General features: G+C 40.7%; 4 protein-coding genes across 4 annotated transcripts; 1 reads left to right on the forward strand and 3 right to left on the reverse strand.

The window, feature by feature from the left end:
* Nucleotides 1-25,518: 25,518 nt before the first annotated feature.
* LOC133530763 (acyl-CoA Delta(11) desaturase-like) lies at nt 25,519-30,715 on the forward strand. Its single transcript, XM_061868825.1, has 4 exons — nt 25,519-26,181; nt 27,846-28,008; nt 28,390-28,563; nt 28,920-30,715. The coding sequence occupies exons 1-4, from the start codon at nt 25,995-25,997 to the stop codon at nt 29,386-29,388; spliced, it is 993 nt and encodes a 330-aa protein (XP_061724809.1). The 5' UTR covers nt 25,519-25,994; the 3' UTR covers nt 29,389-30,715.
* Nucleotides 30,716-40,315: 9,600 nt separating this feature from the next.
* LOC133530774 (uncharacterized) lies at nt 40,316-67,873 on the reverse strand. Its single transcript, XM_061868844.1, has 4 exons — nt 67,816-67,873; nt 57,245-57,351; nt 46,486-47,349; nt 40,316-41,755 (listed from the first exon to the last, which is right to left on the reverse strand). Exons 1-3 carry the CDS (start codon nt 67,864-67,866, stop codon nt 47,094-47,096), a joined length of 414 nt encoding a protein of 137 aa, XP_061724828.1. The 5' UTR covers nt 67,867-67,873; the 3' UTR covers nt 40,316-41,755; nt 46,486-47,093.
* Nucleotides 43,869-46,775, reverse strand: LOC133530781 (collagen alpha-1(I) chain-like). Its single transcript, XM_061868849.1, has 3 exons — nt 46,770-46,775; nt 46,486-46,719; nt 43,869-45,674 (listed from the first exon to the last, which is right to left on the reverse strand). The coding sequence occupies exons 1-3, from the start codon at nt 46,773-46,775 to the stop codon at nt 43,869-43,871; spliced, it is 2,046 nt and encodes a 681-aa protein (XP_061724833.1).
* Nucleotides 67,874-75,749: 7,876 nt separating the features above from the next.
* LOC133530565 (uncharacterized protein K02A2.6-like) lies at nt 75,750-79,600 on the reverse strand. Its single transcript, XM_061868518.1, has 2 exons — nt 79,048-79,600; nt 75,750-76,677 (listed from the first exon to the last, which is right to left on the reverse strand). Exons 1-2 carry the CDS (start codon nt 79,594-79,596, stop codon nt 76,417-76,419), a joined length of 810 nt encoding a protein of 269 aa, XP_061724502.1. The 5' UTR covers nt 79,597-79,600; the 3' UTR covers nt 75,750-76,416.
* Nucleotides 79,601-141,023: the final 61,423 nt, after the last annotated feature.

The following is a 141,023-nucleotide window of genomic DNA, read 5'->3' on the forward strand; positions in this document are numbered from 1 at the left end:
TAGAGCAAAATGGACTTCAGATTCGGGCAGTCAGATATTACGTTAGTAATATCGAAATTTAAGCAAATGTATAGATAGAATTTTTTTCAGAATTTTTGGACAACTTTTTTTTTTCAAAAAAATTTGCGAAAATAATCTAACCCGGGTCTAAAATCTTTATTTATTAACCGATTTTCTTGAAAAAAGTGTCATTCGATGCAGAATTAGAGAAATTTTGGGGTAGCTAGGAAACCAAGTGCCTAAATATAATACATTTTTCGCAAAAAACGAAAAACTGAAAAAAAAAAAAAAAAATGTATGGGAGGTCCCAGACCCAGGGTGATTCTGAGCAAGCGCGAAATACTATAGAAAGATAAGGTCAAAAAAAGCCCCTATACCAAATTTGAACAAAATCTACCGAGAATTAACCCTATAACGGTAACGCGGGAGCACCGCGATCGACGTAATCGACGTAATTATCATTGCAAAATTGAAATTTTTCCTAGCCAACTTTTCCATAGTTTTTTGTTTGTATAGTACTTATAGTCCCTAAAAAATAGTATTAAAGTTATTTCTGTAAACGTGTGATGCTTACTTTTTGTGTAAAATAGTTTTGAAATTTTCACCATAACCGAGTTTACTGTGAAACTGTCAGTATGTCAGAATGGCAGATTGTCAGCATGTCAAAGTGTCATTGTCAGTCAATATCTGTCAAAATGTCATTTTGTGTCAAAAACTGTCAAAATGACATTTTTTGTCAAAAACTGTCAAAATGACAGTTTTGGTCAAAAACTGTCAAAATGTCATTTTGTGTCAAAAACTGTCAAAATGTCATTTAGTGTCAAAAACTGTCAAAATGTCATTCTGAATCAAAAACTGTCAAAATGTCATTTTGTGTCAAAAACTGTCAAAATGTCATTTTGTGTCAAAAACTGTCAAAATGTCATTTTGTGTCAAAAACTGTCAAAATGTCATTTTGTGTCAAAAACTGTCAAAATGTCATTTTGTGTCAAAAACTGTCAAAATGTCATTTTGGGTCAAAAACTGTCAAAATGTCATTTTGTGTCAAAAACTGTCAAAATGTCATTTTGGGTCAAAAACTGTCAAGATGACATTTTGGGTTAAAAACTGTCAAAATATCATTTTGTGTCAAAAACTGTCAAAATGTCATTTTGTGTCAAAAACTGGCAAAATGTCTTTTTGGGTCAAAAACTGTCAAAATGTCATTTTGGGTTAAAAACTGTCAAAATGTCATTTTGTGTCAAACTGTCAAAATGACATTTTGGGTCCAAAACTGTCAAAATGTCATTTTAGAACAAAATCTGTCAAAATGACAATTTTGTCTAAATCTGTCAATTTGCACTTGGCCATGTCATCTCATACAATAATATGACTATTTTTCTAAGCACGAACCAAATCTGGCAAAAAACTGTCAATATTTTCAATCTTGCCCCAATCACTTTAATTGCACTTGATCATATCATCTTATACTCAAAAATAACTTTATTTCAATATAAATCTCAAAAACTGTAAAAATGATAGTTTTGATAAAATTTGTCAATTTGCACTTGGTCATGTCATCTTATACAGCTGTGTAGCTATTCCAAGTAAACATTTTTGTTAAAACTGTCAAATTTCGAGATTTTTACATATACTGTCAAAATACATCAACTATGACACTTTTGGTCAAAAATACTTAACAATGACAATTTCTATTTAACTATGACAAAATGTGAAACTTTTTCTCAAAAACTGTCAAATTTGACAGTTTGACAGATCATGTCAATATAGACTATGCCATGTCACTATGTACCAAATATGAACATACAAACTCTAAAAACTCACCCATAATTACATAAAATCCAATTTCTATGAAAAAAGGGTCAAGTGTGAGTCGGATTTCACTATTTCCATACAAATAATTCAACGACGCCGCATAAACAGGAATAGCAATGTTTTAAGAAATTTCGCAACTTTAGGACGCTATATCTCGGAAACGGTAAGAGATAGAGCAAAATGGACTTCAGATTCGAGCAGTCAGATATTACGTTAGTAATATCAGAATTTAAGCAAATGTATAAATAGAATTTTTTTCAGAATTTTTGGACAACTTTTTTTTTCAAAAAAATGTGCGAAAATAATCTAACCCGGGTCTAAAATCTTTATTTATTAACCGATTTTCTTGAAAAAAGTGTCATTCGATGCAGAATTAGAGAAATTTTGGGGTAGCTAGGAAACCAAGTGCCTAAATATAATACATTTTTCGCAAAAAACAAAAAACTGAAAATTTTCAAAAAAAATGTATGGGAGGTCCCAGACCCAGGACGATTCTGAGCAAGCGCGAAATACCATAGAAAGATAAGGTCAAAATAAGCCCCTGTACCAAATTTGAACAAAATCTACCGAGAATCAACCCTATAACCTAACCTAACCTAACCTAACCTAACCTAACCTAACCTAACCTAACCTAACCTAACCTAACCTAACCTAACCTAACCTAACCTAACCTAACCTAACCTAACCTAACCTAACCTAACCTAACCTAACCTAACCTAACCTAACCTAACCTAACCTAACCTAACCTAACCTAACCTAACCTAACCTAACCTAACCTAACCTAACCTAACCTAACCTAACCTAACCTAACCTAACCTAACCTAACCTAACCTAACCTAACCTAACCTAACCTAACCTAACCTAACCTAACCTAACCTTTTTTTTTTTTTTTTTTTTTTTTTTTTTTTTTTTTTTTTTTTTAAGAGGGGAAATGCTTTACGCATACCACCCGGCGCAGGGACGGGCCGGGATGGTTATGTGGGACTCCCTGTTGTGGGCTAATGGGACCCCAGGTTTACCCACTAAAACCCCTCTGTTTGCCGCCTCAAGGCTATAAGGCAGGGCACGGGGATCGGCCAAGACCATACTTCCGTAACCCCACCAGCGGTTGTCCGAGCTCCAGACTCGACTTCGGAGGAAACTATTCCTCTACCTCGCTAAGAGTACGCCGATTCGGTGTACTCGCCATCCCAGGGACCCTCGTGTAGGCGACAGACGTCCCCGAGCCTGCCGCCCACGGGAACCCTTAAGGGGGAAGTCGACGGTCGCCCGCCAAACGCCTCCGTCCTACGCGCTTGCGGCGCATCGGTTGTGAGGCAGGATCTTCTTCCCTTTCTCTTTCCGCGGTCTCTTTTTCTTGCCATTACGTCTTCGCAAAATGAGACCACCGCTTTCCAAGATCTGTCGCTGTCTGCCATGGTTTTCATCACGGCAGGCAGGGAGAGATCGCGCCCCACTACAGCCACGAGTGTGGCCCGCTGTTCTGTCCAAGCTGGGCACACAGCTAGCGTATGTTGTGCCGTGTCTTCGGCAGCACCGCACTCGTGGCACACTGGTGTTGGTTCTCGGCCCTGCCTGCACAGATAACGGCCAAAACACCCGTGTCCTGATAGAACCTGCGTCACTCGGAATGTTATAGGGCCGTGGTCCCGGTCAACCCATTGTTTTAGGACCGGACGTATAGCCTCTATAGTCTGGTGGCCAGCAATTGGATACGCCAATCTCTCCTCCCAACATGCCACCATTTCCTGCCGAAATTCTTCGCGCCGTCCCTCTATTTCCCTTGGTGCTGGTGACTCATCCCTCTCATGCATCTCCTCGCGCCAGCGGTAAACAGCTGCGAGGGCTCTTGCATCAAGGTCCCAGGGCAAGGAACCCGCTAGAGCACATGCAGCATCCGTAGATATGGTACGGTATCCCCGGATTAGCCGCAGCGCCATTGCTCTTTGCGCTCTTCTCAGTTGAGCAGTGTTTTCCCTTCCAAGGGCGCCAGCCCAGACGGGTGCGCCATATAGAGCCATGGAGCGCACGACTCCCATGTACAAACGGCGGCATGAGGCCTTGGGCCCTCCCAAATTTGGGAGTATACGCCCTAGGGCCGCCGCTGCACTGAGCAGTTTTGGAGCCAAGCCTTTGAAATGGGCCTGAAAGTTCCATTTGCTGTCGAGTATAACGCCCAGGTATCGCAGTTTCGTCCCGACAGCAATCGGGACCCCGCCTACTATGATTTGGGCTCCTACCGGAGGACCTCTGCGGTGACCGTAAAAACAGATGGCTTCGGATTTGTGTAGGGCGACTTCCAGGCCCAACCGCCTAATTCGGCTGACAACGTGGGCGACACCTGCAGTTGCCAGAATGGCGGCGTCGCGAAAACTGGGTCCGCGGGCCGTCACCAACGTATCATCGGCATAGCAGAGCACGCCGACTCTAGGAAGGTTTGCCCCCCGCAGGACCCAGTCGTAGCCGACATTCCAAAGTAGCGGGCCCAAAACCGATCCTTGAGGGACACCGCACTCCATCCTTTCCTGTCCCCAATTTTGCTGCCCAGGCCAGGTGACAAATCGCTCATTTAGATAGGCCCTGATGATATGGGCCAGATGAGGAGGAACCCTGTGGTAGCGCAAAGCCTCATTTATGGTTTCCCAGGGCATGGTGTTGAAGGCGTTGGCTATGTCTAACGACACAGCCAAGACGACCTCGCCCCGAGAAACAGACTCCTGTGCTAGCCTTTTCACTTGCAGGATCGCGTCCACTGTAGAGCGGCCGCTTCTGAAGCCGTATTGATTTTCGGCCAGGTTTGGACCAACCCTATGTAAGTGCTTGATGAGGCGGGACGCTATGATGCGCTCGAATAGCTTCCCCACCTCATCAAGCAGCACAATTGGCCGGTACGCCGAAGGCGAATCATCCGGACGACCCTCTTTCTTTAGCAGGACCAGTTTTCCTGATTTCCACGCTACTGGAAAGCAGCCCTGCTCCAAGCATGCCGTGAAGAGCCGGATGAGTCGTGGCTCCAGCTCTTTCAATGCAAGGGCCCAAGCGCGGCCAGGGACTCCATCTGGACCGGGGGCAGTGTTCTTCGCTCGCATCTTAATCACTGCTACGCCGAGTTCGTCTGTTGTTACAGGTGGTACTTCAGCTTCCTCAACTTCGTCTGCTCGTGGTGGTGCCATTGCTGGCGGCCTGTTATTTCTTCCCCTAGGGAACAATGCCGAGACCACGTTGCTGACAAACTCGGGTTCCAACGTTTGGGTAAGCGGGGGGCCCCGGGAGCGCAATTTGTTTCTGACGAGCTTGTAGGGCCGGCCCCAAGGGTCAGCATTCAAAGTGTCGAGGAATGCTTCTCTCGCAGCGTCCATGGCGTTTCCTATGGCGGCCTTTAAGGACTTCTTTGCCTCCTTATACAAGGCATAGAGGTTCCTTTCTGCGTCTTCGTCTGTTCGTCGGCGCCTCTGCCTTGTGTACCGACGCCGCGCAGCTACACAGTCCTTGCGCATTTGTGCAAGCTCAGCAGTCCACCAGTACACCTTCCTTTTTTGTGGTGGAGGCTTGGCCCGGGGCATCGCCGTATCGCATATTAGTGTCATGGCATCCCGGAACCAGGATGCTTCCGTCTCCACCACTACTTCACCTTCTGGCGAAGGGAGCCAAGCCTGCACAATAGCCGCCTCTAAAAGAAGGTCTCGGTCCATTTTACTAAGAGCCCATCTTGGACCCCCGCCGCCAATCGGTAGCCTGTAGTTTTGACCGACTTGGGCTAATGGCGATGTGGAGACGTTGTAACGGATGTACAGGTGATCGGACAACGTCTCCACGTCTTCCAGAACCCTCCAATCAAGGACACAGCGTGCCAGGGCAGCATTTGTGAAAGTCAGATCCACTATTGATCCGCCTTGTTGCCGCACGCACGTGTTAGCGACTCCCTGGTTGGCTAGAGTCAGTCCTGACGCAAGTGCCCACTCTTCGAGGACCTCGCCGAACACGTCCGTCGCCGGGGAACCCCACGCATTGGACTTTGCGTTAAAATCTCCGGCGACGACCACTGACCCCCGGTCATAAAGCTGGCTGACTCGGGCGCCTACCTCCGCCAGGAACCGTTCGAATTCGGCCAAACAACTATTTGGAGAGAAATAGATGCCGACGAAAGTGACATGTTCGTACTTTGCCGACACATAACCTTTCCCCCGTACGACGCTTTTGAATGTGCCTGGACCTCCACTTGCAACCAAGGCGACAACTCCGTCTATGTCAGACACCCAATCGCTTCGCGGTGGGATACGGCTACGGGGATACGGCTCAGCCACAACTGCCACATTGATACTCCACTGAGCCAGGGACTGGAAGAGCAGATCTTGAGCTCTGGCGCACTGATTGAGGTTAGTTTGCAACACCTTTATTGTCATTAATTGTCGGTGGTTGCGGTGTCCATCTCAGATACTTCCACCGCGCCGGTGGAGGGGATAACAGCCTGGGAGGGGGCCCGGGGGCCATCGCCAGTGCGTTTTGTCGTCTTTGGGCTGGGGTTGGGGCACGCTTTGGACCCGATTTTATGGTCCGCAGGTTTTCCCGCAGCATGACACAGGATACATTGAGGTGATCCAGAGCAGGCTGACCTCTTATGTCCCAATTGACCGCAGTTGTGGCAGCGGTTACTGTAGTCTTCAGATGCTGTGCATTGGGCCCCAGGGTGTCCCATCTGCAGGCAGCGGAAGCACCTCATGGGTCTTTCTTCGAGAAGGCTAACTTTAGCCGAGAGGCCCCAACCAAGTTCAAGGCGACCAGCCTGAGTGATCTTCTTGGCTGCCGTAACTGGGCAGCGCACCCACATTGTGCCGAGTCTTCTCAAGCCTCGACGAACCTCACCGGTCTTTACCAGTTCTGCCGCGCACTCGCCGACACTGGCGATTGCAGCTACTACCACCTCGGGCGATATTGAGTCGTCCAACTCTGTCAGCCGGAGCTCTGCGCATTTGACAGGTCTTGATACCCGAACAGCTTCTGGACCCAGCTTTTCCGCCAGCGCTCTGGCCAATTGGTCGGCCTTGTCACCACTGGTAGCTCCCGGGACCTCTAGAACTGTGCCCCCAGTGATTGCGCGCTTGATCCGCAGTGCTGTGATGCCGAGTTCAGCCAAATCGACCCTCTTCTTGGCCTCCGAAAGGACATTCGCATACGTCATCCCCTTGTCTACTGCCTCTGGGAGCAGTGTCAGAACCACCGCTGAAGAACGCGGGGGTATCAGTTTGCGTGCCTTCTTTGGTTGCTGTTTCCGTTTGGGTTGTGTTTTGGAAACAGCATTGGCCGCCTTCTTTTTCTTTTTGCCCTTGGGGCCCACCTTTTGCCATCCTTCCTCTGTTGAGGGGCCTGGAGACGCTGGCTGGGGCCGAAGGGTCGCTGTGCTCTGGCTGACATTGGGCTGTGGGGCAGCGCTTTTCTTACCCTTGCCCTTGCCCTTGCCGCTGATCTTTTGCGGCTCTTCTGTATAGTTTGGTGGCCCCTTCTTGCCGGTGACAGGGGCCACAGACGTCGTGGGCTTCTGGACGGCATTAGAAGCCGAGTCTTTCCTCTTGTCGCTTGCTAGTGGTGGACGGAGATTTTGGGCTGGCAATAGTCTGCCTTCCTTCTCCAAACCTTCAAATCGAGCATTAATCATGCTACCTACTTGTGTTGTAACAGCCCGGACAATGCTCTCTATGTCTAGGGCCGTAGGTTCGTTAGGCTTAGCCTTCTTTTTGGGTGGCGCCGATGGATGAGGTCCCGACGGCGCAGATTGAACCACATCCATTTCCTCTGTGGGAAGCGAGCTCCGATGCAACATTTCAAAGCGTTGCATGTCCTCGCGAATTTTCCGGAGCTCGGAGCGGACATCTACCAGTTCCGCTTTGAGGCGCTTGTTCTCTGCCTCTAACTGCCGGGTTTCGTCGGATACCGAGTGTGTCCTCAGTATCTCAAAGACCTCCTTCATGACCTTAGCCGAGTCTTTCAGGGTTTTTTGAAAGGTACCCTTGAGATGACTGGACTTTTTGGCCACCATCTCGATGGCGTCCAGGCTGGTACGGACGCGATCGTTGAGGTTCACATCCTCGTCGGTGGACGTTTCCGACAGTCTCACTTGGCGGGTTCTAAAAGACCGACAGAAGTCCTCCGCCTCTTCTTCGTCGCGAAGCCGCAGCTGTTCACGTTTCGCCTTATTGACCTCTTCGATAGCCTTTGCATAGCCGACATATTCTCCCGTGGTAGGGCGCCGGCCTCTTCCTCTGCGTGTAGGTGCCACAATTGCCGAGGTACTTTGACCATCGTCAACATTCGGCGACCTAGATCGTGACCTTTCATTCGAAAGGCGCCGTCTCTTGCTTCCAGGGCTCCAGAAGCGGCTCTCACTCATTGGGGAGTGTGAGCGTGATCGAGACCGGGTCGAGCGCATTGACCGGGTCGAGCGCATGGAACGGGCAGAAATGAGACTCCCGTCCGAGTCTGTTGCGGAGACCTTTTCCGCGTCTAGACGTTCCACCGTCACTTTTGCGACTTTCGTCGCCATACTCATCATCGATTCCAAGTCAGAAGCGACATTCTTTGTCCGTTTTTCGTTAGCAAGGGTCAAGTTTGGTTTGGGTTTTTCTTGAGTTTGTTTTTTTAAATTGTTCTGTGCCATAATAAGTCCCACGAGTTGAGGAGAAATAAATTTCCACGGAAGGCAGAGATCCTCGATGCCTAGGTGGCCCTTTTAACCCTGTGAGGTCGGGCGGTATCACAGGTTTGGATTCTCATGACTGATACTCACTCCAGCCGCTCCGAAGAGCATCATGACGCGGAATTCCAACGCGCCAAGAGTTATGGATTTTTTATTGGGGTTTACTCCCCTTGACCCAGCCGATTAAGGCAAGGTCTCCGGTCCCAAGGGCAGGCCTAAAACATGACCAGCACCCACCCCGGGATAACGGCTCGGCCGACGGTGACCGTAGTCTGCACCACTAACTTCTCCCCCGAAGCTAGCAGCACCCGCCGCCCTAGGTGGTTTTTATAGAGGTTTTCCATCCTCGCGGTCCCTGTCTAACGCCAGCGACCCTCGTGCCGGCCCCGCGGGCCAGGTTACGAGTTGGCCAACAGCTGACCCAAGTCAACCGTTGCCCTCGCCATGGGTAATTTTTATAGAGGTTTTCTTCCTCGCAGCCCCCTCCCCCAAGGAAGACGGCCCCCGCTCCTGGCACCAACGGACCAAGTTTGCGGTATTAACGATGTTCGCACGACATCGCATGACCACCACAGCCCAATGGTATTGACCACTGGACGACGACTGCGTCCGCTGCCACCTCAGGTGAAACTGAGGCATGGTCGGAGCAGCTAACCACGAAACACGGCACTGAAGCCAACGCAGGAGCAAGCTCAACTGCGACCACGACTGCGACTGGTAGTTAGCAGAGGAAGGACAGAAAGCGCGCAACTGAGCGTCTATCCTCCCCCTCCCAGGGTGCACCACGAGGAGGTCTACCAGCCCTTGCACCCCAACCTAACCTAACCTAACCTAACCTAACCTAACCTAACCTAACCTAACCTAACCTAACCTAACCTAACCAAGCTTTCGCAAACTACCTTAACATAACCGCATCTCACTCGTTTTTGGAATATATGATCCCCTAATTTTTCCCTATCTTTCAAGACTATCCCGACCTCCGGGACCCTTCTGGTTCCGGAGATAATCCCATTTTCCCCTTTTTTGGTCAAACTTCAAAAATCTTCAAACTTCAAAAATTCGTATCTTCAAATCTATCACTCCGATTTTCCTCATTTTTGTGTCTATCGTTTCCTAAAATTTATCTCCTTCATAATCTTGTCAACTTTTGAAATAATAATCACCTTTTTCTAACAAAATTTCAAAACTTACTTTTTTGTCACAAAATTTTTTGCCTTTATAAATTCATAGTCTCGTTTTGGTTTAATGTAAATTAATTCTGTTTGCTGTCTTAAATAGAACCCAATTAGCGTCATCTTTTCCGTCTTTCCGATTGTTTCTGCGACTCATTATTATAAAGATATCTTGATTTTCTTTAAAAAAATTTTGTAATTGCATTAATTTAAATTCATTAATCCCTCAAAATGAGCTCATTGAGCTTAGATAACCTCGATCTTTCAGATAATTTCGACAACCTTTTCACCATACCGCCGGGCACCCCTGCCCAGCCTGTACGTTCGCCGTCGCCTGCACGTGACAACATCCACCCGGTGTTAGGGTTGATCGACGAATTGGCCGGAGATCTAGAATTTGAATGTAAGCAGATTCTGGAAAATTTAGAAACCACAAAGACTCACCGCAGTATAACTGTCGAAAACAAACGGCAGATAAAGATCTCGGCACAAAATGTCCCAGCTATATTCGAAAGCTACGCCAACCAGATGCGTGCGCAGATCCGGGGCATCTTATTACAAACTCCTACTCCCACAGATCGGTCATCAAAAGGGATACAAACAGATCCCGATGACAGACTGCAGGAGAAAGCGGTGGAAGTCGTAGAGACGGTCCAAGCGCAACTGGACCAGATTCGCGAGGAACAGAAGGCCCTCAGCGAACTGGTAAAAGGCGCCATCGGTGGGGCAAAACCCGACACCCCTACCGATCAAGGACGCCCAACATATAGCGCTGTAGCTAAATCTGCAGCTAAAACTAAGAAGAACAATCCTGCACTTGTTGCGACTGTAGTAACCGCCCAAAACAGTACTGAGGCAATGGGCACGATCAGAAGCAAAATATCATTTAAAACAAAAACCTATGCTCCAACTAAAATCAAACCTCTCGCCAATTCCAAATTAAGATTTGAATTTGAAACCGAAGCTCAACGCGACGAAACACTGAGCAGGCTTAACAACACAAACAACGTCAAAGCCGAGCCTGCCAGGACTCTCTCGCCAATGGTTATACTGAAGGGGATATACAAGGACACCCACAAGGAAGAACTTGTTGAAATCATATCCTCTCAGAACCCATCGGTGGGAGAAACCCTGAGTGACGACAATCGGCTCGAGCTGTGTTTCGTCGCGAATAACCGCAACAACAACCTATACAATGCGGTTATGAAGTGCTCGCCTGCTGTATGGAGAGCCATAATGGTACTGGGTCGGCTCAACGTTGAGCACCAACGTGTTCACGTCTCGGAGCACTCTCCGTTTAAGCAGTGCCTCAACTGCCTGCAGTTCGGACACACACGTGTCCACTGCAAATCCACAATTAAACCATGTTCCCACTGCGCAGAATCCACACATACTTATAAAGCCTGTCCCAACCGCAACACCATACCTAAGTGCTATAACTGCAATAGTCATAACTCAAAACACAATTCACAGATCGCCACAAATCATACCGCCGTAAATCACATTTGTCCCCGTCTTGCTGCAGCTAAAGCTAATATAGAGAATAGAATCAACTACGATTAAATTAAAATACCCTGCAATATTACAAAAGATAAACAATACCCGCAAAAATAAATAAAACACCAGGATATATGGCTGCCCGTATCCCTGCGGGAACCATATATCACACAGCATCACAATGACTAAAAAGTCTGGTTTTTAACCCGAGCATTGCAATCTCCCCGATTGTAATGCCAAACCCGACATTAAAAACCCATACAAACCATCTCTCAAGTCATCGCGGTCACAGGGTCGCCCGTATCTCTAGCGAGGGCCCTGTGGCTTTAATTGACAGTATTAACTCTTTAAAAAAAAAAAAAAAAAAAACCTAACCTAACCTAACCTAACCTAACCTAACCTAACCTAACCTAACCTAACCTAACCTAACCTAACCTAACCTAACCTAACCTAACCTAACCTAACCTAACCTAACCTAACCTAACCTAACCTAACCTAACCTAACCTAACCTAACCTAACCTAACCTAACCTAACCTAACCTAACCTAACCTAACCTAACCTAACCTAACCTAACCTAACCTAACCTAACCTAACCTAACCTAACCTAACCTAACCTAACCTAACCTAACCTAACCTAACCTAACCTAACCTAACCTAACCTAACCTAACCTAACCTAACCCCGCCGTGTGGTGCCGGCGTTTAGAATAGCACCACCCCATCTCGTCCCGTGGGTGTCGTAAAAGGCGACTAAGGGATAACCGACGGACGGGCAGCAGCGTCCGTTGAGTATTGTAATAACACCCACTGCGGTCCCAACTCGTATACTCAACCAAACTTCTCATATAAAACCTCCATCGCAAAAATCAAACCCCTAAATTAAATACAATCACACAAAAACCTCAACTAAAATTTCAAACAACTTATTTCTTAAAACTCATATCCCTATCATAAAAACAAAATCAACATCACAAAACTCAACCTGGGCCCATGGCCGCCCGTAATCTATGCGGGGACCATGGGTCCATAAATAGCTAAACCACAAAAACAACGCCGGGCCTCTAAACCGAGCATCACCATTGCTTTCCGTCTGATGGTGATGCCGGGCCCGGCATCGCATAACTCACTAAAGCCATTCGCATATGTCACCTCGGGCACAGGGTCGCCCGTATCCCTAGCGAGGGCCCTGTGTCTTCAAATGACGCAACAAACCTTTCAAAAAAAAAAAAAAAAAAAAAAACCTAACCTAACCTAACCTAACCTAACCTAACCTAACCTAACCTAACCTAACCTAACCTAACCTAACCTAACCTAACCTAACCTAACCTAACCTAACCTAACCTAACCTAACCTAACCTAACCTAACCTAACCTAACCTAACCTAACCTAACCTAACCTAACCTAACCTAACCTAACCTAACCTAACCTAACCTAACCTAACCTAACCTAACCTAACCTAACCTAACCTAACCTAACCTAACCTAACCTAACCTAACCTAACCTAACCTAACCTAACCTAACCTAACCTAACCTAACCTAACCTAACCTAACCTAACCTAACCTAACCTAACCTAACCTAACCTAACCTAACCTAACCTAACCTAACCTAACCTAACCTAACCCGCCGTGTGGTGCCGGCGTTAGAATAGCACCACCCCATCTCGTCCCGTGGGTGTCGTAGAAGGCGACTAAGGGAGAACCGACGTATGGGCAGCAGCGTCCGTCGTGTATTGTACCAAAACCTACTGCGGTCCCATTTCGCATTCTCAACTTAAACTACCAAACAAACCCCCATCGTAATGATCAAACCCCCATCATCTCAAACTCGCCGTATGGTGCCGGCGTTAGAATAGCACCACCCCATCTCGTCCCGTGGGTGTCGTAAAAGGCGACTAAGGGAAGACCGGCGGACGGGCAGCAGCGTCCGCTGAGTGCCTTTATTCATCTATCTTTACTGCGGTCCCTCCAACCACAACCAATTAACAATCTAAAAAATCTCAACTATCTCTCTATTCAACGTCCAAACCAAACCAATAATTCAAAACCAAAAATCAAACCAAATCTCACACTATTACACAAACTAAAAATCTAACAAAATAACTTTCACCGCATCAACAAGTAACTTAACAAAACGTATATACCAACCTGGAACCATGGCCGCCCGTAATCAATGCGGGGACCATGGGTCCATCTAAGCCCAAACAGAAAAACAACGCCGGGTCTTTAAAATCGAGCATCACCATTGTTTCGACTGATGGTGATGCCGGACCCGGCATCGCATAAAACATAAAAACCCCATCGCAAATGTCACCTCGGGCACAGGGTCGCCCGTATCCCTAGCGAGGGCCCTGTGTCTACAACTGACACTTAAAACCTTTTAAAAAAAAAAAAAAAAACCTAACCTAACCTAACCTAACCTAACCTAACCTAACCTAACCTAACCTAACCTAACCTAACCTAACCTAACCTAACCTAACCTAACCTAACCTAACCTAACCTAACCTAACCTAACCTAACCTAACCTAACCTAACCTAACCTAACCTAACCTAACCTAACCTAACCTAACCTAACCTAACCTAACCTAACCTAACCTAACCTAACCTAACCTAACCCGCCGTGTGGTGCCGGCGTTAGAATAGCACCACCCCATCTCGTCCCGTGGGTGTCGTAAAAGGCGACTAAGGGAATTACCGACGGACGGGCAGCAGCGTCCGTTGCGTGCATTTATTAATCTCTACTGCGGTCCCTCCAACCAAACCAATTATAACCTAAAAATCAAAACTACTAACTAAATCCAAAACCACTAACTAAAACAAAAACTACCAACTAAATCAATAATAAAATAACAACAACTAATCTCAACCTTACCATCATAAAACCACAACTAAAACTTACAAATTTCAACCTGGGCCCATGGTCGCCCGTACTCAATGCGAGGACCATGGGTCCAAAAACAAAGCTCAATCATAAAAATAAAGCCGGGTCTCTAAACTGAGCATCACCATTGTTTTTAACTGATGGTGATGCCGGACCCGGCATCGCATAAAACATAGAAACATTTTCGTGTATGTCACCGCGGGCACAGGGTCGCCCGTATCCCTAGCGAGGGCCCTGTGTCTTCACTCGACGATTGCAAACCATATAAAAAAAAAAAAAAAAAACCTAACCTAACCTAACCTAACCTAACCTAACCTAACCTAACCTAACCTAACCTAACCTAACCTAACCTAACCTAACCTAACCTAACCTAACCTAACCTAACCTAACCTAACCTAACCTAACCTAACTCAAAACCTAACCTAACTCAAAACCTAACCTAACTCAAAACCTAACCTAACTCAAAACCTAACCTAACTCAAAACCTAACCTAACTCAAAACCTAACCTAACTCAAAACCTAACCTAACTCAAAACCTAACCTAACTCAAAACCTAACCTAACTCAAAACCTAACCTAACTCAAAACCTAACCTAACTCAAAACCTAACCTAACTCAAAACCTAACCTAACTCAAAACCTAACCTAACTCAAAACCTAACCTAACTCAAAACCTAACCTAACTCAAAACCTAACCTAACTCAAAACCTAACCTAACTCAAAACCTAACCTAACTCAAAACCTAACCTAACTCAAAACCTAACCTAACTCAAAACCTAACCTAACTCAAAACCTAACCTAACTCAAAACCTAACCTAACTCAAAACCTAACCTAACTCAAAACCTAACCTAACTCAAAACCTAACCTAACTCAAAACCTAACCTAACTCAAAACCTAACCTAACTCAAAACCTAACCTAACTCAAAACCTAACCTAACTCAAAACCTAACCTAACTCAAAACCTAACCTAACTCAAAACCTAACCTAACTCAAAACCTAACCTAACTCAAAACCTAACCTAACTCAAAACCTAACCTAACTCAAAACCTAACCTAACTCAAAACCTAACCTAACTCAAAACCTAACCTAACTCAAAACCTAACCTAACTCAAAACCTAACCTAACTCAAAACCTAACCTAACTCAAAACCTAACCTAACTCAAAACCTAACCTAACTCAAAACCTAACCTAACTCCGAACCTTACCTAACCTATGCATCGGTAAAATGGTGTCGTGATTCGTAAGAAAATCTTAACAGCGCCTTCTATCTTAAACGCACTCGTGATACAGTGCCACCTATCGGCCATGTTACTTTACGTAACTATAGCTTTTTATATTATACTTTCTGTTTGTTTGTTATCTTTTGCTTTTTTTTTTTTTTTTTGAAGTTTGCCGCAAAAAATATAATAAAGTGTTTTCGGGACGCATGCCTTTGATCTTAATGCGTCTATCGCTGCGATTTCCGCGCAAAACAATTGTGCGCCATTGTCTATTTGCCCAGAATATGATTACTTAGAACAACTAGATGGCGCTAGCAGTCCTCGATATCAATGTAAACAATAACCAAATATTTAACTTTCCCGTAGCTTAACAATAACTTCACGTGTTTCTAATTCTATTTAATCTGATAATAGCTTTATGCATACCAACTTTCGTTCTTTCTGCCAGATTAGTTCTTACCTTCGTACTAAATCGACCAAGGAGCTGCACTGTTCTACAACATTGACGATCCCCGTGGCATTGCATGGGCTTTGCAGTCATCTTTATTTACTAGACCGTGATTGAAATTAATAAAAACGGTTAAAAAAAAAAAAGTGAAACGTGCCATGTAGAACAAAAACTACTAACGCCATGCAGCGGTAAGTAGCGGAAACTTTTAGAATGCAAATTTGCTACTTTAGTGAGCAAGTGACGATGAGGACCCGACAATATTAATCAAACTCGTTAAGGTTAGGAATGCGGATGCAGAGGTCCCCCGCATACTTTGAGGATGGAAACGATAAAAAGCGGCCAAGTGCGAGTCGGACTCGCCCATGAAGGTTTCCGTACCATTTATGACGTATTAAAAAAAAACTACTTACTAGATCTCGTTCAAACCAATTTTTGGTGGAAGTTTGCATGGTAGTGTATTATATATTTTTTTTAGATATTTCATTCTGTTATTTTAGAAGTTACGGGACACACACACACACACACACACACACACACACACATTTTTTCATTTTTTTTTTATTTTTATTTTTTTATTTTTTTAAGAAACAAACAGTCTTTTATAGTTATTTTATTTATTTATTTTTTCAAATATTTACACGGCATTACAGCATATGCCAATACACCGAATAATTAGACTATACAAATACAAAACATATATAAAATAATAAACAGATATTCATTAATAATCACATGCAAGTGCTGGAAAGCCTATCATCCATCATCTCACAGAACCTCAGACACGCCTGGCACACATTCGCCCATCTCCCCGCAAACAAGTCACACTCTGGTGCTGATGTCAAGAGTGCATTGAGCAGCGATAACGCGCGGAGGAGTGGCGAGTTCCTGCGCGATACTGTGCGCGCCGCCGGTACGGCCAACAGTGGACGCGTTCGCGGCCTCAAGAAGACTCGAGGAATATCCGGGACGTACAACCTCAAGACTCGATCTACCAGTTCCGAGCAGTCCGAGTCACCGCGCAATATGCGACAAGCTGTAGTCAGCAAGATGTTGTTGCGCCTCACCTCTAGAGAATTATATCCAAGGCAGCCTAATAAGAATTTTGTTGGGTACAAGAATGGGAAGTACCCATACCTTTTTTTGTACAGAAATCTCAAAAAGGCCTTTTGGATTCTCTCCAGAAGTAAGGCGTATGAAGACTCGTACGGATTCCATATAATAGATGAGGCCTCAAGCTTGCTCCTCACTAAGGCGTTGAAAACCATCGCAATAGCCCCAGTGTCACGAAAATCCTTGACATTGCGGATCACGAACCCTAGTTTTCGAAAACAATCTTTGGCGAGTGTCTGCATATGCTCATGAAAAGTGAGGCGCTCATCAAAAACCACTCCAAGATCTTTGACAGAGAAAACTCTATCAATAGTTTCGGTTCCCAGTGTGTACTGAGCAAGAAGAGGGGTAGAGGAACGACTATATGTACATACACAACACTTCGCTGTGTTAAAAAGAAGCTTGTTTGCAATACTCCAGTTGACCACCGAAGCAATATCGTCTTGTAAGGAGGCACAGTCTACGCTACTCTTAACATCATAAATAAGTTTCAGGTCGTCGGCATATAGTAAACATTTTGCATACTTGACGACCGATTCCAAGTCGTTAATCATTATCCCAAATAAGAAGGGACCCAGTATCGAGCCCTGACTTACGCCGGATCTGGTATGGTACGGAGCTGAAATAAAACACCCATGTTGAACGTACTGCTGTCGATCGCGTAGATAACTGGCGAAAAAAACCAATAACTTTGGCGAGAAGCCCAAAGCATTCAGCTTGCTCATCAACACGTCATTGTCTACGCGATCGAAAGCCTTCTTAAAATCGAAATACACGACATCCACCTGATTACCCCTGTCGAGATACTCAGAGATAGTTTCTGTCAATATTAAGAGGTTGGTGTTAACAGAGCGATTTGCTCTGAAACCGTGCTGGGAGTTGGACAAAAAGGGTTTTAACTGAACTGCTAATATTTTATGGACGATAGACTCAAACAACTTCGCCAATGTTGACAGTACAGCTATAGGTCTATAATTGTCAACACTGGCAATGTCACTAGTCTTCGGGATAGGCGTAACCCTTGTTGTCTTCCACAGCTTCGGATATGTTCCAGTCGAGAGTGCTAAATTATACATAAAATGGATAGGAACTTTTAGCTGGTCTAAGCATCCTTTGACTATATACGCTGGAATATTGTCAGGTCCAATTGAACTACTAGCTTTCAGCCTCTTTATACCAGCAATCACCTCCTGAATAGATATGTTTCTAATATTAATACATTGTGCTGAGCCGGTCTGGCTACAGTTTTGAGGCGAGTTTACATCAAGTCGAGGGTAATCAGACAAAAATACGCTAGAAAAAAACTTAGAGAAAGCTTCAGCTGCTTCGACACCAGTAAATCGTTGCCCTTCGAACATGACTTCATTAGCAAATCCACCCCTGGACTTAAGAGTATTAACATGCCGCCAGAACGAGCGAGGGTCACTTTTCACCTTACTCTGAACTTGGTCCACGTAGCTATCATACGCCGAGGCAATTCTATGTTTAATATCTTTCCTAAGCTGGGCAAACTCGTTATATGTATCTAAATTATTGGTAGCCTTCCAGGACCGGTGTACACTGGCTTTCCGCGCTATGTCAGCAATCAGGTCAGCTGTGTACCATACTGGGTAGCGTCTACCAGTCTTGTTTGCGCGAACCTTTCTAGGTATACATATGTCAAAAAAACTATAAATTATCCCATAAAAGACCTCTACTGCAGTATCAACATCTTTAGCCTGAAGAACTTCTTGCCAACTTTCTGCAGACACTAATTCATACAACGATTCATAGTTTCCTTTTTTAAAATCCCAGTCTTGCCGGGAGTCCAAATTACTAGCATTAATACGCTCCAAAGTCGGTCGCAGCGTAACTACACTTAAAGGGACTAATATCTCCAATGGCGGGTGATATGCATCCCGATTAGGTACCAATCCACCGCCCGCAATTTCAGAGACACTAACATTACGGATACGCTCTGACACCAGCACAGCGTCTAATTTTCCGCCATACGCATTCATCACTTCATTCATCTCATACAAACCACACGTTGCTAAAAAATACGAGTAATAACATTGAATACTTTGCGACGTATAAAGTGGATTTAAGTTTAGGTCTCCGAATATGATCACCACACCATTTAGCTTGTCAAACATTTGTTCTACAGTTTGGAACCAGCACATGTACTTATCGTCTGTAGCACCAGGAGGAATGTAAACCACACACAGGTAACAAACGACACCAGCAAAAGTCAAAGAAATCCAGAGGTCCTCCCCAGTGGGGGTCTCGAGGTCTCGACGCCTCTTCATAATGAGTCCAGGGCGTGCGGCAAACATCACGCCACCTCCACGCGAACCAGTGGCACGGTCACGACGCATTACGCTCCACCCACCGCAGGAAAGTTCGGCATCATCAACCGAATCGGTTAGAAAGGATTCAGTCACAGCGACGACGTCACAATCTAACGAAAGCAAGTTTAATCTAAAATGCTTAAGCTTCGTCTTTAGGCCCCTGACATTCTGGTAAGTGACATTTAGCATTGATTTAAAAATTGCCCTGGGTTTGGTATTAGGAGCGAGAAGGGTGGTTTGGTCTCCGAAATAACCACATCTTAACTCTAGCATTATCAGGCCAGACCTCGGCAGAAAGACACTTATCATAAATAGCAGGCGGGACCCCAATTTTAAAGGATTTATACTCTCCCTTTGGTTTAAGTTCTTCTACCGTGCAAGTGCTGTCTTGAGCTAAAGTTTGCAAATAGGCTTGAACTTCATCTGCACCCGAAATCATATTCCAAAGGTGAATATATTTTCGATATTCAACAGCCTTGAGTGATGTTACATCTGGACCGGCAGTACCACGAAGAGAAGTGTAACGCCTTTTTCCGTATCGGACTTCCCTGTATACTCCACCGGCATGTTCATCCTCGCCCTCAGTATGGTCGGTATCATTTCGTGCCACGCTGCGGTTACTGGACGGTGTAGCAGGCGACGCTAGAGGCTCAGGGTCCATCCGCACCACCTCAACATGTGCACTTCCACTTACTTCGGACTCTGTTGTAGTGCCCGACGTCTGTTCCTTGGGGCTAGCCCTGCGCTTCCGCTTTGGCTTTACCTTTGTCACGGCGCTATTAGGATCTGATGATGGCGGCCCAACTTCGCAAAACTTGCAGGGCTGTGTTGATGCTGCTTCCAAACGCATTAGCCGATCTTTAACAGCTTCAAACTTCTCGTTACTGATTGCAAGCGCGGCTTGGTATTTTGTGATAACACAGACAGCGTCCGTCAGGTGTTTAGACAGCATGTTCATTTGGTCCCGAACTTGCTGCAATTCCAGGGCCAGTGATATCGGACCGGTGGCCGCAGGTGGTGGTGTAGAGTAAGGCATTTCACTCTTATTCCTGCATGCAATATTTTTAACTGTAAGCGGCGTCCCAACCGGGGTTTCACAGTTACGCCCGCCTTTTTTAAGAGTAATACCGCATTCAGGGCATACCCACGTATCCTTCTCTTCCGCAGTAAGTGTTCTGTTGTTGCACTTGTGATGATATAACTTACTGCACGTAGTCACCATGCATTGCAGGTATTCCTCGCCTACCTCAAGCTCATCGTGACACGCACTGCAAATCATCTCAGCACTATCGGCTCTATTTGTTTCCATATTATTGAGCTCGCAGAACCACTTATAAAAGAAAAGTCACTAGCTCGTAGTACTCACGTACGGCGTCACGGCTTGATCGTAGGAGAGATGTACCAGGGCCACAGAGGATTGCAGCAACTCTGCGCAGAAATCAAGCGTAGCACATGCCGCGTCAAAGATGACGTAAGTCGTAGCAGCGCGTAGCAAACGCGGAGGTTGAGATAGCGAGTCGCCGCCGCTTACTCGCGGCTCGCATGTACCAGGGTAGCAGCAGCTTAGGTGAATTAAGCGAAGTTGCAACGGCTACTCACTTCGCTGTCAATTTATGCGATCCTATTATTTAGCACGAATAAATTGTAATTTTAAAATTATATTTTGGAAAATAAACACTTAGCGAGGATATGTAAGCACGTCTACCCCTTGCGGGGGTCCGAGGGAAGAGGTGTTATATATAGCACAGGAACTTTCCTTAAAACTAGACTTACAGTTTCCTTAATGAAAATATTTTAACATCATGCTTATTAAATTAAGTAGTTTCTACATAGTAAAACAGAGCTATTTGTGCGCGCAAAAACAAAAAACAAACAAAAGAAAAGAAAAATTATGAGAATAAAAACATAAGAGCATTATAACAACCTTATGGTATTGTTTACAACCTGAACTCTCAAGAATTTATTATCTATTAATAAAGAAATTATAAAAAGCAGTAACATCTAATACTGAGATTATTTCTTTAAAGCGCCAATCTAAACATTTGGGTTATTAATTATTACACTGCATAGATAGTGTTTTAAATCTATTAAGTTTCTCACAGAAAATATCAAGGCTTAGAAATTTTTCGTTGTACAACCTGCACGCCCTTCTAACAAAACTATTTCTTGCGTAAGCAGTCCGACTACGGGGGATGTAAAAGAGGGGTTTTTTCCTGCAAGCACGTTCACAACGTCGAGGGACTCTGAAGGAAAGTGAATGTAGTAAAAATTTTGGAAGTGTCTCTCGCGCAAACTATTCAGTTTAGAAAAAAATGATATTAGAAACCTAAATATCATTTTTGAACACCTATCCATATATACCCCACACGTATCGGTTTGATAAAAAAAGATTTTTTGAGTTTCAGTTTTAAGTATGGAGTACCCCCAAAATTTATTGTTTTTTTTTTGTGTAAAAATCTTAATGCGGTTCATAGAATACATCTACTTACCAAGTTTGAACAGTATAGCTCTTATAGTTTCGGAAAAAAGTGGCTGTGACATAATCGGACAGACAGACGGACATGACGAATCTATAAGGGTTCCGTTTTTTGCCATTTGGCTACGAAACCCTAAAAATGAGAGAAAATTACAAAATTCAAGGAGTTAGAACTTTTAAATAAATTAGAAAGTTATTAATGTAACTTTTTACGGCTCATCTTCGTAACCGATCTAAGGAACACGTGGTTGAAGACATCGAAAATCATATGAAACGTGCCTTGTAGAACAGTAACTACTAACGCCATCCAGCGGCAAGTAGTGCTACCTTTTAAAGGGCAAGTTACTTTATAATTATAGTTACCAGGTGGCCAATGCAAAGTAACATTTGTCATCAAAATAATATCTAAATTATGTCATTTTGTGTTCCCATTTGCCCGTGCCACTCGCTCGCGCTAATACAAGTCCGTACAAGTACAAACGAAATGAACGTGCGAATGACAACTAAATGACGTCATTTAGATATCGGTTTAATTTCAAGAGTGATGTCAGTGTTAGCAAGTCAAGTGACTGTTATATTTTCATGGCGAATCTACGGAACCTTATGACCTAATTCGAGTTCTGAACATGAGTTCGGCCACAAAGGTTTTGACTAAAAAATATAAGTAATACAAAGCTTTTAATATATATGTTACTGTAAAAGCCCGAAGTACGGTAAAACCTAGGATATACCGGTAAGACCTAGGTTTTACCGATGCCGATCATACGTACAGTTACAACTACATTTTATTAAACAATTTTTATAAACAGATTCATCATTCTTTTATATGGTCTGCCATAAGGAGCGCTTTCTACTAAACTTTGAAGCCAATTTTAATATAGAAATACTCAATGTACACTAGTGAAACCGAGCAACAAATACACGTCTATATATTTTACTATTTTGCATACAACAAAAAAACGATAATTTTGAAGCATTTTACAAAAACGTCAATATCTTCGTAACTATATAGAAACTGCCATAAGGACCCTTTTCTTATGGACGGTCACATATGGTTGATGTTGAGCCCTTGATTTACAATTGACAGTTTAGTTGGTCAGTTCACCTGGCCATCCAGCTTTTGTTTGGTACTTTGCAAATTCCGACTAACAGCGAGTAAGGGATAGTAAATATCAAGGGTCTGCCTGAAAGCCAGCGTTGTAGTAAATAGTTAAATACACTGCAACATTATGCTGAGGCAAGCTCCTATTTAACACTCATGAATATTTCTCCTTTAGATGTGCAACTGTTATTACACAGTCTGCTATTTCAAGTTCATGTGATCAGCTGACGTCTTTCCACCATGATACAACCGGCTGACGTTTTTTTATTCACAATAGCATCTAAACTATCATCTAGCAAAGTATCAAACAGGAGGCGATGACTAAATCTTTTTTTTACTTGTTTTGGTGGCTGCCATTCCTCAACCCACCAATGGAGCGGCAACTGACGTCCACGGGATTTCATCATATATAGCCGTTCATCACTATACAAGTTATCCCCCGGGAGGCGATTGGTCATGGAAATCTGTTCGTGGTTCGCGGTCTATTATAAAAGCGTGTAATTTAAGTTGAACCATGTAGTGAAGTGTTTATCAAAGTCACCCCAGGCATTAAAGTAACCCCATTTCACGGCCCAGGAAACAAATAGGATAATATAATACTAAGACTAAAAATATAATATCGTACTTTTTTTAGGAAGTGACAATGTGGGACCTTGAGCACTAAACTTTGAGATCCTTAAAAGGTGCTTAAAATGTGACATTATCTATGAAAAGGGACCTTTTTTGTCAGTGGCGCTTGCGCCATTATCAAGGATATGCAACGAAACGCTGCCATATTATAAACAACGCCCCGCCACGCAGTGCGGCGTAAGCGTCATCGACAATAAGGTCCCTTTTAATAGATAACAATAGAAAAGATAGGTGTAGATTTGTGACAACAAATAGCCACTTAAGCGTTGAGATCATAGTCATGTTCTTTAGACTATGTTGTATCAGTTTTTGTAAAAAAAACGATTTTCGATCAATTTTGCGACTTTCCACTAAACTGCCCGTAACTGGGCAACTAGAAGTTACCAAGTGGGACCTTATTTTTTTAAAAGCGTTTGGCTTATTTTTTATGAAAATCTAGATATTTAACTTTTACTCGTAAAAATTACAGATTGCATTGGGCAAGAAAAAATCTGTAAAAGTCTAAGGGTTCTCACAAATGATTCAACAAATTTTCAACTTGCCTCAAGACCTACTTTTTTTTAATACTACGTCGGTGACAAACAAGCATACGTCCCACCTGATGGTAAGCAGTCTCCATAGCCTATGTACGCCTATAACTCCAGAGGAGTTACATGCGCGTTGCCGAACCTAACACTGTGCACCCTCTTTGAGCTCAGGCAACCTTACTCACCGGCAGGAACACAACACTATGAGTGTTATTTGGCTGCGGTTTTCTGTAAGGTGGAGGTACTTCCCCAGTTGGGCTCTGCTCTAGATCTGGAATGACATCCGCTGTGCTGTGCCCTACCACACAAAGCGAGATGACATTCACAATGCCCATACCTCTCTTTTGAACATAGTTTAAGGACGTACCAATAACCTACTCCAAAATGTCTACCGGCTCTCCGTGTATGAGCCATGTTGGCAGCCTTGGTGCACTTGGACTTGGCTATTTGCGGCGGCGCTGGCGCGTGGCGACCGGCACGCCTTGCACAAGAACAAAAGGCTCGTGCACTTGAATAGCAAACAGTTTAAGCGATTAGCTATTTTATTACTCCATTACCTATATAATGGGACTCACTGCATTACAGTCGTGGTGGCAAACAAGCAGATGAGCCTCTGCGGGCACCCTAATCTTTTGGAAACATTGTGGCTTCAAGGGTATTTTGAGCTTAACACTGAGAAAAGTGGAGGCCCCGCGCGAAATCCCCTTATCATACAAACGTAGTCCATTTCCTCCGGATTATTTACATTATTGAAAATATTTTGACACAGTTTGTTGTATATCAACCACATCTATGCCTCTACGTTCATTTTTTTCGATTTTTCAATTATTATAAGAGTTAAGAGCATTTAAAAAATACTGTATGAAATCTGTTTTTCGCTCCTAATTCTTACAATATCAAAAAAACGAAAAAAGTCAATTGTAGCAACTTAACTATGATTAATATACATCACATTATACAAAAATATTTTCCATTATGTCAATATCCGGAGAGGAAAATGGGGACTACGTTTGTATGGAAACACGGCCGTGCCTTTCCTCTTAAATGAAGATTACTTTTGACACCTTTTAAAAATAATAGTTATTTGTTTTACAAGGGGGCAAAGTTGTTTTTTAACCGCTCGTGCTAATATTGATACCCGAGCAAGCGAAAGATTCCGAAATTGAACCAAGAGCGTCGCTCTCGCTAGTGATTTGAAAAGTGGAATCTTGAGCGTAGAGAGAGTTTCAAGCCACGATGGTTAAACAATTTTTTCCACCGAGTGAAAAACACCATTTTTCACCACACCAACGCGAGGAAAATACTTAGTGTAATAGTATATTGTAAACCAATGGATGTAATGAACGTAATAGTCAGAGCACCAATAGTCCGAGGCTGAAATGATGCCTATCACCCGAGTTAAACACTCTACTTTTCATTTCGAATACGAGGAATGTAAAACGCATGTGTTAAAAATACATGACGAAGTAAGATAAGATAAAATAAGATAGTTTATTATTCAAGTAGGCATATTACAATACAATTCGTTCATGAACGTCAAATAAAGCTCAGTAAAAGTATCGATATTCATGGAATGGGGAGTTAAATATCAGAGTGGAAATAGTATAACGAATCCATTTTTCGAGCAAGTGTCATATTTGTGTTTTAACTTTCCATAGCGAAAACATAAAAAAACATTACCTCATACTCATAGTGTATGAGTATGTGAACAACATAATATCGCTTCTCTTTGTTTATTATAGGTAAGTAGTAACTGTACACGGTAAATGCTTTAATAACGGTGTAAGTTTTAATTGTGCGTTATCACCCAACATCAACAATAGCACTTCTTCCGTGAGCGAACAAACACAATACTCACTTTTCATAGTTGTACAGAGCTGTGGGCAGTTGCCTGACATTATTCCTTTTGGTTCAGCTACAGTTAGATCAAGTGTTGCTCCCAACAAGAAGACCCAAGTTCAATTAGACTATCCCCAAATTTTAGATGCCTTAAATTAGCAACAATTAGTTGACATATAAAAATAGTGCAACCTCAAAAGTATTCAGTATTCTAAAAATATGCAAAGAAAGTGTACACGTTGCTGACGAGCATGCCAAATGGCTACTTACGAGAAAGAAATGGATGCCTCCCTAGCAGACGCCTCGGTTCTGGCGCCGCAGGCCGCCTCTCGACGGCACTCTCTGGTGTATCCCGCTGTAGCCACAATGCTGTTCTGGCATTTAAGCGGAATCTACGGACTCTATCTGTGTGTCTTTTATGCTAAATGGGCTACGATTTTCTTTAGTAAGTATTAGCTTAGCCCGAATGCCGTGAATACGAGAGTACAGTAAATGTATTTGGTAGAGCTAGTTCGATGTTCTATTAGAAGTGACTCGTACATACCTAACGAAAGTGATTTAGCACCGTATACATCTTTCAAGCACATACTGTGAACGTTCGCTGGGAGTGCTTATACAAAATAAAAACCGGCCAAGTGCGAGTTCGTTTTACTCGCGCACCGAGGGTTTCGTACAAACTTTGAATTATCTCGTATAAAGGCGAAAGAATTTTGATCAGAAGTACTTATACTAAGCATAATTGTGTACACAGCGCCTATCTATCGGCAAATTGTCTAACTAATTTGCGTGATGTAATGCACATATGTTGGTTTTTCGAGGATAGTTCTCTATCATGTGAACCGATTTTAAAAATTGTTGTTTTATTTGAAAAAAGGTGTATTTAATGTAATCTCATAGAAATATCAAGTGTAATAAACACACGTAAAGTTGGTTAAATTGTAAACTGAATTTAAACAAAATTTACCAAGATAGAGGTCAGATAATATTTTTCCTGTAAAATTTATAGCAATTGTAAATATTATGTAAAAATTTCGTAATTGTTAAATTAAATTTCGTAATTCGGGGGGGAAGAGGGGGTTTGGTATTTTTTTTACATTTTCTTCCATAAATCAATCTTTGTTCACTACGCAAAATAAAGAAAATAATGTTTTGGAATGTACCATTGGAGCTCTTTTAAATGATACCACTCTTGACCTAGTCACTAGAATTCTAAAATTTGTCCCCTCTTCACACATTGGGCATTTTCCATAGTTACCCAAAAAGGAAATAAAATAATAATACTTTCAATACCCGTACCCGTATCTGGGCCAATTAGTCTCCTTCAGCCATAGACAGGACAAAGAAGTCGAAAGACGGATCCAAAAAGCGTGGAGAAGCTATTGGTCTATGAAGGAGCTGATGAAGGGCCACCTTCCTCTGACCTTAAAACGGAAACTCGTCGACATGTGCATTCTGCCTGTCCTAACCTACGGTGCTCAGACGTGGTCACTCACCGAGGCGTAAAAGACTAAATTGAAGGTTTGCCAAAGAGCTATGGAGCGCAGCATACTAGGAGTAAAACTGATTGACCGAATCCGTAACTCTACGCTGCGCTCGAAAACACACATTACTGATGTTGGAGCTAAGACCGCCAAGCTGAAATGGGACTGGGCCGGCCATGTCTGCCGCATGCACCCACAGAGGGGGGCCAAAATAACCACGGTATGGGTGCCGCAAGACGGGCGAGGATCTCGGGTAGGCCCAGACGGAGATGGCGGGACGACCTGGGCGCATATCTCAACGGCTGGCCGGAGATTGCTCAAAACCGAGACGAGTGGAAATCGAGGGGGAGGCCTTTGCCCAGTGGGACACCGTATAGGCTTATAATGAATAATAATATGCATAAATACTTTCAATGTGTCTGGGTTAGCGTTGTTCACAACTATTCCAAATTTCAATTCGATAGGTAGCTTAAGTGGTTCTTGACATATTTGGCGATGTGATAGACGGACGGACGAACGGACGGAGTCGCACCATAAGGGTACCTTTTTGGTACTGAACCCTAAAAAGGTTTAAGATATGACCAGTTGGCGCAATTAGTATACATGTACAATTTTACGACATTTCCAGATGTCATACTCTATATGTGCGCGATGCTGGGCATCACGGCGGGCGCGCACCGGCTGTGGGCGCATCGTTCGTACAAGGCGACTCTGCCGTTGCAAGTGTTGCTCATGCTCTTCCAGAGCCTCGCCTACCAGCACTCGGCACTTCGCTTCGCTCGGGACCACAGGTACACCCTCCTACGAGGCGACCCTGCCGCTGCAGGTCTACTGATTATGTCCTAGAGTCTCGCCTACCAGCACTCGGCACTCCGCTTAGCTCGGGACCACACGTAAAGTCGAGTTCACAAACATGTTTAAGTAAATGAGAAATATTAACCAATTGCAGTAAGCCCTTCAGTACTGATGAGTCACTTTTTTTTAGTACGAAAGAAAAAGTGCTCGAGACCTCCAGTGGCTAACAGATCTGGGACGTTGAACGCAGCGTCGTCAGTTGCCTAGTAGTTGCGGGGTGTGCCGCGAACGCAGAAGACTCTGTTTCGATCCCAACCAGGCACTCACTTTTTCTTTCGTATATGGCGTCTATTTTAGTTTACATTGTATTTTCCTAGGGCCCACCATAAGTTCAGCGACACGGATGCGGACCCGTACAACCCGGCGCGCGGGTTCTTCTTCGCGCACATCGGCTGGCTACTGGTGCGCAAACACCCGCAAGCCATTACCAAAGGGAAGGGGATAGATGTGGACGATCTGTACCAGAACCCCGTGCTGCTCTACCAGAACAAGTAAGTCGGCGAGGAAGCTGCAAGCTATCTACAAGGGAAGAGGGTTAACGGAGGGGTGCATGGAAGAACTCCGTGTTGCACGTTCAAAAAGAATAAGTATGGGGATCACCATGATATCTTGCCATCTTCATCCGATATCAGAGCACCGCACCATCCAATAAGCAGTGTTAGCTATTTCAGACGTTTTTGGCTCTATGCTTCATAAATTCACAGTAACTACTCGTAAAGGGTAGGTAACCATTGTATTTGATGACCTCACTTCTGCCAGAAACTAAACTTATTGGCCTTTAGAATCGATAAGCAGAAATGTTTCGGCTTGCCTGAAGGTTACATTGAGACGAATCTTCTTGTTCCAGGTACAGCTTCTACCTCACCACCTCACTCGCATTCGTGTTACCTGCGCTCATACCAACTTACTTCTGGCAGGAGACTCTGAACACGGCGCATCACGTGTCTGTGCTCCGCGTACTCGCCGTCTGGCACGCCTTCTTCACCACCAACAGCGCCGCCCACGAGCATGGCTACAGGCCTTATGATAAGCGCATCATGCCTACACAAAACCTACCTGTAAGCTTCATCACACTTGGCGAGGGATTCCATAACTTCCACCATGTGTTCCCCTTCGATTACCGAGCGGCCGAACTTGAGAATAATTGTTTAAATCTTACAACGAGATTTATCGATATGTTCGCGTGGATTGGATGGGCATATGACTTGAAGCATGCGTCTCCTGATATCATATCGAAGAGAGCCAACAGGACTGGAGATGGGACGGACCTGTGGGGGCGAGTCAGGGAGGGTTTTGTTGGTGACTCTTCTAACTAATTTCGAAGATAGAGGATTAGAAGATGTGAGCATGATACTCAAAGAGTCAAGAGGACTATACTGTGCTTTATTGCGTTGAGGAATCATAATACATTCGCGAACGGAAAAGCCGAGGAAACAAGGAGCTTGACTCAAGCACGATTGTATTCACTTCATTATGTATGTAAATTATAGCACATTGTGTATTGATGCGCAGTGTAGGGTTCCGTAGTTACCATTTTGTCAAAATAGGCTAAACGGGGGCCATTAGTAAGTATTATGTACATTGCAAGCGAGCAGAGAGTATACCTTCGCTGCGCTTTGTACGTCTTTTTGTTAAGAAGAGGAAACTGTTTGCACTAACTCAAAAGGGGCTGCACCGATCATATTCGCTATAGTTTTCATTGAAAGAATTTATAAAGTTTTTGTTACTTATTCTGTGATCTTACTCAATCAATATATCTGTGATTTTAGTATGGTTTATGGTTGCCAACAAATAACCCGACCAAATTACGTAGGTTGTTTTTGGTATCTTGTCAGGGATGTGTCAAACGTGTTTTTAATTTTGTCACATTGCGTATGTTCTGTCCCTCACGCACATCTATAGGATATAGCACATCTACCATCTATGTATGTATAGCAATGTACGTTGTATTAAAGAGATGGCGCTACCAACAAAATTGCATTATCTTTGGTAGAGTCAGACCAAGCTAAGATAGCAGCTAGCCCAGCCCAAAGAGCATATAATCACTATGGCCCAGCCTGTGCAAGTGTCAAGTAAACGTCATAATTTCATAGAAATTTGACGTTTAAAATAACACTTGCACCGTCTGGGCTATCAAAATCGCTGCCAACTTATCTTCGTCCGACTCTAGGTAATATTTAAAGTTTCAAAGAGCTAATGATCTTAGAAGATATGTAAAAGTATGGTAAGCACATATCATGTGGTAATGAAGTGAAAAATTGGAGTATTATTTATTTTTCATCAGTTTCATCACACTTACTCGAAAAAGATCGAGATTTCACTTCAAAAATCAAATCATAGACAGCGCACTTCACTCCGTCAATAACGCCTAGGTTCTCAGCTACTCTGGAGAGGTATGGAAGTATTATTTATAGCTGACAGCTGGACACTTTAGCAACAGTTCTGCCTATGGAGATTGTATTCCTTACCCTCCACCTTCCATAGTTTGAAATGTTACCGAATTTATGATTTTTTTCTTCGTCTTTTCATTCTTGTTTTTGTCCCCAAAAATGTGACGGAGTGTAGCTTTTTGTATGAAATAATAATAATAAATTCTTTATTTTTGTAACGTACACGGTAAATATAAGCTAAGGGATTTTTTTATTTTATTTTATTTTATTTATTCATTTTAATTAACACAGTATAACAGTTAAAACTAAAGCACTGTGAAATTACATATTGAACCTAGACAATCTAGACATGTATAATTGGAAAGAGTTGACATGAAACATCAAAATACTAATTAGAATACAGGTGACACTTATAACACAGAGGAGGGACGAATATCCATCATCTCGCTGAACCTCAGACATTCATCACGCACTGACATCCATCTACTTGCAAACACATCACATTCAGGCGCTGATGCGAGGAGTGAATTCAAGCTGCGTAAAGCTCGAACAAAAGGAGCGTTCCTGCGCGACACAGTTCGGGAACCCGGCACAGATAAAAGACAGCGATTACGAGGCCGAAACTCAAATCTAGAAGGTGTTGGGACAAACAGACGCACTACTTGTGTTGTTAACTCGACACAGTCAGAGTCACCGCGTAAGATATTACAGATTGTAGTGAGAAGTGCTGAGCTGCGTCTTACCTCTAGGGAGTTAAATCCCATCATTCCCAACAAAAACTTGGTAGGATAAAGGAATGGGTAATACCCGTACATTTTTTTGTATAGGAAGCGCAAGAACACTTTCTGTACTTTTTCCAGTTGTAAGACATATGTTGTCTCGTAGGGACACCAAACGACAGAGGCCGTCTCATTGAGGATGCCTTCCTGTAAGCAAAACCAGCTTGTGTTGGGAGCCTGCTCTTCTCTCTCTTATAAAGCTATATAATTCTAGTTATAATAATGCTATTAACATAATATAAAATGAAATTTATTTTTGATTTTTTCTGAAAGACATGCAATAGCACTCGATTTTTATTTGTCATGTGAAACAATTTCAAAAATTTTACTTTTATTTGAAAAAAAAAAAAACCGGTCAAGTGCGAGTTTGTTTATCTCGCGCACCGAGGGTTCCGTACAAACATTCAATTTTCTCATGTAACTATAATCACGAAAGACTTGATCAGAAGTATACTAACAATATTTGTGTACAGCGCCATCTATGGGTAAATTGGCTAAATAATTTGCGCAACCTGTATGTATGTTGGTTTTTCAGGGATAATTCTTCATGTATACCGATTTCAACAATTATTGTTTTATTTGAAAGAAGGAGTCTTTAGTGTAATCTCATAGACATTTCAAGTATACGAGTATATAAACACCTGCAAACGGGATTAAAATGCAAATAAAATTATAAAATGATTTTGAAAAATGAAAATGATTTATTTCATAAATGTTGGGTACACATATGACAAACAAGGTTGGGTCTTCCTAGTAGGTAAGAAATACCTGTGTCAGGAACTTAAAAACTAGAAGTACTTATTACTCATTACGACGACAGAGCAGTTGTAGTAATAATAGCTTTTTTGCTGATAAAAAAACAGTTATCGAGATAGGGACCGTGCGCGTTGGAGGGTCTGCCATCTTGTGGCCTGAATAGGAACCATAAACATGCACATGTACACGTCACGTGTTTTCTTGTGCATAGTAGGTTCTGCCATCTTGTGGGTTACATCGGAACAATAAACATCACATTTACGCCTCGCGCCAAAAATCTGACGGCTCCTGTGCTGCCTCCTGTAGTTCATGCACACTCCCTATAGAGGTCTGCTTTTATTTTCCTTGTAATATTTATGATAATATTATTATTATCTCAAAATTTCATTATGGTAAACTTCGGAGATAAGGGGGGGGGGGGGGGGGTATTTTTTTCACATTTTCCTTCATAAGCAATTTTTTTTGTTCTCTATATGAACAATTTTTTTTTTTGTAATGTTCAATTTTTCAAATGATACCCCACTTGACCTAGTAACTAGACTGAAATTTAGTCCCCTCTTTATATTGGGCATTTTTCATAATTAAAAAAAAATAAAGTAAATGAATTACAGTTCCAATGTGTCTGGGTCAGCGTTGCCCACGTCGCGCGCCGCTGCTGCAGCCGCCTGCGTGCTCATAACACTAATGTACTACATTATAAAATAGTTATGAACATGAATAAACTAAAATAGCCTTTATTTGCGACCCCTTCTTTCTGTGTTGCATGCTAAACATTCCCAAGGTATAACATATAAACTGTATTCAAATATAAAAAAGCGGCCAAGTGCGAGTCGGACTCGCGCATGAAGGGTTCCGTACCATTTGAGACGTATTAAAAAAAATGTACTTGCTAGATCTTGTTCAACATTTTACCACTTTGGACACACATTTTACCACTTTGGAAGTGTCTCTCGCGCAAACTATTTAGTTTGGAAAAAAATGATATTAGGAACCTAAATATCATTTTTGAAGACCTATCCATAGATACCCCACACGTATGGGTTTGATGAAAAAAAATTTTATTTTATTTTATGACGTATTAAAAAAAAAACTACTCAATTCAATTCAATTCAATTCAAATATACTTTATTCATGTAGGCCTAGCAACAAGCACTTATGAATAGTAAGACAGTATTACATATAATTATCTTAATCTAATTATCAGAGCAATTTATTGATGTTGTAAATATTATTCCATATATAATACTAATGAATATAATTCATAGATCAAATTTAATACTAAAACTTTCACAAAATACAGTCATACAAAAAAAATGTATAAAAAATACTAGTCTAGATTGTTTCTAGAATAAATTCTAAATGTCAAACAAATATAATAAAAACAACAAAGGAAATACATGCATTGGAATATCCATTTCATCATCATTATTCAAATATAATAAATAATTAATCATTTCGAATCACAATTAATCCCACGTTGTTTTATCATTCATGTAGTCTTGTGTGGTATAATAAGCTTTAGAAATAAGTTTACGCTTTACATGATTCTTAAATTTATTAATTTATTAATTTCTGTAACTCAGTAATATGGTTTGGAAGTTTATTATAAAATCTCACACAATTACCCATGAATGATTTTTTAATTTTATGGAGCCGAGTGAAGGGCACGGCGAGCTTATGTTTATTTCTAGTATTAATATTATGAATGTCACAATTTTTCTTAAAATCGGCAATATTTTTATGCACATACAGAATATTCTCATAAATGTATTGACAGTGCACTGTCATGATGTCAATTTCCTTAAATTTATCTCTCAGTGAGTCTCTATGGTTCATTTTATATATTGCTCGAATAGCCCTCTTCTGCAGAACAAAAATGGTATTTATCTCTGAAGCACCACCCCACAGTAAAATACCATATGACATAATGCTATGGAAGTAACTAAAATATACTAATCGAGCTGTTTTGACATCAGTTAACTGACGGATTTTGCTTACTGCAAAAGCTGCAGAACTCAGTCTATTCGAAAGAGTAGCAATATGGGGACCCCACTGGAGTTTAGAATCTAAAGTTATACCAAGAAAAACTGTACTATCAACTAATACCAATTCCTCATCCTTCACAATGACACTTGTTTGTACATGCCTTACATTACTAGTGACAAACTTAATACATTTAGTCTTATTCTCATTTAACAATAAATTATTAACATTGAACCAATTTACTACTTTAGAAATAGCATCGTTTACATCATTGTAAGCTTGTTGCTGTCGTTTGACTTTGAAAATAAGTGAAGTGTCGTCTGCAAACAATACTATATCATGGTGGGTCTTTACAAGGAATGGCAAGTCATTTATGTAGATAAGGAACAGGAAAGGTCCCAATATTGACCCCTGTGGTACACCCATAGAGACCAATGACCCCGGTGATCGCTGTCCATTCACATCGACCCTTTGTATTCTACCATTTAAGTAGGACTTAAGTAAATCCAGTGCCGCTCCTCTAACTCCATAATAGTGTAGTTTCCTGATTAATGTTTCATGACAAACGCAGTCGAAGGCCTTAGACAAATCACAGAAGATACCTATAGCATCTCGTGACTCCTCCCAGGCATCGAAGATATGCTTAATTAGCTCAACACCAGCATCGGTTGTCGAGCGACCCCGAGTAAAACCAAACTGCTTATTATGCATTAAATTATTGACGTTAAAATGTCGTACTAATTGAGAAAGAATTAATTTTTCAAAAATCTTACTGAACGTTGGTAGCACAGATATCGGTCTAAAGTTAGTGGGGTCAGAGTTGCTACCCGATTTAAATAAAGGAGTTATTTTACTATGTTTCATTAAATCAGGAAACTCGCCGCAATCAACACTGTTGTTAAATATAATTACTAAGTCAGGCGCTATAATTTCTACTAAGGATTTGACAGCATGGACAGAGACTCCCCAGAGGTCATTCGTTTTTTTGACATTAACCGAATTAAACGCCTTTACTACATCGGAGGTACAAACACGTTCAAAATGAAAATCTCCACAACACTCTGGAGCGTTATCTTTTAATAGAGTAACAGCAGATGAGGGTGATGAATTTAAATCCTTAGTTGTGAAAACTGGTACGTCAGTGAAAAAATTTTCAAATTCTGTAGCTACTTCTAAATTGGAATCTATAATTTTGTTATCAATATTTAGTTTAAAATCATTCACTCTGTGTTTCGAGCGACCAGTCTCCACATTGATTACTTTCCAGGTTGCTTTAATAATGTTGGTACTATTTTTTATTCTTTGACTTAGATAATTTCGCTTAGCTATATGACAATCTATTTTAAACTTTTTCGAATATTGCTTGACATGTTCTTTAAATTCATCACTCGTGTTAAACCGCCGTTCCTCATACAAGGCATACAGTGCACGTCTTCGTTGATGTAAGTCCGCAGTAGCCCACTCACTAAAAACTGATGCACCACTAACTACGACCGATTTTGAAGTAAATATCGCATTATAATGATCCATAAAAGTGTGAAAGAATGAATTATACATACTATTTGGACCCATATCGGAAGACAAAAAGGGTAGCGCCTGAACTAGACTTTGCTTCATTCTTTCTACGCGGTCCGAGGTTACTGGTACAAAAGTTATTTGTTTTCTCAAAGTATTTTTCCTTAATGTCTCAAATACCATTAATTGACCTAAGTGGTCTGATTCTAAATTACTGATAACTTTTTTAGTAATAGGAACAATATCAGTGAAAATATTATCTATACAGGTTGCACTAGTAGCAGTCACTCTAGTAGGCTCCATAAACATGTGGTTGAGATTACCAGATTTGAATAGATTCAACAATCTACAAGACATTGTTGAATTTTCCAAAATATTTACATTAAAGTCGCCGCATATAAATAATTTCTTACTAGAAGATGATATTTTAAGTAGCACAGAATCCATTACACTTTCAAATATTTCAAAATTACTTAATGGCGGCCTATACACACAGACAACAATAAATTGCTCCAATTCTACTGCACTTAGTTCTATAGTCCGTTCAACAGACATGGATACAATATCCTTACGTTCCTTAAATTTTAACTGACTATTTAATATAATTAACGACCCACCATGTATGGAACTAATTCTGGTGAACGAACTTCCCACCTGATGATTATTAAATTGAGGCATTAATTCATTATTTGTTAACCAATGTTCAGTAATACATAAAATATCAACATAAAAATCGTTCATAAAAAGTTCAATCTGTAAATCTTTTCCTCTAATACATTGAATGTTTTGATGCACCAGGTGGATATACTTTCCATGTTTACAGTATTTTTCATTATATTTATTTAAAACTAAATTGCCAGAGACAGAATCTTTTGTCTTAACAGCTAGTTTAAATCATTGGTTATGACTGGAACCAATTCCAAGCTCACATTGGGCTGCTCAATAGGAGCAGAGTTGTCTGCCAAATTCTTGGCAGAAATGTCAAGTAAATAGGATAGCGATAAAGCTATTTGTCTCTTGTAATAATTTGAAAGGTAACACTTACCTTTAGTCAAAAACACCATAGGCATATGGTATTTACTAACAAATTTGTTAGTGTCAATTATGATAAACTTACTACTATATGTACAAAGATTATATAGAGATATATTCAACTTATGTCTAATGTTATTTTCTGCCTCTGACATTTGCTCACAATAGGGGAATGTGAAAATAATAATTTCATGCACTGCAAGTGAATTTAACTGTTCAAAGTATTTAAGTAAATTATTTTTGTTCACATTTCCCCTATTACCCATAAGAATTAGCAGTGTTGTCTTAGAATTAATATTACTGTCATTTAAAATTTGTTTTAAGATATTTTCAAAGCTACTGTGAGGCAGACAATTGCTGATTGTACTAAGTCCCTTTAGGTGATAGTTTAAAAATGAGCTCATATTGCTCCCAATTTCATCACAATACATAATAATATTAGGTTTAGGTGTGCTTTGTTGTGGAGTGTGGAAGGAGCTATTATCATTTATTTGCTGTTCTGGTAAACTGTCACACAGGCTTGGATCGAGTACACTGGTCAACAAATGTCCAGTCGCTTGCTTACATGCACATGACTGGGCATTGGTCAGCGACTCAAACCGCTCTGAATTGTGCTTAATCTGGGATATTAAATCATCCATGGCTAAAGAATATTCATTAATCACCTTTTTCGAACTCTCATTTATTGTTTCTAGGGATTGTATAGAATCCTCCAAACTCTGAACTTTTGATTTTAAAATCTGTGTGTCAGTTTCATACTGTAGTTTACTATGTTCTAATTGAACAGAATACAAGTCTAACTTATCCACTAAATTAACATTAATTTTACAAAATCTCAATTTCTTAAAAAACAATTTATTCATTTTTGATAATCTCTGGTTTTTTTTAATCATTCTATTTAATTTAATATATTTTTTGAGTTTGTTTCCGCTGCAATTTACTAGTCTTGGTGTGGTGGATTCATTGATTAAATCTATACTAACAACAGGGTTTTCAATTGGAGCGGCAACCAACTGTGAGTCGGGCCGGACCAGTTCCTCAAATAAGTTTTGAGTGTGTGCCGCTGCAGCAATATTTTGGGCCTCCTGTAGCTCGTAGATTTGCTCGTGGGCGTCGTGCAGTGCTCTCTCTAATGAGTTGATGTCTGTCAAGGCCTGTTCATATGCTGCACTACACTCAGTAAACTTGTCAACCGTCTCCTGGAGCCGGGCCCGCTCTGAATTTACATCATTGTAAACATTTTCTAAAGAACATAGTTCCTTCTTTAACTTCTCTATACTATTAAGTGATAATAATAGTTCCTTTTCACTATCCTCTCTTTCACTAAGCAATTGAGCACACAATTCCTTGGATTTTTTTAATTCCAGCAAGGTAATTTGGAGTTTGTCAGCCTCCTGCTGGCGAACCGCTGCAGCTGCTCTGCGAGTTAGCATTATAAATGTATTTTATAGTAGGATAGACCCAAAACAAACCAGGGAATTGCTTACTCAAGCTAAGCGATATTACGAGCGTACTTACATGAAATAGTGACGTTTCACTATGCCTACACTGTGTTCTGACTCTGTACAATGATTTACTACGCTGTAATACAAACAAAATTGGTAATAAATAGCGATAAAAACATAGAAAATATACCGAGACGAACACAAATTTAAATTTATAACCTACAACGGCTACAAATTTAAGATATTACAAGACACTTGTAAACGTCACTAAAGCACTTCACTTATTATGTATACATTAAAATTAACACTAAAACTATTTAATTCACACCAAAATGGCTTAATATTACATGAAATATAATTAAATATAGAATAATTAAAAGGGACCTAGCAAAATCAGCTGCTGATTCTTTGACAGCCAGGGTTGCCATCAACTCACTAGATCTCGTTCAAACCAATTTTCGGTGGAAGTTTGCATAGTAATGTATATCATATATTTTTTTTAGATTTTTCATTCTGTTTTTATAGAAGTTACAGGGGGGGGGGGGGGGGGGGGGGGGGGGGGGACACACATTTTTTCACTTTAGAAGTGTCTCTCGCGCAAACTATTCAGTTTAGAAAAAAATGATATTAGAAACCTAAAAAACTACTTACTAGATCTCGTTCAAACCAATTTTCGGTGGAAGTTTGCATGACAATGTATATCATATATTTTTTTTAGTTTTTTCATTCTGTTATTTTAGAAGTTACGGGGGGGGGGGGGACACACATTTTACCACTTTGGAAGTGTCTCTCGCGCAAACTATTCATTTTAGAAAAAAATGATATTAGAAACCTCAATATCATTTTTGAAGACCTATCCATAGATACCCCACATGTATGGGTTTGATGAAAAAAGATTTTTTGAGTTTTAGTTCTAAGTATGGGGAACCCCCAAAATTTATTGTTTTTTTTTTCTATTTTTGTGTGAACATCTTAATGCGGTTCATAGAATACATCCACTTACTAAGTTTGAACAGTATAGCTCTTATAGTTTCGGAAAAAAGTGGCTGTGACAGAATCGGACAGACAGACTGACATGACATGATAAATAATAATAATAATAAATAAATGACGAATCTATAAGGGTTCCGTTTTTTGCCATTTGGCTACGGAACCCTAAAAACATAGTTAATAAAATATTATTGTACGTGAGAATTCTTATTTTTCATTTTTTGTTTATTTTGGGATCCCCTTATGGGTATAGGGTATAGGCCTCCTCCAGTTTTTGCCATGCATCTCGATCTTGGGCTAGATAATGCCACCCCATGCCGGCAGTTTTCTCTATGTCATCAACTCGAGCGCTCGAGCGGGCGCCCCGAGTGTCCGTCACCATTCCGTGACTCTTCGCCCATCTTGAGCTATCGTAACGTGCAATGTGTCCCGCTTGAGTTATGAACATAGGTTTAGTATATTAACCATCGATAGCTTAAGTAGCTCTCGAGATATTTAGCAATGTGACAGACGGACGGACGGACAGAGTCGCACCATAACGATTCATTTTGTACCTTTTTGAACCCTAAAAATCGTGCGTCCGTGTCAGCTGAATTTGATGGCGCTCTACGGCGTCATAATTGTTTTATGGTATCTGAAACCTTAGCTGAAGACCGTGATGGATGGATCGAGCGTGTTGTGGAGGCGAGAAGGCAATGCGACCAAGCCTGGTTTATTAAGTTAGATAGCAGAAGGTGTCGCAAAAAGCAAACGGGACTGGAACCTCAGGTGGCATGAGATTTCTGCCAAAAATGTGGGAGGTCGAGCCGCTCACGCCTCGGCCTCCACAGTCCCCAAACCCGTTGTCTAAACAGCAATGCTTAAATCGTCTGCAATAGACGCAAAGGCCTGTTATGAATACTTTGTTAAGAGTGCGAAACAAACCCTTAGTACTTTATCTACCAGTTAAGCTTAAATACATAGAATACATGCATGACTCGAGAACAAATATACACTGATTAAGATGCGTAAAATCTAAGACAATTTCGTGCTACGATTTTGACAGGTAAACGAGATGGCGCTGTACAGCTCCATACATCTTGCGGTCACTCTGTGAAAAGTTGACGTTTGACAATTCATTGACCACAAAACATATAGCGCAGTACAGCGCCATCTGTTTGGATGTCAAAATAAGGAGCACGGATTTTTCTTAGACTTTACCTCTCTATTACAATAAATTCTCTTTGGTATAGGTCCACATTTGCAACTGAAAATAAGCACATATTGAATTTATAGAAATATAAATATTTCTTGACAAAAACACTACGAATATAATAGGATTAGGAATTACGAATGCGAAAAGAGAAAAACAGATGATACAATATTATGTTTAATACAACATAGATATCGATTTCTTAAAAATAAATCTTATACCAAAGTATTATTTCTTTTCCGCTTGAGAGGCTGGATGTATTTGTATAATATAAGTTGTCACAAAACGTACAGTCGGCATCAAAAGTAGCGGATCAAATAACGTTACATAAGCATCTACCATTCTGTAACAGCTTAACAAAAACTGATGTCTTTAATATAGAACGACTGAGACTGTAAAAGACATACTTTGGAACGCGAATTTTAGAAATGTATCTATATTTGGAAAAGTTATCTGAGATGTCAGATACTTTTGGCGCGTTGTTTCATCCGCTGCTATTGATGCTGACTGTACGACTTTTTAAATGTATACGTCGTATACTCTAGAATTGATTCGGCGGCACTATTATCATCCATTACCTTTAACACGCCTATATCTCGTAACACTAAACTTTTCGCTCTTAGAGTATACAATAGTATTTTATGCAACAGTTGTATAAGAAGGGTCAAAAAAGGCGAGTGGCGTGAGTTACAATGTGAGTTGATATTTTTGACCCCCACATTGCTAGGCTTAAGAAATGCTTGGCCGATATCCTTGTCTCATAGTTGAATTTGACCCACTTCCCGGTTTCCAATGAAGTTGAAAATTTGCATACATATGTAAGTCGAGTGGTAATGCAATATTATGGTACTATCGAGCTGCTCTGATGATGGAGACAGGAGGTGGCCATAGGAACTCTGTGATATAACAACGTGACCTAATTATGTTTGGTGTTTTTAAAATTGCCTCGATGAGTATTAATTGTATAATACACTTGCTACTAAATGTAAGTACTATCTCGGACGATCGATGTTCAAAATGACATTGATATGAGAGTTTTTAATTGTTTGGTTGAGTTAAATGTAATGCCCGTGTTACAATTGTTATTATTATTATTTATTGATATTATTGACTATGCCATTGAGTTTCCTTAAACGAACTTGCTCATACCCCGGAGTTAACGGAATGCAATAGAAACACCACCATGACCTTGATGCATCAACGCGGTGTTTAGAGAGTCCACCGCGAAATTTCGTGTTTCGGGGTAGGCCCTCAGTTTGTGCTAGTAGCGCCCTCTACGCAAAAAAAACATAATACTACCTATTGCTGTCTTCTCTGTTTGTCGCGAGGTGCTCGGTTTTCGGGTTATCATTTTCCTCTACGAGTTTTGGTCTTACGTAAAGCTTTATATTCTTTTTTTCTAAGAGTTTTCTGCTGATTACTTTAATTTTGTTCAGCTGTGCCGGGAACTCGGTGTTGGGTTGGATTAGTTGTTTCGCATCGGCCGTAGATTTTAGTATTTCGGTTGTATGTCGTGTATATGTGGAAGCGCCGGCACCGGGGCGAGTCCGAACACGGCTCCGCTTGACGACTCGTGGGGCGGGGCCTCGATCGTCGCTCGACTGGAAATTAGAAAAAAAAAAAGATGTTAAACAGAGACGGTGCAAAGACATTGCCTAATTTTGGGTTCGAATTCTTTGTTCACAGAGGTTAAAATAATGTAATGCTTGAACGAAAACGACACCATGTTTTCATAAACAACATAATTAATAAATAATAATAATAAATATTATAGGGACATTGTTACACAAATTGACTAAGTCCTACGGTAAGCCAAGAAGGCTTGTGTTGTGGGTACTCAGACAACGATATATATAATATACAAATACTTAAATACATAGAAAACATCCATGACTCAGGAACAAATATCTGTGCTCATCACACAAATGCATGCTCTTAGTGGGATTCGAACCCGGGACCATCGGCTTCATAGGCAGGGTCACTACCCACTAGGCCAGACCGGTCGTCAAAAATCGAATTGACCGAAGCGTAAGCGAAGGTCTCCGTTTTGACTCAGGCATTTTACTTTCGTATGTCCGGATGTTTTCCTCTACAGGTCGCAATTTCCAACTGTTACTCATGAAATTTCTCAAAGCAGGTTCAGTAGCTACATATAATTTTACTGTCGTTTCGTTTTTTGGAAAATGTTCAAAATGGTGGAAATTGGCATAAAGGATTTAAGTGCCATGGCACTTAAGACCATTGTGAGTAGTAAGATTTTTACAAGCTTTTATTTAACTTGCCCTGTTAGTATGTATGGGACAAATCTTGCAAGTTAAATTTGACCCACTTCCCGGTTTCCGATGAAGCTGAAAATTTGTATACATGTGTACCTAAGTCGGGTGACAATGTAATATTATGGTACCATCGAGATGATCTGATGATGGAGACAGGAGATAGCCATAGGAACTCCGTGATAAAACAACGCAACCTAATTGTGTTTGGGGTTTTTAGAATTGTCTCGATGAGTATTAGTTGCCTGTGTGAAAAAAAGTACAGTCAGCGATAAAAGCTTGTACCAAAAATGAAATTTTTGCCAAAAACATTTCTTTTTACATATTGGAAGCTTATCGATCTTCTGGCGAGGTGTACAGCTACAGCTCATAGAGCCACATATTGGCGTGGATCATCATGCTCGCGTTGTTATTGTGTCTCTACCTGTTACACTAACATTCTTACGTCTTATTTATCAAACATCAGATAAAAAAACACTCTTTTTCTTCCTGCTTGTGAAAGAAAGGGAGAGTGTTATTTTTATTGGACAGATATTTTTATCTAATGTTTGAAAACAGAGCTTAGTAGATGAGATGGTCCATTATGGAAATGGCTCATGAATAAGGCTCGGAGAAACGACCGTCATTTTGAAAATATAACCCTGTTTCGTCCAGAGACTTTTTTATACCGATGTCAACGATGAAATATACCCCCACGACGACAATACACTGTGACTGTGAACTAATATTTTCGACTCATAAATGGGTCCTAAATTATGGTTATGTTTTCAAAATGACGGGCGTTTTTCGAGCCTTGCTTATGAATATGAATTCCTATCGTCAACCGGGGTGAATAGGAACGGCCGGGTTGAATACGAGACAAAACTTAAAATGTAATTTACCTGATAATTTGTTAAAAAATACCAACATAAATCGTATCATTCGATTGAAAATAATAGTAGATTTCGTATGATACAGTTTGTGTAAGTATTTATTGATATATTGTCAGGTAAATCACATTTTAAGTTTTATCCCTATTCACTCCAGCCTAAAAAAGCATGTCCGTTAAATATAATTTTCTCCAATATAAAATAAAAATAAATAAAATAAAATTTGTTTATTTCAGACAGAGTCCATAGAGTATTAATAATAATTACATAACACTTAAGCTACGAGTATGTTAGTATCGTATAGGCCAAAAAAAGTAATAAATAACAATAATAATAATTTAGTTTACAGTACATATGGGGCTACTTTATAGCACTAGTGCGAGAAGTAGCATATTACGTTACTGTGTCGAACATTTAAAGGGCCATATGTACTGTAAAACGTTGTACGATACATGTGCGAATAGGTAATTCGCAACTCGTGTCGATTTAAAAGCACTCCCTTCGGTCGTGTTTTAATTTATCGCCACTCGTTTCGAATTTCCTATTTTTCGCACTTGTATCGTAATGTACTATTAAGTATCTGCCCTGCGGCGCGCGAGGACGCGGCGGCGCCGGGGCCCGCGCCCCCGTGCGCGCCGCGCGGGCCCCGGCGACGTCCCTCGGGACGGTGTCGGGTCGCCGCGGCGCCGGGCCCTCCGCGCGCCGCGCGGGCCCCGGCGACACCCCTCGGGACGGTGTCGGGTCGCCGCGGCGCCGGGCCCTCCGCGCGCCGCGCGGGCCCCGGCGACACCCCTCGGGACGGTGTCGGGTCGCCGCGGCGCCGGGCCCTCCGCGCGCCGCGCGGGCCCCGGCGACACCCCTCGGGACGGTGTCGGGTCGCCGCGGCGCCGGGCCCTCCGCGCGCCGCGCGGGCCCCGGCGACACCCCGCGGGACGGTGTCGGGTCGCCGCGGCGCCGGGCCCGCCGCGCGCCGCGCGGGCCCCGGCGACACCCCTCGGGACGGGGTCGGGGCGCCGCGGCGCCGGGCCCTCCGCGCGCCGCGCGGGCCCCGGCGACACCCCTCGGGACGGTGTCGGGTCGCCGCGGCGCCGGGCCCTCCGCGCGCCGCGCGGGCCCCGGCGACACCCCTCGGGACGGTGTCGGGTCGCCGCGGCGCCGGGCCCGCCGCGCGCCGCGCGGGCCCCGGCGCCACCCCTCGGGACGGTGTCGGGTCGCCGCGGCGCCGGGCCCTCCGCGCGCCGCGCGGGCCCCGGCGACACCCCTCGGGACGGTGTCGGGGTCGCCGCGGCGCCGGGCCCCTCCGCGCGCCGCGCGGGCCCCGGCGACACCCCTCGGGACGGTGTCGGGTCGCCGCGGCGCCGGGCCCACCGCGCGCCGCGCGGGCCCCGGCGACACCCCTCGGGACGGTGTCGGGTCGCCGCGGCGCCGGGCCCTCCGCGCGCCGCGCGGGCCCCGGCGACACCCCTCGGGACGGTGTCGGGTCGCCGCGGCGCCGGGCCCTCCGCGCGCCGCGCGGGCCCCGGCGACACCCCTCGGGACGGTGTCGGGTCGCCGCGGCGCCGGGCCCTCCGCGCGCCGCGCGGGCCCCGGCGACACCCCTCGGGACGGGGTCGGGTCGCCGCGGCGCCGGGCCCTCCGCGCGCCGCGCGGGCCCCGGCGACACCCCTCGGGACGGTGTCGGGTCGCCGCGGCGCCGGGCCCTCCGCGCGCCGCGCGGGCCCCGGCGACACCCCTCGGGACGGTGTCGGGTCGCCGCGGCGCCGGGCCCTCCGCGCGCCGCGCGGGCCCCGGCGACACCCCTCGGGACGGTGTCGGGGCGCCGCGGCGCCGGGCCCTCCGCGCGCCGCGCGGGCCCCGGCGACACCCCTCGGGACGGGGGCGGGTCGCCGCGGCGCCGGGCCCTCCGCGCGCCGCGCGGGCCCCGGCGACACCCCTCGGGACGGTGTCGGGTCGCCGCGGCGCCGGGCCCTCCGCGCGCCGCGCGGGCCCCGGCGACACCCCGCGGGACGGTGTCGGGTCGCCGCGGCGCCGGGCCCTCCGCGCGCCGCGCGGGCCCCGGCGACACCCCTCGGGACGGTGTCGGGTCGCCGCGGCGCCGGGCCCGCCGCGCGCCGCGCGGGCCCCGGCGACACCCCTCGGGACGGTGTCGGGTCGCCGCGGCGCCGGGCCCTCCGCGCGCCGCGCGGGCCCCGGCGACACCCCTCGGGACGGTGTCGGGTCGCCGCGGCGCCGGGCCCTCCGCGCGCCGCGCGGGCCCCGGCGACACCCCTCGGGACGGTGTCGGGTCGCCGCGGCGCCGGGCCCTCCGCGCGCCGCGCGGGCCCCGGCGCCGCCGCGAGCGCATTGCTACATTGTACACGGAGGGCGTTGAAGGCTCGCTGCGTGTAATTGACCCGCAGGTTGCACGTGTATAAAGTTTGGCAGAAGGCTTTAAACAGAGTAATCTTTACTTCGATGCTAGATGTTTTTTAAAAACATGTATCCACTAAGAAAAACGCATACAGCCAATTAATATACTTAATGATTCACACTTGGTATAATTATGTATATACATATGTTTATTTGTATTAAGTATATATGTAAGTTTATCAATATATAGTTTATATTCATGTATAGTCTCGGTCACAAATTCATTTACTTTAAACTGCACCTACTTAATCTTTCTGGTTTAACCCATTGGTTGACTAGTAGAGAATGCCTTAAGGCATTAAGTCCGCCATTTGTACCTTCATGTATTGTGCAATAAAGATCAAATAAATAAATACAGTCGCGGGCCGCGTCTACACGACGCGGTCAACATCAGCTATACAAAAGATCTAAAATATAAATTTAAGTAGTCTTTGATTTTATTAAGCAATATTCGCACGATCATACACGACGGTCTTGTAAGAACGAGACATGTATGGTCGTATATCTTACTATCTCACTCTATCCTACAGCTTACAATGATGCCGACCGGGTCGTGTAGACGTGGCGCGCGGCCATATTAATTGGCTGCTTGCGTTTCCTATTGGATATATGTTTTAAAAAGTAAAAAACAATACAGTAATAACTTCCCGTCCGCTAAAATACGACAATAACGGTTTTAGTTTTTTTTATTTGAATTTGACCATAATGAAGAACATCCTGTACTATTTTTGCTACAATAAAGTAAATATTTCCAAGCACGTTGGAAAAAAAGAAGCTCACCTTATCGGGTACTCGAGCCGGGCCCTCGGCGAGCGCGGGCAGGTACAGACCGTGCGACTGCGACAGCGAGAACCACTCCGCGAGCTGCTCGCGCTCGCGCTCCGCCGCGCGCCGCGCGCTCGCGCGCATGCTCGCCGAGCGCCGCACGTCCACACCGCCCGCCGGGGGGCCGTCCACATCCTCGACGCTCAAACATTTCTCACCGTTGCCGAACGGTAGGTCGATCGACGTGCACTCGTTCGAAGGTCGGTAATCGATTGATTCGTCGGGCGGACTCGACTGACCGACATCGGGTCGATGGTCCGTCGAGATTTGACTGCGGGGCGTGAATTTACGTTTACGTCTATACTGTCTACGTCTGTCGGTACTATCTTGATTTGCTGAATGTTCTGGGTTTATATGTGTCGGCGCGGAGTCGATCGGCGGCGTCAGTCTCAACGGGTCTAATTCGGGCGAGTTCCTCGGGTCCACATCGGGCGAGCGTCGGTCAGATAAATTGAGGTTTTCGTGGTCGGAGAAGCATCGGTCGAGGTTTTCTCGGTCGGACAGGTGTCGGTCGAGATCTTCTTCGGATAAGCGCTGGTGTCTGTCGTCCAGGTCAGGCTGGGTCAGTAGTCCTGACCGTCGCGGTGTGAAGGCAGGTTGGGCAGGGTCTCGGTGCGCAGCGCGTCCAGACAAGCCCGGTAGTCGGGGTCCTCGCGGTCGGAGTCGTGCTCGTCGGCCCCGCGCAGCGGGTCGGCGTCGTGCTCGTCGGCCCCGCGCAGCGGGTAGGCGTCGTGCTCGTCGGCCCCGCGCAGCGGGTCGGCGGCGGCGGCGGGCGGCTCGGCCTTCACGAGCGGCTCCGCGCCGTGCCACAGCTCCACCCTGGACCGTGATCATATTTACGATAAACACCTCAAAGTACTAAATATTCGTTTGTAATCGATCGAGTGCAGTGAAGTCTTAGCGTGCCTTTCGACCGGACATGTGCTGTGCTCGCTATGCTATGTTTTCATACATTTAAAACGCAGCTGCACATCTCCGGTCGAAAGGCACCCTTACGCATTGCTTAAGACGAAAATGAACGATATTTCATACAAACGTAGTCCCCGTTTGCCTCTCCGGATAAGGAGGTAAGTGAGCGAGGGAATACCATTTTCCCCGATATGCTTGGAAATACTTAGAACGAATTAAATTATATTCGGTAAATATTTTAATTTGTTTTTTAACACTATTTTATTAGGTCGATCTGTATGTAACTAACTATGTAATGGAATCTAAGGTAACTAATTTGTAATAGGCAGAGCGCCGGGGTGGAGGGGTTGAATCACTTAACACAGTATACAGGTTAACAGATGTATTGTCTCTCAGCTTGTCCACTCGAATCCCCTAATACTTACAATTCTATCATTATATATAATTATACTACGTGACAGAAGAGGAAATCCCTTATCGAGTGGAGGCGCAAGATCTATATTAAATGTGCTGATCACTCAATATGCACTGACGTGCCGATATGAGTGTCTGCCTATCGCACCTCCCCTGAAAAGGTAGGGGTTCCCTCCCCTGAAAAGAACACTATTGGTAATACAACTTTACTCTATTCTTATGTACTAAATAATCTGTATTATTTTTAATTACCTTTAAATTGGAACCTATTATGTCTTTTATTTTATAGGGTCCTAAATATAGGTCATTTAATTTATTGTAACATTCATTCTTAATTAATACTAAATCACCTTTCTTAAAATTAACAACGTTAGCCTTACAATCGTATTTAGATTTTCTTTGAATTTTACTTAGAATTAGATTGTTCCTAGCATCAGCATGTGCTTTTTGTAACCTAAATTTTAATTCTAATGGATAGTGATCGTAGACATATAGTGGTTCTACTCTATTTACAAGATTACATGGTACATTACAAGATTTCCCAAACACTAACTCGTAAGGCGAATATTTCGTACTTGTATTTACTGAGGTGTTGTACGCAAAACACCAGTACTGAACCCATGAACTCCAGTTTGTGGTGAAATTCCTAGTTTGTATTCTTAGGTAACTGCCAAGATGTTTATGCCAATTCTCTAATGAACCTATACTTTCATGGTGGTATGGTGTCGAGTTAATTTTCTCAACTTTCAATAATTTACAAACCTCCCTTAATGTGGAATTAATGAATTCAGTACCACAATCTGTTGCTAGAGTTTTGGGAATTCCATATCTTAAAACAAAATTTTCAACAAATGCCCTTGCTACTGTCTGAGCATCCTTACTTTCCAATGGATATGCCTCTACATATTTGGTCAATTCACATTGTAAAGTTAGGATATACTTATATCCTTCATTATCTACATCCAATGGCCCTACAATATCTAAATATACTTTTTCAAAAGATGTTGTAGCTGTGGTGGTTATAACCATATTATCTCGCGTGTTCCTGGTGCAAAATTTTTGCTTTTGACAATCCTTGCATCGTTTAACATAGTCATCTATATCCTTACGCATGTTTTGCCAATAGTACTTTTTCTGAATACTGTTTATCATTCTTGTACTACCAGCGTGTCCACTAGTGGGTAATAAATGATAGTCATTAAGTATAACCCGAATCATTTCCCTATCGGTAACTCTTGTTTTCCCTTGTATTACACATAACCTTGGTAATTCGTCTTGTCCCGCGCGAAAGACTTTTGTTAATAACATCATATATTTTTTATTTTGCTCACTTTTAACTATTATTAACTCTGCTATATTTAAACTTTTGCACAGTATAACCAAGTCTCGTAACGATACGTCTAAGCGTGCCTTCGTTAATAGAGAATCTTGGTTTATGCAAATTGCAGAGTTCACATAAACAACATTGTCAGACCCGGTCTGATTTAATTCCTTAGCGCATCCCGACATTTTCTCAAATTCTTTATATGAGCAAATTTTCAATTCTGTATCTCCCTTCGACCCTTTTATGATATCTACCACCCTCGGTTGACCAGGCTCTAAAGACGTAGTACCTGAGTCCTGTATCGCTTGTGAAACGTTCGATGAGTGAGTCATTGAACGAGTAACTACTCCAACGAATGCTGAGTTCAAAGATTTCAACTCGTCCGATGTAATGACGATTCTCGACAAGGCATCTGCCGTAACATTTTCTGAACCCTTAATATATTCAACCTCGAAATCATACTCCTCTAAAGCCAACCTAAACTTCGTCAAGCGACTACTAGGATCCGTCATACTAAATAGATGTACTAGAGGTTTATGGTCCGTTAAAATTTTAAATTTCCTGCCATACAAATAAGGCCGAAAATGCTTAATTGACCATACAATACTTAACAGTTCTTTATGGATCGTAGGATAGTTAAGTTCCGCCTTATTCAACTGCCTACTCGCGAAAGCTACTGGTTTATTATTCCCATTCGACAATACTGCCCCTATAGCTACACCTGACGCATCCGTTTGAAGACGAAAAACATTATCGCTTGACAAATCTGGATAGTCTAAAACTGGGGGAGAAGACAGCAAAACCTTTAGCCTCTGAAACGCCGTCTCACATTCTACTGACCAATCAAATTCAACGCCCTTTTTAACCAATCGATTTAAGGGATATACTACTTCTCCGAAATTCTTTATGAATCTTCTATAAAAATTAGCAAAAGCTACGAACCGCCGAACCTCGTCCGCATTTTTAGGCACTGGAAACTTCTTCAACACTTCTATCTTACTAGTATCGGGCAAGACCCCGCTAGGTGTTATTACATGCCCTAAGTAATTTAATTCCGTTTTTAGAAAAACACACTTACACGGGTTAAGCTTCAAATTGACTTCCCTAAACCTCTCAAAAACTTTTATTAAGTTAGCGTTATGCTCATGAAAATTCTTCCCGAACACAATTACGTCATCCAAATACAAAAAACAAGCGTCCTGAGTTAACCCTGATAACGCTACAGCCATAAGCCTGGAAAATGCGCTAGGGCTACTTCGCAACCCCATTGGGAGCCTTTTAAGCAAATACTGTTTATCTGCAGTAAAAGCCGTAAACTTCCTACAACCTGGTGACAGCCTCATTTGATAATACCCAGAGCTTAAATCCAAATGTGAAAAATATACACAACCCGACAATGAGTCCAATATCTCTTGCATATTTGGCAAAGGAAATTTCTCATCGACTAATTTCTTATTCAACAGTCTATAATCAATGACAATACGCCATTTTTTCTCACCACTGCTATCTAACTTCTTTGGCAAAAGCAATAGAGGGGAAGACCATTCACTTACACCCTCTTCGATTATATCCTCATCCAACAATTTCTTAATTTGTTTCTCTACTTCCTTTTTCTGTGCAAATGGAATCCTGTACGGTTTAACATACACAGGACAAGCATCATTCTGTAATTTAATCTCATAATCGAATAAATTAGAAACTGTCAACTTATCACCCGGCATATGAAAAATATCTGCATACTTCGCACAAACTCTTTCGAGCGTACGACTACTTCCGTCATCGAGGTAAGACCTAAGTTTCAATAACCCAAAGAGTTCCTTGACCCTGTCTACTGTCTTTGATGGTTGAGAGTCAAAAGAACAAACAAAATAATCCTCCAACCTACCAAGCCTTGGACAGTAATTACCCAACTCTACTCCACTCTCTCGTGTGTTCAAAAACCGGACTGGAATTCTCCCATCCTCCGAAAACACCACTGCGCCCGCTACGAAAACCCCTGGGGTAACTTCTTGCGGAACAACAACATATTCCCCTTGTACATCCGTCGAAATCCATTTAACCATCTCACACCTGCTAGGAATAACTATCGAACTCGCCGCTCCTAAGCCCAATTTACACGACAATCTATTCCCCAACACATGTTGCAACCTCAAAACTCGCTCCCCGTAGTCTATACTACACTTATACTTAATCAAAAAATCCTCTCCTAAAATACCATTGCCCTTACATCTAAGACCTACAAATACATGAAACCTATGACAAAATTTATAACCTTCCACCAATAGTTCCAACTCTACATACCCTACCGAAACCAAATTCCCACATACTCCTCTTATCCTTATCCTATCCGGAACTATCTGAACCCCAAAACTTTCAATGCAACTATATTTTATTATTGACACATTAGCCCCTGTATCTACTAATAAAGATAATTTCGTATCTAAACAATTTACAACTACGTGATTATTACCCCCATACGATAATATTTCTACACATTCGTCGTTAGTCACGAAAAAACTCCGACTCGCTACTTTGCTCAGCTGAGTCACGTACTAACTCGTCTACATGTGATGACTCTATGACATTGACATTGCGTACTTCTGACTTAGCAAAATTGCCCGATCCACGCTTACTCGGGAAATTTATCCGTCCTCGACCTTGCTGAGTCGCATTGCGATTATAACTGAGGTGCGCAGAACTAAACGGTCGTTGACTGTAACGCTGTCTGTTATTATTACCAAAACCATTTCTATTTTGATTGTAAGGCCGCCTTGAGAAATGAAAACAATTTGTTGCCGGTCTTTGAACTACTTCCGATTCATCTACCGCAATAGTTATTGCTTCCCTAATCGACTCAACAGCCCGCGCTGCTAAAATAGTACCTATCCTGTCACTATTTAATCCTTCCGCAAAACGCCTAATAGCAGTTTTCTCATTTATCGGCCGAAGGATATCGTGCGCTGCCGAATTTCCATCGGCTTGAGTCAAAGTCAGGTTAGCAAACAGCTGTTCTATCTCATTTCCAAAATCCTCTATACTCCTATTTCCTTGCCTACACCTCTGCAACTGCGAAAGGATAGCTGTATACGACTTTTTAGGCAACAAATACTTTCTAATATCGCCAATCAAATCCGAAACGGTCGCGTAGTCACTTTTAATTTTTAACTTAGCTTTAGTCGACAACCGCGTCTTAACAACGAAATTTATCAGAACGCCCTGATCTTTCTCCTTTAACGTACCGCTATAAAATTGTAACCCATCAATCAATTGGTTTATTTGATTTTCATCCACGTCCACCACAGGCAAAAGCGAAAGAGCCGTCTTTAAATCAAAATCGGCCATCTCGGATTCCGTGTCCGACTTAACTAGCCTTTGAATTTCCAAAAATAAACATTCGAAGTCGTCTGCTGTTTTTAAAGCCACATCGAGATCCCCAGCTGCAACTTCTTTTTTACCTATATCCTCAACTAACAAATCAAATTTACATTTAACATCTTTTGCTAACAATAACTTATTCCTACCTTGCACAGTCTGCCGTTTGTCCTTACCTAACTTAACTATACTATCCCTAATAACACGTAATTCTTCTAACAAACTGACAAGGTTAGCCATAAAACACAAATAAAATAAACCAAATAAGTATATCAAATTACACTACACAAAAAAAAACCTTTAACACACCTATCTAAACATTTTCGCCCCGAATAGCCCGCCGCGCCGCTCGTCGCTCCCAGCCGCTGTACAGCTGTCCCTTTACTCGTTCGTAGACCCGGGACAAAGCGTAGCGTAAGCGTCCTGTCACGGTCGCCATGTAATAGGCAGAGCGCCGGGGTGGAGGGGTTGAATCACTTAACACAGTATACAGGTTAACAGATGTATTGTCTCTCAGCTTGTCCACTCGAATCCCCTAATACTTACAATTCTATCATTATATATAATTATACTACGTGACAGAAGAGGAAATCCCTTATCGAGTGGAGGCGCAAGATCTATATTAAATGTGCTGATCTATATTAACCACCTTCCAAGGATCGTAGCGTCATGGAAATTGACAGCTGTTTGTAGTTCTGATGACAATACAACAATATGGTACTGTCGAACTGTTCTGATGATGGAGCCGGAGGATATGAACTGGAACTTCATAATGGAACATCATATCATAGCTGTGTTTGGATTTGTTAGAAAAGTCTTGTAACAAACTTTGACAACGATTAGGTTTCAAGGTTTGATGATGAAGCCGGAAGATAGGCACTGGCATTCCATGATGGAATATCGTATCATGAGCGTGTTTTCTAGTGTTTTTTAAACTATAAATTTATTATATCAAGTAGAAACACTACCATATAAATTAAATAAATGTCATATACTAAGAAAAAGTGACAAAGACCTCCAGTGCCCCGGGCTGGAATCGAACCGGCGTCCTCCTGCTATCGCGGCAGGTGCACTCGGCCCCCGGGGTCGCAGCGGCAGAGGTCGAACCCAAGCAGCCAATTATTACAGCCGCGCGCCGCGTCTACACGACCCGGTCGGCATCATTTCAAGCTGTGACGTGTCTCGTTTTTACAAGACCGTCGTGTATGATCGTGCGAATACTGCTTAATAAAATCAAAGACTACGTAACTTTTATATTTTTTAAGAATCTCGTGCGTGCACAGCACAGCTACAGCTTATATTGTACAATTATTGAATGAGCGAATATTGAATGGTATTGAATGGCAGAAAGTTGTGCATTTAACTTTTTTTAAATAATTAATGAGGGAAATTGTTTTTGATGTGAAGGTTCAATTTTTGAGTGCTGGTTGATGATTATTTTAGCTTATTTTTTCCCATGTTTGGAGATAAGCACTATATATGCCTCGACAGGAACAGCAATTTGTAGATTCGTCTTCTTTGTCGGAATCGAAATCGAAACTCATCCGCGAATTGCCTTTCCCGGCCTCTGCAATAATGTACTAGTTCACCACACCAACTGGTATAGGCCCTCTTGATTGTTCAAAAACTAATGAGAAAGGTGCATTTTATCCACATGTGGGGCAAAGTAATCATTGTAATCAAATGCAAATTTTGAGTCGTTTCCTTATGTTAGCTGGTAGAATTGACTTTTAAATGATGCTTTAGAATTATATATTTTTTTATTGCGTTCATTTGGATTTGATTTTGTTTGATTTTTCTGGTATTTCGTAGTTAGTATTTTCTTCGCATTGATGTGGTGAAAAAATTTGTTTCACTCGGAGGCAAAGTTTGGCTGACCCTCGTGCCTTGAAACCCTCACAATGCTCAAGATTACACTTCTCGAACCACTCACTACCCTCGTGATACAATTTTGGAATCTTTCGCTTGTTCGGGTATCAATATTAGCACGAGCGGTTAAACAACAACTTTGCCCCCTTGTAAAACAAATAACTATTATTGCACCAAAAATAATACATTTTACATGTAAAACTACAAAAAATACCGGTCTAGTGCAAGTTCGTTTACCTCACGCACCGAGGGTTCTGAACAAACTTTCATTTTTCTCATATAACTATAATTACGAAAGACTTTTGACAAAAAGTATACTATTAGAATAGTTGTGTACAGCGCCATCTATGGGCAAATTGGCTAACTAATTTGTGCGAACTGTATGTATGTTGTTTATGTTCAGTTGAAGCTCTTTCAAATGATACCCCACTTGATCTAGTCACTAGACTCTTTATATTGGGCATTTTCCATAATTAACATAAATAAAATAAAATACCTACACTTCAAATATGTCTGGGTTAGCGTTGTTCATTACTATTCCAAATTTCAAATCGATAGCTTAAGTACTTCTCGAGATATTTAGCGATGTGGCAGACGGACGGACGGACAGAGTCGCACCATAAGGGTTCCTTTTGTAGCTTTTTGGCACGGAACCCTAAAGAAGAAAATAGGACTAGATGACGACAGGCAGTCTTATTGCGAAGTCTAAAAAGCGATCTCTTCCAGACAATTTTATCATCATAATTGAAAACATTTTGCCATAATTTGATGTATAAAATACCACAGCTATGCCCCTTCATTTTTATTCCAATGTTTAATTGTTATGAGCTTATAAGAATTAGGAGCATTTAAAAATATGTATGGTGTTAGCGACGTGCTCAAAATGGGTTTTTTCTCTTTATTTTAATTTTGTTTAATATGGTGGTACTCTCATAATTTGTACAATGTTAGTTTTAAGCTGAAATTTGAAGGTAGGAAGGATATATATACGTGTAACGCAGCGACAAGGTTCCAATGGTTTTGTTTTTTGACCACGCGTCAGTCGGCTTGTCTATCCGCGCGCGACACACGTTCATATCGCTCTCATATAAAATTCACGTGGTGTCTGTAACTTTGTGAAATTAAACTGTTTTTCGTAACCCGTATTTCGAGCTTTTATTGTGGAACACCTACAGCGTCAACATATGGAATGGAATTTGTTTCTCGCTCCTAATTCTTAAAATACCGGGGTGAATAGGGATGGCTGGGGTGAATAGTGACATAACTGAAATAGGCATCCCTATTCACCTCGGTAGACGGTAATAAAAAAAACCGGTCAATTGCGAGTTTGTTTTACTCGCCCACCGAGGGTTCCGTACTAACTTTGAATTATCTTTTTTAACTATAAAGGTGAAAACTTTTAATCAGATGTATCTATACTAAGCATAATTGTGTACAGCGCCATCTATCGGCAAATTCTATGACTAATTGCACTATGTAATGCACGTATGTTGGTTTTTCGTGGATAATTCTCTGTCATGTGAACCGATTTCAAAAATTGTTCTTTTATTAAAGGTGTCTTTAATATAATCTCATAGCAATTTCCAGTGTAATAAACACACTTATAGTTGGTTAAATTGCAAACTGATTTCGGAAATGATTTTAGTATCCTATGTCCACCTCTCGTCTCCATCATCAGATCAGCTCGATGGTACCATAATATTGCATTGTCACCCGACTTACATAATTATGTATGCAAATTTTCAGCTCAATCGGAAACCGGGAAGTGGATCAAATTTAACTTGCAAGATTTGATTACAAACAGACAACGGTCAGGTGAAAGTAAATAAAAGCTTGTAATAAAAGTTTTCTTCCTGTGAAATAACCATACTAGCGTCCAGTAGAACTGACACAAGAGAACATCATGTTCTCGTTTGATTGTATTATTTTAGTTTTGGACACTTAGAGACCTTATACAGCTCTAAGATTTTATTTTATTTTAAATTTTATTTTATTTTAAATTTCATTTTATTTTAATACCTATTTTAATGATTTGGACACTTAGAGACCTGTACATCTCTAAGTCAATTTAAATTTATAATTTAGTTTTATAGGTAGGCACTCCTTATGAATAATATGTAGTCGCGTTTATGTGGCGCTATGCCGTCTTTAATGTAACTTACAAGCACAAATGTTGTATCTCACAATTTTTTTTATTATATTTATATTAATACAACCCGGCAGCTTGAACATGTCATGCTCGCTTAAAAGTCTTTACTTACGGTGGCGTCGTTGATCGGGTCGCCACTTTCCCGAATGAAGGTTGAGGGAGGCGATGGCTGAGATACACGTCATACTCGTGAACGGGTGCTGTTTGTGGAGACCGGTCTGTTTAAGCTTACGCGGGGTACAGGTTATGTTAAAGTATGTAACTTTACTTTTGAGTGACATTAACGTGAGACACTTCATTCGGTTCTTGTCTGTTTTAATTTTTTTGTCTTTTAATTATTTATATAAGAATTCAAGCCTTGGCGACCCTCTACATCTCTAAGGATAATTTAATATATATTTTTATATTTTATCTCTGACACTTAGAGACTTATACATCTCTAAAGAATTTTAGTATTTTATGGTTTTATTTTTTTATCATAGTTTTTTTTGTGTAATTTGACATTTAGAGACAGTATACATCTCTAATAAAGTATTTATTATTTCATAGATTCGATATTTGTAATTGTTTTTTTTTTTTAATTTATTGTTTGTAAAAATGGACATGTAAAAGTGCCCCTGTGGCCTATTTGCTGAATAAATGTTTGATATTTGATATTTGACTTGTAAAATACTGACCCGTTGTGGTCGACGTGCCGGACGACGTCCTGCGCCGCGAGCAGCTCCTCGGCGCGCAGCCCCCCCAGCCCCCGCAGCACGCCCGCCAGCACCGCGCGCGTCTGCTCCTGCCGCCACACACCGCTACATTCATTATTTATAACAACAAGTGCGAGTCGGACTCGCGCACGAAGGGTTCCGTGCCATTATCTATAAAAACGGCAAAAAAAAAACATGCATGGGAGCCCCCTAAACATTTATTGTATTTTGTTTTTAAATATTTGTTGTTAAGGGCCTACTAAAGCCGTGAATACCGGTTCGTAAGCCACGCCCGATAGCTTCCTCACTCCCCGCTAGCACGCACACATGGAAGCGCTCCGCGGAGTCCGCGGCGCACGTGAAGGTGAAAGCTCCATCTAGCGTTACAAAAGTTAACTACGATTATACGCGGTCGGCCAGAAACTGAATTCTTAGAAAATAAAAAAGATGGCGTTATTACTTGCTACTAAAAAATAAAAAATTATATTGTTGTAAATTGTAATAAATCTGAGACTACAATATAGCCAATTTTTATTGTTGATTTTTGGAAGATGTCAATAGTATAGATAATTGTAGGTATAACACTACCTATCTTTTTAAATTCGGTATCTTACATTGTTAGTTATCATATTTTATTTAGTAATATATTGTTGAGGCAGGAAATACAGGGTGCCGTTTTCCGACGACCAATTTTTCGGATGATAGTGAATCACAGTTGTCACCTACATATAAAAAAGAAAAAAGTAAGTATATGGTAACAACGAAAACTACAAAAAAGTGAAACTTTTAAACAATTACTCAAACAATCAGGGTAATTCTTAAATTGTGTCCAGAAAAATATTTTTCACATATTGTTACGTATAAAAAGCATTTTTTGATGCATATGGTCAAGCTTAATACCCTCAGGAAAGGTAAATAAAATGAGTACATAATCACGGTTGTCACAAAGTGTCCCTCAGCCGTGACGTTTCGGCATTTTGGCGGCCAACTCCACTATTTTGAATTATACAATATTTTAAATATAGCCTAGTTACTCCCATGACTACGACACATCGAATGACAGCTCATACGTTGAAATTCGTCAAACTAACGCTGTAGAGCGTGACAAAGAATCGGATACACATCATACATCCACATACACGCGGAAACCATTTTTCTGCTTCGGCAGTTGGGCAATAATAACAAATGAACGTAGCTAATACAATCCATTTCTAAAGAGTGAATATGCCTTTAAATTTAATCAAACGAATTGAGAATGTCACGACCACGTATCTATATGACACGAACGTGGATTCAATAGTCCGTGGCGGGGAGAGAATTTTGAGGCCACTGTCGTGACAATTTGAAACATGTTCGGTATTACCTAAAAATTACCTTTTTGCAAATATTAAATAATTAGCTCAATCTCGAATGTATTAGGTATATCTTATGTTACAAACAATAACGTGAAATGAGCACTGACTTTTAAAAACTCAAACATGGCGGTGACGCGTTAAGGTTGACCTTTTTTTTTAAATTAACACAAAAAAATAATTTTCGACAACATTTCTCCCTTCAGCCATTTGCAAATCTGACACCAACACAGTATTGCTGTTCTAAAAAAAAAAGCGTTAAAAAGGCTGCCAGACGTAAAGGTAACTTTCTACCGAGTACTGCATGTTTATGTTATCACGCGCGGCGGTGACACGAAAACTGATCACAAGATGTATGTTATTAAAATTGTTATAAAGTCGTTATATATCCATACAATTTTTAAACCGTATTGTGGAATAGGTGTAAGTGTTAACATTTGATATAAAATTCTTAAAAAACACTTTCAAAGAAAAATAAAATATCATAAAATCCGAGGAAGTCACACTACACGTTCCGTGACATTTAGAACTTCTTAATATGTTTCTAATAAATGCTCTTAGGATATTAGGTTGACATAAAACTAGAGGTAAATTACTAAGGATATTGATATTTAGTTTACTTATTTTCTTAAAAATATATGCTATTCTTACAGGTAACACAAAATTGACGTATGTATTTATGATTGTTATTTTGACTGTTTTTAATTTAAGTTAATTTGTATTGTATTTTCGTTTGTTTGTGATGTAATTATGGGTCTTTCACCTGAAATAAACGATTTCATAATATCGTTCCCGTGGCTTTGGTTCACTGTGATTTTCATTCCCGTGTGTTTTGATATAAAATGTATTCTTCATGGGCATGTACAATGTAAAATCATATGTCAAGTAAATGATTATTTACTTTCATGGATTAAGTAAAAATTATCGTAATCATAACAGTCGATCAAAGACATACTTATTTCTTTTCCCCTGGTTCTCATTCAATGCCTTTGGACTGGGGTTTCAACTAAAATCAACGTTTGGTACTTCGTTCTATAGATCTTAAAAATAACATTAAGTTGCTAAGAGCGTTCTATGATTCAGTGTATTATTTTGGAAGTAATTGTTCCGAAATTCATTGTCATTATGTCATTCCTTGTCATTCCCTTATCGGTTTTTTTCATTCCCTCGTCGCTTTTACATTCTTTTTATCGATTTTATTATTCCCCTGATAGGTAAGAAATTGACCAAAATGTATGCCTATTCGATTGATGGGCTTATATTGAAATTATATTTAATAATCTGATTTCAAAGAACGACCCTTCAATGCCCGCCATAAGCTAATTGGTTGGCTAATGGTTTCAAGAGCATGGACAAATAAAGTATTGACTAACATTATCAACACAGAATCGCGTTCCTCTGAAATGAAAAGTTTGATCGGGATATCCAAAATTGCACAACGCCGTCTATTAGGAACTACTTTAATTATCAGACAGTTAGACAAGAGGTTGAAGCACCGAACCAAGTGTAATGAACTGATACTGCTGTTAAATGGTGGTATCTGCTATAGCAGTTGCCTAAACTTACAGGAAAGACATTGTTAGTAAGCGATTTTGCTAAGTATAAAACTTTAATCGTCTTTGTCAAGACTAAGATATATTATTAAGGTAAAAAAGTATAATTTTAAAATCTGAAAAAAAAAAATTAAAAACAGTGTAAGTTCTAAGATATACATTATCAAAAACCATCCTGTATATGTTAACATTTATAGTATTTTTCAAACTTGATGGGTAGGGTGACAGGTGTTATCTCTATATAATTATTAACCTAAAAACGCCAAATCTCGCAAAATCGTATTGAAACGACAGCTGTCAGCGTACCCATATAAAAAAACTATAGATAGCACCACACACGAGCTGAATTTTCTTTTTTTTTTAATACTACGTCGGTGGCAAACAAGCATACGGCCCGCCTGATGGTAAGCAGTCTCCGAAGCCTATGTACGCCTAGAGGAGTTACATGCGCGTTGCCGACCCTAAACTCGCCCCCCCCCCCCCCCCCCCCCCTCGTTGAGCTCTGGCAACCTTACTCACCGGCAGGAACACAACACTATGAGTAGGGTCTAGTGTTATTTGGCTGCGGTTTTCTGTACTGGCTGTGCCCTACCACACAAAGCGTGATGAAATTCACAATGCCCATACCTCTCTTATCACAATGCCCATCTCTCTCTTTGAATGGCAATTTTAAGAAAGGGACGATTCGGTACGTTTTTCTTATTGCTCCTTGTCAAGTAAAATCAAACTGAAAAGCATAGTTACTTTACTCTTTGCTGAAAAGTCATATTAGTCATTGACGTTTTGACAGTATCCTGTTAAATAAATTATGTGAATTGTTCTTAAGGCATGCGGATTACAAATCAGAGGTCGCTGGTTCAAACCCCGGCCCGTGCAAACGAGTTTTTTTTTTTCTAATAAACATGTTGATTTTTTCGTTTTTTTTTTATATAATAAGTATATTTGTTTTACATAAAGATTACCTAGGCTATAGAAAAATTGGTATGAATAAAATAAAATAATTCGTGTCATTAAAATATGTTTTTAATACACATATTTAAAAGAATAACTTTATTTCTGTATAAGACAGACAAGATTTACTTTTACAATAAAATAGAAAATAAGCAATAAAGATATTATATAGTAACAAAAAAAGAAAACAAAAAGTTACGATTAGATTCGATGGGTCTATAGATGTCTCGCATTTTTTCTTTGGTGTCTACACGACCACACAGCTACCGATACATTACAGATGCTGTCGAAACTTCCTTACCCGTTGTAATTGTTCAAAGAGTATTTGACTTTGACGTAGCTAAGCAAACACGCACACATGCGTAACGTATAGGCCTGTAAAGATAGCTCCATTCGTAGTAGACCTCGGATTCCGTTACTAGTTAATAGAGCTACGACTCAACGTTTATTGGATATGTCGATTTTACGTAATTTGAAGCGCTGCGCGATTTGACATAGGTCTTACCTCTTTGAGGCACCACGGCCATCTAACATTACTGGCATAAAGGACGCATATATGACTTTGACGCATGACAAAAAGAGAAGTCGAACTGCGTAAAATGGGCGTTTTCTGTTGAATTCATAAAATCAAAAACGAGAATAAATCCGTTTGTATAAGATAATAAGTTAATATTTAGTTGAATGATGTTTAAGACGAGATGAAAACCTTTACTTTAAAGTGGATTATGCTGGATGAAGATGTGTTTTCTAGTTGCACTGAGGTAAACACTAAAAATGTAGATGTAACTTTGGATTTATATTCTATCGAGAAAATTTTAAGCCTTTTTGTTTCGACTAGTATCATACCTCTTATCATATAGTCAAGATACATATATCCGAAAATCACGTCTGTTTGTTTCCGGGGCTAGCCCCTGCCACGCTTCAAAGATCCCGTTATTTTTCGATGCAGGGCCTTAAAGCGGCAACAGAAATACATCATCTGTGAAAATTTCAACTGTTTTACTCTCACGGTTCACGAGATACAGCCTGGTGACAGACGGACAGACGGACGGAAGCACGGACAGTGGAGTCTCAGGAATAGGGTCCCATTTTACCCTTCGCGTACGGAACCCTAAAAATCATAAATCGGGCCGATACACCTAGAGTCAAAGATAATTGAGTGTAATAGAGATGTAGTCTAAGAAAAGCTGGCGGCGCTGTACCGCGCCACATGTTTTGCGGTCAGTGAATTGTCAAACGTCAACTTTTGACAATCAGAGTGACCGCAAAATGTATGGAGCTGTACAGCGCCATCTCGTTTATCTGTTAAATTCGAAGCATTAAATTGTCTTAGATTTTACGCATCTCACTCAATCCATATATCTTTGCTAGAGTCTAGAACATATATTATAATTTAACACGTTCATGGTGCCCATACAAAATGATATGACAAAAACACAAGTCCAACTGTGCTTATTCCACTTTGAAGTTGTGAACCCGTAGTGGAAACATGGACTCCTGAAAATAAAAACCGGCCAAGTGCGAGTCGGACTCGCGCACCGAAGGTTCCGTACATACCTGTAGGTATATAAGTAAAAGAATCACGACAATCAAGTCATATCAATTATTAAAAATATTTTTATTATATGATGTAACTAAAAATTTACGGTTTTCGCAATTTTTCCTTTATCTGTGCCATAAGACGTTGCTTCGCACCAAATTTCAAGATTCTGAGTTCACGAGAAGTACCCTGTAGGTTTTGATTCCCTTGCGGGTGTCGAAAATTTGCGGTAATTTGCGGCATAAACGGCTGTATCTTTTGATTGCGTTGGCTTAGAAGTTTGTTTTTTCATAGCTCCAAGGGACAGTAGACCTGAGTATTTGATATAAATTCCAGCTTGATACCTTCACGCGTTCCTGAGAAAAAGGGTCTTGACCAGGGCCCGGACAACCCTTTCCGCGATAAAAGCCTTTCAATGGGCGTCCCATAAACATGGCTAACACATTGAAAGACTGTCCAGTTTGAACTGCAAGCCCATTTATTTGACTAGCCCTTACCGAAAAACTTAGCAAAAAATAAAGCTAGCCCTTTGCAATTGCTTACTGCTATCCTATATGCCTTGCAATCCCTTAATAAGGGTTACCCTTATAATTAAGCGCTTTTTATAAAGCTTTCCCTTTAGTAATGTCGTAGTTGAGCGTTGCGTGAAAGAGGCAGAATTAGTATATATCTACGCTAGTGTATGAAAAGGAAAGAAAATACGTTCCTAGGGAAGGGTTTTTTAAATAATTTTGTTCGCTTACCATCTACTATATACTAGTACGACTACAATTACTAGTATAGTAGCCGTTGCCGTGCATCGTATTAGCTGAGTGATGAGTCCGATTGCACTTACGAAACTAGGCGACTTTTTAAACTTAATTGTACCTACTGGCTGACAAGTGTGAACTGATTAAAATAAAATAAGGTCTACAAGTCATATATATTTAATTAAATATGACTTTTCTCTAAAGTTTAACAGAATAGTACACAAGTAAGTCCGACTCACGCTTGACTGCATATTTCTAATAGGTAGTAGCAACGGCGTAAACAACAATAATAACAATTAGGGTCACTTCTGTTCGAGTAAGAAAACTCGGAAACTGTTTAAAAGATACCGGTTAAAACCGGTTTATTTCGGTTTTACTCCGAAATTTCAGAAGAACGCGAACATTTTAAGAACTTTATTGTAACCTTAATAAACCGTTTAATTGGGGGAGCGATGAGACGGCCGTGTGCCGCATAGGGCATAGCATTCTCTCGTTTCGTGCCGATTTGGTGTCCGAGCTCGAATCAAGTTAATAACATTACTATTTTATACAAGTGGTTATTTTTTTAAAGTATGTTTACGTAAAAATTAAAATTTGATAAACTAAACCATATAACTTAAATAAAAAAACAAGTAAAAACTCATTTCCCTCCTACCTAAAATAGCTTGGCATTGAGTAGGTTATTAAAAAAACTACTATTTGTGAATAAGTGCATTTTAATAAAGAAGTGCATAATTTATATTATATTAGCACACAGCAAGCTCAGTTACAGTAAAATTATCCTAGAGAGAACGCAGATTTTAATTTTATCACATGAACAACTTCATTTTCCGTCTGAAAAATTGTGACTTATACCAAGTCTAAACGCAAAATTGTTTAAGAATAGGTATTTTCTTTTTCACCGCCTTAGATCCTCAGCACACGGAGCGTAAGCGTCGCGTAAACGTATCGTAAAAACGTTACGAGTACGAGACGCGTAAGCGTAATCGTTTAATAAGTGGAATCAGCGTCAGATGTCTTCGGCGGATGTATTAACGATCTTACTTTCTCGTCAGATGAAGAAGATTTTTTATTGTTTGATAAGGCTGAAGTTTTGTTTTTTGCGCCCATATTACGCTACGTCTGTCGTAATGACGACAGAAAAGACTTGTTTGAAGTTGTTCGCGCTCGCAGCGCTCTCGTTCTACGCGCGTATTACGATACGCTTACGCGTTTCTTACGCTTACGCTCCGTATGCTGAGAGCCTAAGTATCTGTAAAACGTCAATGAAGAATGTTTCGCGCTCATGGTTTAAGTACGGCAAAATAAATTTTTCTTCATCGGAAATCCACTTTGTCACGGTTAAGTACTCATAGGTATATGGTCATAAGAGGGCCATTGCCAGGGCTAAATACGATTTCGTCGACAGAATTGGTGAGAAACTAGCGAGCTACCCCACTGGGAGTCGCGCGTTCTGGTCGCTTGCCAAAGCTGCCGAGGGAAATTTTTGTCAGTCGTCCTTACCACCACTGCGAAAAGCTGATGGTCATCTGGCCCACAGTGCAAAGGAGAAAGCCAATCTTCTTGGTTTGCTACTATTTTTGCCTCAAACTCGACCCTAACCGACGACGGTTGCGCCGTCCCGCCCACCATCCCACGGTGCGTATATTCCATGCCAGAGATCTCATTCACGCAGAGGGATATTCGGCGGGAGTTGCTATCGCTGACGCTCATAAGTCGAGCGGGCCAGACGGCATACCAGCGATTGTGCTTAAGCAATGTGCTCCTGAGTTGTGTCCCGTGATGGCGCGCCTTTTCACACTCTCTAGCAAGAAACGGCATGTTCCATCTTCGTGGAAGACGGCCCTTGTGCACCCTGTGCTTAAAAAGGGCGACAGATCGGACCCATCGAGTTACAGGCCTATCGCTCTTACCTTTCTTCTCTCAAAGGTCATGGTGCGTATAATTAACGCAAAGCTACTGAGATACCTAGAAAAACACGACCTGATCAGCGACCGCCAGTATGGTTTCCGTCACGGTCGCTCGACTGGTGATCTTCTATTGTATCTCACACACCGCTGGGCTTCGGCCATTGAGAGTCAAGGTGAGGCATTGGCAGTTAGCCTAGATATAGCGAAGGCATTCGATAGGGTCTGGCGTAGGGGTCTCCTATCGAAGTTACCATCTTATGGACTGCTGCAGGGACTATGCAAATGGATCGCTAGCTTTTTTTTCCAGCAGACGCATACGAGCCGTAGTAGACGGAAGCTACTCCGATAGCATGGACATTAACGCTGGCGTTCCGCAAGGTTCTGTGCTATCCCCAACGCTGTTTTTGCTGCACATCAATGACATATGTTGTCTAACGACGACATTCATTGCTATGCACTGCAGACGACAGTACTGGGGATGCCTATTACACAGGCCTTGCCAACATCCCTCGTTCTGTGGTGCTGGAGAGTCGTGAAAAGCTTGTGTCGGACATTGAAAGCACTCTATCCAGTTTCGGTGTGGGGTTGGGACAATCTAGTCCGATTTAACAACGATTTGGTGGGTACCAAGACACAAGTTTGCGCGTTTACCGCTAAGAAAACCCCGTTTACTGTGGTCCCACAGTTCCAAGGCTCAGTCCTTACCATGTCAGGGAGTATTGGGATCCTCGGTGTCGACATTTGATGTCCAATTCCGTAGCCACCTGGAAGGAAAGGCTGCGCTGGCATCCAAAAAACTCGGTGTGCTCAATAAAGCGAGACGATACTTTACAACTGCTGCTATATAAATTGCAGTCCCCATATGGAGTATTGCTGTCACCTTTGGGCAGGAGTACCTGCATGTTAGCTTGGACCATTCGACTCAGTCCAAAGGCGCGCTGTACGTACGAATCGTCGACGATCCCAAACTCAGAGGCGGTACTGAACCTTTAAGTCTAAGGAGAGACTTTGCCTCCTTGTGTGTGTTCTACCAATGGCCGCTTTCTATCACCGCACCGCTCGCTCGCAAGGAGTTCATCCTCACACCCTAGAACCTAATTGGTCGCGTACTGTGCGGTTTAAGAAGAATTTCCTGCCGCGAACGCTTCGGCTGTGAAATGAGCTTCCTGCTGAGGTTTTCCCGAGGGGCTACAGTATGGGGTTCTTCAAAAAGGAGTGTACAGGTTTTTAAAGGGCCGGCAACGCGCATCTAATACCGCTGGAGTTGCAGGCGTCCATAGGCTACGTGGCTGCTTAACATTAGGCGGACCGTTTGTGTGTTTGTCGCTGCCATAGTATTAAAAAAACAATACATATATAATGAATAAGCACATATTTATAAGCACATAATGAATAAATACATAAATATCAAAATAAACACAAATAACTTTAGAGGACAAAAAACGTTCTACGAAAAAAACAATAAATCGGTACGAAACTAGAGATCGGCCCGTAAATAAAGACACCGCGCATGGAATAAACTGGATTTTATTGTTCTTAACCGGTTAATCTGACAATAACTTTATGAAAATGTTCTCTAAATAACCGGTTTAAAAATAACGGTTTTTCGAACCAAACTGAAATTTTAAGGTTTCGCGCCAAGTACATGATAATGGTTTGTAAATTTAACCGGTTTCGGAGCCTTGCGAGTAAGTATATTATTTGCAACGGGAGCTAATGATAACATTGGCACGTGTCTAAGACTGAAGAAAATAGCGCCGTGACGATGCGCTCGATCCGCGCAAAGCAACATACAATCACAACTCTTTGCCATTGAAAATTGAACCGTATTTAATCTACAGCGGCTTCGATCATTCGGAAGCGCGCGAACATCAAAGAACACCGCCGCCAACAACGATCGCTTACTATTGGATTTACAGTAATGTGTGCATTATGAACAAGGTATATGATTTAAATTAGCACGCTTATATGCTGAAAGGGAAGCCCTTTATAAGGCTAACCCTTATAAGCGATATGCAAGGTATTGGTGAGCGGATGATAAGGGTTTTGTAAGGGTATTAGGATACCGATACCTCAAAAGGGTTAGCTTTAATATAAGGGCTTTAAAAGCAAAATGAAAGGGTTTCGCCGGGCAAAGGGTATGGTGAGTTAAGCCTTATACAAAACCCTTACAAAACCCCTTATAAGGGATAGCGGGCCGGTCCCTGGTCTTGACAGACAGACAGACGGACGGACGGACAACAAAGTGATCCTATAAGCGTTCCGTTTTTTCCTTTCGAGGTACGGAACCCTAAAAAGCGTAATGACCCCACATTGGGGACACCCGGACAGGGTATGTTTTATCGCGTAAAATAAGAGTAAAACTTTAAAAAATCTAAGACGCGTCCAGGTCTGACAAAGCACCGTTCACATGCCATTTGCAGGTATAGCTAAAATCTTTGATGCGTATTCAAAAGGCAACCATTTTGTGACCACGAGCGGTCAACATGTGTACTCACATAGGTGGCGTGGAGCGGCGCCCGCAGCAGGAAGTGCGGCCGGTGCGCCATCCGCACCGCACACCAGGCACCACCACTGCAACCTGACCACGAGCGGTCAACATGTGTACTCACATAGGTGGCGTGGAGCGGCGCCCGCAGCAGGAAGTGTGGCCGGTGCGCCATCCGCACCGCACACCAGGCACCACTACTGCAACCAGACCACGAGCGGTCAACATGTGTACTCACATAGGTGGCGTGGAGCGGCGCCCGCAGCAGGAAGTGCGGCCGGTGCGCCATCCGCACCGCACACCAGGCACCACCACTGCAACCTGACCACGAACGGTCAACATGTGTACTCACATAGGTGGCGTGGAGCGGCGCCCGCAGCAGGAAGTGCGGCCCGGTGCGCCATCCGCACCGCACACCAGGCACCACCACTGCAACCTGACCACGAGCGGTCAACATGTGTACTCACATAGGTGGCGTGGAGCGGCGCCCGCAGCAGGAAGTGTGGCCGGTGCGCCATCCGCACCGCACACCAGGCACCACTACTGCAAACCAGACCACGAGCGGTCAACATGTGTACTCACATAGGTGGCGTGGAGCGGCGCCCGCAGCAGGAAGTGCGGCCGGTGCGCCATCCGCACCGCACACCAGGCACCACCACTGCAACCTGACCACGAGCGGTCAACATGTGTACTCACATAGGTGGCGTGGAGCGGCGCCCGCAGCAGGAAGTGCGGCCGGTGCGCCATCCGCACCGCACACCAGGCACCACCACTGCAACCTGACCACGAGCGGTCAACATGTGTACTCACATAGGTGGCGTGGAGCGGCGCCCGCAGCAGGAAGTGCGGCCGGTGCGCCATCCGCACCGCACACCAGGCACCACCACTGCAACCTGACCACGAGCGGTCAACATGTGTACTCACATAGGTGGCGTGGAGCGGCGCCCGCAGCAGGAAGTGTGGCCGGTGCGCCATCCGCACCGCACACCAGGCACCACTACTGCAACCAGACCACGAGCGGTCAACATGTGTACTCACATAGGTGGCGTGGAGCGGCGCCCGCAGCAGGAAGTGCGGCCGGTGCGCCATCCGCACCGCACACCAGGCACCACCACTGCAACCTGACCACGAACGGTCAACATGTGTACTCACATAGGTGGCGTGGAGCGGCGCCCGCAGCAGGAAGTGCGGCCGGTGCGCCATCCGCACCGCACACCAGGCACCACCACTGCAACCTGACCACGAACGGTCAACATGTGTACTCACATAGATGGCGTGGAGCGGCGCCCGCAGCAGGAAGTGCGGCCGGTGCGCCATCCGCACCGCACACCAGGCACCACCACTGCAACCTGACCACGAGCGGTCAACATGTGTACTCACATAGGTGGCGTGGAGCGGCGCCCGCAGCAGGAAGTGTGGCCGGTGCGCCATCCGCACCGCACACCAGGCACCACCACTGCAACCTGACCACGAGCGGTCAACATGTGTACTCACATAGGTGGCGTGGAGCGGCGCGCGCAGCAGGAAGTGCGGCCGGTGCGCCATCCGCACCGCACACCAGGCACCACCACTGCAACCTGACCACGAGCGGTCAACATGTGTACTCACATAGGTGGCGTGGAGCGGCGCCCGCAGCAGGAAGTGTGGCCGGTGCGCCATCCGCACCGCACACCAGGCACCACCACTGCAACCTGACCACGAGCGGTCAACATGTGTACTCACATAGGTGGCGTGGAGCGGCGCCCGCAGCAGGAAGTGCGGCCGGTGCGCCATCCGCACCGCACACCAGGCACCACCACTGCAACCTGACCACGAGCGGTCAACATGTGTACTCACATAGGTGGCGTGGAGCGGCGCCCGCAGCAGGAAGTGCGGCCGGTGCGCCATCCGCACCGCACACCAGGCACCACCACTGCAACCTGACCACGAGCGGTCAACATGTGTACTCACATAGGTGGCGTGGAGCGGCGCCCGCAGCAGGAAGTGCGGCCGGTGCGCCATCCGCACCGCACACCAGGCACCACCACTGCAACCTGACCACGAACGGTCAACATGTGTACTCACATAGATGGCGTGGAGCGGCGCCCGCAGCAGGAAGTGCGGCCGGTGCGCCATCCGCACCGCACACCAGGCACCACCACTGCAACCTGACCACGAGCGGTCAACATGTGTACTCACATAGGTGGCGTGGAGCGGCGCCCGCAGCAGGAAGTGTGGCCGGTGCGCCATCCGCACCGCACACCAGGCACCACTACTGCAACCAGACCACGAGCGGTCAACATGTGTACTCACATAGGTGGCGTGGAGCGGCGCCCGCAGCAGGAAGTGCGGCCGGTGCGCCATCCGCACCGCACACCAGGCACCACCACTGCAACCTGACCACGAACGGTCAACATGTGTACTCACATAGGTGGCGTGGAGCGGCGCCCGCAGCAGGAAGTGCGGCCGGTGCGCCATCCGCACCGCACACCAGGCACCACCACTGCAACCTGACCACGAACGGTCAACATGTGTACTCACATAGATGGCGTGGAGCGGCGCCCGCAGCAGGAAGTGCGGCCGGTGCGCCATCCGCACCGCACACCAGGCACCACCACTGCAACCTGACCACGAGCGGTCAACATGTGTACTCACATAGGTGGCGTGGAGCGGCGCCCGCAGCAGGAAGTGTGGCCGGTGCGCCATCCGCACCGTACACCAGGCACCACCACTGCAACCAGACCACGAGCGGTCAACATGTGTACTCACATAGGTGGCGTGGAGCGGCGCCCGCAGCAGGAAGTGCGGCCGGTGCGCCATCCGCACCGCACACCAGGCACCACCACTGCAACCTGACCACGAGCGGTCAACATGTGTATTCACATAGGTGGCGTGGAGCGGCGCCCGCAGCAGGAAGTGCGGCCGGTGCGCCATCCGCACCGCACACCAGGCACCACCACTGCAACCTGACCACGAGCGGTCAACATGTGTACTCACATAGGTGGCGTGGAGCGGCGCCCGCAGCAGGAAGTGCGGCCGGTGCGCCATCCGCACCGCACACCAGGCACCACCACTGCAACCTGACCACGAGCGGTCAACATGTGTACTCACATAGGTGGCGTGGAGCGGCGCCCGCAGCAGGAAGTGCGGCCGGTGCGCCATCCGCACCGCACACCAGGCACCACCACTGCAACCTGACCACGAGCGGTCAACATGTGTACTCACATAGGTGGCGTGGAGCGGCGCCCGCAGCAGGAAGTGCGGCCGGTGCGCCATCCGCACCGCACACCAGGCACCACCACTGCAACCTGACCACGAGCGGTCAACATGTGTACTCACATAGGTGGCGTGGAGCGGCGCCCGCAGCAGGAAGTGCGGCCGGTGCGCCATCCGCACCGCACACCAGGCACCACCACTGCAACCTGACCACGAGCGGTCAACATGTGTACTCACATAGGTGGCGTGGAGCGGCGCCCGCAGCAGGAAGTGCGGCCGGTGCGCCATCCGCACCGCACACCAGGCACCACCACTGCAACCTGACCACGAGCGGTCAACATGTGTACTCACATAGGTGGCGTGGAGCGGCGCCCGCAGCAGGAAGTGCGGCCGGTGCGCCATCCGCACCGCACACCAGGCACCACCACTGCAACCTGACCACGAGCGGTCAACATGTGTACTCACATAGGTGGCGTGGAGCGGCGCCCGCAGCAGGAAGTGCGGCCGGTGCGCCATCCGCACCGCACACCAGGCACCACCACTGCAACCTGACCACGAGCGGTCAACATGTGTACTCACATAGGTGGCGTGGAGCGGCGCCCGCAGCAGGAAGTGCGGCCGGTGCGCCATCCGCACCGCACACCAGGCACCACCACTGCGACCTGACCACGAGCGGTCAACATGTGTACTCACATAGGTGGCGTGGAGCGGCGCCCGCAGCAGGAAGTGCGGCCGGTGCGCCATCCGCACCGCACACCAGGCACCACCACTGCAACCTGACCACGAGCGGTCAACATGTGTACTCACATAGGTGGCGTGGAGCGGCGCCCGCAGCAGGAAGTGCGGCCGGTGCGCCATCCGCACCGCACACCAGGCACCACCACTGCAACCTGACCACGAGCGGTCAACATGTGTACTCACATAGGTGGCGTGGAGCGGCGCCCGCAGCAGGAAGTGCGGCCGGTGCGCCATCCGCACCGCACACCAGGCACCACCACTGCAACCTGACCACGAGCGGTCAACATGTGTACTCACATAGGTGGCGTGGAGCGGCGCCCGCAGCAGGAAGTGCGGCCGGTGCGCCATCCGCACCGCACACCAGGCACCACCACTGCAACCTGACCACGAGCGGTCAACATGTGTACTCACATAGGTGGCGTGGAGCGGCGCCCGCAGCAGGAAGTGCGGCCGGTGCGCCATCCGCACCGCACACCAGGCACCACCACTGCAACCTGACCACGAGCGGTCAACATGTGTACTCACATAGGTGGCGTGGAGCGGCGCCCGCAGCAGGAAGTGCGGCCGGTGCGCCATCCGCACCGCACACCAGGCACCACCACTGCAACCTGACCACGAGCGGTCAACATGTGTACTCACATAGGTGGCGTGGAGCGGCGCCCGCAGCAGGAAGTGCGGCCGGTGCGCCATCCGCACCGCACACCAGGCACCACCACTGCAACCTGACCACGAGCGGTCAACATGTGTACTCACATAGGTGGCGTGGAGCGGCGCCCGCAGCAGGAAGTGCGGCCGGTGCGCCATCCGCACCGCACACCAGGCACCACCACTGCAACCTGACCACGAGCGGTCAACATGTGTACTCACATAGGTGGCGTGGAGCGGCGCCCGCAGCAGGAAGTGCGGCCGGTGCGCCATCCGCACCGCACACGTCCCGCACCGCGCGCCGCACATCAGGCACCACCACTGGAACCTGACCACGGTGGTCAATATTAATATCGCACATCCAAGATTTCATTCCAATTTTTAAACGCATTATGCTCCATTTACACGCTTGCCGAGACGTGGCAAACGTCTACAAGCTTCAAGCCTGTACAAATACAAACGCTAGAATGCCATGTACACGGTTGCGAGTGCGTTATTCCGGACAGGTTGTATTGTATTTCTTTCGACTGTGTTCAAAAACCGGCAACGGCCCGGATCGGCGACAAGCTTTTGCACGCACGTCAAGCCAACCCCCCGATTACACTTTGATGAAACTTGTCAAGGGTTTACTAATGTTTCGGCGAAAATTATTGAATAAACTTTCAGCTCCCAAACTATTTATTCCATATTTTTATTTGGGCGAAAAGATTTTTCCCAACTCAAAGATTCGCATTGTTATAATTTGGCGACTAAAGATGTGACAATTTTTCTGTATGCAACTTATTACTTGGGAATTGTATTAAAACGTCAAAGATGTTTTCGTCAAATGCATTAATTGGCATACTTTTACTTAGCAAACTATCAGCTCTCAAACTATCCCATATTTTTATATGGGCGAAATGTAATGTTCTAGGGGGTCGCAATTCTAACCTAACCTACTGTTCTGCCAGCCGTTTATCTTCTAGGAGGTCGCAGTTCTAACCTAACCTAACCTACTGTTCTACCAGCTGTTTATCTTCTATGGGGTTGCAGTTCTAACCAAACCTACTGTTCTGCCAGCCATTTATCTTCTAGGGGGTCGCAGTTCTAACCTAACCTAATGCTCTGCCAGCCGTTTACCTTTTAGGGAGTCGCAGTTCTAACCTAACCTACTGTCCTGCCAGCCGTTTATCTTCTAGGGGGTCACATGCATTATAAAAAGATTAGTGTTAAATAAACGATATTTGTTTCCGTATTTTTTTTTGTCATGTTACATATATACTGTAATGGTGAATTTATCCAAATGATATTTGACGTTTTGTTATTTAAATGAACAAATCACTTGCTTCATAATGATTTGCAACATAAAAGTTTGTTGAAGTAAAGCTTTGCAATGTAAAAATTTGCCAAATGATATTTGACAATGTCTTGAACGCCTAAGAAAATAATTTGCTACATATTATTATTATATATATTTTTTATATTCATCTAATTTCGCAATATATTATATATTAACATATTGCGAAATAAGAAAAATGCGAAGTAAGGTTATGTCAACGATTGGTTTGTCGAAACTTTGGCGAAAACTTGGTTGCGAAGTGAAATTCGGAGAAATATATTTCGCCACAAAGGCAGTACACCCTTGTCAAGCGTGTAAATAAATATACACACTGGATGCGATTCGCAAGCCAATGTGCGAGCGGGATGTCGCTATAATACGCGCATAGCGTTGTCTCGCTCAAACTTCCGAGCATAGATATAAGAATTAAGGAGATTTATAACGAAGCATAATTTCAATGAGTTTCGCTGTCTCCAACTGTCCCCCACCACATCATCGAGGGCGTGGCCAGACAACCAACTCACGTTTTCTCCGGTAAACGACGAAGATAAAGGGGGGGGGGGGGGATGGTTTTTCTTTGCCACGTTATCTTAATATATCAATTTTTTTCCACGACTTGTAATTTTGCCCCCTCTTTATATTGGGCATTTTCCATAGTTAATAAAAATAAAATATAAAAATAATACTTTCAATGTGTCCGGGTTAGCGTTGTTCGTAACTATTCCAAATTTCAAATCGATAGATTAAGTAGTTTTATGAGATATTTAGCGATGTGACAGACAGACAGACGGACGGACGGACAGAGTCGCACCATAAGGGTTCCTTTTGTACCATTTTGGTACGGAACCCTACAATGTACCCACATGTGGTATGTAACCCCACGATCCTTGTGGTTTTTGTATGCACTCCTATTTCGACACGAAACAACGGCATATTAAGAAAATTGTCGCGCACCTTTTCAATGACAGCTAAATTGCGACTGTCGACGGCGGACACGGTATGGCCACGATCTGGCCATGTCGCGGCGACACGCGCCACGCCTCCGTCAGATATCTAGTGCCTTCTATGCTCTGAGCCTCCGAGCGACGTGCGGATCGGGGCCAATGTGATAACCGCCTTGATGCCCCGTTCACATCTATTCCATTCCACGGAAAAAGAGACCTGAGCCCTCCTACGTGTACACGTTCAACGCAGCTGGCCAACTTTATTGTCACGCGTGCAATAGAGTATTTAAGAGCAAGTTCGGCCTGGCCAGCCACATTAGGGCTCATGCTAGACAACGTCCATAATGTGTTTATTTGGGGTCGCCGTCATTGAAAACGATGAGGAGGACTATATATATATATTCCACAGACCACTGGACTGGAATTCTACTGGAATAAATGTGAACGGGGAATATGCGTCGCCAAAAAAGCCGCTCTCATATAATCAAAATTACGATCTCATTCAAAGTTTTACGTAGCGGGACCGTTTCGTGGTAAACTATATACTTTATGTTTTAATAATTGTTTTACAAGGGGGCAAAGTTGTTGTTTAACCGCTCGTGCTAATATTGATACCCGAGCAAGCGAAAAATACCAAAACGAAACCACGAGCGTAGCAAGTGGTTCGAGAAGTGGAATCTTGAGCGTTGCGAGGGTTTCAAGGCGCGAAGGTTAAACAAACTTTGCCTCCGAGTGAAACAAGGATATTTGTTTGCCATGGATACATGCAATAAGTCTTAGTTTCTAAGTTATCTTACCCTTTCATTGGTTTCTGGCACTCCGCACACTGGTGATTCTGCACGACCTCCACATCATCAGCACCTGGAAACGATAAGTTATTTGTCAAAATATTCATTTTTGGTACAAGCTTTTACCGCTAACTCTACTTATCTTTCTGTAATATATGTGCAGGGTGCATAAGATAAAGACACACGTCTGTTCACTAGGCTATTTATTATGAGACTGGCAGGTAGGTCCACAACTCATTACCTATATACATATCACTACTCTCTTCTTAAAAACTAAACGTGGATAGTCTTAAAAAAATGGAAAAAACAGTTTAAATCTCAGTCGGCAAACAATTATCATTAAAGAAATTAATTTAATATTTCCTACTCTCTTCTTAATACTAAGTACATAAAAAAAAATGTACCTATACCTACACATCAACAACAGTATTGCAACATAATATGTAGTTATCTTACTTTATGTCGGTTACTCAACAAAGTCATCGTAAATCGGAACGCAGATCAGCTGATGAGCCGTAGGTATAGGAACGTACATGGGTAAGTATAACATTTAATTTAAAGTGGTTTACCCGCGAAGGAGAGTTAACATTCCTATAGATGAAAAAATTGATTCATGTACTCACATTAGGCATGTTTCTTATTATTTAAGTAACTTTTAATTAATTTTGGTATTGACTCTAAACAGTAGTATAACTTAAACAAATGAAATCTAGGTCAATATTCATCCAATCACATATAACAAACAAAAAAGTTTTAATAAAGAAACAAAACATTTATTTTATGCTACTTAGTTAACAACGTACCCGCAGGCTAAGTTATAACTATTTACTACTATTTATACAGGTATATTATTATCAACACAACCAGCTAAACCTTTGTAAACCTTATTGCAACGAGGTAAGGTATGCGAATGGTGAGTTAACTATCTTGCATGTAAAAGGTTCCTACAGAGGTAACGTTAAAATAAAACTAAAATTACCTAACTAAAATTTGTACCTCGGTGGATTTAAAATCCGGCACTCTCTAACATGGCGGGGTTGAGGCGGTTCCGGTGGCGGCAAGGGTGACGTTTGGGGATCGTTACTGGGGCCAGCGGTAGGTGTTGGCGGTGTACTGTGGCGCGCGCCTCCATTGACGTTGTGCGCCGGGGTGTCTGGTGGTGTCGCCGATGACCTCGCTTGCCTTGGCGTACATGGAGTGGGTGCCGCCTCTCTAGCCGTGGTCCCCTGGTCCTCTGGCCTGCCCTGCGGTAAGAGTAAAGCTGATGGATCTGGTGGACATACTAAAACACCTGAACGCCGCTTTAGCTGATCGACGTGCCTATGGGACCCCCTGCCTAAGCTATCTAACACTGTATAGTCGGTTGTTCCCTCTCTCCGTAATATCTGCCCGGGTGTCCATTTCGTGTCGCCCTGGTATTGCCGTGCCCAAACGAGTTCACCTGGCTGAAATACACGTTTTACACCTGCAGTACTAGACATTTGCTTCTTTTGGGACTCGCGCGCCTTTTTTTCACAATCCGGTCTAATAGCATCTAATTTGGTACGTATTTGCCTACCTAACATTAATGCCGCTGGACTTTCACCCGTTGTGCAGTGTTCGGTGTTACGATAATGTAATAAAAATGTATTGATTGCAATATTTATATTTTGCTTTTGCCTAACAGCTTTTTTAATAACCTTTTTGATAATGCGCACAGCATTCTCGGCTGCTCCGTTCGATGCCGGATGATATGGCGCTGAAAACAAATGTTCTATACCATTAGTTGTCAAATATGCCGCAACCTCCCTACTAGTAAACGGCGGTCCGTTATCGGATACTAATTGCCTTGGCAGACCCCAGCGAGCGAAAGCCTCACTCAGTTTCTCAATTGTATTAGCGGCGGAGGTGCTACATCGTGGGAAGACCTCTAACCATTTTGATCGTGCATCCACCAAAATGAGATAAGTTACCCCACCTATAGGGCCTAAAAAATCTGCGTGGACCCTGGACCACGCTCTTGCCGGGAATGGCCACGCCGCGGGCCCGTGCCGGGGCGGCGCGTCGGCCTCGGCCGCGCACACCGTGCACGCGCGACACATAGCTTCCACGGCCTCATCGACGCCGGGCCACCATACGTAACTCCTTGTAAAAGCTTTAGTTTTCACTATCCCCATATGACTTTCATGTAATAAAGCCAATACTTTTTTCCTACAGCTCTGTGGTATCACAACGCGATGGCCCCACATAACACATCCTAATTCCTCATAAAGTTCGCCTTTCCTGTTATGATAAGGGCGTAAGTTATCTATTTCTATTTGAGATGGCCAACTCGATCGTAAATAAGTTAGAATCCGACCTAAAATTGGATCTCGTTGAGTTTGTGTTTTGATTTCATGATAGTCTAACAACATTTCATTCTGCACAAAATGTAAATAAGTTTGCTCTGGAGGTGAGCCATCAAGCGACGTCGCATTTTTGACTGGCACCGGCAAGCGCGATAACCCGTCGGCGCCGTTCGCGTCGGTCCGCACGTATTCTATGTCGTAGGTATATGCCGACAGCTTAATCGCCCACCGCTGCAATCTACTCGCTACCATCGCAGGGATACCCTGTTTCGGACCAAATATACTAACAAGGGGTTTATGATCAGTCCTTAACACGAAACGCCTACCATATAGAAATTGATGCAATTTTTCAAAACTAAACACAATCGCTAACGCTTCTCTATCAATTTGCGAATAATTACGCTCCGCGTCGTTAAGCGAGCGCGAGACATAGGCGACCGGCCGCTCCGCCGCCGCGCCCGGCCCCGCGCCGACGCAGGGTTGGGTCAACACGCCGGAAATCCCGCGCGAACTAGCATCTGTCGTAAGAATCAGGGGTTTGTTTTGATCGTAATGTAACAATACTTCGGCGCTGACTAATACCTGCTTAATTGTTTTAAATGCCTTTTCACATTGTTTACCCCATTTCCACACTACGCCCTTCCGAAGCAAGTCATATAAAGGCGACAATATGGTGCTCAACCTTGCCACAAACCTGGCATAAAAGTTAACGATGCCTAAAAATGATTTTAACTCTGTTACGTTTTGTGGTCGTGGAATTTTAACAATTGCTTCAATCTTGGCCGGGTCGGCTTTAATGCCGTCTTTAGAAATAATAAAACCTAAGTACTGAACTTCTTCAGTAAAAAAGAAACATTTACTTTTTTTCAGTTTCATGCCATGACTATGCAATTTTCGTAAAACTTTGTCTAATGTCACTAAATGCGATGCCACGTCTGGTGTGCCTATTAAAATGTCGTCTAAAAATACTTCTACCTGTGGAATATCCTTTAGTAAATTAGACATAATTCTCTGAAAAATACCAGGACTAGAAGATAGACCGTAGACCAACCTATTGTACTTAAACAATCCCCTATGTGTGTTAATAACCGTATATTCCTTCGAATCATCTAATTCTACCTGATTATACGCTTGGGTTAAATCAATTTTCGAGAAAACGCGAGCCCCGTTCAGCCTTACTAATAAATCATCAATTTTTGGCAGCGGGTACCTATCGATCAGCAAATTCGGATTCAGGGTTATTTTGTAATCGGCACAAATCCTTAATCCACCATCAGCTTTACGTACCGGCACAAGGGGCGTGGCCCACTCCGATGTGTCGACGGGCTCGATGACTCCGCTGCGCAGCATCTCGTCCAGCTCGTGGTCTACCCGATCGCGCAGCGCATACGGCAGAGGGCGCGCGCGACAGTACACCGGTGCCGCGCCTTCCTTTACGCGAAGAGTCGCCTTGCCGCCCGTAAACCGCCCCAGCCCGCCGCTGAATAGCTCCTTATACCTGTCGAGTAATTTACACAGTTCATCATTACTCACAGTCTGACAGTTAAATACAGGGATCTTAATCCCTAGCTCCCTTAGCCATTGCCGGCCTAACAAAGTTGCTGTACCCCCTTCTACAACAAAAAGTTCTAAAGTTTTTAATTTCCCGTCGTAAACAACATCTGGCCTTATAACCCCTAACGGTTTAAATTTACTCCCATCAATAAATGTAAATGACAAATTGAATGGCCTAATCGGCCTATGTCTAAAATATTTATAATAATTTTCCTTACTAATGCAGGATATTGGGGAGCCCGTGTCTATTTCCATGTCTAACATTATGTTGTCTACGTGCATAGACATGCTTACCGCACTGTAGTCGTTCAAGCAGAGATGATGCAAACTCTCTTCAAATTCGGTTTCCGACGAATTGCCCTCGTCGGCCCCTGGAGTCTCATATTGTGCCGCCTGGACGTGGTGAAAAGCGCGCCGCGAGCCGCGACCGCCAGCGCCCGCGCCGCGTGTGCCGGCGCCCGAGCTGCGCCCCCCGGCCGCCCCCTGACCGCTGGCTGCTTCCCAAGGGCACACCCGCCTAAGATGCCCCCTGCACCCACACTTGCTGCATGTGGCATTTCTATAACGGCAACCCGCTTCACGGTGGCCTTCCCGTCCACACACTGCACATTTGGAGCCATTATTCGGCATATTGCTGGTACTGGCACTTTTATTCTGTCGGTTATTCGGATTGTTGCCTCTATTTCCGCCACGTGGTCCCGGTGTGATCGAATTTACGGACGCCATGTCCGATCTGGCAACGTTACTCTCGCTCGCACAGTCGCTGCGTCCCTCTCCGCCGCTTCCAACGAGAACGCAAGGCTTACCGCTTTTGAATAGGTTAAATTTTTCTCGGCAAAGAGACGTTGTTTGATAGTATCATTTTTTAATCCACACGTTAACTGGTCACGGAGATTGTCCTCTAATGACGACTCGAACTCACAATGTTTCGACAATCTCTTGAGTTCCGTGAGGTATTGTGCCACGGTTTCGTCCTCGCCCTGACGCCGCAGCCGGAAACGATACCTCTCGGCCATAAACGAAGGCTTGGGTTCCACATGCTCTTGCATAATCTTAATGACCTCCGAGTATTCCAAGTCCCCGGGCTTCTTAGGGCTAGTCAAATTTCTCAACAGCTCGTACGCCTCCGCGCCCATGACCGCTATCAACGTTGGTAAATGCACATCCGCTTTAATGTCGTTTGCTTGAAAATACATCTCCAAACGCTCGATGTACATAGTCCAATTGCCAGAAGCTACTTCGAAAGCCTTGATCTTTCCAACCGACATTTTTTGTACCACTAATAATGCACCACAACAAAATAACCGCTCTCAAGTCAATTTAATATTTTAACACCACTAACACAGTAAAAAAAAACAATATTTTTATTTTGCACGCATCAATAGTCCATAATTTAATCGTCGATCGCCAATGTAATATATGTGCAGGGTGCATAAGATAAAGACACACGTCTGTTCACTAGGCTATTTATTATGAGACTGGCAGGTAGGTCCACAACTCATTACCTATATACATATCACTTTCAATAGGCAACTAATACTCAACGAGACAATTCTATGGAACCCAAACACAATAAGGTTGCGTTGTTTTATCATTATCACAGAGTTTCCTATAGCCACCGCCCGTCTTCATCGTCAGATCAGCTCAATGGTACCTTAATAATGCATCGTCGCCCTAATGACATATTTTTTAATTTACTTTTTTTTTTCATCACTTTCATCAGAAACTTAGAAGTGGGAAGGTTTGAAACTTTTTACAACTATTCTTTACTTCATTTCGTGATACTTAGTTACATATTTAGTACTTATTGGTAGTTACCTGTGTTCCTGGCGGTTCTCACTCGCTTGGCGTAGAACCTCGACGGCGCCTGCACCTGCAGCTGCTGATGGCCCGACTCCGGGTCTGCTGACAAATCACACAATGCCAGGTATTAGACTAATATTATTAGTCCTCGAACTGTCAAATCGTACGGGTTACATGGCAACAGAAATGGGCCTCTGAGCTCCACAAAACTGGTACCCCTTTTCACTCGAACCACAGGTTCTCTAATATTTCTTATTAACGACAAAATATCATCTAAAAATAAAAGTAAAGTCTCTATCTTCTGAATAAAGCCTATTTGCATGGCATGCCGACTCTGCATGGCATTTGTAATGACAAAGTGGGGTTATGTCATCACGAATGTCAAATTTATATGATGATAAAAATTAATCTTCTAAAAAAAGTCGACCGGTCTGGCCTAGTGGGTAGTGACCCTGCCTATGAAGCTGATGGTCCTGGGCTTGAATTCCGGCAAGGGCATTTATCTGTGTGATGAGCATGATAGATAGATGTTTATTCCTGAGTCATGGTTGTTTTCTATGTATTTAAGTATTTGTATATTATATATATATCGTCTTAGTACCCACAACACAAGCGTTCTTGGCTTACCGTGGGACTTTAGCAATTTGTGTAAGAATGTCCCTATAATATTTAACATCTGGAAACCGAGCTTTGCTCGGAAAACATATAAAAACTAAAAAATGCGCGTTTGCCCAGAGATAAGACCTAGCTAGATCGATTTTTGCCCTCGAAAATCCCCATTTAATAAATATAAAGATAGTTTATTATTCAAGTAGGCATATTACAATGCGCTTATGAACGTCAAATAAAGCTACACCGGCTCTAACCCTACACCTCGAACCCGAGAAGATTTAAATACCCCCACAATTGGAGGAGGGTATCCCAATATGAACCGGCAAGAAACTCGGCGGGAAATTTCATCGAAATCGTTAGAGTCGTTTCCGAGATCCCCGAAATATATAAATATATGTATATACAAGAATTGATCGTTTAAAGGTATAAGATTTATTAAAAAAAAAAGTAAAACCGAAAGGATAACATAAAATATAAATGGTGTTTTGTATGCGGTAGCAACTGATACGTTTGAAGTCGGTGCCAAGCCAAATCTTAAAAGCGTCATCACGCCGTCAACCAGAATGCCAACCCTGGTATAGTTTGATGAGAAAGAGAGAACCAATATTGTAACTATCTGGCTTGGCACCAACTACAAACGTAGTTTAAACTTCATTCTTAGTTTTTCTTACGAGTGATACATATATCGTTCTGCAAGACTCGTTCCGGTCGATCGCCACTATTTTTGTTACACTTATACCTCGCATGTCTGCCTATAAGATTTGAGGAGATCCCTGGAATCCTCATGGATCCCATCATCAGAACTGGGTTTTGGCGAAAACGGGGCCAACTACAGAGACTATATATATGTAAATTCAAATAAAAAATAATTTTTCAAATTGGATCAGAAATAATTGATAGTCTTCCTTTTTTTGAAGTCGGTTAAAAATAACTGGACTTTCTTCCCCGCTAGGAGGGATCAAATCAAAGTGGCATTTTTTTTACTAGGCCACGATTTTTTATTTTTACCTACTATTTTTTTGGTTAAATAATATTTGGGAAAGACAATTTCCTTATGGGTGATGTGAAAAGTAGTATGTGTCACATACTTTCACAATGAAGGCCGCAAAAATATCTGACATTATCTTATTTGTAGAGCCATAGAGTTCACATATTTTTGCAATCTTCGAAGAGTAACATATTATTGCAGGTTCCCTACTGCCTTTGTACATAAAACACTGTACCGGGTTCAGAGGCTTCTTCAGCCGACCTGTAGTCCTCAAACAAGCACAGGTCTTCAGTGTTGACCGGCACTTTTCTGTAGCGACCTCCGCTGCTGCTGGTCTGATATTCTGCAGAACAGAAGTATTACAGTCAGTTGCTTGAAATTTGACACATTTACAGGTACAAAACAGTTAAAAAACCTTTGTACTTTTCTCCTTGCACCAGTTTTACAAGCTTTTATTTAGTTTCACCTGTCCCGTTGACTGACGGTCTGTAATCAAAGCTTGCAAGTTAAATTTGATCCACTTCCTGGTTTCCGATTGAGCTGAAATTTTTCATGCATATGTAAGTTGGGTGACAATACAATATTATAGTACGGTCACGTCTGAAAATATCGATATGAAAAAAAAGCAAAAAATATGTATACACAACTTTATTGCCCATATATTAAGGTAGTGTATACATATTTTTGGCACATTTTTCGTACTATCGAGCTGATCTGATGATGGAGACAGGAGGTGGCCATAGGAACTGTGTGATATATAATTGTGTTCAGGGTTTGTAGAATCGTGTTGATGAGTATTAGTTGCCTGTGGGGAGAATAATACAATCAGTGTCAAAGTTTGTAGCCCGACATTTTTGCCAAGAACTTTTACATGACTCTGTTTGGCTCTATTCGGACCGATAATTGACTGGTAGAGAATGCCATTAGGCATTAAGTCCGCCACTTCTTCAAAAAAGGAGTGTACCGGTTTTTAAAGGGTCGGCAACGCGCATGTACCACATCTGAGTTGCAGGCGTTCATACGCTGCGGTGACTGCTGACCGTATGCTTGTTTGCCACCAACATGGTATTAAAAAAAAACTTGTGCATTTTTTTGTGCTTTAGTGATAAAGCTTAAATAAATAAATAAATGAAAGATCAACATTTACCTTCTGTCGTAGATTCGGCAGGTAGATCAGCAAAGAGCTTGGACGCATCCCATTCATAAGGTGTAGGCACAGCATCTTTTGTCAACCTCTTACGTTGCCCTCCTTCATTTTTAATGAACTTCTTTTCAAAATGATCAATGCAAACATATTGGCAATTTAGGGCTTCTTTTGAATAATTTTTTACGCGGGGATTACCTAAAAAAGGTTAGTAGGTAAATATTTAGAATTATGTTATACCTGTAAAAAAGCAATTCTTGTATATATTTATAAATATACAAGGTGGCCAAAAAATATGTGCATTCCCGTTGCCAGGGAGGTTTTGGGCTTATACTGAGCAACTTTTGCTATGGGACCAACCCCGAAATCGCGAAAAAAAATTCTAGCTGTTTCATACATTTTAGCTGGTCTATTTTCTATGGGAGGGTAAAAAAAATTTTCGCGATTTCTGGGTTGGTCCCATAGTAAAAGTTGCTTAGTATTATCCCAAAACCTCCCTGGCAACGGGAATGCACATATTTTTTGGCCACCTTGTATATTTATACAAAACTCAACCACAACTCTTTTCATACATTTTGTATAGATTGCGGCAATTAGACTGCAGGCATATACATATTTTGAGAATGATCAATTTCTAAACTCTCTACACATCTTGTGGCATAAAAAAACTAACTGTTCAAAAATATGTTATATGAACATTAACTATGTGTCTCTACCTGGACATAGATAAATAGGATGTGTCCATTAGGGTATTTCTAACCTAAAAAAAACAAACAACAATTTCTAACCTATATACAAAGTCTCATTCCAAACGCCACAGTATTAACGGAGAAATTAATGATTTAAGATTGAATACTTCGGAACAGCCTGTATGCAGATACACGGTAATTAAAGAGTGTGTCATGTCACTAGTGGCACTTTGATTTTATCATCATCGTGAGCGACTAATACAGTATGCTCCTATTTATTGATGATTTATTTGAATTAATTAATTTCAAATTAATCAAAAAATTTACCTTATTAGAACATTCCTGAGAAGGAACTCTAATTGGGGATCTCGTTCATTAAGGAAAAAGAGGTTGCAATGTGCGTAGGGCTGCCATCCGTCCGGGTTTTCCCGGATTTGTCCTAGTTTGGAAGCCGTCTGACATGGGATAGTTCTTATCAATCATCATCATTATCATATGGCGACTGATTGTGATGGCCGGTCTGGCCTAATGGTAGTGACCCTGCCTATGAAGCTGATGGTCCTGGGTTTGAATCCTGGTAAGGGCATTTGTTTGTGTAATAAGCACAGGTATTTGTTCCTGAGTCTTGGGTGTTTTCTATGTATTTATGTATTTGTATATTATACACCATGTTTTTATTGAATTCTATAGTTTAAGTTTGTTTAAGGAAACTAAATGGCATAGTTGCCATTGGCTTAGTTTAAAAAAAAAAACAATTTTTTTTATTTTTATAAAAAGTAATTAAATGTTGCATATAGCGTTGTTGTAACAGGCATTTAATGAAACCTAACAATTGAGAACTGTGACTTATCAATGTCATTTCGATTCAATGTCAATATCAATGTCATTTTATAAAAATAAAAATTGTAATCGCCTGCTTTAAATGCCGAAAAAGAAGTCGCAACACAGGAAATAAAATGCATCCGTACAGGACAGCCCGTGGAATGCTCCAAAAGCCTTCTTGAGCTTACTGTTGGACTTAGTCAAGCTGTGTAAGAATGTCCTCTAATATTTATTTACTTACTTATTGAAGTGAAAACTTCTTTAGGAGCGCTGTGCACTTTTTGTGATGGGGAAAAAAAATGTTAAACTCGCGTCAGGTGTCACGTGACCGTCAGATTGAAAATTCGGAAGACGGAAAATGAATGTCATCAAAGCCTGGTTACTTTTGAAAAATCGTATCTCATTCAAGTGTGACATTTTATTTTCTTCATAATCAAAGTGCTGTCATAACGGTTAAAGAGGTTTAATCTTCTGGACACCCAACTACACAAAGATACAATACAACACAATTAGTATTGGATTTTTGTGTAGTTGGGTGTCCATGATTGTAGATACTCAAATTTTTCCTTACCAAAATTAAATAACAGAAAAAAAGCGTAATTGTTTTATTTAATATGATGGTGAACGAATCAATAACATTTACTGATTGTGTTGGCTGTAGTCCTGCTCAGGTCTCATGAATTACTCTTTATATGTTGTATAATAGAGAATTATTTATTTTTATAAAACTGCTACTCAATTTCTCCAAAATATCAAAAATGCACAACGTTAATTCAAGTTTTCACTTCTGCCCGCACTCCCGGAGTGCGACCCATTGTTTTTATTTATTATCTTCATCACACGATGACCAGATGAAATCGCAGGCAGTAAGCATAGATTATTTCACACCATGCATGAAATAAAGCACCATAACATGAATTGAGAAATGTAGACTGAAGTTGTTTCTAGACACAATTTCCATTTCCTCTGGAGTTGCAGGCGTACATAGGCTACGGAGACTGCTTACCATCAGGCGGGCCGTATGCTTGTTTGCCACCGACGTAGTATAATAAAATAAAATAAAAAAAATTTAATCATATAGAACTATAAAGAGTAGATAACTTGACCGTGGTGTCATTGTGTAATGTTTCATATAAATTGTCACAAATTGGTTTCGAGAGTTTTAAAAAAGATAATGATAACTAGTGGTTATAAGTTAACAGGCTCTATAGGGCTATAATGTAAATAATAAATTACAAAGTTTACGTTGTAGATAGGTTAGTTATCTGGTAAACATAAAGAAACCCATAGACTTACCACAATTTTGAATCCATTGTTCTAAACGCTTTGGATGTTTGACCGGGAACCGAAACAGTGATTTGTTAGATTTATACACCTCAGTTTTGCACTCCAAATACATGCATCTTATCGGCATTTTGCAGGAAGCTTTTCGGCAGATCACTTCATGAAGTTCAAATTCAAGACAGTGTGTTGAATGTGTTACAAAATTCTAAGTCGCTGCTACACTCCACAATAAGTTAGTGTTTAATCATTTTAAGATCAATTTTGATGTTACAGTTGCGGTGTTGCTTAATATTTTAAAATAAAACGATATTATTTTGTCACTACCAAACCGACAGCAAGTTTTGTAGTAAGTTCATAACTTTCATAAGTTGACGTTTGTCATTGTCTCGACGTGACATTCTCGATGGCTTTTTTTTTTTTTACATTTATGGCCTGGATGCGATTCTCGATGGCGGTTCGGTTGCTGTCATAGATATAATAGTTTATACTATACGTTCCTTTACAGGCATAAGATATAATATTTTAGTATATTCATCCACGTTTACCTAGTTTTTTTAAATAATTTATGTCTGAGAATTTAAATTATACACACAATAATATTCCATTCCTTAAACACCATCTAGTGATAAAATAATAAAAACAAGTGCTCCTTTCGAAAGTGTGTTTCCACTAACGTGCCCCATACGTTCCCTCTACTATACATTTTAAAAGTAATGTACGTTCGATTGAAGAGATGGCGCTGTCATAAAAATTGCATAATAAAGTTTCAATTAAAGCACAGAAAGTCAGAACAAAATAACTCTGCAGCGATTTTTATAGCACAGTCGTACAAGTGTTATTTTATATGAAAATTCTATGAAATTATGACGTTTAAATATAACACTGGCACTTCTTTGCTATAAAAATCGCTGCAGAGTCATCTTGGTCTGATTCTAATGATTGTAGAAGTGCTGTACTTACCTAAGCGCCACTTGCACCATTTCACTAACCCGGGGTTAACTGGTTAAACCTGAAGTTACCATGGTTACCAGTACAATTTGATACTGGGTTAATGGTTTAAATGGTTTACCCAGGGTTAGTGGGATGATGTAAGTGGAGCTAAGTATGGTAAATGGCGCAAATCATATGACATTTGAATATTGTTATAGATTTCCCTGTTACCTTTAAAAATTTGAAATGTAAACAATACTTTGTCTCTAATTGCAAAAAGTGTTGAATGTTTGATATTTTTGCATATGAACCATTTTTTTACATTGCAATAAACGATGTGCTGATAGTTAGTGAAACAATAAAATACTCTTGCTAGGGCCCGACGTCGGGCCTGATAATGTGTGGATGTAATTGGCACTATAGTTTTCAATGTAACTAAAATCGTATACAAGTTCGCGCGCCGTCTAAATCAGCCGATAGTTGTGAACTAGTGACAAAATAATTGTAATTTTATTATAATAAACAGTTCAATTTTTTTTATACGCCTATAGTTGCAACCGCTGGGGCCCTGTGACCTGTCGTCGTGCACGGTCTTACTACCTACACCGAAAAATCGTGCCTCCTAGTTAGACTCTTACCCCCTTATTCATAAACGTGTATTAAAGTTACGATGCCGCTAATCATCGTTTGTCCCTTTCCGACGTATTGGTATGATGGAAAGGGAGAAACGATGATTAGCGGCATCGTAACTTTATTACACGTTTATGAATAAGGGGGATAGATTATAGATGGCGCTGTACGGGGCCTGAGGCGCCATTATTATGTTTTGTGGTAACTGAAATGTAAAATGTCAACTTTTAATAACCAAAAGGCCTACCGACGACAAACTTCGAAAAATCGAAAATCGATATGGACAAAGTGCCAAAAATATTATTATTATTTTATGTATACACTACCTTAATATGTATATGGGCAATTAGGTCGTGTATACATATTTTTTGCACTTTGTCCGTATTGATATTTACAGACCTGACCGTACTACAAGCGATAGCGTTTTGACGACCGGTCTGGCCTAGTGGGTAGTGACCCTGCCTTCGAAGCCGATGGTCCTGGGTTCGAATCCAGCATTTATTTGTGTGATGAGCACAGATAATTGTTTCTGAGTCTTGGATGTTTTATAGGTATATTTATTTAAGTATTTGTATATTATATATATCGTTATCTGAGTACCCACAACACAAGCCTTCTACAGCTTACTGTGGGGCTTAGTCAATTTGTGTAAGAATGTCCTATAATATTTATTTATTTATAGAGATGTATCGAATAATGATTTTTCGAGGTGGCGGTGAGCCCTAACAGTTACCGCATAATGTCGGAGACGTAGTCGGCGCATGTTTTTTTAAGTACGACGTCGGTGGCAAACAAGCAGCCACCGTAGCCTATGGACGCTTGTAACTCCAGGAGGAGTTACATGTGCGTTGCCGACCCTAAAACAGCCCTAAAATTAGTGATAAAATAATCACCAGTAGGTATAAACAATCGTTATTTATTCTATAAGAGGGCAAAGTTGTTTTACCGCTTGTGCTAGCGAAATATTCCAAAATCGAACCACGAGCGAATGGTTCGAGAAGTGGAATCTTGAGCGTTGCGTGAGTTTTGCGTGAGGCACGAGGGTCAAACAAACTTTGTCTCCGAGTAAAAACACAAAAATTTTCAGCACACCAACGCGAGGTAAATAGTAACTATGAAATACCAATAAAATCAACCCAAATCAAATCCAAATGCATGTAATAAAAAAAATATCATTCAAAATCATCATTTAAAAGTCAATTTTACCAGCTAACCTAAGGAAAGAAGGAAAGAACTCAAATTTGATTACATGTGGATAAAATGCAACTTTCTCATTCGTTTTTGAACAATCAAGTAAAGAGGGCCTTTACCAGTTGGCGTGGTGAAAAGATACTTACCTAGACAATAAATTACAAAGGCAACCCCAAAAACAAAAATAAGCATCCATAATTAAAACAAAAACCCGTACAGACTGGGCGATTAAAAACAAAAGAGAAACACTTTTATAGCAATTCATTTTGAATGCTGAATTTAATAAATGCTTGAGTGGAGCACTGTTTCCTTTGAGACGGCCAAAGAGAATGCTGAAGAAAAATGAGGCCCCCCGGGTGGCCACCCCGAGGAGGTTTGAATAAAGAAAAGTTAAAATTTTCTTAAAACCCCTCTCGGGCGGGGTGGCTCTATCTATCTTCGTTTAAGTATTGGCAAAAATGCCCCCCTCGCCTCTCGCTCGCACCCGCCGATGTCATTGGTCCGTTTTTAAAAGATCCAAATTTAAAGTGACGCGGCTTTTGCTGTATCGAGGGTTTTTGATGAGACTTCCTTTTGTATATTTTATGGAATATTATTCGCCTTCTTAGACATACTTAAGGCACTCTTATATCATACCTTAAAATAAAGAAAATAGGTAATTGTAAAAAAAAAAAACGTGCCGCAAAGACCAACCTACCTACGGTCAAACGTTTTTTGTGTTTGTTCCATTTTCTTTCTTTAATTATTTACGTACCTACGTGAAGTACCTTCGTATACAGTTGCCATCAGATATGTTGCAGCGGCCGAGGTGCTCAAAAATATCTGAACGCGCACTGAAAATATAGGAGCAGATATCCGTGAGTACCTTTGGCCGCTCCGATATATCTGATGGCGACTGCACCTAATGCTGGAAATCTGGGAGTGATGGTAAGGATGTGAATTCCAAACAGGAAACCAGCTCAGGTTCAATCCCCGTCTCGTACCATATGCAAAATGTATCATTTGATATTTAACAGTATAGGTAAATTTCCGATGAAGGAAAGCATCGTTAGAAAACCTGCATTCATCCGCGGAGAAATTCAAAGCTAGAATTGTATTAAATTACTAATTCGCATTAAGCTACAGCATTATTTCTCTATGGCTACAGTGGAGACTATAGTCTATTGCCCAAACTTTCCTGTGAGAGGTGGAGCCCAGCAGTGGGCCGTACAGCGGCCTGCAAAATTACATGGACACTATAGGAATGATTCATTCATAAAATGGTCATCATGTATACCTATGGTAAAATATTGTGATAACTTCCGAGTCATAGGTGTCCGCACCTAGTTACATTAAAATGCATTAAAAATCAGTTGATACTTACGATGACACTCAGGAACACGGGTGTGCCTGAACTATTTAGAAGCCTACCTGTATCATACTTTACATCACGGAGCCAAATTATACATATTAAAATCCAAAAACCATATTTTTAAACTAATACCACGCCAACGACCACTAAAGAGGTCATGGCAGACGCTGTCAAAGCAATTTTACTGTTGACAGATAAAGTTTAAATTCGTTTCTCAATAGTTGACATATTAGCGTGTATGCCACATTTTGATGCGAGGGAGAAAGCGTTGAAAAGGTTAAAGATCTTTCCAAGATCTTAAACGTGTCGTAATCATTCTTCGAATCGGGCCGTGTGTAACCTATGCAATTATGCATACAGTCAGTATGCGAGGAAGACAGCGGCACGATATGGTGCCAACAGATGATCTGTCTTATGCACAGACAGAATAAAGGGCTTAGCCAAGATCACAATCGTTTGTCGACAAACGTCAACGAAAAGTAAACATGTATCTGTATCTTTAAAAGTCTCGTGACTATTTCCATATTTAAGTATCGATTGGGATTTTATATCAACGATTGTCATGTTGGCTAGGCCCCCCCGGACCTACATCTTACAATCCGGAGGTCGCGGGTTCAAACCCCGGCTCGTACCAATGGGTTTTTCGGAACTTATGTACGGAATATCATTTGATATTTACCAGTCGCTTTTCGGTGAAGGAAAACATATTGAGGAAACCGGACTAATCCCAATACGGCCCAGTTTACCCTCCGGGTTGGAAGGTCCGATGGCAGTCGCTTTCGTAAAAACTAGTGCCTACGCCAATTCTCGGGATTAGTTGCCAAGCGGACCCCAGGCTCCCATCGGCCGTGGCAAAATGCCGGGACAACGCGAGGAAGAAGTCATAGTATAGTGTATGAGAGAAGATACCTACTCCGGAATATCATGGTCGGCAGCACCACGTTCGGCAACAGGTGGTCCTTATGTAGGTAAGGAGCGACAGCAGAATACACAATTCGTTCGTGAGTATTCGAGATTTCGGAAATATAAGTATCTAATTTTAACACCACGTCGGTGACAAACAAGCATACAGCCTATCTGATGGTAAGCGGTCACCGTAGCCTACAGTGGTGTTAGATGTGCCGCCGTTTTAGGAGCATATGCTCTTCTCCAAAATCAATATTAGTTTCGGTATTCCTTACCTTAAACATCGACAATGCCCAACAGATTTTGTGATATCGAGATCTCATCCCCTTAAACTGCATACAGTGAAACAGTGTAATGTCGAGGTGATTTTGCGAACGCTCCGCTGGAGCGAAAGTTGTGCCCAAGTTGCTGGAACTTCGCACATTTTCACTCACGGAATATTCACTTTCTCCGCTTAACTTTTTAAGTAAAGATATCGGCTCTGTGGCAGTCGATAAAGTAACTCTCAACTCAATCAAAACTAGGTTTTGACCGATATTTTGTATATTGATAATGTATCGAATGCACCATGTGTATACAGGATGGATTTTTAAATGGGTTTGCAATAACTGGTTATTTTCAATATTACCATATTGGGTCTGCGTCGTACTAACGTTATTGTTAAGTTTTTCAAATATAAATAATTAGTAGTTCGCTCCGAACTGAAAACTCGCGGTTCGCCAAAAAGATAGATCCATTGAATGCACCTACTTGGTCGGCACAGGATCAAAACCGCGTGCAATTTATTGCAAGGTCTGTGGAGACCTTAACTGACAGATTTCAGTTACTATAGAGATTAAAATAAACCGTGTCTATGTTAAGCCATAATCTTTCATGTCAAATACCTATACTTATTGTGTTTATTTTGGGTCTCTATTGTTTCCCATAAAGTTTTAAATCATAATGTATTGTTTGTCCGCATTTTCGTTAGCCATAATTTGGTTTTCCTCAGAAATTCGTAACTTTTCAGGATTGCCAAAAGACAAATCTAACCTAACCTAACCTATCTATAGAATAACCTAAGGAAATTCCTGAAAAGTTAACGGTTTCAGCGTTATGACTAATGATAATATGACTGTCATTACATTATGACTTTCAATAATTATGCCAAACAAAGGGATCCGTATTTTTTAATTTCGTTTTTATCTTGATAATTATTTTAAAATCGTAAATTACAAACAATATTCGCCTATTGTACAACAGTGTGTTTTCTTATGTGCAATAAAGTATAATAAATAAATATTATTAATGTGCCAAACCCTATAATGGAATGCAATGTGTAATTGCCATTTAAATACATACATTCCTAAAATAAGTAAACTGAATTTAATGGCATTTATTAAACTATAATTTTCCAAATTAATACAAAAATATTACTTTGCTAATTCGCGAATAAATAACATGCTTGTCAATCAGTGCTATTATTTACTTGGGTATGTTTTACATGCAGTTAATAAATGAATTAGCGATATAATTTTCTTGCTATCTATTGTTTTTTTTTGTATATGTTTATTATAAATTCTTATAAATTTCAAACTCATCACCCATTTAAAATCTACCCTGTATAAAGACAGGCCTCAAGAAAAACTCAATTTCGTGCATGAGGTAGCAATTATACATACCTATAATTTACGGTTAAAGTATAATTTAGATAACTTCTTGTACTGGAATATACGCAAACATAAAATACATTAGCGGGTTAATGAGACAAAATAGATCAAGGCCTACCCTTCCCACAAAATTCACAAATATGTTAGTTTTTCAGCCTCCAAGTGCTTTACCTCCAGGTCTTTTTGTTGTATTTTTACAAGCTTTTATTTAACTTACCCTGTTAGTATGTATGGGACAGATCTTGCAAGTTGAATTTGACCCACTTCCCGGTTTCCGATGAAGCTGAAAATATGCATACATATGTAAGTCGGGTGACAATGCAATATTATGGTACCATCAAGCTGATCTGATGATGGAGACAGGAGGTAGCCATAGGAACTCTGTGATAAAACAACGCAACCTAATGGTTTTTAGAACTGTCTCGATGAGTATTAGTTGCCTGTGGAAAAAAGTAGTCAGCGATAAAAGCTTGTACCAAAAATTAATTTTTTGCCAAAAACTTTTTCTTTTGTTGCGGTACAGTATCTGTTGTATTGCATTTTTGATATGGTTTACGTGACGGTTTCTATATTTTTTTTTAAATAGCCTACATTGTGTCCCACTGCTGGGCAATGTTCTCCCTTCCTTTATTCCTTCTTTTTTTTAAAGTTTCTAAATAAACATTTAAAAAAACTGTGTAAGAAGTATCAGATTGCATACAGACATCGTAATTCAATGACCGATTGCAATACCAATCGCGTAACGAGCTGCCGGCGTGCGCCCTGAGTAAAACCAGTATAAGCAAAGCAACACTAACATTACATATTACTAAGATCTACATATCCCGTTACACTGGTGAGCATGAGTACAACTCTCGCGTGTATTGGACAAGCAATTGCAACACGAAATCCTGCATCGCGCTTACGAAATTTTTAAAGTTAATTCATACAAGAAATCAATATAATAATAGATACACGGAGTCAGGCAACCTCGGGGAAGCCAGCGCTGCCAGGCTGGTCTAAGCCGGTGGACTCTGAGATGAAGCCGTGGGCTTAACGTGGGCTATTGAGATTAAAACGTACCTGGTACCGAACGAGATTGCACCCGTGGATTGCTGCTAATTCAACTTAGTGGGTTACCGTGACTCCTTTTTAGGGTTCCGTAGTCAACTAGGAACCCTTATAGTTTCGCCATGTCTATCTGTCTGTCCGTCCGAGGCTTTGCTCCGTGGTCGTTAGTGCTAGAAAGCTGAAATTTGGCATGGATATATAAATCAATAAAGCCGACAAAGTCGTATAATAAAATCTAAAAAAAATTTTTTTTTTAGTACACCTAAAGTGGGGGTGAATTTTTTTTTGCTTCAACCCTACAGTGTGGGATATCGTTGGATAGGTCTTTCAAAACTAATAGGGGTCTTCAACAAACATTTCTTGATAAAGTGAATATATTCTGAGATAATTGCTCCGAAAGAAAAAAAAATGTGTCCCCCCCCTCTAACTTTTGAACCATAGGTCCAAAAAATATGAAAAAAATTCTTGGAAGTAGAGCTTAAGAAAGACATTAAATGAAAACTATAGCGGATAGGATTAGTTTAGCTGTTTTTGAGTGATCGCAAAAAGTTTCCCCTTGGTTAACAATCTACCATACTTTAAGCTCCAGTTTAGCTTATTGTGACGGAAGAGTAACTCTTGGTCGGTTTTTTTTTCTTATTCTTTATTTGTTTTATGTATTTATTCTTTTTCTTTTATTCTCGTGGCTCTTTGAGCTGTAGACCATTATAGACCTCGCTAGGACAGCTTTAAAATAAATAAATTTTTTGCTCAGCCATTAAAAAAAAAAAGGGTTGTATTCCGGGAGTGCCGGCAGAAGTGAAAACTTAAATATTAACGTTGTGCATTTTTGATATTTTGGAAAGGAGTAAATTCTCTATTATATATATGTAAATACATTTGAGTGTGGAAGATATTTTGGAAACTAAATTAAAAATATATATTTTTTGGGGTTTTTACTTCTTTTTTCTTCAATATTATTATGAATTTTTATTTAAACAAATATTGGCCTTCTCAAAAATATTACACAACGAAGGCCGCAATAATAAATAAAAATAAAATAAAAAGCGTTTATTTCGGACAAGATCCATAATACAAAAACACAAAACAACAAACAATCAAAATATTTCCATATAAATTACAAAAAATAAAATTAAAATATTAATTAAATTAAATCATTACAATATTAAAAAGATACAAATAAAGAAATTAATCTAAAATAATCCACCCTGAATCGTACCCGGCTCAAAGGTCCCCATTATTCCCGCTGCCTTTCCCCGCTGAACTGCAATGGAAACCTGCTGAACCAGATACGACCCAGAGCGATGATCGCAGCCCCTCTCGCGCAAACGGCGCCCTAATTCTTTAATAAAAGCGCGAGCCTCTGACCCCCAAGGCCCTGCCGTCTCGATCGCCACCGGCACAAAGTCGTACGAGGATTCCAGCGCGGCGTACTTCGCGTGCTTAGCCCGTGCCGCGGACTCCGCTGCTGAGCCAGCACAGCTTGTGGTCTGCCTCAAATGGGATGCAGCATAAGTGCATCCCACACATAAATACGCATTAAATTAAAAATACGGATAAATTAAATTAACATTATTCATTACATTAAATCAAAATTATGGATTAAATTACATTAAAATTATCAATTAAATTAAATTAAAATTATCAATTACATTATATTAAACTAATTACTTGTCGTAGTGGGCATGTGGCGCGTGAGATTTCGCCCAGTGGCCAAATATCGGGTTGTCATGGGCCCCTGCGACCGCGCTCAAGAGCCTGTTGGCATCAGGGACGCGACGCGTTTGCGCATAATGGCATGAAAATCTTCCGTGTATGCCTCCGCGAACATCCCCGACGCACTGCAGTACCGTAGCAGCCCCAACAGCATCCTGAACGCGTTATTGTTGATAATATCTGACACGATCTTATTCGTAGAGAGATTTCAATGTATGCGGCGTTCGAAGAGTAACATAAATATTACACACACACACCACCACATTTTACCACTTTGGAAGTGTCTCTCGCGCAAACTATTCAGTTTAGAAAATATTAGAAACCTCAATATCATTTTTGAAGACCTATCCATAGATACCCCACATTTTTTAGGTTGTCTGGAAGAGATCGCTCTGTAGCGATAAGGCCGCCTGTTGTTTACCTCTATCTTCATGTTTTTTATGTGTTTCCATGTACATTATTTTCAGAGGTTGTGCAATAAAGAGGATTTGTATTGTATTGTATTGTATTTTTTGAGTTTCAGTTCTAAGTGTGGGGAACCCTCAAAATTTATAGTTTTTTTTCTATTTTTGTGTGAAAATATTTATGCGGTTCACAGAATACATGTACTTACCAAATTTCAACAGTATAGTTCTGATAATTCCGGAAAAAAGTGGCTGTGACATACGGACGGACAGACAGACGGACATGACGAATCCGGTTCCGTTTTTTGCCATTTGGCTACGGAATCCTAAAAACATCACTTATTTAAAATTCACCGGTATACACATAGCCAGGCCTCCAGACAAAACTCATCTTTAACTTTTTTTTTCATGTATACGTAATGATTTCCACCGCCCGGGCCGGATTGGGGGCCTAGCTAAAAAGACTAACTATTGAAAGAGTCACGTAACTTTTCGTAGCGTCCTAGGGGGCTTAGCCAACGTGCCAATCGTTAAAGCTCCGTAGCGTAGCGTAATCATCTCTCTATATCATTCTTCCATATTAGTGCGACAGTGTCAGTTGCGTTTCGTTCGCCACGGAGCGTGGTGGAAAATGGTGGAAATAAGCATATAAGACTTAAATGCCATTAGCATCTATCACTTAAGACCATTGTGAGTACGCTGTGATAATGACTGAACGAAGTAAGTTTTTGTTGTCTCTAGAAGATGGCCCAGCATAGGCCAGCCCAAGGGACGCATTTATGTGTTAGAGGGAGCAAGTGATATTGCTATCTCATTTCACCGCATAGCTGCGTCCCTTAGACTGGCCTACGCTGGACCATCGTGTAGAGGAGCCCTTAAAGCTTATCAATCTTATCGGGGTCTACAGCTCATAGAGCCCAAGTTTAAAGATGTTTTATAATTTATGATTGACGAAGTATGTTTATGCATAGAGTTTATTTAAATAAAAGCCCGAGCTCGTTAATGCCGACTTATGGTAATGTGGGACGTGGGCTGGTAGTATAAAAACCTCTGGAAAGCAATCTAGATTATTCTACTGCTTGGATAACTTTCCTGGATGTTAATCTATATTTATTTCAAGGATGACTCACGTTAGAACGGTCCGGATCGGGGCCGAGGCATGCTTTTTATAGAGAACGAAATATAAATATCTGACTTAAAAGTCAAATGTGTTTTTTCCTAACTTTTACGATAAGCAATTGAAATTTGATTTAAAATAGATTTGTTATACAGTTTCCATTTTGATATTTAACTCCCCATTCCATAAATAACGATACTTTTACCTAAATGGTTAATTGAAAGTACCCCCAAGAAATGCTATAAGAAATTATACTTAGTCATGTTTATAAAAAAAACACATGTATTTTATTTTCCTCGTAATCGAAATGAAAAGCAGAGTATTTAACTTGAGTGAAAGGCATCATTGCAACCTCGAACTATTGGCGCTCTCACGGCGTTCGAGCGCCAAACAGCCTCGGCTAAAATGAGTGCCTTTCATCCCTTGGTTAACAATCTCACTTAACGCACCTAGAAAACTAGTTTAGTAAATCTTCTTCCTCGTTTCCTCATGATGAACATGTTGTCATGAACATCTGTTGTCATTGTCTTGCTGCACCAACACCATAACCGGCTCTTCTCCACTGGACCCCTGTACCACGGCTTTTTACAATAGCCCTTACGCCAGCAGGGACCGATTTACGGGTATCCATTTGTACAGTAAATTGTATTAATATGTTACAAAACGAAGGCCGCAAAAGTATCTGACACGATCTTATTTTTAGAGTCATAAGAGTGTGTCACATATATTTGCAGCTTTCGAAAAGTAATGTATTATTACAGATGACTGTACCCGTGAATGGGTTCTATCTAGCTGGTATATTACATTACTTAATAAAAGGGCTCTGCGCTGTTGGCTTCGGCCCTACGCACGCCTCCCAAAGGTCCGGGACCCCATGGTCCTGAGTCCCGAGCTCACGAGATATAGAAAGACATACGTACATATGATAGCTATAAGATGGTCAGCTTCATTAAGTTTTCATATTGTTTAGGGTTTCGTACCAAAAAGGTACAAAAGGAATCCTTATGGTGCCACTCTGTCCGTCCGTCTGTCTGTCACATGGCTAAATATCTCGAGAACCACATAAGCTATCGATTTGAAATTTGGAATAGTTATGACCTACGCTAACCCAGACACATTGAAAGTATTATGGAAAATGTCCAATATGAAGAGGGGGCAAAAATTTAAGTCTAGTCACTAGGTCAAGTGGGGTATCATTTGAAAGAGCTCAAATTGTACATTCCAAAACATTATTTTTTTTCATAAATAAAAAAAAAATATGAAGGAAAATGTGAAAAAGAAACCGACAAATCTGCATGCGCATTATTGTGGATGACATGAACTAAATATAAAAATATTAATTTTAAAGATAAACCATCACTTTAGCGTTTAAGACAGCGGCGGGTGCTAATTCACTAGTGGTTCGTATTTTACAATAAAGCAGTAATCTTGTAAGAAACGAACAACGCACTAGTCCGAAGGCGCCCGAATAGCCCCTAATTTTATTTCAGCAAAATTGAAAGCGGCCGGGTACAAATTTTAATATCTAAGGGTGGTAGATAGAGCTATTTATATTTTTCCACCCTTCTTTTGGCGATTATTATTCTGTTCCGATGGGTGGGGCGGGGTGGCCGCCCCTTGGACTCTTTCCTTTTTGCTTCTTAAGTCCATCTTGAGACAGAATAGCGGAAACTGCGGAGTGGCTAGGTGAAAAGTTTTTGATTATGTTGACAATGTTTTAGTATATTCATGTTTTGCCAATTTGCAATTGTAATAGTTCTGAATTGTTCAATTTTTAATGTAATATAAATTGTCATTTTTATGTACGATAGCGCAATAAATGAATATTGTATTTTACCACATAAATGATAGTTTATACTGATAATTAAAGCAATTAGTGCAAAATTATTCCCCAACCATTCCAAAATATCAAAAATGCACAACTTTAATATTCAAGTCTTCAATTCTGCCGGCACTCCCGGAGTGCACCCCTTTGTTTTTTTAATAACTTTAGTACACGTATTTTCTGATTATCTTAACACGCAAAAGCGAGAGCTGTTAAGCAACGATTAGGTATAATTTTTTTTATATATTCCATCCTGAGTTAAAATTATTCAATTTCGTTTGAAATCTGGAAAGTATAACCAAAGAAATTATAACCTAAGTTTATTAAGCGCATATAGGTGAATTGCATAATTGGGCAGCAAGATATGAATTATAAAATGAAGTTAAAACATAGAGAATATAATTAATAATCAAACGAACTTACCTGTGAAGTTTGATTACAATTATGCGAGTATCCAAATCCAAGACAACAAATATAATTTACTAGCAGCAGTACACGTTATCGTGCAGTCCAAGTCACACATTTTAGAGATTATAGTATTTAAAAAACAAGTTCGCGCTGTCCCTCTCACTCGCTACGCTGCGTTCCTGCTTCGACATCGCTCCTCCAGTATTCATTATTTCAGAGTTATTTTTGTGTTATTAACAGAGACTATTTTATTTTCATTTTTGGGGATGGGGGGCGGGTCTTTGTTGTCTTGGATTTGGATACTCGCATAATTGTAATCAAACTTCACAGGTAAGTTCGTTTGATTATTAATTATACTTCGTATCCAAATCCAAGACAACAAATATAATTTACTAGCAGATGTTCAGAGCTTTGTATTTAAATTCAAATCCTGAATGCGAAAATAAAATAAAATATCGATATCAAATCAGTATGTTACGAACATACTGATATTATTGATTTTGACTAAAGAGAACAACGTACCACCTAGAAGTTATTAATTTATATCCAATTTAAATAATTATTTATGTATCTACATAGTATAAATGTAAAATGTATGTATAGCATAATAAAAGATTATAATGATAAGCGTCATGCATTAAGGAGTGAAATTGCTCTTGGTATTTCATTTCGTTAATATTAAAAAAGTATAAAACTTTCTTTGATTTCACTGTAGTATATTGATAAAGTTGTATATATCTAAATATTCACAAGGTACAACTATTTTTATGTCATTTACAAGCCAGGACGCCATTAAGTGTAAATGTGTTTTCAAGCTTTAGTTGGCTCTAAATAAGTTTTAGATGGGCATTTTCTGTCTGTAACCATATAAACAAACCATTTTGTATAATTTAGAATTTACCAACCATTCTCTGGATGTAATTACAACGGAGACAAACAAGCATACGGCCCGCCTGATGGTAAACAATCACCGTAGCCTATGAATGCCCGCTACTGCAGAGGTATATTACATGCGCGTTACTGAACCTAAAAAATAAACTAATTTTATGTTACGACACTTTAAAGTTAATTTTGAATACAGCAATCAATACTTTCCTCGGTAAATAGCCTTTGAGTAAGGTAGATAAAGGAGAATTTTCTTCATTGTAAAGCTACCATAAATATCAAGGCTATATGTAAGTACTTTAAAACTAAGTCTGGACAATTACTAGTAGAGTATCCTGTAGGTATTAAGTATTTGAAACTTATCACTTTGAAAATATAGATGGACTAATTTTAGTTATTACCACAGATCAAGAAATAGTAATATGATATTATTTATAACTAAATAGCTAATCTCATCTGCTTATGCGTATCTGAACGATGATGGCTACTACGCTAACAAGTGGCAAGGAACTTAGGTAGATTATGTGTTGAGTTATGATATATTTGTGAACAAAATATCTGGCATGACTTGTAACTTGTAATTCATTTTAAGGAGTAACATTTTTTAACCTACAATAAAACTGTACAGTGTGCATTGCGACGAAAAATGAAAACTATTTAAGCTTTCTTTTACAGCAAGACAATATGACAACCCGAGCATTTACATTTCAGACAACAATAATGTTATTGTTAAAGGATTTCAACCCTTTATTGCGATTATTAATCTAGCTACTTAGCGCAAGCGACTGCAACACGTGGCAGCATAACTCTAGTTGCATGGTTGCACAATTTACAGCACTTATTTCGCGTCGCGGGATAGTGCATCGACGGCGGTTCAGCTCTTGTTTGATGCGGCGATGTTCCCCTAAAGTTTGGAGCTGAGAATCCGTAAGTAAATTGTACCGGATTTATTACATTAGGCTCGTTGATATGGTATATTCTTGACAGCATATCAAAGCTGACGTTTGAAGTTATTAGGAGTATATAACAGCGTGATATGAGTACGAATCATAAATTTGGGTTAAAGGGTTTACAGATATATTTTTTCCTATATGTTGTTTACATACAGCATTTCTTTGTCTGTAAGGGCAATGACATTGCGTACATTTTGTTTAAGGTATCTTAGGCCGCATTAACACCTATTAAATTACCTCAGCGTAACAAGAACCTCCTTTATATTTCATTATTTTTACAAGTCCTGTAAACTTTAGCTCGACCTTAAATATTTTTGCTCTTTAGTCCCTTATATTTACATGCGTAAAGCTACTTCCAATACTATTAAAGTCTTCAATCATTACATTGGCATCAACACTGTTACAGTAGAGCAACGTTATATATCTTTGACGATATCATTTTCAGATATGTATAATGACCGACTGTAGACCGAAGAGCGAAGTGACCGAAGAGCGTAGCGACCGAAGTGCGAAGCGACCGAAGAGCGAAGCGACCAAAAGGAGCAAAGCAACCGAAGAACCAAATGACCGAAGCATTATAACCTCGACACTTAAAATGAAGCACATATAGCCTCGACGCTGCGGAAATGGAGGCCTCGATACGATTATTGTGGAATTGTAGAGTACATATAACTTAAAGTGCGGCATATATCTTCGTCACTGCGACAGCTGCGACAGCGGACCCCTTGACACAATTATTGTGGAGTAATGATAGCATCCTCACTATGACGTGGGGCAAACTTAGCCTCAACACTACGACAGCAGAGCCCTCGACACAATGATTGTGTAGTAATGATAGCCTCCTCACTATTAAAGTGGGGTACATATAGCCTCGACGCTGTGAAAGCGGAGCCCTCGACACAATATTGTGGAGTAATGATAGCCTCTTCACTATTAAAGTGGGGCAAATATGGCTTCAACGCTGTGAAAGCGGAGCCCTCGACACAATGACTGTGGAGTAATGATAGCCTCTTCACTATTAAAGTGGGGCAAATATAGCTTCGACGCTGTGAAAGCGGAGCACTCGACACAATGGTTGTGGAGTAATGCTAGCCTCATCACTATTAAAGTGGGGCAAATATAGCTTCAACGCTGTTAAAGCGGAGCCCTCGACACAGTGATTGTGGAGTAATGATAGCCTCATCACTATTAAAGTGGGGCAAATATAGCTGCGACGCTGTTAAAGCGGAGCCCTCGACACAATGGCTGTGGAGTAATGATAGCCTCATCACTATTAAAGTGGGGCAAATATAGCTTCGACGCTGTTAAAGCGGAGCCCTCGACACAATGATTGTGGAGTAATGATAGCCTCATCACTATTAAAGTGGGGCAAATATAGCTTCAACGCTGTTAAAGCGGAGCCCTCGACACAATGATTGTGGAGTAATGATAGCCTCATCACTATTAAAGTGGGGCAAATATAGCTTCGACGCTGTGAAAGCGGAGCCCTCGACACAATGGTTGTGGAGTAATGATAGCCTCTTCACTATTAAAGTGGGGCAAATATAACCTCGACGCTGTGAAAGCGGAGCCCTCGACACAATGATTGTGGAGTAATGATAGCCTCTTCACTATTAAAGTGGGGCAAATATAGTACCATGTCGACATCTCATTTATAAGAAAATATTTATTTAATATGTGTTTTAATTTTGAACTATTAATTAATGTGCATTATAAAATAACATTAAAACTTTAATCAACACAGTTAATACCGATTTTCTGTTTGATGAATATCTTGTTGCACAGTAAACCTAAGCTTCTAAGTACTCACGGAAAGGAGAATTATTATTAGACGGAGTCCACAATATTACACAAATCAAGTATATCTTTCCATAATATATTTCATTTTAAAATTATATTATATTATGTTAATCAAAGCTGTCTAATAATAACAAAGCGGGTAACTAACTGATGATCAAATTTAGGAGGCGACCACATCGATTGAACCCAAGACTCGACGATACCGCGATGTCCGATTAAAGCCTACTACCTAATCTGTCATGATCCATACGATAGATTCACTATGGCCCTCATATGGGGCATGGGGCGCACGGTATTGGAGCACGCATAGCACGTCCCGTTTGTATACGTCGATTAATGGCATTAAACACTTTAAACTGTCAGTCAGACTAAATAGTCTTCCAATGTCTTATAGATTGTGTATTGATTGACATTACTCCTGTATATTTATACCTATAGGTATCCTCATAAGACGCTCATTAAACTTGTTGGTACTGTGTATGTACATTTGCATAAAGACGCGTTTTGTTATCATTCATAGGCACTTATTACCAATCGGCAAGGATTACCATTGTTATCTGTTTTATTATATGGTAGGGTAGATCGGACATGGTAAAAGCCGCTTTCGTGAAACGATTACCTAGTATATATTAACTTTATTCAGATATGGTTTGTATATTTAAATCTGTACGCGAAAGCATCTCGTAAAAAAAAAAATTGTGAGTGAACATTGCATTTTATGCAATCATAAAATGAAATCTAAATAATATTATATTAGTAAATAATACTATAATAGTACGTATTACAATTATTTAAAGTTCAAATTGTAATCTATTTGTAGCCCCATACTTATTTTTTCCGTAATTTATTTATTCAAAAAAGAAGGTAGTTGTAGTAAGTGATTTCGTATGAACGTAAAAATTACTTACTTGATTTCTTAGGTAATAAGTTTATTACGCTAAACGAATATACCTACAATTTCAAATTGAAAGTTTAACTGCCATGTAAGTATGGCAAACGAGACTAGACTTGCCGAGCTGAATAAACATCAATTTTTCGTTCGAGGGTACGGCGGTCGGCAGTTCAAATACTGTTTTGATTCTATACTGCTTATTCAGCGCACAATAAACATTAATCGAAACACAATTATGTACACATATTTAGAGGAACACTATTTTGGCGAAAATACGTGTGACTCGGACTAACACAAAAACATGTAATGAATACTGGAGGAGCGATGTCGAAGCAGGAACGCAGCGTAGCGAGTGAGAGGGACAGCGCGAACTTGTTTTTTAAATACCATAATCTCTAAAATGTGTGACTTGGGCTGCACGATAACGTGTACTGCTGCTAGTAAATTATATTTGTTGTCTTGGATTTGGATACGAAGTATAATTATTGAGGCATTACCTACTCATGAAAAAAATAATCCTGCTGTACCTACTTATAAACGTTTTCCAGTTAGACTTTATTAAATAAGAAAATACAGTCTTATAAGACACAATGCAAGGAGAACATCTGACAATACAACGGATAAAATAATTCATTATTACAGACGCAAATTATGTACCTAATCCATTCTTCGCACTTTTAACGTTTCTCATTTGCAATAACTTGTTACACTTTTAAGAAACCGGGCACTTGAATAATTTATAAGAATTGCGGCCCGAATTGGATTATTTTTCTGGTATTAATTAGAAATCTAAGAATCATATCAGAAACGATAGACGCAAATTGAAACGATTAATGTAGGTATTTCTAAAATAATATACAAATCTTAAAAAAATAACGTTCATATTTATGTGTTTTTTGTTTCTAAATAATAAAACATGTAATCCGCGTCTCCACAGCGCTGCTGTTCCCTGCTTCTGTCACTTACCCCTTTTACTGGAAAAACCGTGGCACCTACCAGGAAGGGGTCGATATTTAAATATAAGAAGAGCCCCCCCCTTTTTTCCCGGGGGTCCCCCCCCGGATTTATGGATCTGGCCTGGAGTGGCGTAATTACTTATCTCCGCGAATACAAATCAATCGGCGAACAAACCTAAAAACGGCTTGTTATGAGTTTCCCTGTGTTCCGGTTTCGGTGATTTCTTTAGATCGTTGTGTTTGTTTGATGCTTGTGATGCTGTTTGACTTGACTAATGCGATTCATGTTAGACGAGAATATAGGGCCGATTTTACTCAAGAAAGTATACATTGATGTTACTCACGTAACCGCCATCCTTATTACTAAAGATTATTATTCTTATTACTAAAGACGACGCACGTAAGGTAGCATATCGAATAGAAAATTAGTCGATTAGGCCCTGGGGGCCTACCGCGAAAACCGAAATTCGCAAATTGCGGGGATCTTTCTCTTTTACTCTCACTAAGACGTAATTAGAGTGACAGAGAAAAATTCTCGCAATTGACGAATTACGATTTTCCCGGTAGCCGCCCTGACGTCCCGCATCGTCACATATGTACAGCTGAGCTGTTCACAAATGTTGACGACCGGTCTGGCCTAGTGGGTAGTGACCCTGCCTATGAAGCGGATGGTCCCGGTTCGAATCCTGGTAAGAGCATGTATTTGTGTGATGAGCACAGTTATTCGTTTCTGAGTCATGGATGTTTTTCATGTATTTAAAGTATTTGTATATTATATATGTATATCGTTGCCTGAGTAGTGAGTACCCAGAACACAAGCCTTTACCGTGTGTCCCTATAATATTTATTTATTTTATTTAAATGTCTGAACAAACAAGGTTAAAGTGCTCATGAGCACTTTGGACTTTCCGATGTATCTATGGCAACTATACCCACACAAAACGTGGCTACTTCAACTATTACTTTCTTCATAACAAAGTAAATTCCATTCATAATGTACTTGGGTAATTTGGCACACAACGAATTTAATTTTTTAGTATTTATATATGTATGTTAGTGTGGCTCAAATCTTAGAAGCTAAATTTGACCCACTTCCCGAATTCCGAATAGACTGGAAATTTACATACATATGTATGTCGGGTGACAATGCAATATTATGGTACCATCGAGCTGATCTGCTGACGGAGACAGGAGGTGACCATAAGTACTTGTGATGAAACCTCGCAACCTAATTGTGTTTGGAGTTTTTAGAATTGTCTTTATGAGTATTAGTTGCTTGTAGTAAAGTACAGTCAGCGATAAAAGCTTGTACCAAAAATGATTTTTTTGCCAAAAGCTTATTATTTTTAATTTGTTCCTAGCCGACTAGTTATCCTTATTTTCATGGATATGTTGTTATTTTACTCTTTATTTATAATAACAATATACAAAATGGATATATACAGATGATTACTATAACTAGCTTATATCTAAAATAGGCCCTTGAGGCATTGTACCAAGGATGCTGGCGGCATTTTCTCGTTGTATCGCAATACTGATACGTTGTGCGAGGAAGCCGCCAGCTCTTTGGTCGCCAGTTACGTCAGCCAGACGCTACGCGATTCCTCCAAAAAACTTGTGCGCGCTGGGACCCCATGGACCTAGAGTTTCAACGCCAAATCTTGTTATTTACATTTATTAATTCACCTTCTCGACCTTCTTGACCTTCTCGTGCGAGATTTTTAGCAATTAAATGAGTTTAGATTAGGTTTTAGGTCGCTAAATGATCGTTAACAGCGTTTCACTTTCTCCATCATCGTTGACGAATAGGCTGTTGACAGAAATCCTCCCAAAACTTACGGTTACAGATTCTTTATTCTCATAGGAATTAGAAAATGAGAACATCTTATAAACTAGATTAAAAATTCTAGATAAATATTGGATACTTGTAACGCGCCTACCTTACTAAAAACATGTAGGATGTAGGTAGTCGACAATCAGCATGCAAACTAGTTCTATTGCTGTGCGGCGCCGAGTGCATAGAATAGATATGTAGTACCTTCATCCACAAAAATATGCCCGTATTCGTCCCAACTCCCTGATGTACCCTTAAAACTTGAACATTCAATTACATACTTATTTCCACATAATTTACATTTAAACTAACATAACCCCCCGCCAATCAAAAAGTTGATGAAACGCCCACGCCCAGTTCCTTGATTTTTGTGCAAAAGTCCGTGGAAGGAAATTATCAGGGAAAGGAAATTGGACGCGCCTCCGTGACCGGCGCCTACTGCCAGCGCCTGCAAATATTACTATTTATAAGGGTAAATTAACTTTTTCTTGTTACTAGTTGCCATGGTTACGGTCGCCTGGGTCACTCTTAAGGCCCTGGTACTTTTTTAAAGCAATCAGACCGAAAAAGAGAGCTTGCACCCAACCGTGATGAGTGGTGGAAGAAATAATATAATAAAAGGGGAGACCATTGCCCAGGCAAATAGGCAATTGAAAAGAATAATAATATATACATTTTATAAATCCTTTCCATAATGGGTATAATCTAGTTACCATGTTAGTAGCACGTAGTATGACACTTCTTCTAAAAACTATGCTGCTTTTGTCTGGCTCACGGGACAGAATTAGAACAAAACAAGTTGATCCACCCACAACCTTTTATTTAGTTTCACCTGTCCCGTTGTCACATCATTACATATGTAAGTCGGGTGACAATGCAATATTATGGTACCATCGAGCTGATCTGATGATGGGGACAGGAGTTAGCCACAGGAACTCTGTGATAAAACAACGCAACCTAATTGTGTTTGGGGTTTTTAGAATTGTCTCGATGAGTATTTGTTGCCTGTGGAAAGAAAAGTACCTACAGTCAACGATAAAAGCTTGTACCAAAAATGAAATTGTTGCCAAAAATTTATTAAGTTTTTACTGACTGCAGTGAGCAGCGTGTCTGTTGAACTATTTGTAATTCTGTTATTTATTTTTACATTAGCACGATATACGGCCTTCCAATTCAAGGGTTTTTTATTTTATTTTTAGGTATGTTCTTTATTTTAAACCAGATCGCCGTTGATAAGCACGTTTTGGAATTAGACCAGTGCTCAATAGATGACACATATTATTGGCAATGACATACGTTTGAAGCTGACACGTAGGAACAGGGCTATAACCGCGAAAATCGAAGTTCGTCAAATGCAGACATCTTTCTCTGTCACTCTAATTACGTCCTAGTGAGAGTAAAAGAGAAAGATCTCCGCAATTTGCGAATTTCGGTTTTCACGGTAGGGCCGCTGGTACGGGCACTCGGACGTCTACGTACGTCACGTAGGGAACTACAAACAACATCATCAATTGTTGTGTATAGTCAGCATCAAAAGTAGCGGATCAAAGAACGCTTCAAAAGTATCTACCATTCTGTAACAGCTTAACAAGAAGTGATAGTTCGATATGTAGAACAATTTAGACTGTAAAAGATATACTTTTGGACGTGAATTTTAGTGATTTACCTATCTACATTTAGAGAAAAAATCCGGAATATCAGAAACTTTTGGCGCGTTGTTTCATCTGCTACTTTTAATGCTGACTGTACGATCACAGTCTACTACAGTCGCTATCAAATATATCGGAGTGGCCAAGGTGATCAAAAATACCTGAACATGCATTTTACCGGCTCGGTAATAGAGGCTTTATTCAGATAGTTGTGAATACCTTGGCCGCTCACATATATCTGATACAATCTATCCCAAAATTAGATGGAGTTAGTTCATATAGAAGAATTTCATAGTTCATGTTAGTTCTTATAGAAGAATTTCTCTGTCTCTGTGTTAATTTTTAACAATTCCAGCAAAACTTGTAAAATAGCAAGTCTCGCCCCAGACAAAGGAAAAATACAAAATAAGAGAAAACAGCGCGCTAATAAATTGGTTCCCCGACCATCTCTGAAGGACGAGGCGGGAACAGAAATAATACGGTCTGGGCAAAATATTATATTTTAGAAGCGGGGGTGGCCGAGTGGATCTGACGTCTGACTTTCAGTCTGGAGGTCGCGGGCTCAAGTCCTGGCTCGTACCAAATGAGTTTTTTGGAACTAACAGTTTTGAATGATCCACGGTTAGTTTCACTATACTTAAATCGACCGGGATATAAACCGTGATTACCTTTTATATTGTTTTGATTGACCTCCCGATATTTCGACGCAGTTACATGCCTCTTGTCCACAATCTTGTTCGGTTCGGGAGCTCAATAAAATAATACATATAATCACGGTTTATGTCCCGGTCGATTTAAGTGTAGTTTTTTGGAACTTATGTACGGAATGTCATCTGTACCCCTAGTGTAACTTTGATCGACATCATAACGTGACGAACGCGTTTGCGTTAAGTCTCATTTTGTATAGGATTTTGAGTTTCCAAAACGTCCCGCTTGGCGCGCTCTTTCGAAATCCAATACAAAATGAGACTAAACGCAAACGCGTACGTCACGTTTGGAAAACGAATTTATTTACACTAGGGGTACTGTACCCCTAGTGTAAATTTAATCGACATCATAACGTGACGAACGCGTTTGCGTTAAGTGTCATTTTGTATAGGATTTTGAGTTTCCAAAACGTCCCGCTTGGCGCGCTCTTTCTAAATCACATACAAAATGAGACTAAACGCAAACGCGTACGTCACGTTTCGAAATCGAATTTATTTACACTAATACTTTTATTTACTGATATTAGCTTTTCAATGGTCAAAAACATCGTGAGGAAATCTACAAACATACGCGCAGAAAGTCAAAGGTGTATACTGTGTATAGTCCGTAACCCGCATTGGACCCGCGTGGGGGACTATAGCCTAAGCTTTGGGCGCATGAGGAGGCATGTGCCCACCAGTGGGACATATAAAGACCGTATTAGGTATATTGCCGTATATATAATTATTAAAACAGAATTATTTTTCCAAGCCACGACGTTTACTATTATATACTCGTAATTATAAAGGAAATGCCTCCTCCTCGTTTTTTGGAGGTCGGTTAAAAATATACATATCATTAGGCCTAGGTGTACAGTGACGTCTGTAAATATCGATACGGACAAAGTGCCAAATATATGTATATACGACCTTATTGCCCATATATTAAGGTAGTGTATACATATTTTTGGCACTTTGTCTTTATATATATATTTTTATACGTGAAGATGATCCTGACGAATTGAGAGTCTCGGAATAAACCAATTTTTAAGTCGGTTCTATATTGAAAATAATTCAAATGGACGTACAAAGGTGTTCAAATAATATAAATGTTTAATAATGTAAACTTAAATCTAAATTATAATATTGTTCTATGTGTTAAATTTAACCCCTCACGACATGTACAGTCAAGTTCATAAATATATATACATTTCTTCATCTTAATAAATTGCAATAAGTTGAAAAAATGTATACATATTTATGAACTCGACTGTACCTACCCACATATGCGTACAATCGCGATCAGATATATCAAAGCGACCAAGGTGCTCAACAATATCTGAACTGAACACGCACTCTAACGCCCTGACAATAGAGGTGTGTTCAGATATTTGTGAGCGCCTTGGCCTCTCCGATATATATGATGGCGACTATACATATACGTATGATATTCACCGATACCTACTGTAATAACAATTAAACGTTAATTTTACATGTTCCAATACTTTCAAATACTTGACGCGAAATCCAGAAAACTTCATACTGACATTACTTTAGATACCTCGTATCTTTTTAACACTGCACTTTAAATTGAACTCTAATGTCTTTGATTTAAGGTTGCTTTTATATTTGTGTAGGCTTTGATAAGAGGATGAGAGGGTAAGATGGAACCATGAGGGGAGATATTTTAAGATCCCAATAAGTGTGTTCGATAAAGTTGAGTATTTGTCTTGCCTCTTATAAAATGTAATATCGATTCGAGTCACACCTGAAAGCGATCCCACAAATAAATGTAGCCTTTTCAACTTTCGAGAATATTTTCTATAGGCCTTCAGAAGAATAAAGTAATGTCGTTGAAATATATTTATGAGCGGTAGAATAGGTATGTGTTTATTTCATTAATAGTAGATTGTTAACCAAGGGATGAAATGGTGCCTTTCACCCGAGCTAAACACACGACTTTTCATTTCGAATACGAGGAAAGTAAAATACATGTATATTTAAAAAAAGCGGCCAAGTGCGAGTCGGACTCGCTCATGAAGGGTTCCTTTATGACGTATTAAAAAAAAACTACTTAAACTACTAGATCTTGTTCAACATTTTACCACTTTGGACACACATTTTACCACTTTGGTAGTGTCTCTCGCGCAAACTATTCACTTTAGAAAAAAATTATATTAGGAACCTAAATATCATTTTTGAAGACCTATCCATAGATACCCCACACGTATGGGTTTGACGAAAAAATTTTTTTTTTAATTTTATGACGTATTAAAAAAAACTACTCACTAGATCTCGTTCAAACACACTTTTTTTCACTTTGGGAGGTTCTCTCGCGCAAACTATTCAGTTTAGAAAAAAATGATATTAGAAACCTTAATATCATTTTTGAAGACCTATCCATAGATACCCCACATGTATGGGTATGTTGAAAAAAAAATTTTTTTTTAATTTCATGACGTATTAAAAAAAAAACTACTTACTAGATCTCGTTCAAACCAATTTTCGGTGGAAGTTTACATGGCAATGTATATCATATATTTTTTTTAGATTTTTTAGATACCCCACACGTATGGGTTTGACGAAAAAATTTTTTTTTTAATTTTATGACGTATTAAAAAAAACTACTCACTAGATCTCGTTCAAACCAATTTTCGTTAGAAGTTTGCATCGTAATGTATATCATATATTTTTTTTAGATTTTTCATTCTGTTATTTTAGAAGTTACGGGGGGGGGGGGGGGCACACATTTTACCACTTTGGAAGTGTCTCTCGCGCAAACTATTCATTTTAGAAAAAAATGATATTAGAAACCTCAATATCATTTTTAAAGACCTATCTATAGATACCCCACACGTATGGGTTTGATGAAAAAAGATTTTTTGAGTTTCAGTTCTAAGTATGGGGAACCCCCAAAATTTATTGTTTTTTTTCTATTTTTGTGTGAAAATCTTAATGCGGTTCATAGAATACATCTACTTACTAAGTTTGAACAGTACAGCTCTTATAGTTTCGGAAAAAAGTGGCTGTGACAGAATCGGACAGACAGACGGACATGACGAATCTATAAGGGTTCCGTTTTTTGCCATTTGGCTACGGAACCCTAAAAACACGGCTATAACAAGTATTTCTTGAGGGTACTTTCAAGTAACAATTTTGGTAAAAATATCGCTATTTATGGAATTAGGAGGTAATTATGAGAATAGAAATTGTACAACAAATCCATGTGAAATGAAAATAGAAATGATTTGCAATCTAAACAGTTAGATGACGTTTAGCATTTATTAAAAAAAAGTGATGTGTTTCGAATTTTTTCAAGACGAGGTATTTACAATTTAGACTTTCTATTCAAAGCAAAACTTTTTATGCAAGTATGAAATAATTTAGCGCGTGGCTTTTTCAAAACACTAGCTAGCCACGGTTTGAATTAAATTGTACTTTAACAAGCAGTCGTTTTTGAAATTTTGCTAAGTACGCATTTTGTAAAAGAATTTTCAATTCATTTAAATTGTTACTACAGGCTAACAAGAGTTAGAATTTTACATTTACGTTAGCCACTGCGTGAACTCGATCGCATTCCCTCTCTATCACTCCAATCCATTAGTGCGAGCGAGGACTGTGATCGTGTTTACGCAGTTGTTAACGTAAACGTCCAGTGTCAACTCGTGGTACGGCTACCAATGTCATAGGTGATGGGTAGATGTCAATCATCCATCTAGGTAAATACGGCGGATGTCAGTTACTGAATATTTATACAAACAAGTAAACATAAATAGTATTTTTCACCACACCAACTGGTAAAGGCCCTCTTGGTTGTTCAAAAACTAATGAGAAAGTTGCATTTTATCCACATGTGGGGCAAAGTAACCAGATGCAAATTTTGAGTTGTGATTTTTAACGATACATTTTTTATTACGTTCAGTTGGTTTTGATTAGGTCAGTTTTTTTTTTTGTATTTCATAGTTAGTATTTTCCTCGCGTTGGTATGGTGAACAATTTTGCGTTTCACTCGGAGGCAAAGTTTGTTTAACCCACGTGCCTTGAAACCCTCGCAACGTTCAAGGTTCCACTTCTCGAACCACTCGCTACGCTCGTGGTTCAATTTTGGAATCTTTAGCTTGGTATCAATATTAGCACGAGCGGTTAAACAACAACTTTGCCCCCTTGTAAAACAAATAACTATCATACAATCGTGATATAATAGAGTGTACGAGATTGAAAAGCTTGATTATACTCGTATCACTATTGTATACAATATTTTTTCTACGAATCGTCTAAAATATTACTTTTTTTACTATAAAACCTAATACAAATTGGCAATTATCTCAGATTCTCAGTAGAAATAAACGCACGACTCCCGCTCCGCGCCTGTTTAGTGTTTTCAATGGCAGCGCGGCACAGGAACACAACACTATGAGTAGGGTCTAGTGTTATTTGGCTGCGGTTTTCTGTAAGGTGCAGGTACTTCCCCAGTTGGGCTCTGCTCTAGACTAGAATGACATCCGCTGTGCTGTGCCCTACCACACAAAGCAAGATGACATTCACAATGCCCATTACCTCTCTTGTGGACGTAGTTTAAGGACGTACCCGGGTCCGAGGTTACATCTGATTACTTTGCCCCACATGTGGTTAAAATGCAACTTTCTCATTCGTTTTTGAACAATCAAGAGAGCCTTTACCAGCGCGCAGCGAGTGTGGAGAAAAAATAATTATCGCTCCATTTTCAAAACCTAACTTATAACAAGCGAACTTTAAAAACAAACGAAACTAATTATTTTTTCCCTCAAATCTTGAAGTAGCGCAATCTATATAGCTTTCCCAGAATCCTTCTGAAGAAGACAGTTATAACTGGACCACGCACCGAGACCCCCGGCGCCCTCACCTCCCCCCCTCCGTGGCCCTGGGCACTATCCGCCGCGGGGGGCGGGGGAGGTGCGAGTAGAACGGTCGAGTATTTATTTTATTTGGGAGCGTCATTTTTGCCGCGGCTCCCCTTTCGCGGATCGTTTTTGTAGGGCGTCCGGCGAAGGCGGTGGTGCTCTGTAGTGGCCTGAAACGTTATAATTGATGCGTTAAACATTTTTAATAATACTGCAACTAATGTTATCTACGGTTATCCTCTCTGTTATTCGTTATAAAAAACAACAACAAACAGATTGCTTAAATTAAATTAAAAACCGGACAAGTGCAAGTCGGACTCGCTCACCGAGGGTTCCGTACTTTTTAGTATTTGTTGTTATAGCGGCAACAGAAATACATCATCTGTGAAAATTTCAACTGTCTAGCTATCACGGTTCATGAGATACATGCCGTTTTACCCTTTGGGTACGGAACCCTAAAAATTAAATAAACATTTACTCGTATTGCAGAATTAAATTTCCATATTATATTATGTAGTAACTTATTACCTAATATACTAAACCTATGTTAATAACTATACTATATAACTATATACTATGCTTAAATTTGAATGGAAAAGTCTTAATGCACTTTAAAGAATAGAACACGATGTAACTATTTGAATTGTTTCATTTAGGTAATTAATTATGTAACGAAACATTGTGATATCAATTTAAAATGTGGTTAAATTTCAAAAGTCTCAATTTCTGATCAAGTGTAAAATACTACAGGTATTAATTTACTATGCTATTGCATTTCTTTTGCTGCATATCCTGACTAATTAGACTACTTTACTTACTTACTTACATGTATATGATAACTTCATCAGATACATTCGAAATCTAACAAATATTAGTAATTAGACAGTAAAGATTCATATTGTATTAACAAGATTTTGCTAAGAAAACATATTAAGTATTAACATTCATTATAGTGAAAAGGGCGACGGTCTCACAGGAGGAGCGGGCGTCCAGCCTTCCTATCTTTTTGCGAGACTTTACTTTCTTCAAATAATTGTATAGATAACGGGACAAAGCGAACCCCCCGCGGGGGACATTTTTCCCCGCTCTCCCCTTTTGATCACGAGATTTTGACGGCGCCATTAAATTATCCGAAAAAAGCGTTGTTATAAAATTTAGGAACGCTTTTATTTTTTATTTAGAAAATGTTTGTACGGTAGGCAATAATTTATATTGAATTGCATTTTTAAGCTTCAGATAATTAGTTAAAGTTTTATATTTATTGATAACTAGCAACCCGCCCCGGCTCCGCGCTGGTTAACAAATTATACACCTACACCTTCCTCAAGAATCACTCTATTGATAGGTGAAAACCGCATGAAAATACGTTCAGTAGTTTTTGAGTTAATCGCGAACATACATACAGATAGACGCGGCGGGGGATTTTTTATACCATGTAGTGATTTTTAGACTTGCTTGTTCTTTGCTTGCTTGATTTTTAGACTTGCTTAGACTCACTTCGTTCGTTTCTTAAGCCCACATTCGTGTATTTTAATGCCTTTTATTATGTAGCAGTCACATAAACTAGTATTATTTTATTTGTAACAAACTTGCGGGCTTACAGTTGACCCCAAAACGCTCTCAAGATAATACCCGTACAATGTCATTTTAATAAATAAATGAATTATAGATTATACAATTAAGTAAATATTAGATGACAATTAAATTAAATTATGTCAAGTTACAGGTAAATAGAGTCAGACCAAGATAAGTGGCAGCGATTCGGACAGTTTGGCCTGTGCTGTGCAGTGTGCAAGTGTATTACATTACCTAATCTTCAAACACCGATCATATTCATTTAATATTAGTAGAACCATTTAGGAAGTCGCACTTACGTCTATATGCCGTCTCCATTATACTCCCGTATCCCGTATCCCTGATGTGATACCATGGGCACTGACTTCTTCGCTCTTCACTGAGGACAATGATGTCCAATCATGACTTATGGGCTGGCAGATTGCTTGAAGCCGACACATGATGACATGCTGTCACCATTGTCCTGGAAAAAGAAACGACAGAGCATTAGAAATAAGTCTTTGGCAAAAATGACATTTTTGGTACAAGATTGATACATAGAAAACATCCATGACTCAGGAACAAATCTGTGCTCATCACACAAATAAATGCACTTACCGGGATTCGAACCCAGGACTATCGGTTTCATATTTCTTCTTCTTAATAATACTATATTAACATTATCTTAAACTATGGTTTTTATTTTTCCTAACAAAAACTTAAGTATGATTGTAATTGCCAAGTACTTAATATACTCAGCGCATCGGCACATACGTTTAGAATGTACCGTCACGTCTCTAAATATGCGGACGACAAAGTGCCAAAAATATGTATACACCTTAATATGTGGGCAATAAGGTCGTGTATACATATTGTTGGGACTTAGTATCGATATTTGCTAACGTGGCTGTACTAAGCGAGTGATTAGCAGCAAAGATACATTGATTAAGATGCGTAAAATGTAAGTCAATTTCGTGCTTCGAATTTGAGAGTTGAACGAAATGGCGCTGTACAGCTCTATGCATTTTGCGGTCACTCTGATTATCAAAAGTTGACGTTTGACAATTCAGTGACCGCTAAACATATGGCGCAGTACATACAGCGCCATCAGTTTTGGACGTCAAACTAAGGAGCAAGTTTGTTTCTTAGACTTTACCTCTCTATTACAATCAATTCTCTTTGTTAGCTACCTTGGATGGGATGAAAAATAGTACTTTTAAAAGTTGATTTATGACTTCTACTTACAAGGAGAAGGCACGGTCTGGGAAACTCACTTTGGGACCAGACTCCGTATAATAGTAGTCCTCCACTAGGGTGTTCAACCCTTACAATAAAAGTGCCGAATGGCCAGTTACTTTGGAGAAATAAACCCTTAAAATTTCACATGTAGCTTATATACTAGTAATTTTATCACCGCGCCAGCGTCTTCATAGTGTAGTCGGTTATGTACCTGTTATTCGCATGGACGCTTGAGGTTCGAGTCTCACTCTCGACTAATTTTTTTTTTCTTGTTCAATTAATTATTTTTAATATCAAATAGATTTAATAAGAATACAATATTGTTAAATGTTAAATTATTTTTTTATTTATATTAACTAGGTACTCTACTTTTCCAATTATTGTATTCTGATTGAATCTATTTGATTTTAAAAATAATTAATTCAAAAAGAAAAAAAAATATAGTCGAGCTCGAGAGCGAGACTCGAACCTCGAGCGTCCACGCGGCAAACAGGTACGTAACCGACCACACCATGAGACGCTGTCGCAGGTAATAAAATTACAAGTATATAAGCTCCATTTGAAATTTTAAAGGTTTATTTCTCCGAAGTAACTGGCCATTCAGCACTATTATTTTAAGGGTTGAACACCCTAGTGGAGGACTACTATTATACGGAGTCTGGTCCCAAAGTGAGTTTCCCAGACCGTGCCCTCTCCTAGTTAGTTTCTTTTTAATTTTCAAAGTTCGCTTTCTTGAAATACGCCAACGCAACGGCGCTAAAAGTCTACGATAATTATAAAAACAAAGAATTCTAAATTCCCGCCATCCCTCAACTACTGCCATTTCCATCTCAATAACTTTATTCAAATCGGTCCCCTTAAACGAACCCTTCTTTTTTTACTCAAGAGAGCGACAAGGACCGCTGTACGCAACCCCTGTAGGCAAGAAAGAGAGCGCCTTGACCGTTCGAATTTTAATTTTCTTACAATTTGAATCTTAATTTTTCGCGGGGCGTTTTTCCGTCCCCCTCCTTCTTGGGGAGGGAGTATCGCCGTCTCGTTCCGGTTTTTTCTTCGGGGGGAAGGGTGGTTATTGTAGGTATTTAATTTGTTTCTTACGCTATCTGTTCGTATTCTTTTGACGTTTTTATTCATCTGTTTTTTATTTGTTTTGTTTGTTTCTTAGTGTGTGGGGGTTCTGGGAGTTCTCGAGACGGGTAGTCAATCCTATACAATTAGATGGCTAACTACTTTGATTACAAATATAAGAAGTTTTTACTAGGTTTAGTATCTTTTTTGCAAGACATACACCTATTTTCAGATTTTAGAAGTTAGCATACTAGCGGTCAGTACTTCAGTTCTAATGTAATATATATGGTACCTTTATTTACAAGCTTTTATTTACTTTCACCTGACCGGTGTCTGTTTGTAATCAAATTTTGCAAGTTAAATTTGACCCACTTCCCGGTTTCCGATTGAGCTGAAAATTTGCACACATATGCGAATTGGGTGACCATGCAATATTATGGTACCATCGGGCTGATCTGATGATGGAGACAGGAGGTGGCCATGGGAACTCTGTGATGAAACAACGCAACCTCATTTCGTTTTGGGTATTTGTAATTGTCTCAATGAGTATTATTTGCGTATGGTAAGAAAAGTACAGTCAGCTATAAAAGCTAGTACCAAAAATATTGTTTTTTGCCAGTTACGTATTTTTATTTAACTCATTACTACTACATAGTTATTACAAGTATATTATATCTTATCATCCTTTCTCAACCTTATAATTTTATTAAAATATTTCAACAATAAATTGCAAGATACTTCTTCCACCATTTTTTTAAGCAGCTTGCGATCTTCAATAATGTAACCTTATTTAATGTATGATGTGACTCTCAGTACATCTCGTGTGCGCTTGTTTATACGCGTAAGCAAGCTGTGTCGAGTGTCAAATATCAAACCAGGAATAGATTTGTGAAGTTGGAGTGTCGCTCCTGGCCAGCGTCTGAAATTGTCTTAATTTTTCATCTCGTCTCGCCCCGCGGCCCGCCCTGCCCGCGCCTCCCCTCATAATTGTTTTTAATTTAACGCGAAACGAGAATCGCTAGACTTGTTACACAATTCCTCACTTTGTAAAATGTTTTAATTAAAAACTTGCTATTTATGTTTTTTTAAGTGACGATGAGTTTAAATAATTTATTCGGGCTATTTAAGAATTTTTTATGATAAGCCTGGTTATGCTTGGGAATATTGTCATATTTTCAATTTTTTTTACTTTTAATAAGAAAAATTAAGGTGTTGTCTCTCCTTGTTGAATCCATTAAAAAAATTGTTATTTTATTTGAAAAAGGTGTCTTTAATGTAATCTCAGATCCTCCTAAGGCCCAGCCATACAAACGTAAAATCCAAAATTTGCCACTGAAATTTGAACTTATAGTGTAGGGACGTTAATTTTATGTTGTTTGAAAATTTGTCCAATTGAATATGATTTAAATGTTAGTCCTATAGGTAGGACTCGGGACTTCAGAGGATATAACTTTAGTCCTATAGGTAGGACTCGGGACTTCAGAGGATATAACTTTAGTCCTATAGGTAGGACTCGGGACTTCAGAGGATATAACTTTCAAGTGTAATAAGCAAACGTAAAGTTGGTAAAATTGCAAACTGTATTCGGAAATGTTTTTTGTTAATATAAAAAAAGTTATCAATATTAGAGGTCTGTATATATTTTTCGTGTAAAATTAATAGTGATGTTAATATTATGCAAAAATCATAATTTTTCTTCAGTAAACTTTGGAGATAAAGAAGCAGAGGAGGTTATCTATGAAAAAAAAAGAAAAAACCTTTTGGAATGTACAATTTGAGCTCTTTCCAATGATTCCCTACTTGACCTAGTCACTGGACACTTTGCCCCCTCTTCATATTGGGAATTTTCCAGAATAAATGAAAAAAAAAACGTATATAAAAAAGACGTAAAGAGTTATATAGCGTTGTTCATAACTATACCTAATTTCAAATCGATATTTTAAGTGGTGCTCGAGATATTTACGGACGGACAGAGTCGCACCGTAAGGGTTCCTTTTGTACCTTATTGTTACGGAACCCTAAAACCGGCCAATCGCATATCGGGCCATACTCAATGTAGGGTTCCGTATTTACCAATCTGTCAGAATAAACTAAAGGGCTATTAGTAAGTATCATGTACATTATGTATCCATGCCAAATTGCAGCTTTCCAGCACTAACGAACACAGAGCAAACCCACGGACGGACAGACGGACGGAAGGTATGGTTCACATTTATCGAACTAAAATTTTAACACATTGAGACGAATTTCAACGATCTTGAAAACGTAACATAGAACCCTGTAATATTGGGCCAGCGACATGGCATGGCACTAGGTATGGTTCCTAGTTGAGTACGGAACCCTAAAAAGGGTAAAATATATTGTATTTTTCAGCAGTGTTCTGCGAGCCGGCGTGACTGCGCCGAACCGGAAATGAAAACTATCGCCATTTTAAATGCCGCCGCCCGCGGAGCCTGCAGGCTGGCGGGCTTCCAGAAGAATGTGACTGTCTCCGTCCGCTTCCGGCTTCAACCCCTGATTTACTGATTTCTTGGAACACTTATTTTTACAGACACAAAAAAGGTGCAATTAACCGAAAGTAACTTGCTTGATAACGTGATAAGAAAAAGGTGGGGGATCCGTGCGAAATCATTTCTTCATACATACGTAGTCCTCGTGTTGCTCACTGGATATTAACATTATTGAGAATATTTAGACACAATTTATTGTATATGAACCACAGCTAAGCCCCACGTTCGTTTTTTTTCGACTTTTTTTATTGTTATAAGATTTAGGAGCATTGAAAAAAGAAACAACGGGTTGAACTCCGGGAGTGCCGGCAGAAGTGAAAGTTGAATATTAACGTTGTGCATTTTTGATATTTTGGAATGGATTGAGAGTAATTTTGCACGAATTGCTTTAATTATCAGTATAAAAGTACTATCATTTATGTAGTAAAATACACTATTCATTTATTGCGCTATCGTACACAAACATGACAGTTTATATTACATTAAAAATGTGACACTTCGGAACCATTACAATTATTGAACATCGGTCTACTGGCTTCAATGACATTGTACTAGTTTTTCGATCAGGTCACGTGTCCGTCTTACGAATTTTCAATCTGTCGAATCTGTCGGTCACGTGACCTGTCGCGAGTTTAACATTATTTCCCCATCACAAAAAGTGCACAGCGCCGATAAATAAGTTTTCACTTTAAAAATTTATGACGAAATCTGTTTTTCGCTTCTAATTTATACAATAATAAAAAAAATCGAAAAAAGTCAAGCGTAGGGGCATAGACTTCGTATGTATGGAGAAGCGGCCGTCCCCTTTCCTCTTAACGTTCTCTAGACTTAAACCTAAACGACTACTTAGACTTAAACGTGTTAAGGGTCGGCAATGCGCATGTGACACCAGGCTGACCAGTGGTCAATGACGACTGTTGGAGCCTTGTCGCTGCGACACACGTGGGATGTGTCTACCTGCCATAAATGACGACAATATTTAGAATGACGCTTAATAAATATTTTTAAATAAGTATTTTAATAAATATTTTGGAGTCAATTTTACTCATCGCCCTAGCCCCAAACTAAGCAAAGCTTGATAAATACTTAATTTAATGTAAAATATATATAGAAAACACCCATGATTCAGGAACACATATCTGGGTTCATTACACACAAATAAATGCCCTTATCGGGATTCGAACCACGGACCATCGGCTTCATAGGCAAGGCACCCACTCGGCCAGACCGGTCGTCAAATCTAAATTATAAAAGATAATTCGAATTGATTACAATTTATTTGAAAAAAGCATGTACAGTCAGCATCAAAAGTAGCGGATCAAACAACGCTTCAAAAGTATCTACAATTCTGTAACAGCTTAACAAGAAGTGATAGTTCTATATGTAGAACAATTGAGACTGTAAAAGATATACTTTTGCTGATTACGTGAATTTTAGTGGTTCATCTACATTTAGAGAAAAAATCCAGAATATCAGATACTTTTGGCGCGTTGTTACATCCGTTACTTTTGATGTTGACTGTACATACATATAATACAATAGCTGTCACGAACGTTGTCGAATATTTAATTAAAAAATCCGTCTTTGTATTTAACATTAATTTATCATTATTTAAATTTTTGTCTTAAAAAAATGATTTAAAATGTCCTACCAACTTCAGATCTGAACGTTGAACAAGATAAACGAAAGTAAAATTAAGTAACGTAATTATATTCAAGTTGTATCTATGTACAGCTATAGCGACAAGGCGTCGCGGGGGAGCGGGGAGCGGGGGGAGCGGGGAGCGGGGGGAGAGGTAAGGTTTTTACAAGGGGAACCACCCTACTTTTATTTTTTATCGACGTGAAGTTATTGTCGGCACGGCGCGCGAAAGTACGGGACGAGTGGTTTCTTTTAAGATCTTGTAATAAAATGTGACTTTTGCAATCAAAAGGTACCACATTGTCGGTTGTTGATAACTTTGATAAGTTATCAATAACCGACAATGTGGTACCTTTTGATTGCAAACGTCACATTTTGATAAGATTGATTTCAAATTGAGGTTATATGGAAATAGAATCAGGCATATTCGTGCTATATATTTTTTACAGACGCATATAATAAATAATAAAGATAGAAAATTAAGTACAACCAATTTCTAAACGTGCTAATTACATTGTGTCTTATAAGAAAACTTGAAATTTAACTTTAACTTGCCATCTTATTAGAAGTGAGAAGATTTCTTAACTTATTTCATTATTTCTGCTTCGAGTATAAATAGCAATAAATGCTTTCTCCTTGATATTTTTACGCATTATCCTATTAAATGGACAAACTCGCAGAAACGCTAAATTATTGGGGTCAAAAATATCAAGCAAACCGTAAAGCAAAATTTCCTTTCCTATCAGATACATACAGATTCATTTGCTGCTAACTATACCTATTATTAGGTAACCCTTATTACAAATATTTTTTGGGAAGTTATTTCCCATTTAAAAATACTTTAAAATAATCTAAGATTCAAACTTCCGGGAGACACAAACGCATTAAATATTAGTTCAAAATGTTACCTAATATATATATTTTTTTATAGTCATGTATTTTTAGTCGAAACTAGCTATGAGAAAAATACGTGAGTGACCCGTTTTAATATATTAAATAATCTAAGAACTTTTGTAACATTAAAAAATCCCGTTTTGAACTCATATTAACACCGAGTCTATCGCCAATTTATTTTGTAACCCTTATTTCCAGAAATAAAGATTTAAAAAAAATCGCGATATTCCTGGTAAAAATATGTTTTAATATGTTACCAATAAACCAGCCCCGTACTTGCGGGCTCCCGTGCGTCGTCCTCGAGGTGGCAACAAACTTGGTCCCCGCGAGGGAGAAAAATAAATCTAAATTGGCCCAATCCTTTCAAATCCCCTACTTTTTCTGGCGCCATTTCCAAGAATAATTGCTGCCAACTTAAGAAACTTCCTCGCTATTGGTATCCGTTCTACTCGCGATTATCAACCTTATTAGTAAGCTATTAAGATCGGGGTTTGAAAAAGGTTAGGGAGAGGTTAAAAATGTTAATTTCCTGAGATATATTTTACGGTAAGTTCATTTTATCGACTGATTTAGTTCGTTGGGCAGCGCCCTCTTTATGTTTCTGGCGAAATTCAATATTTTTTTCATCTTTTATTCAGACTTTATAACTAGTTTTAATATTGAAATAGAAAATTATAAACTACTATATAACAAAAAAATACATTTAACAGTTTATATTTTACATTAATCATGCTCTTTTGCGGAATTTAGGTGTACTGTAGAAATGCACAGACACCGATCATATCCTTACCATACAACACAGCATAATAAATAAAATATAATTTTAAATGTCTCATTCCTCGCCCTAAAAGTATGATTCTTTCTTTTATCATCAGCGGGCCAGCCAAGGTGACAATCGTTGATAAGGAAACGTATCGAAGTCGATAACTTCAACTCACGGCTAACGGTATTCAGGAGGCAAGTCGTCATGATGCAATTATAATTAATTATGTAATTTAGTATTTTGCATTTTAGTGTATTTTTAAGGTTTTTAATATATAAATTTAGGATAAGTTTTGCTCATTGTTTTGGACGACATTTTTATATAAAACCTACCACTTCTTTGGACCTTTTTTGTGCTAAAAAATCATATATAAAGATATAAAAAATCGTGAAAGTGTTGTACTACACATATGTTCCATAACTTCCCAATAATAAAACATAACAAAGATTCCGTCCTTCCTGGAGTCTGAAAAATGTCATTAATACTCCAGTTCCTGGCCGCCTGACGTAATGGCCCACTTCCGGTGCAGCCGGAAGTCGGCGGATGTAGTTCCCAATGTTCCCGTAACTATATAATGTCATTAGTTCCATCTTCCTTTCAACAGGCACTATTACATCTGTCAGGTCAGTCAACCTGTGCTCTTACTTTATATAATGTTGTGTGTTACCTAGATAGTATTTTTTACTTTTTTATTTAAGTTACCTACAATGATCATCATCATCATCATTATCAATAGCAAACATAAGGCATTCTCTGTAAGGAAAGGTATACTATATAAGTAATAAAGCTTATTTCTTGCAAAGCGTAAGCCACCCAGCTTTGAAAGTAATTGAAAGAAGAAAATGATTGTTTGTCAAATCCAGAAAATACCGCATATCTTGTATATTTTACATTAATAGCTGAAATAATGTAGGATTAAGTTAAATTAAAATAGTCGATAATTGGTTGGTTTTACTTTTGGATATTTTTAAGCTACCTGCAAACTTTTTCTGTTTTTATTAGAGAAAGGTAAGCACCTGACCACAATCTCACCTGATGGTAAGTACCAATGCAGTCTAGGATGGAACATGCTTACCTAAAAAATGTCTATTCACTCTCGATTTAAAAATATCCAACTTAAAAACCAAAGTGTAAAATCTTTAAAAGTCTTAAGCACTGTTGGAAACTGCCAAGTCGGACCGAAACCGTTCGCACCTAACTACGAAGTTGGATGAAAAATTCGAGTTCCGAACGGCGCCTGCAAATTAAAAACTTTCCAACACTCTCGCTTTCCAACTTCCAACTATTCGGGGCCATTTTGGTTTGAAATTATCTTTGAGTTTTTCGTTAACTTGCTGGTTTGGTTAACCTGATTTTGGTTGCTGGGTTAAACTGTGAGGGATGAAGACTTTATGCAGTTTAATATAATTATTTATTGTTTTTCGAATAGGGATGCTGGTATTGTAGAAATTAAATTAGTTTGAGTATGTGTACCTACTCGATTATATCCCTTAGATACGTAAATATATGAGATTATTTAAAATCTACATTCAAATATATTTGTAATAGCATATGTTTCTAAGCAAGCTCTTCTTCTTCCTCGCGTTGTCCCGGCATTTGCCACGGCTCATGGGAGCCTGGGGTCCGCTTGACAACTAATCCCAAGATTTGGCGTAGGCACTAGTTTTTACGAAAGCGACTGCCATCAGACCTTCCAACCCAGAGGATAAACTAGGCCTTGTTGGGATTAGTCCGGTTTCCTCACGATGTTTTCCTTCACCGAAAAGCGACTGGTAAATATCAAATGATATTTCGTACATAAGTTCCGAAAAACTCATTGGTACGAGCCGGGGTTTGAACCCAAAATAAAGCAAACTATTCTAAGCAAGCTATTTGTAAGTAAGTACGAGTAAATGATATAATTTCCCTAAAACATATGTTATGTAACTTACGTAAAACATTATTGAAAATACCTAAACCGAATTAGATGACTTCTTCTATTTCAGAAACTAGAATTTTGACAGATGACAGAAGTTACTTTTAATTTCTAAAAGGGCCCTAAATCTTATAAGATTCCAATAACACGCCTTTTCCTAATCTTTTTTTGCCACCCTTATAAATAACTGCATTCACCATCGTAGCAAGGGATTTACGACTTTTTGCAAATGCCGTTCGGACTATCAACTGCACCACAAGTTCGTCGCTTCAGCCTACCCGCTAGGTTAAAATGACCTAACTTCATACAGTTACAAAAGTAGATACCTCTATTCAGAACTAGGAGGGATGTGGTGTCGTAGGGTAGTGGCTTATGGCAGGAATTAGACCGATAACTGATAATGACGCGAGGGAGGTGCTGATTGGTTTTTGTTTCTTGCAAATGGCGCTCGCTTGTCGCGTTTTGTTGTGATAATAATTTTGTTTTTGCGAATGATTTCAGTGTTAATGAATAGACGGAGAATTTGTTTTCTAAAGGGGTGTCTGTCGTTATGATTTGAAGGTGTTGCCTTTTAGTTATGAAAACAAGTTGTTTGAATGATAATAATATTAAAAATATATATTTAAATATATACCATCACGGTGGGGCTTATTTTTTATATTTGCATTTTTTTGTACACTTGTATGTAAGTACCTGTTTGCATAATAATTATTTTTTGTTATGGCACGTGTACTGTAAGTAAGGGTAACACAGGGACTTATACATATTTTATAAAGAAAAAAACTCAACTAACTTGTATAGGTCAAATTGCCACACTTTTTTAGTTTCACATAAATATATTTTATGTTTACGTAGGAGCCTACCCCAAAATATGTAAGCAGGTCCATCCAACATTGTGATTTTAGTACACAACTTGAGATAAAAGTCTTGAAATCTTGATAATGAAAGAAATAAATTTTGTACCTATTTGAATAAACGCAACAGTAGGTACTGATTTGTAAGATTGACAAGTTTTCGCAGCGGGTGCGGAGGGGCGCAGGCGGACCTTTGACTAATTCTCCAGAAAATCTCATTTGTGCCCTTCTTAATGACATGACTGTGTACGATGTGCTTAATTTGTTCTTTTTGTGTTTTGATGCCAAGTTTTATGACTTTTATTCAAGATATTGCGTTTGAATTGAACAAGCCGATTGACTTCAAGTTTTAATAGGCAATATTTTTAGCAAGGAAACGAGCATTTGAAGCTAAAAAGTGGGAAGCAAATGCTAAGAATAGTCAAAGACCGCGTAGGTAGTGGGTCCTATCTAATTACCTGTATCGTACAAGTTAGTGATGTTACAGGTTTATTATCAACTTTTCGTATCTATCCGTATTCTATTTGTTTGTTGGTCTATCTTAATGTATCCGTGTCTAAAATATTTCGTGAATTAAGAGTATATTGTTTTCCTGTCGTTGACGCTAGAAACGCATTAACGTCTTCGATTCCTTTTCGATTCATTTTTAATAGTAATTTTTATAACCCCCCGCCGCCGATGGTCCTGGGTTCGAATCCCGGTAAGGGCATTAATTTGTGTGATGAGCACAGATATTTTTTCCTGAGTCATTGATATTTTCTATGTAAGTATAGGTATAACTATTTGTCTTCTTGCCTTCTTGAACTTACTGGGGGACTTAGTCAATTTGTGTACAAATGTCCCTATAATATTTATTTATTTTATTTATAAAGGCTCTGCAAACTTCATAAACATAATATTTAACAAGAGACTGCCGAATCAAAAGAAGCTTATCGCCCGAGCGTCAACGTCTTTAAAGCTGTTCGTAAAGAAACGACAAAAATGGGAGGCGCCTTTTTTCTCCCCTTTTTTGTGGGGGCAGTTTGCAATTTAAATGCTATCTCCCGTAATGAGTTCGACTGGATTTTACTGCATTTACATACTAATACTGATGAGGAATTAAATATCCTGACGATTTTCGGGATTTCGTAATTCGTTCGAAATGTTTTATAAAAACGTTACACTTTACGTACTTACAGGTTTAGGTTATTTCATGAGGTTGGCTGCAAGAGATATTTATTTGCATATTTATTTTTGCGGTGGGAAGGTGGGACCATTAATTGCATGTAAAAATACGCAAGTAAGTATAACGGGTTAGCACTGATTGACTAACTATAGATATTTTCGCGGGTAAGCAAAGAGATATTTTTTGTTTTAACTGGAAGAGATCCGTAATAACATAATTTTTAAGAAAAAAGAACCCACTTCAATGAGGGAGACCGGTGAAAAAACGATTATTGTTGATTTTGGATTTCATACAATGAAATTTAAAAATAAAAAAAAACATATACACCGAATTAAAAACCTCCTCCTTTTGAAATCTTGAAGTCGGTTAAAAATTATAACATATGTTAGTAACATTTGTATTTTCACTCAAAACATTAATAAGTGTTAAAATCAATGAAATATGCTTTTGTATAAGTATAATTAATTAAGGTACAGTAAACAGTATGACTTTGCCACTTTAATCGTCCGAATTTTTATTTATTTTCACGATTTTATAATGTATCCTTTTTAAAACGTTAAGGTTGAAGGTATTATAAGATCGAAGAATGTGTCCTAATAGCTCCAATCTACTTGTAATGGCAACTTGTAAACTTCTGAAATCACTTTGTATCGGTGTTTTTCCAAAGTTCCCGCCATTTGCCGTAATCGGCGCCATTTGTCGGAAAAACCCGAGCCGAGCCGAACTTCGACGATTTGTTACCGGTTGTTAATTGATTTGATTTCGGTTCAGTGCGGTTTTCCGCTACAGTTTACGTGGAAAGGGTTTTTTTTAAGTAAAAATTAAACATATTTTTAATTATCATAAATATTCATTTTGCATTTTATTTATATCGATTTAAACAAACACTATCATCAAAAATAGACGGGAATATTTAACGCAATTTTAATAACGTTAATGACTCCAATATTTAGAACGAGATATATTAAATTTCGAGTAATGAGACGCTATAAAGTCCCGTTTTTAGGGTTCCGTAGTCAACTAGGAACCCTTATAGTTTCGCCATGTCCGTCTGTCTGTCTGTCCGAGGCTTTGCTCCGTGGTTGTTAGTGCTAGAAAGCTGAAATTTGGCATGGATATATTAATCAATAAAGCCGATAAAGTCGTACAATAAAATCTAAAATAGTACATTACGATACAAGTGCGAAAAATAGGAAATTCGAAACGAGTGGCGATAAATTAAAACACGACCGAAGGGAGTGTTTTAAATCGACACGAGTTGCGAATTACCTATTCGCACATGTATCGTACAACGTTTTACAGTACATATGGCCCTTTCAATGTTCGACACAGTAACGTAATATGCTACTGCTCGCACTAGTGCTATAAAGTAGCCCCATATGTACTGTAAAAATAATTTTTTTAGGGTACCTCCCCTACACGTAAAGCGGGGGTGTTTTTTCTTTTAATCACATATGAAGATATAGTATGTGGGAGAACGAGCTTTGCTCGGAAAACATATAAGAATTCAAATATGCGCGTTTAGCCAGTTATTAGATCGATTTTTCGCCCCCGAAAACCCCTATATAGCAAATTTCATCAAAATCGTTAGAGCCGTTTCTGAGTTGAATATAAGTATAATATACTTATACGATACCTATTAACCTAACTAACCTTTTCCACTGTTTGTCTTTTGTTAACCCATTCAATGCGCATGGCATTTTTGGAATTGCGTTTTGCGTGTTGACAGAACAACGATGTCAAATATACGTACTGGTACTTGTTCCATATTTAAATGAATACGATGGAAAAATATGTTTGGACTCGGCTATTTCTCTTCTTCTTCTTAGTCGTATACTCTTGTCAGAGTAGTCGTGGTCATTGCGGCTCGGCTATTCGCATGATGCATTATTATTTTCATGTTAAAAGTCATGCTTAAACCTATTACCATCATCGATCAAAGATAATGTTGAGCGAAGTTTTGTCTAATAACATTATTCAAAGGCAAAGATAAATTCTGTCTATTTTAAAGTAAATTCATGCAAAAATTGGCGCCGTCTAAACAAATTTTTCAAAAGGCCTCCGGCTCCGGTTTCAAGATGGCGGCCGTCGTTAGAGCCCCGGTTAATTAAAAAATCGTGTCAAATCGCAAATAATATCAATCGAGTCGGGGCCAAGAGAAAAGATCCTACTTCCAAATATATTCAAGACAATAAATTTGAGACGACTTTTGTGTTAGAAATACAGCACCTAACATTTATTACAAATGCATGGATACAACGAACTTCGTGAGATGTGCATGTTATATTATATTAATAAATAAAATAAAAAATGTTCTGCGGTTAAATCTCTGGCGTATGAAATCGTGCAAGCAACAGAAAGTTTAGTGGGTAGGTATTTCATAATTATTACAAAATAATTAGTCTAGAATTTTAGATTATTAATATTTTATGATTCATAACTCGCAAGAATATCCGCTACGTGTGTAGTTATTTAGGGGGCACATATGTATAGTGATAAGACCATTGGTATGGATCAATGCTCAAGTAGAATATGCTTATTTGTAATATGGACAATAAAAAAGATAGATATCAATAGGTAATAAGTCTCGTACATGTATAGGTCAGATATTAATGGTATTTAACAATAATTGAAATCCAAAAATAAAACATTTAACAACTTTGAACAATGCTGCTTATAACAAAATATTTTCCATAAATAATTTACAAATTCTAATTCCCGCTCGAGAAAATTCAATCAAAACAATAATAAAACATCTAAGCTTGAAATCTTGAAGCTTCAATTTTTAAGGCGCGCCATTTTTGTCCGCCCACCCCTCCCACTCCCGCGGAAAAAGCTTTTGAATTTGGAACAAAAATGCCCGCCAATGAGCGCCCGTGGCGGATAACCGACAAAAAATACAATCGGAACGGGGGCGTTCAGACAAACGAGGGGTTCTTTTCATTTCGAATATTTCGATATTGGGATGAATCGATTTTGTTTTAAAGAAAATGTGTTTTTGTTTAGTTCGATAAAATTTTGCGGGTTTCAATTTAAGGGTTTGTTTTATTGTTCATTTTGTGTAGTTTTTTTGATATGTACTTAGTACAAACTTATTTCCGAAAACACAACTGTTTGATATTAATTCTTACTTATTTCAAAGTATTGCTCCTGCTAACTCAAACATAAAATATAATACTCGCAGGGAATTAGACGGAGTAAAAAATATCAAAACTGAAAATTTCAATATCGAGCTTTTTAATTCTTGTAAATAATGTTATAAGACAATAATACCCTACAATATACGTGCGTATTTTTCTTACCTTATTCTTGTTTTAGTGAAGACGATCGGTAACATGTGACATCTTCATAGTTTGGTATCTGTTTGGGTCACTAGAAAAATGTAAAGACATGGTCATTTGAAATAATCTAACGAAATTTCACTATGGCTGGATATCTTAAATTAATACACTTTATTGCAAATTTGTCAAAATTAAAAATAACAGAACACTGTCAACATCACCATCACATGGTCAATACACAACTGAGTAACCCTTCGCGCGGCCAGGTGGGTCAAAAGTTGTCTTACCGGTTGTCTTCCGAAGGGGACACGGGTCATAAAGGCCCGCTCAACCCTTGCTAATAATGCCATTATAATATTTGGACCTATTTGAGTATCCAATGGGTTGCTATTGTGATTTGCGGAACTGACCTAACCGGTTTTTTCGCAGTTTGCCGACACTAGTGTTGTGACAAACTTTCGCAGTATTTTAAGTCGATTTATATCTTTACTATTTCATCTGATTGACTAGGTACCTAGTAGAAGGTACCTTCCTTAGAACTCCCCTTGCCAGGTCTGTGGCAAAGTATGCCGCTCTCGCATCGATCTTTTCAGCCACCAAAAATATATATTTTCGGACATTGCACCACTGATCGTCTGAAATAGACGCTAAGGCCAGTATATCTGTGTTAGGCAAGTAGTAGGTAATAATGCCTATGCATTTATTTACACAGCGTAATAATAAAACACCGCCTTTAAAAAAGACGCGTTAAAAATATTTTCAAAAAACCACAATTTAAAAATCAAACTTATTTTGGACTACTGTAATATGGCTATACTGTATTTGGGCTGTGTATTTGTATTGTAATTTTAATAATTTTGGTTAAAAATTATAAATATGTAAGAAAAATAATAAATATACCGCGGCTATACAGTGTTCACAGCAGCTAAAATATTCGTTAATTTGTTTCTAAACAGTCCAAATCGATATCGACATCGATAAAACATCTCACTGAGACGACACCCCTACTCGCAGGACAATGCACGATTGTGGACAGCCATAAAGGAGCCGATTTGCATACTCGCCGGACCGGTTCTCACGGCGCGGCAGCTGTCCTGTAAGTACTCGTCTTCGCACCTCGGACCCCGCCACCGACCCGGCGACCCTACGACGCCTGAAGGCGTAATGAGTTGGATTGTGTCCTAACGGTTGCAAGCTTGTGCTTGAAGTTCTTTTCTTCCCTGCATCAAAATAAATGTAGTTATATTTATTTTTATTTTTTAGAGATTTGTAAATATTATTTTAATATCACCTCGATAGTAACGAAAGTTAAGTATGAAATTTGATATTTACCAATCGCTTTTTGGTCATAGAAAACATTGGGAGGAAATTGGACTAAGTGAATCGTGACAAAATGCCAGGAAACGTCAGGGAAATGAGGATGATCACCTTGATGCCAATCTAGTTCACCTATGAACGCTTGTGACAATGGGTCTTACAGGAATCTTGTTAAAAAGCGTAAAATAATTAATGAACTACATAAATGACAAAATAACAAACATGATTAAAACTTTGGGCACAAGTTAATTTAGGAATATCTGTAAGTGCCCTATTTTCTGCATAGTCTACATAATCAACATGTACTTGTTATTAAGGCAAATCCAGAATTATTACCTTATCACACAACAAAGAACCAATAACAAAAAAAGCAGCCGGTATCACAAATATTCACATGAACCCAAATGGACCTCAGAATCTCATCAAGATTTCTTTAACACCAACCCGTCTTCCCATTGTCCTTAATTCTTTAAGACAGCTTAGGGTTAGGGGGCCGCAAATGAGGAGCAATTAATTTGAATAACAATGGGTCGATCTGACCCTTCTGACCCTGGCGTTTTTTCCGCGCGCGGCAGAAGGGTTAAGTCTTTGTTTCTGCGGTGTCTTGAGATGATCTTGCGATATTTAAAATAGTTTTACCGGTGAGAAATATTTGTAGACTTTTTAATTTCACAATATGTTTACCGGATTTTTTAAATATAAATATTTACTTCCTGATATTTTTCTTTTTGTAAGCTTTTATTTTAGTAGGTATGTATGTGTATGTATTTCGCAGTTTCCGATTGAGCTGAAAATTTCCAAACATATGTAAGTCGGGTATTAAGGTACCATCCAGCTCAGTACTCAATACTCAATATTTTATTGCAAATTCACAAAGTAGTTGTACAGGTGGTACACTTATAAGCTAGGTCTTTGTGAACCCTGTTGGGCACTGCAATATTATTATTTACAATTCCAAGGAGAGTAGAATTTGTGATTAACTTACTTATAAACAATAATTATTAGCAAATATACCTACCCTAAAAAAATATGTCAAAAATTCTCTTACATGTCTCTTCGTGTCAAAAGTTTTTATTTCAATGTCATTTGTCATTTATTATTTAAAACATGAAGCTATTATATTAACAAGAACGAATAATCTATAGATATTATTGAATTACAATCTGTCATTAAAAAATCGCTTAAAGTATAATATATGTCTTATCTAATCTTCTTCTTTGTCGTTGTACTCTTTGCGCTCGCGCTCTTGAGCGTCGTGGTCAACGGCCGACATCAGGCGCAGATGTTACATATTGTGTGTCTTATCTAATAACAACTGTTTAATTGTATATATATATATATATATTATAATTTTCTTCTTCTTTTATAGAGTCTGGGAGTTTATTGTGTATTTTAATTGACATTACGAGAGGTCCTGATGACAGTAGTTTAAGATTACAAGGTGGTGGGTTCAGTCTATTCTTGTTACGGATCGATCGTGTGGAAGGTAGGTCCTCTCGTTTTATATAGAATTGCCGATGCTTTCGAACGAACTTACACATTTCTAATGTATATAGATGTAAGGTCAGTAGTCCAAGTTCAGAGAAATAAGGGTTGTGGCTTTCGAGCTAATCTGATTATGCATAATTTGATAGCTAAAATCTTAACTCTAAACCCGACACAAGTTGTAGTAGAACACCGTATTGTACAAAAATAATAACAAAACAGGAAAAAAAACAGTCATCATTAGTACTAAGGCGAACTTATCCCTTTAAGGTATCTCTTCCAGTTAACCTCTGAGCAATTGAGGGAGATTTGGAACAGATATTTCTCATCGGATGATAGTCATCACGAAAAAGTAACACGTGTCACAATGATGTTATATGAATGTATTTTACAGATGGCGCCAGCATAGGTTTTACTTGTCAATTCTCCGAATATTGTTAAATTCTTTTTTTAGGCTATCTCAAAAGAAAAAAACGGTACCCTTATAGGATCACTTTGTTGTCCGTCTGTCCGTCTGTCTGTCTGTCAAGACCCTTTATCTCGGGAACGTGTGGAGGTATCGAGTTGAAATTAAAACCATATACTACAGTGCCTTGAAGCTGTGAAAAAAATCAATACATTATCTATCTTGATAACGTTCAAACCTTCAAGAAAAGAGCGTATTCCCATCTTAAAAGCCGGCAACGCACTTACAACCCCTCTGGTGTTGCAGGTGTCCATGGGCGGCGGTAATCGCTTACCATCAGGTGACCCGTCTGCTCGTTTGCCTCCTCTACCTTAATAATAATAATAAATCTTGCCGTATCTTGGCCGTTTATGCAGCAAAAAACATATATTTGGATACTCTCAAGGAAAGCAAAATTCATTGGATACTTCCCGTTGACCTAGAAGTAGAACTGTGAAATTCAAGTAATATCTTCATACACTACAAGTACAGGAATAAATCTCAAAACTAAAAATTTGTAAAAAAAATATAAGTTATACGGAACTCTCGGTGGGCGAGTCCGACTCGCACTTGTCCGGTTTTTATTTTATTTTTGTGGCCTAGATGCCGTTTAATATCTCATAGAACAAAACTAGAGACCGGTAAAACCTATACTGGCGCCATCTATAAAAACTTTTCAAGTTGCAAACCCCATTTCATTGTGTTTTTTTAGGGCTCCGTACCCAAAGGGTAAAACGGGACCCTATTACTAAGACTCCGCTGTCCGTCTGTCACCTGTATCTCATGAACCGTGACAGTTGAAAATTTCACAGATGATGTACTTCTGTTGCCGCTATAAAGACAAATACTAAAAAAACAGAATAAAATAAATATTTAAGGGGCTCCCATACAACAAACGGGATTTTTCCCCGTTTTTTTTAGATAATGGTACGGAACCTTTCGCCACGAGTCCGACTCGCACTTGACCGGTTTTTTTAAACCTTTTTTTAAGTTTGAGTTTCAATGTAATATATCTGGGGATAATAGGTACACTATAGAAGATAAATTAACACTAAATAAAGATTAAATTTACTTCATGACCAAAAGGTAGCACTGAAAGGTGATTCGTCATACCCAATGAGTCATACCTACTCTTGTCCTGGAATGACCATCAGCCTGTACTGTATTTCTACGTCCTACTCCTACTAGTCCTACTACTGCTACACGTTAGACCAAAGCGGTTTGGAGACTTCACTAGCTCCTTTGAAGTTCTCGGCAGATGTATGCAGATTACTTTATTTTTTTCCTTCCCTGAAATTAAAGTAAATATCAAGGATATTTCACACGGCAGCCCCGAGAAACTCATTGGGACGAGTCGAGATTTGAACCCACGACCACTCGTTTGGAAACCTTATCGCTCAGCCACCGAAACTTAACTAGGAATGTATCAAGTAAAATAAACCTGAAAGCCTATCACAATGGTACCTATGAAACTTAATTGTAAGATATAACATTAGAATATCTAGGAGACGTATAAAAACTAATAAAAGCGGCCAAGTGCGAGTCGGACTCGCCCATGAAGGGTTCCGTACCATTTATGACGTATTAAAAAAACTACTTACTAGATCTGGTTCAAACCAATTTTCGTTGGAAGTTTGCATGGTAATGTATATCATATAATTTTTTTAGATTTTTCATTCCGTTATTTTAGAAGTTACAGGGGGGGGGACACACTTTTTTTCACTTTGGAAGTGTCTCTCGCGCAAACTATTCAGTTTAGAAAAAAATGATATTAGAAACCTAAATATCATTTTTGAAGACCTATCCTTAGATACCCCACACGTATGGGTTTGATGAAAAAAAATTTTTTTTTTAATTTTTATGACGTATTAAAAAAAAAACGACTTACTAGATCTCGTTCGAACCAATTTTCGGTGGAAGTTTGCATGGCAATGTATATCATATATTTTTTTTAGATTTTTCATTCTGTTATTTTAGAAGATACGGGGGGGGGGGACACACTTTTTACCACTTTGGAAGTGTCTCTCGCGCAAACTATTCAGTTTAGAAAAAAATGATATTCGAAACCTCAATATCATTTTTAAAGACCTATCCATAGATACCCCACACGTATGGGTTTGATGAAAAAAGATTTTTTGAGTTTCAGTTCTAAGTATGGGGAACCCCAAAAATTTATTGTTTTTTTTTCTATTTTTGTGTAAACATCATAATGCGGTTCATAGAATACATCTACTTACCAAGTTTGAACAGTATAGCTTTTATAGTTTCGGAAAAAAGTGGCTGTGACAGAATCGGACAGACAGACGGACATGACGAATCTATAAGGGTTCCGTTTTTTGCCATTTGGCTACGGAACCCTAAAAAGGAGTGTACAGATTTTTAAAGGATCGGCAACGCGCATGTAACACCTCTGGAGTTGCAGGCGTCCATAGGCTACGGTAACTGCTTACCATCAGGCGGGCCGTATGCTTGTTTGCCACCGTCGTGGTATAATTTTTTTTATTACATATTTTAAAAGCTTATAAATTATATACATATATTAAAATTATAATACCCAAGTTAAACCTCAAAGAGATAAAAACAAATTATGATGAGTTCGTTACTAAGACCTCTATCGTTCAGTAGTAGAACTAAGATAACAGAGCCAGCTAGTGCCAAGTAGAAAATAGCTGTAAACCGCGACATCTAGTGACTATTCAAAGCAAGATGGTAATCACCGCTCTCTATGTTTGCATAGGTGTACTAAAATAACCACGCCATCTAGTGAGCAATAGAAAAACCTTCCTACAAATGAAAATTAAATTATTTGAGTGTTCGTATAACGTAATTCAATTTAAATAATTAAAAAACAAAAACTTAAATTTTATGGAATACAGAAAGTAATAAGTAAAAAACTAAAAATATATAAAAATGACTATTCTAGTCGACAACAGAGGGCGCTAGTAGGCCGTAAAATACAACCATCGTCCTATTTTTAGACATGGCATTTTAGCTGACGGAGGGGACCGTGAGAAGGGTCGAAGTGTGCAGTTTTGATGTAACGCTTTCCTTCTATCTATTATACAATTATAATATTAGTTGGCAGTCAGCTTTTCGATTCGTTGAGACCTATTTTAGTTGCTAGGGGTATTTTATTTAGTAAGGAGTGAACCTAGTTTATAGAGTCAGCAACGCGCACGTGTCACCCCTGTAGTTACAAGCGTTATTGACCGGCTTTAAGCCATCTTTTGTCTTCTTTTGTTATGCGATTAATTTACAACATCCGAGATAAATAGCATTGTGATTTAAAATTACTTATATTTACGTGGCTCCCTACTTTGGGAAGGTATTATATCGTCTTCCTCGCGTTGTCCCGGCATTTTGCAACGGTTTATAGCCTGAGGTCCGCTTGGCAACTAATCCCTAGAATTTGCGTAGACACTAGTTTTTACGAAAGCGACTGTCATCTGACTTTCCAAGTCAGAGGGTAAACTAGGCCTTATTGAGATTAGTCCAGTACCCTCACGAGTTTCCCTTCACCGGAAAGCGACCGGTAAATATCAAATGATATTTCGCACATAGGTTCCGAAAAACTCATTGGTACGAGCCGGGGTTTGAAACCCGCGACCTCCGGATTGCAAGTCGCACGCTCTTACCGCTAGGCCACCAGCGCTTCTTTGGGAAGGTATCATATAAATACGCTCAAATAATTTTGTTTTTCTCTTTTTACTTTTCCTAGTCCTATATATCAGTAAAGTGATTATAATAATAACTTATTCCTTTTCACTTACTCTCTTGGTCGGGCGCCATCTTCAAATCTAAGCCTCCCTTACCGCCTAATTTTAAAACTACCTCCATTAATAGTTTCCAAGTCGACAAATCTTGGAAGGGCAATAACTCGGCATAACGGCCGCATCCCGCAGGAGCGTAACGGCCGTAACTCACAAGTTGCGTTTTGTTGCGGCCTGTGTAATGATGATTGGTCGGTGTGACGTATTGTTATAAACTTTATAGTGGTTCTTCTTCGTGGCAGGTGGAGACTTGCAGCTGACTAGCCCCTGAAACTGCCGTCGTGAAGACGACCAGGAGCAACACCGGCGTAAGCGGCCCAAGGGTGTCGAGAGGTGTGCGCCGTTTTCAACCCAGTGGCTGATAACAGCCACTGTGCCAACTCGCGTTGAACTGTGCCAACACCCCTGGAGCATATAGCTGTAACGGCCAATGAAGGCAAGCCAGGGTTGAGTCCCTTTGGAGTCCACTCTGACCGACGAAGACACGCCGGAGACGGAGACACTGACCGACACTCGGGAGCACTTGGGTCCGTGGGGTTATTAAACCCCAACAGCTCGTCACAAACTGCCCTGCGTATTATACGTACCCACCTCATTATCATTGGTCTTTAACATCAATAAATAGATAGAGCTGCGTCCAGAAGAGTCACTCTTTGTGGCACTTACACAAATGACCAGTAAGTAAGTAGGTCAAAATTATTTTCGTGGTCTTGTTTTTGTCCGCAAAAATTGTGACGGAGTGTAGCTTTAGGTATGAGATGAAATTTAATTTTTAATTTTTCTCATGGTAAATGCTATAGCTAAAAAGACATGCAATAACACTTATCTTTCTTATTGTGTTTATTTGATAAAATACAGAAATACAAACGTAACAGAATGGTCCAAAACAAGACAAGGTAAAGAATTTCAACCCAAGTCTAATGTGAAAGCCGCATCGCTGGCGATTGTCATGCGGGGTGACGAAGAGGGAAATCATCGCGGCTGGTGTCTCAAGTTTTTTTAGTGTGAACTTGTGAACGATTGGACCCAGCTATTTCCTTAAACTACGCCCAAAAGAGAGGTATCGGCACTGAGAATGTCATCTCGCTTTGTGTGGTAGGGTACAGCGCAGCGAATATCATTCCAGATCTATAGCAGAGCCCAACTGGGGAAGTACCTCTACCTTACAGAAAACCGCAGCCAAATAACACTAAACCCTACTCATATGATATGATAGAAACATGTCGAGCGTTTTCGGCTTAAAATACGTGAGTGACCCGTTTTAATATATTTAATATGTCTGTGTCTCACGGAGGTTTTGTTATTAAGATAGACATGTATTGTTCCTTTTTGGTCGTATTTGGCAACCAGATACATTTTTAACTTCAATAACACTGGTATAAATGTACTAGCGTTCCTCAATGTTCGATTGCGGGCGTTGGTAAACGTTTCGTCTTGGCTACGGCTCCCGGGGGAATAGCCAAGATGACGCCCGGCCGCGGAAACAGGCGGGATGTCGATCGCTCGATGCGTTCGTTCAGCCCAATCCCTGGAGTTGGAGCTAAAGTTAACTGTCCCGGCGGCATTCCCCCACTATTCTCCTCAAATCTTCTCGTTTTCCTGCAGAACAGAAGGACATCTTTAAGTTCGACATCCTTTAGTTCGCTCTCTTTTAGTGTATCTTTTTTTTTACACCACGACGGTGGCTAACAAGCATACGGCCCGCCTGATGGTAAGCAGTCACCGTAGCCTATGGACGCCTCCAACACCAGAGGTATTACATGCGCGTTGCCGACCCTTTAAAAACCTATATACTCCTTTTTTGAAGAACCCCATACTGTAGCCCCTCGGGAAAACCTCGGCAGGAAGCTCATTCCACAGCCGAAGCGTTCGCGGGAGGAAATTCCTCTTTACCGCACAGTACGCGACCATTTAGGTTCTAGGGCGTGAGCATGAACACCCTGTATCTCTACCGAATGTATTATATCGCGGTGCCGAATACATAATACATTCTGCTAGTAAGTGTAAGCTAGTTTCTTCCTTACCAAAGTGTGGGCAGAAGGCATTTCTACTTATGCCCGTTACTGCATTACTTCTGAAGATGTCTATTAAGTGTGTCAGTAGTTTCAGACTGCTCTTACCTACTTTCAAAAGATACCTGGTTCTTCTGTTATCTATACCACTAATCATCATCTTCGACTGACTACATTCAGTCTCTTCTTTCCATTCTCTCGTTGCCTCCATCTCTTTTCCCTTCTCTATGACTCCCTTCGTGATATCAGCTGACATAGACAGAGCTAGTTCCGGATCCGGACCCATCTGTTCCGTCTCCGCCCCTATGCTAGCCTGCTCGTCTGCATTCTCATTTCCAGTTACTCCCTGATGCCACCGAGATATTTCTTTGCTTGCCTATCGAGATTAGCTCCTTTTTGCATGCTCGCTTTGCAGAAGTCACGTAACAATTTCCATACAATATTAAAGTTTGGATTGAATAAATGAATGAATGAAAGTTTATTTACAAGAACATATGGTACATTAGATTGGCGTTTTCTATCAACGATTTTCATTTTACCCAGACCACAGATCAAATTTTAATTTTGTTTTTATGATCATTTTACCGACATTAATGACCATCGCATGTCAACAGGTTATGTTCGCACCATTAAGCCCGTACACACTGCCCGGAGCTGTTCTCTAGCGGCCGGCTAATTGCTGACAGATTGCCCTCTCGCCGGAAAACCTTTTAAAAACAAGAAAAAAACGTGTGAACAAGCC

Source organism: Cydia pomonella, chromosome 23, assembly GCF_033807575.1.
Source record: "Cydia pomonella isolate Wapato2018A chromosome 23, ilCydPomo1, whole genome shotgun sequence".
In the NCBI taxonomy this organism is placed as follows: Eukaryota; Metazoa; Arthropoda; class Insecta; order Lepidoptera; family Tortricidae; genus Cydia; species Cydia pomonella.

Coding starts and splice junctions, on each gene's coding strand:
- LOC133530774 (XM_061868844.1), bottom strand. CDS start 67,866: ATGGCGCACCGGCCGCACTTCCTGCTGCGGGCGCCGCTCCACGCCACC. Junction 57,352..67,815: donor CGCCGCTCCACGCCACCTAT/GTGAGTACACAT, acceptor GTGTGGCGGCAG/GAGCAGACGCGCGCGGTGCT. Junction 47,350..57,244: donor CGGCACGTCGACCACAACGG/GTCAGTATTTTA, acceptor ATCACGGTCCAG/GGTGGAGCTGTGGCACGGCG.
- LOC133530763 (XM_061868825.1), top strand. CDS start 25,995: ATGGCTACTTACGAGAAAGAAATGGATGCCTCCCTAGCAGACGCCTCG. Junction 26,182..27,845: donor ATGGGCTACGATTTTCTTTA/GTAAGTATTAGC, acceptor CGACATTTCCAG/ATGTCATACTCTATATGTGC. Junction 28,009..28,389: donor CGCTTCGCTCGGGACCACAG/GTACACCCTCCT, acceptor GTATTTTCCTAG/GGCCCACCATAAGTTCAGCG.
- LOC133530565 (XM_061868518.1), bottom strand. CDS start 79,596: ATGCACGTAGACAACATAATGTTAGACATGGAAATAGACACGGGCTCC. Junction 76,678..79,047: donor GGGCCACGCCCCTTGTGCCG/GTACGTAAAGCT, acceptor CTCTTACCGCAG/GGCAGGCCAGAGGACCAGGG.
- LOC133530781 (XM_061868849.1), bottom strand. Junction 45,675..46,485: donor CGGCTCGAGTACCCGATAAG/GTGAGCTTCTTT, acceptor AATTACACGCAG/CGAGCCTTCAACGCCCTCCG.